This window comes from Lutra lutra, chromosome 11, assembly GCF_902655055.1.
Source record: "Lutra lutra chromosome 11, mLutLut1.2, whole genome shotgun sequence".
NCBI lineage: Eukaryota > Metazoa > Chordata > Mammalia > Carnivora > Mustelidae > Lutra > Lutra lutra.
The window spans coordinates 68,688,923-68,833,101 of record NC_062288.1 but is presented as its reverse complement, the minus strand read 5'-3'; positions in this window follow the sequence as shown (position 1 = coordinate 68,833,101).

Genomic DNA, 144,179 nt, shown 5'->3' with positions numbered 1-144,179 from the left:
CACACTTAGGTCCCTTTCCTACCTTGGGTACTATAAATAACGCTGCAATGAACATGGGGGTGCATCTATATTTTGGTTTCCATTTTTTCCAGATAAATGCCCAGAAGTGTGGTTGCTGGATCATATGGCAATACTGTTTTTCAATTTTTGAGAAATTTCCACACTGTTTCTCATAGTGGATGTACCAATTTACATTCACACAAGTACACAAGGGTTCCCTTTCCCACACATTCTTGCCAACACCTGCTCATTTCTTGTCTCTTCGATATTAGCCATCTAACAAGTATGAGGTGATATCTCATTGTGGTGTTGATTTGCATTTCCCTGATAACTGGAGATGCTCATCACTTTTTCATGGACCTATTAGCCATCTATATGTCTTCTTCAGAATAATGGAATAATGTCTATTTAGATCCTTTCTCCATTTTTTCATCACATTGTTTGGGTTTTTTGGCTATTGAGTTGTATGAGTTCTTTATGCATTTTGGACATTAACTCTTTAGCAGATATATGCAAATGTTTGCTCCCATCTCATAGGCTGCCTTTTCATTTTTTTGATGGTCTCCCTTGGTGTAATTTTCATTTGATATAGTCCCATTTGTTTATTTTCATTATTGTTGCCTTTGCTTTCGGTGTCATAGTATTAGAAGTCCTAGCAAAAGCAATCAGACAACAAAGAGAAATAAAAGGTATCCAAATTGGCAATGAAGAAGTCAAACTCTCTCTCTTCACAGATGACATGATTCTTTATATGGAAAACCCAAAAGACTCCACCCCCAAACTACTAGGACTCATACAGCAATTTAGTAACGTGGCAGGATACAAAGTCAATGTACAGAAATCAGTGGCTTTCTTATACACTAACAATGAAAATACGGAAAGGGAAATTAGAGAATTGATTCCATTTACTATAGCACCAAGAACCATAAGATACCTGGGAATAAACCTAACCAAAGAGTTAAAGGATCTGTACTCGAGGAACTACAGAACACTCATGAAAGAAATTGAAGAAGACACAAAAAGATGGAAGACCATTCCATGCTCTTGGATCGGAAGAATAAACATTGTTAACATGTCTATACTGCCTAGAGCCATCTATACTTTTAATGCCATTCCAATCAAAATTCCACCGGTATTCTTCAAAGAGCTGGAGCAAATAATCCAAAAATTTGTATGGAACCAGAAGAGACTCCAAATCGCTAAGGAAATGTTGAAAAACAAAAACAAAACTGGGGGCATCACGTTACCTGATTTCAAGCTTTACTACAAAGCTGTGATCACCAAGACAGCATGGTACTGGCATAAAAACAGACACATAGACCAGTGGAACAGAGTAGAGAGCCCAGATATGGACCCTCATCTCTATGGTCAGTTAATCTTTGACAAAACAGGAAAAAATATACAGTGGAAAAAAGACAGTCTCTTCAATAAATGGTGCTGGGAAAACTGGGCAGCTATATGTAGAAGAATGAAACTCAACCATTCTCTTACACTGTACACAAAGATAAACTCAAAATGGATAAAAGACCTCAACGTGAGACAGGAATCCATCAGAATCCTAGAGGAGAACATAGGCAGTAATCTCTTCGCTATCAGCCACAGCAACTTCTTTCAAGACATGTCTCCAAAGGCAAAGGAAACAAAAGCCAAAATAAACTTTTGGGACTTCATCAAAATCAAAAGCTTCTGCACAGCAAAGGAAACAGTCAAGGAAACAAAGAGGCAACCCACGGAATGGGAGAAGATATTTGCAAATGACAGTACAGACAAAAGATTGATATCCAGGATCTATAAAGAACGTCTCAAACTCAACACACACAAAACAGACAATCATATCAAAAAATGGGCAGAAGATATGAACAGACACTTCTCCAATGAAGACATACAAACGGCTATCAGACGCATGAAAAAACGTTCATCATCACTAGCCATCAGGGAGATTCAAATTAAAACCACATTGAGATACCACCTTATACCACTTAGAATGGCCCAAATTAGCAAGACAGGAAACAACATGTGTTGGAGGGGATGTGGAGAAAGGGGAACCCTCTTACACTGTTGGTGGGAATGCAAGTTGGTGCAGCCTCTTTGGAGAACAGTGTGGAGATTCCTCAAGAAATTAAAAATAGAACTTCCCTATGACCCTGCAATTGCACTACTGGGTATTTACCCCAAAGATACAGATGTAGTGAAAAGAAGGGCCATCTGTACCCCAATGTTTATAGCAGCAATGGCCACGGTCGCCAAACTGTGGAAAGAACCAAGATGCCCTTCAACGGACGAATGGATAAGGAAGATGTGGTCCATATACACTATGGAGTATTAAGCCTCCATCAGAAAGGATGAATACCCAACTTTTGTAGCAACATGGACAGGACTGGAAGAGATTATGCTGAGTAAAATAAGTCAAGCAGAGAGAGTCAATTATCATATGGTTTCACTTATTTGTGGAGCATAACAAATAGCATGGAGGACATGGGGAGTTAGGAGAAGGGAGTTGGGGGAAATTGGAAGGGGAGGTAAACAATGAGAGACTATGGACTCTGAAAAACAATCTGAAGGGTTTGAAGAGGTGGGGGGGTGGGAGGTTGGGGGAACTAGGTGGTGGGTATTAGAGAGGGCATGGACTGCATGGAGCACTGGGTGTGGTACAAAAACAATGACTACTGTTATGCTGAAAATAAATAAAAAAAATGATTAAAAAAAATTCAAGAAATGATCACCAAGACCAATGTCAAAGAGCTTACCACCTGTTTTCTTCTGAGTGATTTGTGGTTTCAGGTTTTATGTTTAAATATTTAACCCATTTTGAGTTGATTTTTGAGTGGCCCTCTGAGCCACCCAGGCGCCCCTTAACAAGATTTTTTTAAATGGAGCTTAAGTTAATAGGAATGAGGGGTGCCTGGGTGGCTCAGAGGGTTAAAGCCTCTGCCTTCGGCTCGGGTCGTGATCCCAGGGTCCTGGAATCGAGCCCCGCATCGGGCTCTCTCCTTGTTGGGGAGCCTGCTTCCTCCTCTCTCTGCCTGCCTCTCTGCCTACTTGTGATCTCTCTCTGTTGAATAAATAAATAAAATCTTTATAAAAAAAAAAGAAGTTAATAGGAATGATAGATAATAAACATGCAAAGAAAACAAGAAAAAATACCAAACAGCAACAAATGTGAAAGGATAATTTATTTTTTTTAAAGATTTTATTTATTTATTTGACAGAGAGAAATCACAAGTAAGCAGAGAGGCAGGCAGAGAGAGAGGAGGAAGCAGGCTCCCTGCTGAGCAGAAAGCCCGATGTGGGGCTCGAACCCAGGACCTGGGATCATGACTTGAGCCGAAGGCAGCGGCTTAACCCACTGAGCCACCCAGGCGCCCCGTGAAAGGATAATTTATAAGGAATGTAGGGAGTCAGGGAATAGCTTTCTAAATAAGTGGCAAAAATAATCAGATACATGAAAACCAACATAAAACACATTCCTAATAGATGGAACAATTGGTGCAAAAACCCTCAGGTGAGTAAACTGGGCATCTCTGAGAAGCAGAAATCACATTAGTAGCATCAGTAACACTGCTAATGCAGGCAAGAGAAGAAAAGCTATGCACAGCACAGGGAGGTAGGCAAAGGCTACTATCACACATAACTTGATATATGAAAGAAAGTAACTTGCATTGTGTTCTAAGTTACCCACTGGAAACCCACTTGAAATCAATAGTTTACTATGGTTCTTAAGAGAAAGACATAATTTCTTATATAGATTACATATTTATGTCTGTTAAAATGTTAAAATGTGTTGTACTGTTACATCCTTCAGACTTTTTTTGCATCCTATTCTTCTCGGTACTGTAGCATAGCTGGCTATCTACCCATCTGTTGAACATCCATGACTCCTTGGACCACAGGACATTTGACCATACTGCTTCTTTTATCTGAGACTGATGAATTCTTAAATAAGTGAATGAGTAAGATTGAGAGATTGTAAGAAACCAACTAATACTTAGATTTCCCAAATAACAAAATAACGGAAAAGGAATACAATAGGAAACTTCCTCCTAACTCACTTCTCACTTCCACATTGAAGACTTAGTGCCTGTGACACTGAAGTTTCTAGGTCAGCCTTCCCCCTGATGGGAGCCTCTGTGTGGGACTTGGAACCACTTCGACTCTCAGTCTCAGTACTAATATATTATTTGATCACACAATTTTTTGTAAGACAACTCAGTCTTAGAAGGTGATCTGTGGATGCATTTTATTGTGAGTTAACTCATGTAAATTAAAAACAAAATGAACACAGAGAGGTGGACATTCCAGAGAGAAGTTTACAGTGTTTACATGTAAAAGAAGACCTATAGTTTCCTTTAAATTACAACAGGAACCAGGAGTGAAAAATGTAAAATTCTCACCTCAGGGCACCAGAGCTGCATTACAAAAACTGAATATAAAGCAAAACCTATGCAAGAGTTATCTAAATATTTAACCTAAAATTTTAGAAAAAAAGATCTGTGGAAATACAGTACATAGACACATTGACAGTCACCTCTGGTCAGAAAAGATCTCTTCTGCTTTAAGACTGCATAAACTGGGAGTAGAGAGAAATGAAAAATAAATAATAATACTGAGGCCTATATAATGCTTCGTAACATAAAAGCATGGAATGACTTTCTTAAAATAGATAGCAGAAGGAAAGTAAACCTATACAAATATTTACTATAAGAAACAATGGGATACGTAAAACTATGTTAATTTTGATTTTCCAGAAATAGTAAAAAAAAACATAGCCCAAGTGAAATATTGTATTAAAAAGTAAATGAAAAGGTAATAAGGACATATAAGAAACAACTGCTTAAAAATTACAGATGAATTCAGAAAACATACTTGCATGAGTTAAGAAAGAATGGAATCAACCAAACCCAAATTCAAATTCTGCAATCTGGAAATCAGACTAAAATTATACCTAAAATATAATAGCTATGAAAGACATGATGGATATCAAAACCAGAGAATACATAGTAAATATAAGGAGAATATAGTTCTTTCATGAATGGACAACATTTCTTTTTTTTTTTAAGTATTTCTTTTTTTTTAAGATTTTATTTATTTATTTGACAGACAGAGATCACAAGTAGGCAGAGAGGCAGGCAGAGAGAGAGGGGAAACAGGCTCCCCACTGAGCAGAAAGCCCAATATGGGGCTCAATCCCAGAACCCTGAGATCATGACCTGAGCTTAAGGCAGAGGCTTTAATCCACTGAGCCACCCAGGCGCCCCTGGACAACATTTTTAAAAAAACAAACTAGAATACATAAAATACTAAAAGAGCAGAAAAATTATTTTCAGCAGATATTTGTGTGTTTCTATGTGTGTTTAACCTATTGACTATAAAAATTTACTACATTCCAGGTTCAAACAATGCAAAAATAACCTCAGTTTGACATATTCTGGAAAACCTTTAAATCCTAATGATAAAGAAAATACAATAACAAACACACATGCTTATAAAAATAAATGACCATTTTTAAGGTAAATAATGTAATTCTTGTTTATTATTATACTTGTGTAAGCTGACATCAATATGTAAATATGTCCATTATATGCAAAGTCAGAACATGAAGTGAAAGATGCTCTTTATTATACCTATGCCAGAAATGTATTAATTGAAAATATGAACTAAAATGGAGGAGGTTAGATTCACAAGATAGCATAAGTCCTGCTTCTAGCTCATATCATCATCTCTGTGATAGCTATTCTATATATTTAAAATTAAGTTTAGGTCACTTATTAATTCAACATAAATTTTTTGAGCACCAATATGCCAAAACTATGCCAGGCAACAGACTGATGACATAAATAGTGACCAATACGGTAATAAAACTGCAAGAAGAAAAGAACAATATTGATACTTAAAGGATGACATAAAAATTAGTAATAATCCTACAAGTGTATGCATACATGCAGATCATATTGCATTGAGAGAAATTGGGGACTGAGAGAGTATTATGTTAAATTCTTCATTCATATATTAAGAGAGGATCATAAGTAATGAAATTATTCTTGAGTATGACAATTTTGAAAACCATAGATCTAATTGCATGTATTATTTTAAACCTATTGTATAAGCTCTAAATCATTTACAATAAATGTAAAAATAAAGATATCCATATAATTAATACTATAAATAATGAAAATAATTTAAATATCATAAGTAATAACATAAAATAACATACCATGTATTATCATTTTTTTAATTAAATTCCCCATTAGGAGAAAACACCTATTTGGTTTGGATAAAAGCAATAAATTGAAAGAATATGCTATTGATTTGAAATATACCTAAAGCACAAGAGTAAAAAAGTGTAATGATACATGAAGATAGTTTTGAAGACAGAGCATTTTAAATGTTTTTGTATGTGACATGTATGAGAATAGGTACAGGTAAATCATATACACAAATATTTCCACTTGTTAGCATCTAATGAATGTTATATGTGGTACAGCATTATAGATTTTACAATTTTAATTTCTATTTCCAGTTTTCTCTTAAAAGGTAAATATTTTAAGTTGGGAAAAAGGTGAAATTTTTATGAAAAAACAAGTATTTTTGGCTTATTTACTATTTTATTTTTTCAGACTATTTCTCATCTTCCTTGCCTAATTAATGAGCCAGGTCAGTACTTTGTTATTTTGGCAAAGATGAATAAATCTGGGACTTAACGGCTATCAACAGGGAATACTCTTAAATATCATGACCTTGATTTTAATATGTCTCTAAAAATATGAGATATTAAATGAGCTGGAACTTGTTTATTTTTCATCATTTGAAGAAATATTTATTCTTACCTGATGTGCCTGCCCCCAAAGCTCTTAAGATTTATATTTCTACTTTCCTATCAATTGACATCTTTGAAGCGTTTATTTCATTTGAAAAGTTGGGCATACACTGCAACTGCTTAAATAGAGAAAAACATCACTGTGATTCCAACTTGAGGTACAATTTAAATTTTAAAATTGTTAACCATTTTTATAAGGCTACTTTAACAAGTCATCAGCTCCCCACTTGTCCTATGGTTCCTGCATCCAAACAGTGATACTTTCTATTCCTGCACAGTGTTCTCCTGTTCCAAAGCATTTCTGATCGTTCACAGGCTCACATACCCAGAGTTAATTTCTTAAAAATCCCTTACACATTTTCCTCTTGTTTAATTCCACCTTAAAATATCATTATTTTGATTTACTTTTGCTTCTCCTCCCCTCTCCGTATGAAAGTCTTCCCGGCTCTTTTCCCTTCCCTTTAGCTCTGAGATCTTTTAATCCTTCTCTTTAATGCTAGATTAAAATCAGCCCCAGTTTTTCTCCACATACATGCATATCCTAATTTATGCCAAAGCTCGGCAAAGCAAAAGGGCTTCTAATAAGCAGGACTCTCCTCATTTTGGAGTCTTATTCCCCTACCCCCAAATGAGTATTTCTTCCTAATACAAAGCATACTCTCCCCAAGGGGAGTCCAGTGCATTAGGATTTTTTTGTCTCTTTCCACCACTATAACATAGCTTCCACCACTATAAAAATGTGGTTTCTAGGCCAGCCTCAGCAGCCCTGTGATCATGTGAGCAATGCAGATTCCTGGATCCTAATCCATATCCACTGACTCAGAAATTGTACTTTTTCTGGTGATTCTGATGTACAAATAAATTAACAACCAATGAATATAATCTGTAGCAACATAAAGAAAAGGTAACACGCATGCTCTCAAAATATATTTCTTGTGATCAGGTCATATTAAGAATGGCTGAATATGGATGGGAATGGGGGTGAAGCACTGAGGAGTACATTTAAGACAGAGTTCTAGTCATGCTGCTCTGAACGTGTATCATCTCTACCTTCAGTACTCAATAGCAACTTTGAGTCTGTTTGTTCTACCCCCATCTGTGTCCTCCAACACACAGCCTACATTAATTCATTGCTGGATTCCTACACACCTGGCCGTGATCCTAACTGTTCCAAAACTTTCCCTGTGCTTTCCACCAACAGAGCTGACCATCTCTCCCAAGAGACTGACTCTTCAAGGCCTTTTTGTGTCCTTTCCCTAATTTCCTGCTTCCACAGCCCTGAACCACCTGATAATTTCAAAGGCCTGGCATAATTTCACTAACCCTGATAAGGAATCTGATCAATGAAATAATAACTGCACATTTGAAACTAGTCTCCTTTCACCCAATGGTCTAACCAATGAACAATATAGTATGACTCTAAATTATTTTTTTACTCTAAATTCTTAAAATTTCTAGGTTTTTTTCTCCTCCAAGATTCTAATTACCATTACTGAATGGTAGATTTGTGACAGACTGCAAAGAATCTTCAAGATATTTTATCCTATACACAAAGATAACAGTTGAGGATTTCAATGAGATTGGAGGTGTCATGTCCTGAGGGTGGAAAGACAAGGACTACCTATGGAGAAACAAGGAAGAAGGCTTTGGATAGCCTGAGTGAAGAATTATGAAAATAGTTTGGTCTATAATCGGTATAGTTAAGCTTCAGGAAAGCAGAAAAACTCAAGGAAAATATATAGCACTTTGAAATAGAATAAAGGGAGAAGGGTGAGAAAAAAGTGCTAAAAGCAGTTCTTAGATTTCTGTCTTGCATCAGTAGATGGTGAGGGAACCATTCAGTGAGATACGAAGTCATGGAAAAGAGAAGGTGGGGATGGATGTTAACTACTTATCCTTTCTTTTATAATAATTACCTAGCAGATATTTTTGTTCCCTTTCCCACCTATGTATTGGAGAGAGGCAGTCATAATTAACCTTTACCAATTATTTACAATATACAAAGTTTTGATATATATATATATATGTAATTATGTATATATATATATATATATATATATATATCTGAATATACATATTGAGAATATGTGATATTCCTAATCTCATTGAAGAGGAAACTGAAAAACAGAGGTGGATGGCTTAATCAGAATCACACAGTTAATGGTGGCAGAAATCAAATTTCAGAGTTTGAACTCTGAGAAGTGATACATAATCATCCCTGATCAGGTCAACTTTTACTGGACTAACTCAGTCTAACTGTAACACTGGATTCTTTCCTGTGGCATATATCTTTTCTAAGAATTGCTTCTTATTAGCAGAATCCCAAATCAGGTATACCTCTCTACAATGTTTATTCTGTTAGATTCCCTCATATTGTACTCCATCATAAACAGCATAAAATTTTGCCCCACATTTTAACATCTCTAAACCTAGATCTCTTAAAATTCACTAATGAGAAAATCTTGCAAAATTTAATTGGCACACATTTTTTCTTCTTGGTGGCACATACAATTGGTACATCTTACAAATAAAGCCATCTTAGATTCTCTAAAAATTCTCTATTTCCTGATTTCATATCTTTAGAGAAGGTCATACATCTATATTAAATGAATTTATAGCTTATGTGATTGAAATACTATAAATTCAAGTGGCCCTAATACTACCTAGCAAATGATGTTTTCCTAATCCAACCATTTATCTACTCATCTACTCTTCTGGATAGTCATTTCATATCTCCCTGTCTCCTCAAACTTGCAATACTACGTCTTCTATACTTATTCTCAATTTTAGTAAGAAAACAGAATGAGTATTCTGAAATTATAGGACACAATGCCCTGTGCATATCAAGTACATATTTTGCTAACTGTGGCCTATTATCCTCATTAACATTTCTGTTTGTTCCATCAATTATTGAAGAAAACCAGCTAAAATCTCCAGTGGTAGACAGTTGTAGATGTTTCCATTTCTTCTATTTATTCTGTTAATTTTTATGTGAATCATTTAAAGCTATGCTTTTATGTATATGTTTTTATAGTTTTTATATTCTTATGTAGTGGAACATATCAATTTTTTTAGTATTTATGTACATTTAATGTAATTATTAATATGATTACATTTTATCTATCATCCTGATATTTTCTACTTTACTCATTTGTTCCTTGTTCTTTAGTTTATGCTTTTCCATTGTTACTTGAATATTTTCCATTATACCTTTTCACTACTGGCCTTTTATACCAGTAGCCCTAAAGATAACTACATAAGTTAGCATACTCTAATTTTCAAATATAATTTCAAGTAAAATGTAAAAACTTCAAAACTTCAAATCTGTCATCTTTCATGGTTTTGTTTTTAATTTTGACTCTATCTAGAAATTCATAATTTTCTAATTTTCTAATTCTAAATATTTTGGAATATTTTCATAAACCAGATTCCTTAGGAGTGCCTGTGCTAGGAATTCTGTGTATGATGCAGGAAGGAGAGCTCTCTGGAGAAGGGGCCTGAGGGAAGTAGGATAGGAATAGGGAAGAAGAGTAAGTCAGGCAAGGATGTGGTTTCGACCAGAGGCTAGCTTCAGCCTCGCCGCACAAGATGTTCTGGTACGTGAACTAAATCACAGAGATGTTCTCTACCATGAGGCAAAGGGGCCAGGTTTATGATCCTCATTTCAGTCAGTCATTGACTGATGGCTATCTGGCAATGAAGGTTTTGGGATAGGATGTATAACTTCCCAGGCAGGTTTGCTCTTATTGAGCTGAAGGAAATTCTCCAGTGAAAGCATTTAAGCCTTTAGTTGCCAACATTCATCCTGCGGGTAAAAAAAACTGGAGTTGGGAGAAATTTTTTTTAAAAAGGACCCACTACAGTCTTCAAAATCAAATAAATAATATTTGGATATAATGAGTATAAATACAGGCTAAATAAAGGCAGCATTAGGACTTAGTTTTAGCTACTTCTTATAAGAAGAAGGCTTGTCAGTTCTAGGCTTATTCTATAGAGTTGAGTTTGTTGAAAAAGTACAGTGTTTTACCATAGATCTCACAAAATATATTTTTATAGGTCTGCCTATAAATAACATCTCTAGTTAGTCTGAGAACTTCTAAATTATTCAAGTTAAACTGACTATTTTATCTTGGAATATCTAAAATGTCTAATGTTTAATGTCAGTTACCTTTGTTCAATATCAAGAGAAATTTCCTATTTCTACTTAAATTGAATAAAGTTTTGAATTTGAATAATTTCTAATTCAGAGGTGAAAATCCCAGAAAAGAACTGATAACTTTGATACCTCAAAATTAGCAATTCATATTTATACAAGGATAGTAGAATCATCGATTTTCTTTATATATAAACATGTATTCTCTCGGTAAAGAAAAAAATGATCTCAAGAGAATTCTTTAAGTCATTTTGTGCCTTCCTACAAGCGGTATATAACTTCCTTCCTATTAGTTTTGACAAGATGATAATCATCATTGTTGGTAATATTTACAATCATCTGCTTCTCCCATGTATTTAGAACACTTATGAGAGGAAGTCCTTTTTAAAATAATTTGGTAAATATATTTTTAAAAATTTCAAAATTGAATTTGCATACCTGACATCACCACAATTAAAAATACTTCTGCAGAAAAAGCTTGTTCTTGATGTTTACTAGCTATTGAACATTCATCATGTTGCATGCAATGCTCTTTTGTTTTCTTTCCCTCCTCCAAAGAAATGGAAATCATTTTATTCAACTCTAGCCAGCAAAGAAGAATTCTCTCCAAAGATGTATGCATTTATGCACATTTACAATCTCCTGAGGGTGATCTATAATACCTGTTTTCAATTAAAGTGCAAAAAATATCCTGTATAATGCATGTTCTGTCAGAAAAGCAATATGGGAAATGAACACTAACATGTCATGAGGCTGCTACATCACTTCATATAGAAAAGGGAGGTTGATCAATCAGTATTTGAAATAAAATTGCTGGTATGCATTTTATGTGAAATACTGCACTGCACATTTAAAAAGGAAACATATTAAGAAAACCAACTTCTCAAAGTTTTTGCATTATAATTGGTGGCACCTTAGTATGATAGGAGCCAAGAAGAAGAAAACAAATTCTTACCTTGGGTACCTGAGTGGGAAGAAATAGTACTGATGGGATGTGAAATTAATGAAGACTTGGAGTAAAAGAAAGGACACAAAAAGAAGAGGGGAGGCCTTTCCTTATAATCTCCTTAGGATATAAGCAGAGGGTTGCTTCACAGACGAAATAATTCCTAAACGTATCAGTAATGGGAGGGGGAAAAGCCTCAAAATAGGTTTCGCAGAATAAGCAAATCTTTGCACACCTCCAAACTTGGAAATAAAACCTTAACATCTTTCAGAGAAAAATGTTGTAAACGTTCTAAGACGATTCATAGTGTTAGCCCTGTAGCCTCTTGAGACTTATACTGAGAGACTTCTGTGAACCTTAATTCACTTCCCAATGAGTAGCCTTGACAGATTCAAGAATAAAAAAATCAAGGATTGGTCAATTATCATTCTCTTGCCTACCCTGGGAATTCATTTGGCATTGTGTGGACCTACACATAGAGCTTAGCATGAAAGACTCTGTGAAGAACACTTGAAATTGAAATGTTTGAAATTTCAAAGGACTTAAATGAAGTTGGGTTATCCTGGCCTCATTTTCCTGGTCAGTGAAGGCTTTTCAGGGAGTGAAAGCCTACATTTTAGCAGTGTATTCTACATAATTAAAAGAATCTTCACATAAGACATCTGTTTTAATTAAAGCTGGAAAATGGAACGCTTCATTGGAAAAATAAAGCTATCTCTTTTCTCAGGTTTCTAGTCTGTAGGTACTTTCCTGAATTTAAAATCAGAAATGTTTAAGTGGTAACAGCAATACATTGACAGATCTCCCCAGCCCTCTGAAATATTAGAGTCATTTCCACTTGAGTATGCTCACATAATTAGTGTTCAACCCACCATCCACAGAGCTGGTATGTCTATGAATTTTGCCAGAAATAAAACACATCATCATCTGTTAGTTGTACTACGTTTTATGCCACTAACAACTAAAAACTGTCCCCAACTGAGGATTTGAGTAGACCCTGCCAGGGGGCCAATGACAGGTAAAGAGAATGAATTGGAGCTGGCATCCCAGTCAAAGAGCTGGGAGAGAACAACGATGGTACTCAGTCAACTTTCGTATAGAACAGTAGCATTAATTCCAGAAACACAACCAACGGACAAATCCAAAGGTGGGGAGAGGACGAAAAATGCATATACAGCTGGGCCAGGCTCTCTGAAATAGGAGAAGGGTAGTAGGATGAGTATGAAGCAAGGGTAACGCAAAACTGCTACTGCAAGTGTGACTGGTTACTGCTCTTTGCTGAGGCAGCAAGTTTTTCAAAGGGTGAGACTGGAGCAAAGGTGTGAGGTCAGAATAAACAGGTTAACAAGCAAAACTGAAATCTGTAAAATGAGATAATATAGTAAAGGCTTCAGCTATGACACATTATATATTATAGTGAGAAAATTCACATTTATTATAGTGCCTGGTACAGAAAATGTATCAGAGAATTTTGTTGTCATTAAGATCCTTGCTTGCCAAACTCTCATTATATATAAATCTGCCTTTGTTACTCCAGTCACATGTTTAGTTTAACAATAAAGAGTATTCTCTAATATGCCCTACACTTAGGTGACTTAGCCAGAATTTCCACAATATCCATTAGCATTGCAGGCATATCTGCTATGTATGGTATGACTGGCCTCTTGGATATGGTACCCATATTGCCATCTACTGGAAATTACTTCAAATTACAGATAGACACACAAGATGAACAAGGATGCTGCTAAAAGAAAACTCAATTCTATATACAGTGACATAATGGTGAAATTTCTGATGGATAAGAAAGGTACAAATAAGCAATGTGTGATAACTCAGCTTTCACTTTTAAGTGAACATAGTCTGTGTGAATTTCTTCATTCAACGTGTCTTATCTGATTTTGTTGGTGCAGTCTACACCTCATCACCTGATTGTTCTAAATGTTCTGTTTTTGATACATAGTGATGTTTCAAGCTTTAGTAAGAAAGAAAAAGCTGGGGCGCCTGGGTGGCTCAGTTGTTAAGTGTCTGCCTTCAGCTCAGGTCATGGGATCGAGCTCCACATTGGGCTCCCTGCCACAGGGAGCCTGCCTCTCCCTCGCCCTCTCCCCCTCCCCATTTGTGTTCCCTCTCTCACTTTGTCTCTCTCTGTCAAATAAATCTTTAAAAATTTTAAAAATTAAAAAGAAAACAGTTGGAATCTATTCCATAAAGAATATTGTATCTCTTAAATTCATTTGTTATTCTAAACACTGATATTCTGATACTGCATATTCTTAGTATTCTTTTCATGATGCTTACTCAAAGAAAATAGAAAAGAAATGCCATGTGTCATAAAAAAAATATAATTTAAAGCAAATGGCACAGATATTTGAAAACCAAGGAAAATGTAATATAATGTGTCAAAATATAGACTTTAAAATTTCTTTTATTGTACAGCTGATAAATTAAGCCCAGAAAGACTGATGATAAAAATCACAATCATGTACTGATAACATTTAGAATAATACCAAGCCTTTGAGGGAGTATGATTTAATTTAATTGTAACTACACAAAGCCTTTTAAGGGGGCTCAATTTTCATTACATTTTTAAAAATAAGATCTTGAGGATCCGGAAAAGATATTTTAAAATAAAATTAAATATTTTGGGGGTACCAACAATGTATGGTATTTGTCTAAAAGAAAAGTGGGATTTCTTATTATTTCAAAAATGTGCTGATTCCAAATAAAAGTATCAAAAATTATGTCATTATTACATATTATTATAATAGAAACTGTTTCATATAATAAAGTAGAACCATCAGAAAGCTTATTGTATTGGGAATTTTACATTCTTTTCTGGAAATTAACAAATGTTAAGAAATGAAAGAGTTCAGTATCTACCATTGATCAATATCTGTAAATATTGCAGAAGTGATTTGTATTTGCAACAGTGTATGTATACCTCTGCCTTCTGACCTTTAATCACACTTCTTAAAATATACTGCATCAGTCTTGTAGAATTATATGATGGCAAAGATCCTTGAAAGTGTATATGATTCATCCCATTGACTTCACCTGGAAATTCATGAGTCATGCTAGACAGGTGAGTCTTACTACCCAGTAACTAACCAATAGCAGAATCCATGAATCCTCTTCCAAATAAGTCCATTCTTGAATTCAATGGCCTTTGTTATCAAACAGTCCTCGATATATGTGTCTGAATTTATGCTGCCACAGGTTAAATTTATTTCCTCAGTGGAAAGAGCAACATGACATTATACACTTAGGATTTTATCAGCGAGTTCCACAAAATGACAGCTAATCACGAGAAACCTTGGCAAAAATCCCTTTCTTGTCAAAATTAATGTTTAAATATTCAATTTATATTATATGCAAGTCTCAGCTTTCTCTTTTAAGGAATAAATTTGTTCATTTATCCATATAGATCCCTTTCTATATTACAGGGTTATTGTTTTTAAGCTTAAGGGAAAGTTTCAGTATCCTGTTTTAGCTTTGACATTTCTGAAGAACAAATTATAAGTTCTTTACCTGGATTTCAGTATATTGATTTTTTTAGTACTTTGGATTCAATTCTTTCTGTAGCAAGAGAACAACAGACTCATTACCCCCAGGAGATTTACCCTTGGTCATACATTGGTTAGTATGACACAGAAACACTACAGAGAGAATATCCATCCAAAAAGTTTGACTTAAAGAGAAAGAGGCTGTAATCCCTTTCCCAAGTCTCCACTCACCTTCCCTAAAGTCTGGAAGAAAGAGTCTCTTAAATATTTCCCACTGCCACAGAACACTGATCCTGAATAGGTCTGGGTTTAACAATTGTATAACTGTTTAACTCTCCACCTTAGGAGGGAGATTGAGGTTTAATGACATAGTTCAACTGCACTGAACCATCACTGCAGTTTGTGATACCTTCTAGGTACATCCAATCAAATCTATCACCGGTACTTGTGTCTACACTGTCTTTTGCATTCATCTTCTCTTCTGATTTAATGATTTCAGTCTAAGAAAAACAATGTTATCTTCTCTAACTAAATCAAGACTCTGAGCTGGCCTGGCATATAGAAATTCATTCCCAATGATGATGATCTTCAAGAGACCAATAATGTCATATAGTTTGTAACAGATTCTTTTTCATCTTAGTCTTTCTTCTTCTATCCCCTCTGGTTTAACTGCATCTTCTTCAAAATGGAAAGGAAAGGAAGAATAAATTTGGCTAATGTAGCAGATTATCCGATTAGAGTAAGAGAAATCACTCACTAGAGCAATTAATGGATTCATCCAGTCAGCAAGACTTTCTACAGCTATGCTATATGCAGCTCACTTTCCTAGGTGTTATAATTTCATGGGTAAATACATTCCATTAAAGGAAATATGTATTTTGGGAAAGTTTAATCTGAAATATATACTTGCATTTTGTCCTTTCAATTTGGTCCTTTGAACCTTAAAATATAAAAGATTTTATCTCGTGTATAGCATATTTTTGTCAGCATTGTGTTTATACACTACATCCAAATTGTATGTGTAGTTGAGGTTTGCTGATTATCAAAGCAATAGGAGGTTTCATTGGATAATTACATCACAATCGTTTACCCACCCCATTCTTGGTCATTTATGTTATTGCCAGTTTTAATTAATTACAAATAACTCTGCTATGAACATTTTTTTTAAAGATTGTATTTATTTATTTGACAGAGAGATCACAAGAAGGCAGAGAGGCAGGCAGAGAGAGAGGGGAAAGCAGGCTCCCCCCTGAGCAGAGAGTCTGATGTGGGGCTCAATCCCAAGACCCTGAGACCATGACCTGAGCCGAAGGCAGAGGCTTAACCCACTGAGCCACCCAGGCACCCCAGCTATGAACATTTTTTGACAAGTCTTGCTGCATGCATGCACCCACATGGAAAGAGAGTGGGATTTCAAAATCGAAGAAAGTTAATAGATCATGGCAAAGGCTTTTTCCAAAGTGGTGATGTTAAATTTTACTTAACCAGAAATGTATGACATACCCTGTTGCTCTCAACTCCTGTGAAAACGGTACCGTCAATCTTTACAGACATTTGGGAGAATGCTTAGTATTCACTTGTATGGGTTTTGAAATGTATTCCCACAATGATTAATGAAGCTGTACACCTTTCCAAATTTTTATTAGTCATTTTGATATCCTATTTTGTGAAGTGCCTGTTTAAGTCTTCTTCCCATTTTCTTTTGGATTCTGTATTTCTCCTATTGATTTATACTTTTTCTATATTCTAGATGAGTCTGGTCTAATTATATGCATTGCAAATATTTTCATCCATTCTGTCTTTTCTTCTTAATGGTGATTTTTGATACAAAATTTTAACGTAGTTTAATTTTCAATTCATTTTTATTTTTTTTTTAATTTTAAAGATTTTATTTATTTATTTGACAGAGAGAGAGAGGTCACAAGTAGACAGAGCAGCAGACAGAGAGAAAGGGGGAAGCAGGTCTCCTGCTGAGCAGAGAGCCCGATACAGAGCTCGATCCAGAACCCTGAGATCATGACCTGAGCCAAAGGCAGAGGCTTAACCAACTGAGCCACCCAGGTATCCCTAGGTTGTTTTTATTTTTAATGCTTTAGAAGTCCTATTTAAGAATATTTCTCTGTGGGGTGCCTGGGTGGCTCAGTCATTAAGTGACTGCCTTCAGCTCAGGCCCTGATCCCAGGGTCCTGGGATCAAGCCCTTGCGTCAGGCTCCCTGCTCAGCGGGAAGCCTGCTTCTCCCTCTCCCACTCCCCCTGCTTGTGTTCCCTCTCTTGCTATCTCTCTCTTTGTGTCAAATAAATAAATTCTTTAAAAAAAAAAAAAGAATATTTCTCTACACAAGGTTATAAAAACGCTCTTCCATGTTTTCTAAAACCTTTCATGTTTTGCCTTCCAAATTCTGCAGTGTACAAGCAACTGTTACTTTATCACATGAACAAAGGTCAAGTTCTTTTCATTTATTATACAGATATGCAATTGGCACTGTCCTATGTGTTGAAACAACAATCTTTGCCCACAAATTTATAGTGTCATCCTTGCACCATATAAGGTTTCATATTGTCACGATGCTGTCTGTTCTGCTCTACTGACGTATTTGTTTATCTTAGCTAATACCAACTTTCATAATCATTGTTGCTATATGACAGGACAAGTTCTAGCAACTCATATTTTTTTCAAAAGTGTCTTGGCTTGGAAATACCATTTGCATTACCAAATCAATATCACTTTACCAATATTCACATAAAAATCTACTGGTATTTTTAATGGGATAGTACTGAAAATAAAAATTAATTTGGGGAAACTAACATCTTTAAATTGTTAAATCTCTTCATCCTTGGACCAGATAAATGTTTCCATTTATTTACATCTTTTTTGTTTCAGATTTTTAATTTAAATTCTAGTTATTTAACAGATAGTATAATATTGGTTTCAGAGTAGAATTTAGTGATTCTTCACTTAGATATAACACCCAGTACTTAACACAACAAATGGTCTCCTTAATGTATAGGTTTTTTAAAATCTATCTTAATATTTCTAGTGTTTTCTGTGGTAATTTTTCACAGGATTTTTCTAATGTATTTGAAATATTTTGATGCTACTACAAAGGCCATATATACATACATAAAATTTCATTTCTACCTTTTGACATTGTATCCAACAACTCTGTCCAATTTGCATACTAATTATAATAATGTATATGTGGATTCTCTCTTCCTTTTCTATGATTTTTGCCCTTTCTTTTTTTCTTGCCTATTGCACTGGCTATGATTTCAGGCATGATGCTTATTAGAAGTAATAGACATCTTTGTTTTAGTCTTAATCTATGAAAGAAAACCTTCAATAGTTCACTATTAAATATAAAGCCTCTTCCATGTTTTCTGTGCCTATCCATTATCAGATTAAGGAAGTTTCTTCTATTCATAATTTGTTAGAAGTCTGAAGTCATAAATATAGTTTAATTTTACCAAATACCCTCTCCATACTGATTTAGTGGATTATATATTTGTGCTTTATTCTACTAATATGAATAATTTAACTGGGTAATTATTGAAAGTTAAACCAACCTTACATTCCTGGAATAAACCTAATTTGATCATGATATATCAACTCTTCTATATATTACTGAATCTGATATGCTTTTATTTTGTTTATAATTTTTTAATTGGTGCTTAAAGTTGGCCTCCATTTTACCAATGTCACTAGTGGGTGTAATTTCAAAGAGTATCCCTCCCTCATAAAATAATATTAAAAGATCTCTCTTTGTCTATCACAGGAGTGTTATTTCCTTCTTAACCATTTGGTGGAAACTGGTAAAACCAATAAGAACTGTAGTTTTATTTGTTGGAGGAAATTAATCATATATTTAATCACTTTAAAACTCCTAAAATTAGGTAGCTTTACTACACACACACACACACACACACACACTATATATATATATATATATATATATATATTTTTTTTTTTTTTTTCCCTGTGTCAGATTTACAAGCAGTGTTTTCTTGCCTACTCTTTCCCCTCCTTTTGTAGTTTCTATTTGTATATATGATAGACTACTAAACTGCTGTCCCCATGCTTATAACTTTCTCTTCTGGCTATCATTTTGGGCTTTCCTCTAGCTATATTCTTCTGTTCCTTCCAACTCACTAATCCCCTCTTCAATTATAACAAATATGAAGTTAGAATAATCTATTTAGACCTTAATTTTAGTTGTTTTTATTTATCAGTTCTATAGTTTCAATTTAGTTGTTTAATGTATTTTTCTGTATGTATGTTTATAAATCACGCATTTCTTTCTCTTTTTTTTTTTAAAGATTTTATTTATTTATTTGACAGAGAGAGATCACAAGCAGGCAGAGAGGCAAGCAGAGAGAGAGGAGGAAGCAGGCTCCCTGCTGAGCAAAGATCCCGATGTGGGGCTCGATCCCAAGACCCTGGGATCATGACCTGAGCCGAAGGCAAAGGCTTTAACCCACTGAGCCACCCAGGCACCCCAAAACACATGTATTTCTTATGTATCTCTACTAATGCTCTAATTTTGTGCTTTATTTCTTTGAATTAAGAATAGTGGTTAGAGGGATGCCTGGGTGGCTCAGTGGGTTAAGCATCTGCCTTCCCCTCAAGTCATGATCTCAGGGTCCTGAGATCAAGTTTTGCATTGAGCTCCTTGCTCAGCAGGGAGCCTGCTTCTCCTGCCCACTGCTCCTTCTGCCTGCTCAGTCCATTTGTCTCTGAAAAATAAAATGTTTAAAAAAAAAAAAAGAATAGTGGTTAGATAGTTTGTGTCTGAGAAGCCCATCAAATAGACTTTCTGAGGATCCTTTTTTATAGCCTCTTTTTTCCTTCCTTTCCTTCCTTCTTCCTCCTCCTTGGTTTTGCTCTCCTTCTATTTTTTTTTTTTGTTTTGTTTTGTTTTCTATTTCCTAATTTCATCTCCTCATGTGCCTAGGAGGTCCTAGAGATTTCACAAAATAAAGAAATAATTTGAAGCCTTGGAAAATATATTCACACAAAGAAGCTTTTGCTTTATGCTACTAGCAAGTGGGCAGTAATAAAACAATTCGAAACACCTTTATCTAATTTGGGGGTTTAGAAGGTCCAAAGCTGATAAATGCCAATCTCTTCCACATCACCCTTACTCAGGGTGTATGGGGATTCATCAGTATCCTCCCTCCGTGAAGTTCTCTGAAGACCAATTTTTGTCTTTCAGTCTTGTGAGGCTATAAAAACTCTGTTCTTATTTTTGAGATCTGGAGAAATCAGCCATTCCAAATATGGGGCTTACCTTTCTTTATTTTCCCAGATCTTGACTCTATAATTCTTTACTGCCTTGGTAGCTCTTCTGTGCCTTCAAGCTAAGTATTAATAAATTTTTCTTTTAAGTCTGGAAACTGGTCTAATCTTCTAGACTGCCATTAGCCTAAAGTTGCATATAGTTTTTAAATAGATAAAGGGAAGAGAGGCAGGGAAAGAAAAAAAAAAAGCAAACCACCAACAAAAAAAATCCCCATAAAATTATACTCTTAAAGGATAGATGCAAACCAAGAAACAGACTCATCACAATAGAGAACTGATGGTTACTAGAGGAAAGGTGGGTGGGGCTGGGTTAAATAGGTGATGGGAGTTAAGATTTGCTCTTGTAGTGATGAGCATCAGATTTTTGTTGTTTTTTTTTTTAAACGATATTTATTTATTTATTTATTTGAGACACAGTGAAAGCGATAAAGATCACAGAGCTTTGGAAAGGGAGAAGTACACTCGCCACTGAGCAGACAGCCCAATGTGGGGGCTTTATCCCAGGACCCCAGGATCATGACCCAAGCCAGAGGTAGTCATTTAACTGAAGGAGTCACCCAGGTATCCTGGGCATCAGGTGTTTTATGGAAGTGTTGAGTCACTATATTATATATCTGAAACTCATATTACACTGTATTTTACCTATAGGAATTTGAATAAAAACTTAAAAAAATATTGGTTTCTCTATGGCATGACTTATTCTTGACTTAAAGACATAATTTATCAATGTTCTTATACTTCAAAATTAACCTTACAAAAATGCTAATTGGTAAAATTTCCTAGAATTATGTTTCCAAATTGCATTTTTCAATAAACTCTTTGTGGGAGAGAAGTTCATAGACATGTTCTCTTAATATTCTTCTATTTAATGGATTTGCCACTGACTCTTCCCTGGTCTAGAAGATATTCTGACTTATATACACAGTATGCTGATTATTTGTGGATGGCTCTTTGAAATGTGCCTCTGTATTTTTGCTCATTGCCCATCAGGTTGGGTGACTTGTCTACACCATAAACTACTGAAGCTTGAGGGACATAAATGTCATATTTATTCAACATTTACTGCTGGTTCAGCAGTATTCTTAAGAATTTTTTCTTAATGCTTATGCGGATTCACTACGTTTCCTTACAAATACTGAGAATCAAAGCAAGATTGGCAAATGCTTTTTATGTCCCACCCTTAAGAAATAATGTGATGGATTTATTCTTTTTATAATTCGGAGTTAAACCAAAGAGGAAACACCATAACCATGTCAGTACATTCATGTACATATGCACACACACATAAATACACTTTATTTTCTAGTGCTACCTTATTTTTCCTAACTTTTTAAAAAGTGGGTGCCATTTTTTTGTTCCTGAATTTTCAAAGAAATATTTTTAGTACATATGTTTTCTTTTTCTGTGTATTTTTTTTTTATCCTGTGTGCATATACATGAACCTTAAGTAACATTCTTTCAAAACAACTACTATAAGAAGCATTTGGAAAGACAATTTGGGAAATTTTATATGTAAATACATGAACTGATAACAGTTCTCTAAAATTTATGTTTCCAAATATTTTTTCATACTGTCTCACTTAAAACATTGTTAAAAAATATATGTGATTCAAAAAAAAAAAAACATGATTTAAAACAGGTGATTTCCAATTTTCCTGAAAATTCAAAGCTCACATGTAGTTAAAAAGCTTTCTACCTTATCCATTTAATCATTTAAGTTCTACTCTTGAGAAACCCACTATGTAATTTTATGTGGTATAAAGTTAACATTTATGGTAAGATTCAGTGAAGCTCTATTAAAGGTAAGCCAACCTTCAGAATCAGAGGTACTGTATTTCTATCATCCATTATGTGGACGATGGTCTTCTTTCTCCGTATAAAAATGTGTGCTACATTTTCATTCACCATAAAAATACATTAAAAACTCGTAATTATGGCAGTAATGATGCCTTTTAAATAGTGCTAAAAAGTTTAAAAGTACAACACCTCTCAAAAGACTTATATAATATGCAAAATAAATTATTATGCCACTTCATTTAGTGAATATTAAGTAAGCTTCCTTAGCTACTTGTGCCATCGGTTTATTTCACTCAGCTGAATAGTCTAATAATATTTTCATTAAATATTTATATGAACAATCAAACACGGCAAATGAAGAGCATATCCCTTGACATTCAAGATGGTTTCCAGGCTGATATCAGCAGTTTGTTATGTTGGTAGGGCTCATTTGCTATGGCTTAGAATGATGTTTTCCATTAGCTGTGAGAATCTTATGTCTGACCTTAGAATAAAGGCTATTCATCATGTCTTCTAATTTCTAAATTTTATTTCTTCATTGAGAAAGTACTGACGATGGAAAATTAAGTGCATTTAAAAGCTGGGGTCATGTTATACTAATTCAGTCAAGGAAATTAACACAGATTATTTTTTAAAGCAATAGAAAATACACTCTTTGGTTTTATGTGTTTAATACTATCCTGTTCATATAACTTATATATCCATTAAATAAAGGTGAATCTAGTATCTGACTTCCAATTCATATATGATTTTTTGATTAATGAATGCATGATAGCATGATGATTGCTATGGCATTTAATTTGAAATCCTACAAATGTCATTATATGCTAACTCTGTACATTTCTCCTGAAATATTTATCTCACTTTCATGGATACTATTTGAGATTACTAGAAGTTAGTATCAAAATGATGCTGCATATGATTTAGAATATAAATCCAGAAACTAGATTCAAATAAACACAAAACTTTTGGGGTGGTCATTTTGAGTATTTAAAAATTTATAACTAAAACTTAAAGGAATAATAATTATTAACTTTGTTAAAAATTTCTATAAAATGTGATGTTAGAAATCTGTAACCACAAACTTCTAAGTACACACAAATAATTATTTTATTTAAATCAAATTAAATACAACTTACTTTCATCCCTTGGGGTTAATGAACAACTTAACCTGGATCATTACTGGGACTTATGCATAACGTGGCTCAGAGCCATGTGAAGGCCCCAGGTGTCTTTCTTAACTTCAGGCTTTAGTATTATCTGTTTGCTAATATGGAACATTATCCAAACCTGCATAGTCCCTGTGGTCTGACTGTTTTTGCTACTTCCATGATATATTTGGGCATAGGAAATTTTGATGAGGACCAAAACCCTGGTGTCTAACATAAAGCCTTTTAGTCACAGTAAACAGGCAAATCTTCCAAACTCTTCAAGGTATTACAAGGGCCAGAATCATTATCCTTACTTGTTCCAGAAACCACAAACCTTAGACTAAGCTCTACTGTTGAAAAACCTCTTCCCTATCATAATATTTCCAATTTCCCACTCCATAGTCACTAGTTAATCATGTTGTGTGTATTTCTTGAGAACACAGTACAATGTTCTCAGTAAATTATATGCATTTTTGTTTCTTTTTTTTTTTTTTTTTAAGAGTTTATTTACTTGAGAGAGCAGAGCGGATGAGCAGGGGGAGGAACAGAGGTGGAGGGAGAGGGACAAGCAGACTCTGCTCTGAGCATGGAGCCCAATGTGGGCCTAGATTCCCAGACCCTAAGATCATGACTTGAGCTGAAACCAAGAACCAGACACTTAACCAACTGAGTCATCCAGGCACCCCTTTTGGTATTTTTAATGACTGAAACAAAAAAGATCGAAAACTGCAACTTCTAGAAGAACCACGTATGTTTTTATAATAGCTTGAATGACCATATTATTTGTCATTCAAACCAGAACATTTTGAGAAGGGATTAATAATCATGGCAAGGAAACAGATACAGCTAGTTCTCTCAGATTAGGCTCCCAGGAAGAGACCCTGATTTGTAGTAAAGTGCTTTTTTTTTTTTAAAGATTTTATTTATTTATTTATTTATTTATTTATTAGAGAGAAACAGAGAGAGAGAAAGCACACAAGCAGGCAGAGAGGCAGGCAGAGGCGGAGAGAGAAGCAGGATCCCTGCTGAGCAAGGAGCCTGACACGGGACTCGATCCCAGGACTCTGAGATCATGACCCAAGCCGAAGGCAGTGGCTTAACCTACTGAGCCACCCAGGCATCCCAGTGCTTTGTAAGATATATTCCCAAGAAAATCTGGTAGATGAATGGGGAGGTAGAACTACGACAGGAAAGAAACCAAGAAAGAATGCCATATCCAGTGAAGTCCCACAAAAGTTGCGGGGTGGGGGGAAGGTGGGGGGAGTAACAGATCACATACAAGACATCCAGTTATGTTGGGTTTAATGTTGAACAAAAATTAATTTTTTGGTGTAAGTATATGCAGAATATTGCATTCTTCCTGGGCATCCTGTATTTTTATTTGCTATACTTGGTAACCCTACCTAAGAGGTCTCTGGAGAGAGAAAAAGTATCGGTCACACTTAAGAGAACCAGGGACAAGGGAGCTAGAATATTTAAACCCCTGTACCCATCAGTCATTAAATGTAGTTCTAGATGAATATCAATTCCCAGGTACTTCCAGCGTTCTGTGGGCTGCCAAAGTGGGTCACAGGAATCTGAGAGTAGCCCTCCCAAAGAGAAGACACAAGTGCTTGCTACTGGGACAGAAGCCACACTTACATGAAACAATCTGAGGGGGTATATGGGCAGAGCCCTGACAGCATCTGTTGCCCGCATATTAACCCAGGAAAACAGAGATATGTGGTCATCTAGCACAGATAGCAATCTATACTTATAGCTTGAAAGAGCTCCCAAGACACCAAGAAATACTTTTTTGGAATTGAAGGGTAAGGGGTTCTTCCAGAACACTGGAAAAAATAGCATACCCTCCCACATACTCATAGATTTATACATCTCAATAAATTACTTTGCCACAGGAATTAATTGGGACATATACCTTCCATTTTCCAGATATGGAAATCAATTGATTCCCTGAAGACTCTTTTAACCTGACAGAAATTAAAAGGTCATGAAATGAAGCTTCTTGCTTTATTTTCACACAAATTTAGCCATTTGTGATATATTAGTGTCCCATAAACGGAGTTAAAATGCACATTATTTACACTCTACCTGAAGATTTATTGGACTTCATGTGGTACAGAAGGCAAAGCCTTCCTCAATTAAAAGTGAAAAAACTCAGGATATAAGTCATAACTTGAAAAAAGCATCCATTTCCTTTTAGGTTATTCTGGTAATTTCATATCCTAAACTTAATGTATAGGCATCCTAGATAATTAGGATGCTAATTACTATTGGAGTTTTCCTCTTACCCAAAGGACTTCTACAGTTAAATTATTCTAAAAGTTAACTACAGTTTTCTGACTCCTTGGGGTGAGTTGGAAAGTCGCATAATGAAAATGTGCCTTGAGGTTAAAGAAGGCCTTCTCCTGTAATATATACTGCCTAATTATTCAAGATAGAAACATTACTGCTTCACATAGACATTCCACAGTTTCTATTCCACCATTGGATTGGCCCTTAATTACCTCATTGCTTCTGTTACTACATGCACGTAAGTATGAATGTAGTAGGTAATGGTTCACGAAATAGTTAAATGGTAAGGTAATTAGGTTGACATCCTAGAGACAGTGCTTAATAGCACTACAGAGCCCAACATGACATCCTTTAAGAAAATATGAAAAGTAGGGCGCCTGGGTGGCTCAGTAGGTTAAGCCGCTGCCTTCCGCTCAGGTCATGATCTCAGGGTCCTGGGTTCAGGCCCCACATCGGGCTCTCTGCTCAGCGGGGAGCCTGCTTCCCTCTCTCTCTCTCTCTGCCTGCCTCTCCATCTGCTTGTGATCTCTCTCTGTCAAATAAATAAATAAAATCTTAAAAAAAAAAAAGAAAATATGAAAAGTAACTTTAAGTCCAGAGCCCTAATTGGGATGTATATATACTTTCCAGCAAGCCACATTGTATAGATCTTCCTTTCTTCAGAGCCATGGGACCAAAGGTATACAATGTTGGGTATACCCAACATAAGGAACAAGGAACAACTTGTTCCATATTTCTAGAATATGGAACAAGTTGTTCCTTAAGCATTAAAAAACTTGGCCCTTCCTAATTCGATTACATCCATGTTCCTGTAGTTAGCCTCCAAGGTCTGCCTTTATCTGGCCCCGGCCTCCTTCCTAATCTCACCTCCTAGTGGTCCCCTTTTTAGCACATACTATTATAGACATACACAAAATTAACACTGTATCTTCCCTTCTTCTTTGCTAAATCAGCTCCACTTTACTGGAATGTGGTCTCTACATCCCCTCCTCAGCCTCCTAAGCTAATAGATACTTATCCTTTAATATTCGATTCAGGGAACACACTCCACAAAGACTTCTCTTTCTTTCATAGACTTGGTCAAGTATTTGACTAAGTCTCCCACAAAGTACAGTATATATCCTATCTCCACAACTTGATGCATTGGTGTACCTTTACCTACTTATTTATCCCATTCCCTGGAGAGAAAACTTTTCAGAGGAGAAGATGAGACCTAACTTCTTTACATTCTCTAAATTTAGCAGAACATCTAGAACACATAGAAGGATTTCATTAACAGTCTGCTGAATGAGTGAATAATGGATGAATGAACAACAAAGACTCTGGCTGACTATGAAAACTAAAAATCAATAAGCATGAATGCAGGATAAGAAGATGTCAAGACTTCTGTTTAAATATGGGTCTAGTTCATTCTAAGTTGACCCTTAAATAGGGCTATAATGCAGATAATTGTTAGCTGGCAGATTTATAAAATTATCTATTAATTCCATAGTTAAATTGAAACATGAATTTCATTGTAGAGTTTTTTATAGGTCTATCATGAACAAAGACATGGTATAATATACACAACATTTTTTAAATTTTATTTATTTATTTATTTAACAGAGAGCGAGAAATCACATGTAGGCAAAGAGTCAGGCAGAGAGAGAGAAGGGGAAGCAGGCTCCCCACCGAGCAGAGAGCCAAATGTGGGAGTCAATCCCAGGACCCTGAGATCATGACCTGAGCCGAAGGCAGAGGTTAAACTCACTGAGCCACCCAGGTGCCCCAATATACATAACTTTTTACATCCTATTTCAAATAATTGTTTTTCATCTCTGTACATAGGTGTGCATATATTTGATAATATAAATTATATATAAATGATTATAGTAATTTTACTCTGAAGATAAAATAGTAATTATTCATGTGTTTATGTCTACATCATCTTATGCCTTAAGAGTTAAGGAAGATAAGAATTAAATTTTTAAAAAAGACAATTGATTAGTTCTATCAAAATCTATTAATAACCATATTTAAAATGTCAGATCAACTCCAAACCCTCTCATTTTAATCTTTCTTAATTCCCATGAAATGAAAAATTTCATTTAGTCTCATCAGAAAAAAATAGAGGTTGCCTAAAACAAGTTAGAACTGGATTCTAGTAATCAAGGACTCTGCCTATCGTCAAAGCATTAGACCATTACTCTCTCTTACTATTTAATTAGAATCTAGTAATTGTCATTTTGCACATAAATTAAATACTTTGAGGCACATTAGATGATACCCTAACATTTAAAATAGTGCTTTTCATCTTTAATATAATTTATAAACATGAATTAAGTAATCTTCCAAAGTGGCTATTTGAAAATTTTATCTCCCTTGAAAGTAATTATGCCTAAAATTTCTACTTAGTGGCATTGTACTTAATTTTGCAACCATTACACTTCATAACTAAACTAACCCATCACTTTCTCCCCAATTACCATTTACTTTGATACTAAATGAGATAAGCATCAGACACTTAAATAGTAATTTTATCAAGGACTTAGACCAGTGAACAGTTTTATTCTTCACATTCTAGCTCTTGTTCTTCTTGGGCCATTCTCAAAGGTGCATTGCAGTTCAGTTCCTCAGAAATAAAGTGGGCAATGGTCTCTTATATCCCATTCTTTAGGAAGAAAAAATGTTCACCACTAAAAATATCACTTAGGTGCCAAATTACTGGTGAAATGAAAGGGAGAACTGTCCTATGTGTTATCTACCTCTTTGCACTGAATGAACAGAGACACGTTCGGGTAATGCAAGTAATACAAATTTATAAGAGAACATATGGCGGAACAGGAAAGAAGAAATATGTCTGAGAATGTCACATACAAAATTGCCCACAGGAGGGTTATAAATGCCCCTTTGTGCTCTTAGTATATCCTTACATTAAGCCATAGGCTACTAACACTTTACTTAGTCATTTGGTTATAGACCAATTAAGTGCTGGTCAGAATGGCAGGGTCACGGGGCACAAGGTATGGTGATCTTTATATAAAGATTTTCTCCGTGGTAAGCTGAACAACCACCACGTTCTTAACAAATATCCAAAGGGGACAAAATAAGAAGTAGGTACCTGATGCTTATCAGAAGAAATGCAATGCAACTATCAGTGATGGTGAAGCTTCAGAGTTTTTCAGGTATAAAAATAATCATTTCGGGAGTAGTTACTTTGTGTGATGTGCACTGCATATATAAAATTATTTTATTTAGTCATTATAACAGCACATGAAGCTAAATATTGTTAGCCTCATTTTACAGATGAGGCCCAGAAATTTAGGGAACTTGATCAAGTTCACGCAACTAATAAGTACTATAACAAAAATATCAACTCAGGTTTGGCTGAGAGTAAACCTAGTTCTTTCCTCAATTAAACCACACTGCCTTTCACAGCGATTACTACAGAATCAATTAATGGTTGATTCTCATGCTGATTAGTTACGCGCATACATACTAATTTCTCACTCTTGGTAACTTGGAGTATGCTTCTCTCCTATTTGGGAGAGGGAAAACAAAAATGTTCATGGCTATGAAAAAAGCAGTTCTTTTTCTTTGGCTCAGAACTAATGGGAGGCAAAATTCAGATGCATTCAACACAGACTAGATCATTAGGAAGAGTCAGGGAGGACCTTATCCCTTGTCCTCTGTTTTCTAGGCTGGTGCTTCCTGAATGATGCCATGTTGCCTCTTTGTCTGATGGCCTTTCTACTGGATAGCCAGGTCATTCTTTTTATAGCTAGGAGAAAAATACTAATAGTTCAAATCATGGGTAAATCAAATATACTCTGATATGCTGCACATAGCATTTTGTTCTCTACAGAACAAATTCTGTGTTCATAAATAACCCTTAGAAAACCACATATAAAGCACATTGACTCCAAGAAGAATTTAGACCTTTGATCCTTGGACAGAATATGTTGAATACTAAAACAGGTTTCTCACTAGAATTCAGTAAAACAGTAGTATAATAATAAAAAGGAAACTTTGGATTTTGCTTATTTTGAAAAATCCATGTATTTTCCATATTACAATCAAATTTTTACCCCATACAAATCAATGAAGCTGGTGGTGATAAAACAGAAGAAAAAACTAAACAGCAAAATATTTCTGAAGCATATCATGCTTTTCTTTTACTGATACAAATTTTGAGAGGTATCTTTGAACCTATAAATTGAGCTGCTTGGAAAAAACACCCCAAAATACATGATAATAATGTGATTTGTGAGCATTAAGTCTTTCAAACCTAACTCTAACCCTAAAAAAGCCTTGCTTCATTATTTATTACCTGAAAAAGAGGAAGCACTTCTAAAGGAGTTTTTACTTCTATTTTTAAAAAAAATATATATATTTTTTTTTATTTTCTCTGAAACCTGAGAGAATACCCATACAATTCAGAAGACTGTAGGAAGCGCTTGCTCTTACATAAGCAATAAGAATTTTTGTTTTGCCCAGAGGCTACAGCAAATCTGGTTCTTTTTAAGAAAACTTGTTTTCTTGGCCTATGGAAGTCTGTTTAAAATGTGTTTTGCCTTATGAGTAATGTAGTTTCTCAAGTACTTCTATCTATGTAAGACACTTTATTCTTGTGATGCTAAATAACAGTATTAGTCACTTAAGATTTTCAAGCTATCATCTCTCTGGATCCCTCTGGCTAATAACATTCTCCTTTCCTCTCTTCTTCCCCTAGAAAATAGGGTTTCTATTTAAACAAAGTAGTAAAAATCATTTGTTCATTTCCAAGAAGAAAGTTAAATGCAAATATGTTCTCTCTTTGCACAAGGTAAGGGGTCAAATGAGTAAGATATTCTAGCAACACCTCAACTATGAGAAGGTCTTGAGAGTAGGGTCTACTAACTCAGCAGCATTACATGGCTAGAAGGCTAACACAGACACTGGCTTTTGCTTCCACACAAAGCAGGAAAAGGGAAACCTTGGGATTTTGCTGTATTCTTGGCTTCATCACACAGCAGTGGCATGAAGCCTCTTCTGATCTAGCTGCCAGAGGGGTTCTGCCATCTCTCTCCTGGGAACTCTAAGACACAATAGCTTTTCATCTTTAGACTTTCCTTTCATTCTCCTCTCTCTTTCATCCCAGACAGGGCAGAAATATTAACCTTAGGAATAGAAAAAAACTGACGTTGACTGTTCAAAAAAATCTAATCCTTCTGCCATATGGAATAGTTGGAAATATCAAAAAAAGAAGCCTCCATCTGTTTACATCTCAAAACATTATCCTCACATACTTATTCAAATTGATGTCTTTTCGGCAGATATCTTTGCCTGCTAAAGACAAAAATGTCACAGAAATTGGGAACATTTGACATCTCCTTATACTGTAGATGCTTTTTAAAATCATGGCTTGAATCCTTTAAAGCACTATAGAAAGAACCCAAGGCAGTTTCCAAGACATAGTAAATATTCAATTAATGATACATATTTATTATTATTATTATTATTATAACACTAAGTTTATAATTGTTTTGAGTAGGACCTGCCATGACAAATGTGACCCAACCTCAAACTCTGTTTAGGTTGACCTACTTCCTAAGGTATCCCAGACCCAAAGTTACCATTCTTTGTTTCTAGTCTTTTAAACTTAACTTTAATTTTCTCACTCATTTGTTCATCATCTTTATTCAGGAAATATTCAGTGAGGCGGCAAGCACAATAATAAATAAAGAGAAAATAATAACATATTACTGTATTCATAGTAACAACACCCTGCCTTCATAACTACAATCTAATGACAGATTGGTATTAACCAAGTAATTACCCAAACTGCTATTATAGTATGTGTTAGGTAGGAAAATTGCAAAAGATCATATTTGTCAGGGAGGTCAGAGAAGGCTGCACTGCTTGATCTGAGACCTAAGAAATGTCTCAGACTCCTTATTCTGTTAGGAACTGGATCAGAAGGGAAGGAACTACGCTCCAGGCAATGAAGATAACATATACAAAGATCCTTGAGTAGAAAAGAACATGACAGGAACTATGGATTGTACGAAGGTAGAACAGAAAGGACAAGAGAATGTGCAAGATGAGGCTGGGCAGTGAGATATGGGTGAGGTCATTCAAGCTCCTAGCCTTTAATGTGGACTTTAGCTTGACATTCAGAGCACAAATGAGGGCTGAAAACATGAGAGTGACATGAGAGTGACATTGGGGAGGGAACAAGTACGAGAAGATTGACATGAGAAGTGGCACTTTTCAATTTTACTGCAAAGATGCAGAGAAGAGAGATGTCAGCTTGCAAGAGGAGCAGAATGGCAGCAGGGAGAAATGATGGCATCTGCAATATTTATGAAGTGAAGTCAACATTGCTGCTAATTGACGGCGTGAGAGGGAGGTGTTAAGGATGACTAACAGATTTCTAGTTCTGAATTGTAGGGAATAGGTTGGGAAGAATTGTTTTAAAACAAGACAATGATGTAGGCAGTGCCTTTCCCTTCATGGCCTGTTTTACTCATGTGTGTAGAACAGCTACTACTCTGATGGCAGGTTGCCTATGATTTTCTATATATTTATAATTATCCCTCTACCAGGAAAAGTACAAAGTTTAGTTTGACTGGATTTTCTGTTCCCACCCCATATGATTATTATAGAGGAGTAAGCCAATACACTCAATAAAATCATATAATGTTAGCAATTTAAAGGATTTTAGGAAACTTGTGCCATTTTGAGAAAGGAAAAAATTGACATAAGACTACAAGTAGTAGTAAATTTTTAATATGTGCCAGATATTCTCTTTGTAACATGAAAAATAAAGACATAGGACCTATCAGTACTTTGGAAGATATAAATACACTAGAATGTGTGACAGTAGTAGAAATTCATAATTTATTTCTGAAAATCCAATGTGTACAGATTAATGAGCACACGATCATCCCCAAGCCTCTAACAGCATTTGTATGGACTGGATTTCTATTAGTATTGTACTCTAACTCAATTCTAAGACCCTGTAAAGGAGTACACCTAATTTTATGTCATTGCTTACATTCAGTGTCATGGCATATGCTGTATAAAGCCTGACTATGGCCCTCTATCCAATGTCATAATCCCATATAAATATATATAACTTATTTCAAAGTTATAGAGATGCCTTTTACTAGGAAATGGTGAGCATAAGTGATTTCTTCCAAAATATGTTAATAATTAAATAAAAATAATGCTGTTTTAAAAATCAAAAAATACATACTCCATATATATTCATAACTTTACAACAGTGTGATCCAAGTTAAACCCCATCTCCAAGTTCCACCAAGCATACATTCTTCTTTTATGAGAATATATATGACAGTTAAATTATGTGTTTATCATTTTCACTGAGAATATTTGACATTTATAAGTTGTGGTAAAAACAAATTGGGTAATTTTGCTGCCTTAAAAAAGACAAACCCATTACAAAAACTGGATCATCTCTCCTCTCAAAGGAGGACAGATTCTGTTTCAAATGGGGTTTTTACATTTTTTCTCTTATGTACATAAAATAAAAAGGATTGCAGACATTGACAAGCTATGTCAACCAAATTTTCTTAAGTGGGATACATTAGTTCTTGGCTAATAGAAATTTAAAGTCATTTATTGACTTAAATGAAATAAAATCATGAAAACAGAATGCTCCTCTTGTTGGAACAATCTGTGTTGTTATTCCTAGGTTGTTCTGTTAAAGCACATTTATTTTGTATTGTATCTTATGACCAAGGTTAGAGGGGTTCTCTGAAAGTACGAATATAACTAAGCCCTATCACCCAACCAGAATTCTTCTGCACCTTTTCAAGGGCATTACAGTAGAATTTTGTGTGAAGGTGATTGCTTCCCACAAAGGAAGATCTAGAAGGTCTAGTTCTCTCTTTATATTCTAGGCCAAAGAGAACAGCTTGACTTTCAGGTCTCCACCTTCTCTTTGGGAAAGGGAGGTATGCATTAGATTCACAGAACCTTCCAGTCACAGCACTTAAGCTACAATACTATAGAATGCTTGCTAGAGATTCAGGTTCTGAACTGCAAGACAGAATATCTTTAAGTTCTTTTGTGCATTCTCAAGGAAATAACCCAAGCTTAAAAGAGAGAGGGGATTCTTCAGTTACAAACGAAATTATGTTTATAATTTTGAATATATTATTCATCCTATAAATCAGAGAGGCCCTAATGATACCTTCTCTTCAACAGATCATTAAGACAACATATTATGACAGTATTATTTAGTGTCCAATTTTCAGATTCCATGTCATCATGATGTAAGACCTTTAAATAGGGAAATAAAAAAACCAAAATGGCAACTAACAAACATCACAGTTTTATGGCAAGATGGCAATGTCTGTGACTTAGGGCAAGAAAATCTGAAAAAGCATTGAGGCATCTAATGCAGCAGGGTCCCCTGTTAAACTTGTCTCCATAAATTCCACCATTTGCACTGCCATTTCTTACTCCTTTCAAGCTATACATCCCACCAAAAGGGTGGATGACTCTACTTCTGCTGGTACCTCAGGCCCTGCCCTTGTGGATCATTTATTCACATCCTTTCATTTTCATTAAATACATTAACTCTTTTTTATAGGTACCTGAAAAAAAGACTTCCATACTGGACATACTGAAAAGGTAGGCTTAATTTTAGCTTTCAGTCTTATTTTTCCATGATGTATCCCTGCTTCTTAAATACCATAGAATCTTTGCATTGTTCAAAATGTGGACCAAAAAGTACACTTCTCAGGTTTATTATAAGAATGAAATGAGGGGTGCCTGGGTGGCTCAGTGGGTTAAAGCCTCTGCCTTCGGCTCAGGTCATGATCCCAGGGTCCTGGGATCGAGCCCCACATTGGGCTCTCTGCTCAGCAGAGAGCCTGCTTCCTCCTCTCTCTCTCTGCCTGCCTCTTTGCCTATTTCTGATCTGTCTGTCAAATAAACGAATTTAAAAAAAAAAAGAATGAAATGAGACAGCGGAATATATTAGTGGAATGTCAAAAACATTATAAATCTCAGGGCACCTGGGTGGCTCAGTCGGTTAAGCATCTGCTTCCAGCTCAAGTCATGATCCCAGGGTCCTGGGATCCAACCCCACCAAGGCCCAGGCTCCCTGAGTCTCCCTCTCCCTCTGTACCCCACATCCCCTTTCTTGTGCTCTCTCTCACTCTTTCTCTCTCTGTCTGAAATAAATAAAATCTTAAAAAAAAAATTACTAAAGCTCAAAAAAGGAGAACAGAGGGGAATTCCCCTAATGTCAAAACTTCAAAATATGAAAACTCTTGCAAGTAGTTTTGGTTTAAAACACTACAGACTGCCTAGAAATGGGCCATATGAAAATATTACTTTAATAGCCTATTTAAAACATCTTAAGCAATGCTTAGAAAAATAACGAATAGTCTAATGATTTACATTACTAAGCAGAAAAAAATATAATGAATATCCAACCTAAAAAGCAATAAGGAAAAGAGAACATATATATAGAAAAAGTAATACATAGCATATATTAAATAAATAGCATATATTAAATTAAAAAGTAGAATATAGTTAAATTTCTGAGAAATGGGTCTAAAAGTAAAATAAAGAATAAAACAGATAAATCTTTAACTTTTAGAAAAGGAAAATGAAAATACACCAAACAAAAATAAAAGATGCAAATTTTCATAGAAGATGGCATTAAAGTTTTATAAATTATGAAAATTAATTTGCAAATGTAGATAAAATAATCAATGATAACTCACTCAAAGTAGCTACCAATTAAAACATACAGATACCAAAGAAGAAAGAGAGAAATTTGTGAAAGAATAACCTCTCACACCTCTGCATACAAACCAATCCAAAATAAAGCACTAATCACAGATACTTCAGGAAATTCATGGAATTTCTTAACTCCTTAAAATTACTTAAGCAATTTAAAATTTACACTATTTACATTAAGAGCATTTTTAACAAATCTAAACAAAATGAAAGACAAACAAAGAAAATAATAATATGTTTTCACTTATTGGACATAAATCCTAAATTAAATATTATGAGACAGAATATAGGAGCATAACACAATAATAATATGTTATTAATTAAAATCTTACTGGATTCAGATATAATTCAACAGAAGGAATCTACTTCTATATAGATTCAAATATAAAATATATATAATCACTTCTTAAATGTTAAAAAAGTATTTGATAAAAATTTAACAACCACCTTTGATTTAAATAGCACATAAAAGTTTACATCATGGATATTTATTTGACATTAGGAAATACAGATTTAAGTTGAAACATAGATCTAAATCTAGAACATATAGTATTAATGTGGGTATAGATTTTCGTGTGCAAATCAGTGCTCTTGTTAAATTTAGAAACAGTGAAAGGATATTCACTATCACTAATATTGTTTAACATTTATTTGGACATAACAGCTTATGTGATTGACAAAAGAGAGAAATAAGAAACAAGCGAAACCATCGTTATTTACCCAAAACAACACTGTGTGCCTGGAAAACTAAAGTAAATAAACTGAAAAACTCTTTTTTTTTTTTTTCAATAATAAGGGCAATCTCTTGGAGGTTGGAATTTAAATTGCCTTCCTCCATCAAAAACAAAACCAGTTTGACAAGCATTCACTTAAAATAGCAACAAGAAAGGATTAAGATTACAGAAATATATTTAAAAAGTAATGTTCAAGATTCATGTGAAATAAATTTTAAAACTCTCTAGTGGGGAACATAAAAATAAAATTTGAATCAATTAAAAGGCAATATGCTGTCCCTGGCTAGAAACACTCAGTAAAATAAAATGTTAAATTTTCTAAATTAATATTTAAAGTATAATCTGTTACCAAAAAACCACCATGCAATTTTTTTAAAACAAGTGAATTCTAAAGTTTCTACATATAGACATTAAAAATAACAAGAAGAAAAAGAATAACAACAACAGCAACATTAAAGTTCTGGAAATTCTATTATTCTGGTACTGATGCAATATTAGACAGAGAAGCCAAAAGGAAGGAGAAAATAAGTAGTCTTAAATTAGACCTTTATTACCACACACACACACACACACACACACACTCTCTCTCTCTCTCTTCTCTCTCTCTCTCACACAGGATTTTTGCATAAAACATCAGTGAGTTTTTATCATAAATGAAAATAATGGATTATTCAACGAACATTGTTGGGACAAATTCATGTCTTGAGAATATATAAAACTACTATCTCATAGTTTACACTAGAATTAATTCTTGATGGGTTCAAGATTTAAATGTGAAAAATAAACTGCAATTGTACAAGAAGAAAAGTATATCTTCAGTGTGAAAAAAATCTTTCTAAATTTCACATGAAACATGAGAAGCCATAAAAACAGTATGTAAATTACAATAAAGTAGTCTCCTTGGCAATATATACTATTGCAGAGTCAAAAGCAAACATCAAAGAGAAAGAAAGCAAAAACAACCAAAAACAACATCACCAAAAAACGTCTAGTAACAAAAAGATGGTTTCCTTCAGAGTTCATTCAAATCCATTAAAACACACACACACACATACACATACAGAAATTAACTGATAATTTATAAAGGGCACAGTGATAGTTCACCGAGAAAGAAAATATGTGTGAAAATATATTGGAATAATAAAAATAAGTTAAACTTGTCTTTTATTCTAGTATCATAGTGTTCTACTGCCCTCTGAAAACTCATAGATACTGAATAAATTACAATAAGTATATTTTAAGATGCATTTCTAAGCCTGTAAAAAAATTGGGGGAAATCCCAAAGAACCATTTAGATTAACAGAGGTGGTAAATTGAAGAAAACAGCAAATACTAAGGAAGGGACAAATATCCAAATCAGAAAACCAGAGCACTGAAAATTAAGATGCTTAACTCTCAAAGCTCTAGTTAAAGGGCCAATTGGGAAAAAATAAACTATTCTTGGACAATGAAAGGTGAGAGTCCCCAGGCCCTCCAGCAAGTGCCAACCAATTGGACTTTCCATGTGGAAGTGTTCCGTAGCTGTGCTACCAACATGATAGTCACTAGCCGTATGAGGCTATTGAGCACTTAAAATATGCCTAGTGCAGCTGATGATTTAAATGTTTAATTTTATTTATTTACTTTATTTATTTGTTTTTTTAAAAGTAGGCTCTATTCCCAACGTGGGGCTGGAACTCATGTCTGAAGATCAATGGTCCATGATCTACCTAGTTTAAATTTTAAAAGACATACAGGGTTGGGACCTAGGGTATTAGCACAGCTAAGGGGCCTTTACACCAATAAAAGACTGGGCTACACAAGCTCTCTTTCTATGCAAAATGGTGCTAACAATCAAAGTTGAAACTTGATATCTTTAGACCAACACTATATAGAAAAAGAAGAAAATAAGTATTGTGTTAGAAATATATTATTTATTGGTTATGGGAATACTAAGTCAATATGTTAAATTAGACATGTTTTTTAATTAAAAATAAATTTAAAAGAACTAAATAGCTGGACGTTAAGTCCATGTAAACTGGGCGGGTATGTGTGTGTGTGTGTGTGTGTGTGTGTGTGTGTGTGTGTGTATGTGTGTGTGAAATCAAAATGAAAACATCCTAAGCTCAGTGAATTAATCAGAAGGAAGTTAGGCACTGATTAACTCTAGAAATTGTAATAAAATTCATAGTTGTATTGCAAGTGTAACTAATTAAGAATATAAATGGAAAGAAAAATTTCAAATCTAGTACAAGGGAGAAAAACTGAATGGGAAAAAATGATGGTTAATAAAGGAAGTAAGAAAGGAAAAAAAAGATATAAAAAGGGATGATAAGAATGTTGAAATACATCCAAATATATTCAAAATTATCTCAATAAATGCTAGTAAATTGAATCAACTGAAAGACAGAGATTGTTGGGTTGGATTAAAGATCCACTCCAACTTTTTTTGATCACAATAAGATGTTTGTTCCAAACATAAGAACACAGAAATACTGCAAGGAATGGTCTGGAAACACATACAGGAAAGTGGCAACTGAAAGAATGCTAAAGTAGTGTGATTAGGATAAAACAGAGATTTTAAGGTGAGAAGATTTACTAGAGGTAAAAATGGTGACTATATAAACATAATAGCTTTAATTGACTTAGAAGATATGAAAATTCTAAATTTAAATGCATTTAATTAAACATCTTATCTTATATAGGGAATAATATAAATTGATGAACCCATGATCACAATGGGTATTACAACTCGCCACTTACAAATTACTAAGAATAATACATAATTTAATGAACATACGCAGAATTATACTATCAATAATTACAGAATAAACACACACAGAAACTTATTAAAAATTAACCTGACAGGGGCGCCTGTGTGGCTCAGTGGGTTAAGCCGCTGTCTTTGGCCCAGGTCATAATCTCAGGGTCCTGGGATCAGCCCCGTGTCGGGCTCTCTGCTCAGCGGGGAGCCTGCTTCTCTCTCTCCCTCTCTCTGCCTGTCTCTCTACCTGCTTGTGATCTTTATCTGTCAAATAAATAAAAACCTTTTAGGAAAAAAAAAATTAACCTAACAAAATTTCAAAAATGGATATTTTATAGATTATGAAATCTTTGACCAATGCAGTGAATTTAGAAATCAATTACTAAAAGATAACTAATGCTTTTTGTATGCAAAAATTTACTCTACATGTATTAAAATAAAAAATGTGAAGAACTCTTAAAAGTTTTAGAAATAAGTACCAGCCACACCTTATTTATCTAGAAATAGTGAAATATTTCCTAAATCCCCCAAATGTATACATAATTTAAAAGCTGAAAATTCTAATTACATTAAAATTGAGAATTTCTGCTTAATAAAAGACCTTCACATATGAGAAAATATGTATAACAAAAATAAAAAATAATTTCTATCCAAGTTACATAAGTGGTTTTTATTAATAATTATGAAAAATATATGCAACTCAATAGAAAAAAATATATATATAGGCGTTTCCCAGAAAACTAAAGAACCAGTCAGTAAAAAAGTTTAACAATGCCAATTTTTGGTAAAGATATGGAGTAAAGATCACTCTCACAAACTGTTGATAATATATATAAACACACACACAAAGTTGAAAAACACCATAGCAGTATCTAATAACATGCAAGAAGACTGCAATGTACTACCTATAGATAAAAATAGTTGTAAACACATTGGACATATCCTGATTAAGCCTTTTTTCTCATATCTATGATAAGTTCTATAAGACTAGAAGTAGATTAAACATAAATCAAGTGCAAAAGTCAACGTCACTAATAAAAATGATATTAACAAGGGGTGCCTGGGTGGCTCAGTGGGTTAAGCCGCTGCCTTCGACTCAGGTCATGGTCTCAGAGTCCTGGGATCGAGCCCCGCATCGGGCTCTCTGCTCAGCAGGGAGCCTGCTTCCTCCTCTCTCTGCCTGCCTCTCTGCCTGCTTGTGATCTCTCTGTCAAATAAATAAATAAAATCTTAAAAAAAAATGATTTAACAAAAAATAAACAAAATTGGATGGATGGCTTGATTACAAGGTCAAATATAATCATTCAAGTTTTACCATCCATAAGAATTATACTATTAATTATTTGAATCGTATTTCAAATTAATAACAGATTTGGCCTCATTTGTTCAAAGACTGAACTATTAAGATAATTAAATATGAAACTGAATTTTTACTAGTATCTTTTCTTTAGTGAAAAAAGTTTTAATGTCTACTTAATTTTATTTTAAAGATTTTTAAAAATTTATTTATTTATGAGAGCCAGGGAGAGAGAAGCAGAGGCAGAAAGAGAAGCAGGCTCCCTGCTGAGCAGGGAGGCCAATGAAGGACTTGATCACAGGACCCCAGGATCAGGACCTGAGCCAAGGGCAGATGCTTAATAACCATCTGAGCCACCCAGGCGCCCCTTAATGTCTATATTAGAAATTGAGCACACTGAAGTTCAATTCTTACGAAGAAAATACTTTTTCATCAGTAATTCAATCTGATAAAAAATATGCCAATTTATACAGAGAGATAGCAGGTATTAACAAAAGATTATGAAAGTTCTTAAACTTATTTCCGAACCTGTTTTTGTTCTGTTTTGATTTTAGCATTAAACAAACAAAAAAACACATGAAGATAACTTAATGAACAATCTATGCTCCTGAAACGCTGAGACCATAATTCTTCCTGAATTATCAAGAACCTGTCCAATTTCCTTATTGTTTCAACATCCTTTTTCAAATTCCTATTGCTCTCAGAAACATTAGGTTTATATAAATTCTCTAACACTTTAAAATGTGAGTTAATTAAGTACTCCAGTATAAAAATATGACTATGAAAATACATTCTCTTTCACACACACACACACACAAGTTCTCAAAAAGCTTGCCATATAATACATTTTTAGAAATATACAATTTTAGAAATATTTAAGATGACTTTTTGTTTCTTCTCCTAAATCTGTCTTTGTAGAATTTTAAAAACATTTCTCAAATATGTCATTTCCAGCAGCAGTTAATTTTCTTTTTAAAGTATATAGTGCACATGTACCAAATGGGTGTTCAATTTCCTGACATTCATCCCATCTATACTTGATGAATGTCTTTATTTGCAAATGGTCACTAGGTTTCTTTATTTAGCACTGTATTTCATGGAAGATTAAATCTTCCCACTGCCCTGAAGTTACTGCTCTGAAGTTTGATTATTGATGTTGTAGATGAAGATATTTCAGACAACCTATTTTCCTTTTCATATTACAGTAGTAATCTGAGGTGCTTAGAAAAAGCTCTTTTAGTTGGAAACTCAAATTTAACCTGTTTAGATCCAGCCAACCACTGCACATAAAGTTTTACTGCCTAGAGCAGATGGATGAAACAATCAAAACTCATTATTAGGTATTTCCGTATATTTTTGTCTTATTTGACATCGTAGAAGAATTCTATAATTTAGGAAACAAATATTCTAGAAACCCCTTCCTTTTTTGGCTCACATATAATTCTCCTCTCTCCTAATATTGTGCTTCTGGCCCATTACTCCTTGCTTTTCTCTTTGTCCTTCTCTTTCTCTACCTAACCTCTGGATTCTACAGTTGTTTTTTTTCTTTCTCTTTTCTATCTGAAATGTCCCCTAATTACTAAATTAATTAACAAATGTTGACTAAAGACTTTCTTTAAGCTAAATATGATCTCATTGAGTCTTGCTACTTATAGACTAATTATGCTTAATTTCATATTTTAACTATTTCTCTCAGAATTTCCTTTTTGTAGCCTGCCTGCCTAAATAATATCTCTACTTTGATATTTAATAGACCTCTCATTCTCAGTATATCAAACTGAACATTCAAACCAAACAAAATATAAAACTAAAAATAAGAGAAAATTTATAAATGGGAGGTGACAACTATTAATGATTGACAATGTTAGACCTGAAATTTTTATTTCTACACAACCTGTTTGTGCATTCTATTTGCATTACCATCCATTCACTGGTATTGACCAAATGTTGACTGAAAAACTATAATAGAAGATTACATGTCACTTCAAAAACACAAAGAACGTGTATAAACAATAACCATGCAGTAGGATCCAATAATTAACCAAAATACTTAAAAAAAAAAAAAAAAAGCGCTATACAGATCTTATTCCTTAACCAAAATCACCAAAGCTGGAAATATCTAACTAAAGAACAAAAGAAAAATGTTAGAAAAACTTTTGAAAAATATTATAAATAATTACACATCCCAGGAAAATGTATATGGAATTTAGACGTATTTATTATAGAACAATAATAAAAGCATTACATATAAAAGTTGACTGATGCATATTAAATATTTCTTACAGGAAAATGATCATCAGTAAATAATCATACTAGGAAATAAGAAAAGGGAATTAGCCCGTACCTAACTTGCAAAGATAAATATAATTAAAATGAGAGTAAACCCATAGGAAGTAGAAGACATAAAAAGGTAAGAACAAAAAAATTAATGTAAGGAAAAGCAAGAAACTTTACAGAGAACATACACTGAAAAATAATCCTTTGAAGATACTACTTTGGTAGATAAACATGATGGATGAAAGAAAGGAAGAAAAAAATAAGGAATAATAGCAATGAAAAAGGTCCTATAGTTACAGATATAGTATTGGCTTAAAATTAAAATAGTATTTTAATAAAGTTACTAATTTCATACTTAAAATCAAAAAGGAAAATTTTTACAGAAATAGAAATTATGAAAATTGATTTAATAAGAATGAAAGAACCAAAATAGATAAATGATATTAGTAGTCAAACCTCTAGTTGATAACTACTAGATTTATATTTTTATATAAATAAGTTTTTGTCAAAATTTCAAGGAATAGAAACTCTTAGACTAAAGGAAAAGATGGGAATACTTTAATTCAACTTTACCTAGTATAGTTGGAGATACACTAACCTAGGACCCAGAAATTTGATGCTTAGGTATATGCCCTTTTTAATAAGAGGCCAAGGTGTAAATATTTTAGGATACGATGGCCATATTGTTTTTGTTGTAATTACTTAATTATGCCACTGTAGTATGAAAGCAGCCAAAATATAAGTAGTCAAAAGATATATAAACATGTGTGGCTATGTTCTCATGAAACTTTATAAAACCAGGAGGTAGAACTGGCTTGGGTCAATGGGCAATAATTTGTCAACCTCTGTACTAGAGGATGAGTTTCATTCAACCAAATGATGACTAGGAAATTTCAGGAAAAGAAATAAGCATGTTAAAATATGTAAATGTACATATAAAACAAATGTGTAGGGTAAAGACTGACGACTAATACACAAATGTTGTATATTGTATTAAGACTATCAGCCAATACAATTAGACAATAAAAATCAATTAGAGCCAAAGAATAACTGAAAAGGAAGTAAAACAATCTGTTGTAGATGATATGATAGCATAACTGAAAAAATCCCAGAGAATCAATGAAAAATTTATTCAAGAGGTAATTAAATTCAAAGAAATACCAGTATAAATAATAAACACAAAGGACAAAAACATTCTTTTTGTACACAAACAAGAAACATGACATAATGGTAAAGAAACCCCTTTTAATAACAATACAAAAATCAATACTTAGAAATAAATTTCAGGAGAACCATACAAACCTTATGAGTAAATTTTAAAACATTCTTGAAAGACATCTAATTAAATTTGGACAAATGGGTGGGGGAATCCCTGATACTTGGACAGATAAAATTACGCAGAAATAAATGTGGCAACTTGGTTATGACAAAGAAGGCACCTCAAATCACTACTTGGGGATGAATTTTTAAATAAATGGGATAGTAATTTAGAAAATTTTTAGTAATTTAGAAAATTTAGAAAATTTTTAAATAAACAGGATAGTAATTTAGAAAAAGGTAAAATTAGAATTGTATCTTAATAATAAACTCTAAAGGGGCATCTTGGTGGCTCAGTCATTAAAGTGTCTGCCTTTGGCTCAGGTCATGACCCCAAGGTCCTGGGATCCAGCCCTACATCGGGCTCCCTGCTCAGCAGGAAACCTGCTTCTCCCTCTCCCGCCCAACCTTGCTTGTGTTCCCTCTCTCACTGTCAAATAAATAAATATTTTTTAAAAATAATAATAAACTCTAAAAAGATTAAGGATCTAAATGTAAAAAAAAATGAAATAAAATAGAACTACATGAGTACCAGGAGAAAACATGAATGTTTTCCTCTTTAACTTCGGTATAGGGAATGGCTACTCACTTATGACATAACATCAAGATGTAAGAAATGAAAAGACTGATAAATTTGGCTATGTAAATAATTAGAAATACATTAAATGATATAAGCAAAATATAAAAACTGGAAAAACTGGGGGGAAATTTTACAACATAAAACATAAACAAAGAGTTAGTATTCTCCTGTATAAAAAACTCTTTAAGTCAAGGATAAAAGGTCAAAAAAACTAATAAAAATTAGGAAAAAGTACAAATAGAAAAGTAACCCAAAAAAGACATAAAAATGGCCCTTAAACATATGAAAATATGTTCAAACTCTCTTGAAAGTAGAGAATGCAAATTAAAACAATATTGAAATATAATTTCTCAACTATCAGACTGACAATAATTTTAAAACATGACAGTACTTTCTGTTCATGTGGTTGAGGGGAAACAGGCGCATTCGTCGCTAATGCCACTGGAAAGCAATACAACCTTTCCAAGGAAATATTTTGGCAACACACAATAAATTTTCTCATACATTTACTTTTTCATTCATCAATGGCACTCCTAGAAATCTTATTGTTAAATTCACCTCTAGTATTATGAAAATAAGCGCAAGGTTATTCATTGCAGCACTGTTCACTGCAATCTAATGCTCATGCATGCGAGAATGTTTGAAGAACTATGGTAAAGCCACACAAGGCTGCAGCACTTGGAGGCGCACTGAACCAGAGCTCAGCAGATTCCCTAATTTCAGAAGATGGAAGTGACAGACTGGGAAACCAAAGTAGGCAGAGTTCACAGGACAGAGTACTGGCAAAAAGAGAGGTGCTCGGAGAGAGAAACCTGGAAGTCTGCAGTAGGTGCCGGCAGCACTGATCAACCCATGTGTGAGACGAAACTAGCCAAATTTAGGGAAAGAATCACCCAGAAGCCTAGAGCCAATGGCACTTAGAACTCACACAAGGCAGGAAATAGTGCCCATTTCCACTGACCAAACTGGAAAACTTCAACATGATTCATGTGGCACTGGGTAAAGTATTCAGAAGAGTCTTGCTTTGTTGTGAAGAAATAATTAGTCCAAAATTGAGCACTGCTCTGTTCCCACCTAGCAAATCTTAAAAGGAAGAACTGAGAGGATTAATCTATTTCCAAGAAATTTATTTGCATCCCATAACAAAGCTCAAGTATATTTAGAGCAGTTATAGGGGAAGAAAAATATCTTTCTCTATCATAGGTTCTCCAGCTGTGGACCTATAAATTAGATGGACCTAAGACAGATTAACAAAGGAAAAACAAACAGATATTTATTAATATGTATTCGGCATGTAACACATGGAAGTACACAAGATAAGTAACTCAGAGGTTTGGTTAGAACTTGGACTTAGATAGCATCTTAGCAAAGGAAAAATATACTTTTAGAGAAGTGGTGGGACAAACAAAAGGACTCTTGGTCGGTCTCCAGGTTTGGCAAAATTGTGGAAAGCAAGTATATGGGAAATTAATGGCAGCTAAGGCTAGTTAGTAATGTTTGTTTTATAAATTCCTCTGGTGCTTTCTCTAAGTTGACAAAGGTCTTAAGTTGCCTCTAGTGATTAACTTTTTTCTACCTTCCTGGTAGAAAAGAGGGCACCTTTGTAATTTTGTGTTCTGTTTTAAGACAAATAGGAAGTGCAGATAGCTTGTCTTGTACCTGTTTCTTCTCACTTTCTTTTAGCTCAAAATAAGCTTTAAGCCAAAATAGTGTATTTTGGGGTGGCATATTTTTGCCACCCTACAAAACACAAAAATATTGAGCACTGTGACCCTTGGTGGCTCAATCTGTTAATTATCTTCGGCTCAAGTTATGATCTCAGGGTCCTGGGATCAAGCCTCACCTCAGGCTCCCTGCTCAATGGGGAATCTGCTTCTTCCTCGTCCTCTACTGCTGTTTCTCTCTCTCTCTCTCTGTCAAATAAGTAAATAAAATAAAAAATACTGAGCACACAACAAGGTGGGATGTTTCATATTAGAGAACAGCAGCTCTACCAAAACTTGGGGTAGACCTGAAAAAGAGAAAAGTGTAGTTTTAAGTCTTCTGCCTAAGCCATTTGCTCTGTGTTATGGATTTAATTGTGTCTCTCAATAAAATATATTGAAGTCAAAATTTCTAAATCTGTGAAGATGACCTTCTTGTGAAATAGAGACTTTACAGATATAATCAAGTTAAGGTGGGGTCATACTGGATTAGGGCCAGCTGGAATCCAATGACTGATGTCCTTAGAAGAAAGGGGAAATTTAAACACAGACACAGGTGGAAGAAGGTATTGTGGAAAGTAAGGCCACGACTGGAGTGACACGTCCCTAGCCAAGGAACACCAAAGATTGCTAGAAACCATCAGAAGCCAGGAGAGGGGCAAACAACAGATTCTGTCTCAGAAAATCAGTGAAGAATCAATGCTGCCACTATCTTAGTTCTTAATTCAAGCCTCCAGAACTATGAAAGAGTAAGTAACTGTTGTTTTAAGCCTCATGATTTTTCGTTTTTGGTACCCTTGTTAAGGCAGCCCTAGAAAACAACACAATTATCAAGTATGGAATTCTGGAAAGTGCTCCTTGGCCCTTCAAGAAATCACTCTAACAAATTTTGTCAATGCAAAGGAGACATGCAGTTAATCTGGAGGGTACTGAATTGTTCTCCACCGTAGAGAGAGAGGCGATTTTTGATTTAGGGAGACACCACCAGAATGAATGGGAATAAGAAGCCTACAAAGCTGAGAGGCTCATCGAGGAGAAGTGAACTTGAAATCCAGTGATTAGATACAGCTGCTGAGTGATTTCAACTTCTACACTGTGCTGTGCTGTAATTGCTACCCACATACAACCCTTGGAACCTTGGTCACTATTTGATACTGTTATGCACTTATTCTCATTTGGGTGGGTCTGTGGGAAAGTGAAGGAACTTAATAATAGCCTGGTAGGGATAAAAAAGCGTGATAGTTCAGCAGGAGACAAAATGGAGACTGATATAAGAACTGAGTTATAGACAAATATTTGAAATAGCCCTCCCCCCCACCCCAAATCCCTGGAGATTTGAAAGAGAAAACAGGGTTCCAGTGATCTATTAAATGAAAGTAAAATGAATTTTAATTAAAATACTAATTGAATTTAAAGGTCATAGTAAACCATCAAGCTGGAGTTAAATAAGAGTTTGAAGAGTTGAAAACTGAATTTCCTAAGTTTCTTGCTACTAACAAACTTGATGAATTAGCTGGCTTTTAACCACTGTTCTATTTTTGAACTGTTTTATCATATTATTTCAGTTTAATTCCTATCATGTCTAATGGGAATCATTCTATATTTTTGAAGATTGTGCTTAGTTATGCTATGCTATGTTGATTTTTTGATTTAGCTCTGAGTAAATTTGTCTAATTTTTTTTTTAAGATTTCATTTATTTATTTGAGAGAGAGAACACAAGCCAGGGAGTGAGAGGCAGAGGAAGAAGGAGAAACAGCCTCCCTGCTGAGCAGGGAGCTGGACCACATGGGGCTTGATCCCGGAACCCCGGGATGATGACCTGACCCCAAAGGCAGATGTTTACTGACTGAGCCACCCAGATGCCCTAATTTGCCGAATTTCTAAGTAATTACGCCCTCTTTATCTTTTTTTTTTTTTTTTTTTTTTTTTTTTTTGCCACCCATACTCCTCACCTCTGGTAACCAGTGATCTGTTCTGTTTCTATAAATTTGGGTTTTTTTTTTTTTTTCAGGATCTACATCTAAATGAGATCATAAATTATTTGTTCTACTCTGACCTTTTTCAATTAGTGTAATGCCATCAAAGTCCAACCATACTGTTGCAAATGGCAGGATTTTCTTCTATTTATGACTAAAGAATATTTGTGTGTGTGTGTGTGTGTGTGTGTACTCCAAATTTTCTTTATCCATCCATCAATAGACACTTAGGTTGTTTCCACATTTTTGGCTATTGTAAATAATGCTCCAAAGAAAATGGGGGTGCAGATATTTCTTTAAGATAATGATTTCATTTCCTTCAGATGTATGCCCAAGAGTGGAATCACTGGCTTATATGTTAGTTCTATTTCTAATATTTTGAGGACCTTCCATACTGTTTTTCCATAGTGACTGCACCAATTTACATTACCAAGAACTGTGTTATCTCTGATTCTACATATTAACAGAGATGTGTATGGCATTTTACAGTTCATTAATATGTGCATCTACATAATTTTACTTGTTTCTTAGAAAAATACATTTAAATGAGATTATTATCTTTCTCTTCCAAATTTTTTTTAAAAAGAGAGATTCAGAAAACGATTTGCTGTTCTCAAAATGCTGGAATGTGGCAAAATTGGAATTCAAACTCATGTTTATTGACACCAATTTCTTTGGTCTTTCAATATATATATAAAATTACCTCTTGCAAAATTTACCCATGATTTTTACTTGTGAGCATACAGTTAGTTAATGTGGTTAAACTGGCTAGCCAAAGATGTTTTGAATCCTAAAATTCATTTGCTTTCAGGATGGAAGGAAAAACAAGGAAAAAAAAATGTTTTTTTTCTGATCTAAAATAAGGCAATGACTACTCCTTAAATAATCAGTGATGATAGTATTAATCAAAATAATTTCCCACACAGACCATTTTAAATTCCATTCAATAAAAGAAAGTAAAAACCTGAATTTCAAGGATAAGTTATCCTTGAATCTATAATTGTTACATTTCTCTGTTGTTATACATTTTGACAGGCATTTCATCAATGATGAGAATATACATCAATTGTATAAATATAACTTTAAATAATAAATAGAAAGTGATGTCTTTGTGTCAGAAAGTTATATTTGCTTGTAAGAGAAAATAAGAAAGTAAATGCAATGTTCCTCTAATCTTTAATTCATTTCTTATTAAAACAGTAGCTTACATATCTGAATGTCTGATTTCACAGACAGTACAATTATTTTGAATTATAAAAGACTACATAGTGTCTTGATTAAATCAAGGTGTTTTTCAGCATAGGACAATGTGTCACTGATTTTTGTCCTTCTAATGTCCTTCTAAACTGTCATAAAATTTAAGATGACATTTTATGCTATAACTCATTAGCCTTTTTGTGGCAATTTCTTATTTTTTTAGCTTGTAAGAGTTAATATTCTGTGTAAATTTCTATGAGAATGAGTCATTTAAAAAATGTATTTTCAAGGCTTAAGGAAAGTAGCTATATACATTGAACTATATACTAAAATGTTATTTGAACAACTGGGTTTTTTAAAAAATATTAGCTATTTGAAGTATCTGAAAACTTTAAAAATACTTTATAATAAAGGAAACATTTCAGATCTTTTATAGCCATCATATAAATGAACATATGGTGCTGAATTATTTTTTCACATACAAAATATACTTTCATTAGTTTAGACAAATAGTGCATACAATTTATTACAGAAAACCAGATGGATTAGTAAAAGTGAGCTGGTTTTCTGGATATTTTGATTGTTCTGAGGCAAATGGAATTGGTTTGGGGAAATGCCATGTACATTAACTACCACTCTGTTCCATAAACAGTTCAACAACAGAGCACCTGACTTAAAAAATAATAATGGAAATATTAGAAATATTGGAAAATAACAATCAGTATTTGAATAAGAAATTCAGCATTATACCTTAACAATGTAAACAATGTGGTCAAAGTTGGCCTTATGGACAATTATAATGATAAGCACACTTGATTAATTCTTCAATAAATAAGGAAATACAAATTCTATAAAGCTATCCACTTAAAATTCCCTCAAAGATGAGTCATTTAGAAAATAATAAACACAAGAGGAGTGCCTGGGTGGCTCAGTCTGTTAAGCATCTTCCTTCAGCTCAGGTTATGATCTCAGGGCCCTGAGATTGAGCCCTACATCAGGCTCCCTGCTCAGCAGGAAGCCTGCTTCTCCCTCTCCACTCCCCCCTACTTGTGTTCCCTCTCCCTGTGTCTCTCTCTGTCAATAAATAAAATCTTAAAAAAAAGAAAAAAGAAAATAATAAACACAAGAGAGGAGGAGGAGTCAGGTATGCAAGCAGTGAAGCATTTTCTTTCCACACTGGAATTGTATTCAAGATTTAGAAGAGAAAGTGAAAACATATTACAGACTCAAATATGTGGTCTATTGCTATGCATCATTTCTCCCACCTGAGTCTGTTGCCTCCTTTTATACTTCACTTGTGCTCTGAACCTGACAGAGAAAAGAGCCCCCCCCCCAAAAAAAAGGACAGAAGGAAAGAATAGGAAAGAGAAAAAAAGAGGGAAAAATCTATATTTTTTTAAAACTAGAAGAACACAAATTTCCATGACATCTAGGACCTTTTGTGTACACTTAAGAGCTTAGAGAAGGAACATTATAAAGCAGTCTAATAGGTATTCATTTTACATAAGTCTAATAATTCTTAGTGTTAAGAAAGAAATTTGTTCTCAACTAGAGGAGTACATAAATGGCTTTTCTCTGCTGCATTGTTCACCCCCCTTTAGGGGTTTTAGAAAAGTATGATGCTTCCAGCACATACGGAGAGTCTGGATAAGCAATGGGCTTTTGGATCCAGGTCTTCTGATGGGCCTATCCCTGCGTGCAAATGGGAAAGAAACCTGAGATTTCACAAAGTTGTTCTAGCACAGGCACCAGCAATTGCCCAGTAAGTTGCTGCCTTACCCATTTCAACACAAAATTAATTCCTATAACGTCCCTGACTCTTCATTTTCATTTTTTTTAATACAGACAGAATTATATAGCACTCTATGGCCTGTAATACTTTCCTCAATTGGATTTCGATCCTTTGTTGCATATATGCTTCTAAAACATTTTTTTACACAAGCTTCTGACTCTTGACAAGATTTTACTATCTCATCTGCACTTTTCCAGTTTTTATGGGCTCTCTGGTTTCATCACTCTTCCTGATTGGCAAAATTCTTTAAGAACAGAACACATCGTAACATCACAGCCTAAGTTCAAGCAAGGGAATGGGACAGGTTAAGTGAAAAGTGAGCATTCTGGTGTGTCACTTCTTTCTATTGTTTCCTCTTCCTCCCCATGGTCTTTCATTTGTTCCCTGGCTTCAGAAGAAAGAATTTCTTAGACATCTTCTTTAACCCTCTTATTTATGAAAGTTTGTTCTCAGTTGGCTAGTTGTCTTTTTGGAAGGTAACTGACAATTGATTTAATCCTCAAAGTCTGACTTTGCTTAATTAAAATCCTCCCTGCCATCACGAACAATGCACACACTAGCTGCATTACAGCACTTGATAATCCTGGTAGCTAAAGATTTAATTTCTTTAACAGTTATAACATATCCATGAACTGAGAGTGGTGACCATTTAGAAGACCAGAGCCTTCTCACAAGCACAGCAGGGAAGCACCTCCTGTGCTTCCTCTGAAGGCTGGATTTTCTAATTTGGCTTTAACAAACTTTTACCATCTTTCCAGATTTTCACCCATGTGGAATAAAGTACACAGATGTTCGGACGTGCCAGACTCTAAATACATATTGGAAATTGGCTGGAAGTCAGTTATGTTTAGATGCAAGCTCCTAAGGTTTGGTCTTATTTTGCATCTCTTAACATCAGGGGAAGATGGTCATATTTTCTTCTTCAACTCTGAATTCCACATTCCTTTGAAAAAGAATATGATTACTATCTTTGAGCATGGTAAACAAAATACAGAGTAAGTCTATAAGCCACCTTAGGTTAGAAGCAATAATAGCATAGTTCAGGACTCCAGCCCCTAACATAGCTCATATATATGCACATGGTAGATGCAAAATACGTATTTGTTAATTGTCAGATGTAATATCAAATGATGATGACAATGTGGTTGAAGGTAAATTGTTAACTTAGACTAACTAGGCCTAAAAAAAGATTCCAGAAATATACAGGATACTCCCTGAGAGGAAGCACCAGTAAGGGGCTGACAAAAACTTACCTCATTAAATAATTAAATGGTTATTAAATTTAGATGGTATGATACTAGCACAAGATCAGGCAAATTCAACAATGAAACCAAAAGAAATCTCACCAATAATCCACACATTTGGAAACTGGATATATGTAGAGCTGGCATAATATAACAAATTCCCTTGGAATTTCCTGGGTGATAAGAGTATCTTTTGTTCTTATGAGGCAGGGTTGGTGGGTCCGAGTGGGGGCTGGTCACCAGAAGGACTAAACTATGATTAGAAGCTTGGGAATTTTAGCCCCATCTTTTAAGTTTTTAACGTGTAACTGATGGGCTAGAATGTACTCTGGTACATCCTTGGTAAATGTCCCATGTGAGCATGAACAAAATGTGTATTCTGCCGTTATGTGATGTATATTCTCAATAGATGTCAATTATATCCAATTAATCGATGGCACTGTTGAGTTCAACTATGTCAATACTAATTTTCTCTCTCCTGGATCTGCCCATTTCTGATGGAGGAGTACTGAAGTCTTCAACTATAATGGTAGATTCATCTCCTTCTCTGTGTAGTCCTATCAGTTTTTGCTTCACATATTTTGATACACTACTGTTAAATACATATTTATTAAGGACTGTTATGTCTTCTTGGAGTATTGACCTCTTTATCATTAATGTAATTCCTTCCTTTATCCCTGTTAACTTTTCTTGCTCTGAAATCTGCTCTTGCTGAAATTAATATAGATGCTCACTCTTTTGATGAGTGTCAGCGTGGTATAAATTTTAGTATCTGTTTACTATTAATCTAATATGTCTTTTTATTCAAATTGAGTTTCTTGTAGAGAATATATATTGGGATCTTATTCTTTGATTAGCTTTGACTACCCATCTTTTTAATTGTTGCACCCAGACCATGAACATTTAAAGTGATTATTGATATAGTTGGATTAATATCTACCATTATTTGTTAATTTTTTCTTCTTGGCCTTTTTCCTACTTTTGTCTTCCACATTTTTTCTGCCTTTGTACTTTTAACTGAGTATTTTATGTAACTTCATTTTCTCTCCTTTTTTAAGAATATCAATTATACTTCTTAAAAACACTTTTTAAAAGCATTTGAAGTGTTTCTTTTTTATGCTGATGATTACCCCTGTGTCTTTTTTCCTTCCATTTTGTGATCTCGATTATGAGCATTTCTTTTCTTGATCTTACTCTGTGGGAATTCTAAGGGCCTAAAAGTGAGATACTTTAAACTATAAAGGGTTTCTGTTTGCTTCTGCTATGACCCAAGAAGTTCTGGTAACTACTTGGGGCTCTTGAACCTCCTGGTTAGGCTCCTGCACACTGTTATACACTCTCTAACAGCACTTAATCTCAGGGTTAACATGGGTTTTTACAATTTGGACCAACTCAGCTCTCAGGTTAACTTATTCATCACTGCTTCCTGCTAAGGTTTGTTTGTTTGTTTGTTTGTTTGTTTGTTTGTTTTAAAGATTTTATTTATTTATTCGACAGAGAGAGACAGAGCGAGAGAGAGAACACAAGCAGGGGGAATGGGAGAGGGAGAAGCAGGCTTCCTGCTGAGCAGGAAGCCTAATGCAGGGCTCTATCCCAGGGCCCAGGGATCATGAACTGAGCCTAAAGCAGATGCCTAACAACTAAGCCACCCAGACAACCCCCTGCTGCAGTTTTAACACAAAGCTTTGCTGTTTGCTTGTTTGGCCCCTCGAAGATTTCACTTATTTCTTGAAACTCAACAATGCATTTTCAATATAAGTTTTAGTTGTTTTGTAGGAGGAGAGCTCTTCTGAGTGTCTAAACCACTACTCTGCTGGTAATAGATATGTCTGAAACATTTTTTAGTTCTATAAAATTTTAAATGTTAATTTTTTCAGTCAAAAGGATTACATGCATCTCCCTCAAATATTCTTTAGACTTGGTGAGAATACACTACCATCAGCATTTTAAATTTGCAAATCCTAAATTAGTACAAATCCCTGTGACTGAGAATGTATTATTTAAAATGTATCATACTGATGATTTAAGCCATTTTCTAATCACAAAAATTAAAATAAGAAAAAGAGTAAGATAAGCACAAGCTATTTTAAAATGACTTTCAACATGTAGCCAATCTACAAGGGGAAAAAAAGTTATCTCAATCATACATCTATGTCTTTCCAATTAGACAGCATTCCATTGATTATCTTAATTTTCTATGTTGGGCATTTGGTACCATAAATATACAGTCTATTTTGCTACAATAATAATATCGTCTTCAAAAAACAAGACTTACAAACTTACATGATTTAATATTAGCTTTAGCTATTTCTATTCCATTCTATTACACACTTCCTGGATATTAACAGAATTTGCAAACACCAGAGTCTGAGTATCACTATCAATTTACATTAACATAAACTCTGTCTTCATACTGTCTGTAATTATTTCATGCCTCATAAATCCAACTTGGTCCCTGTGTATTAATTTACCCATAACTCTTCCAAGTCTTGTCGCCAAAATCTTGGCATATATCTTTATAGCACATTTAGTTATTTAAATGTGCCTATAATTTTCCAGACTGTTATCCCTCCCTTCTCTAAATTAGTAATAGGTACTTTGCTCATAGCTGGGGAAAACTCACCTTGTCCTGTTTGCTCCACAAAAACTTATCATACAAAGTAGTCAACTTCATCCTGAAATTATAAAATGACTCACTGGATAGCCATATTCTCCTGTTCTTTGCCCTTAGCAAGTTTTCAAATGTCATTTAGAGAAAATTAATTTGTCTCCACAGGACGTTCTAATCAGTGACATTGAGAATATATTTTCAAGCATTTCTTAGCTTTTAAAGTTAGCAGGAAATAAATCCACCGGAGTTATGACACCATTTTTCCCCGTTATATAAAACCAATGGAAATGAGAAACTATTCTCTGCCATCACAGCACTCTGAGCCTGTTTTCCCCTGGGGCAAAACATACTTAGATAGAGAACAGAAACTAGGGTGAAACACTATGTTTGAGTGTTAAGGAAATTGTTCCTTAGAGGCCTGAAAAGTTAATGTGTCTCATTAAATTACGACCACGGAACAGTACAGGTTGCATAGAAAGTCAAAGCTCGTAGAGACTGAAGAAATCACCTAACACTACCAAAATCAATTTCTAGGTAGAAACTGAGGACCAGGAAAGTTATGTGATTTGGTGGAACTAATTAGAAAAGAAGATAAAGATTAGAACTTATGTTTCTAATTCTCACATAGAGGTATTAGTCTGTATAACTTTGAGAAGATATAATCCTATTTTACTTTGATTAACCTTAATAATCTACCTTTAATTAAGTAATTAACACCTCTTGAGCATATTTTCAGATGGGAGACACATTCCTAGGAGTTAGAGCTCAGGAGGTATTTCATAGACCTCATCATCAATGGACTCATAATTCAAAAGAAGAAATAAATATGTAAATAATTACAGAGTGCTATGTAGTGGGGTAATGAGAATAGATGGACAGGAGCCAATTCTGGAAATTTTCTTATTCCACGTTGAGTAATTCTGTCTTTATCTTAAGGGCCAAGAAAAGACACTGAAGGATTCCAAGCAGACAAGAGCTAAAATAATTTCACTGTTTCACAGAGTTATAGTTATGCCAACATTTTAGAAGGTAACCGAGGGTGAAGAACAAGAGACTACTCAATAGGCTATTGTATTATTAACACATGAATACAAAGAATATAAGGCTAGCCCATAGTCATTATAATGAATAGGGAAGGAAAAGAACAATTTGAGAATTTTTTTTAAGTAGATAAAATTGATAGAAGGTTAAGACTTAGGCAGCTAGTACCACATGCAGGGATAAGGGATACTCTGGGAAAAACGTATTTGTGTTGGAAAGCTAAAGCGGTATGGTTTGGTTTGGTTTGGTTTACGTTGGTTGAATCTGAGATAGCTGTTGGATACTCAGATGAATGTCTGCTGTATATGTGGTAAAATAGAATTGAAAAAAAATTTGGCCTTATGATAGAGATTTATGAACATAAGAATAAGTGGAAATTGAACTTATGGATATGGATGAAATTTTATAGCTTTCAGTAGAGTTAAAGAAAAGTTGAACAAGGGTTTATGGAATACCAATATTGAAGAAGAGGGTAGAGAAAAAAAGACAGAATGGCTAGGGAAGTTAAAAATAAATAAATAAATAAAATGAAGGTATCATGAAAGACCATGATGGAGAGAACTTCAAAATACAGAAAAGTGCCCCAAAAGGTCATGTTCTGCAAAGAGGTTAAGTGAGATAAGAATTCATATGCTCATCGTGGGTTAGTAACACAAAGGTCTCTGGTGACCTAAAAAATAATAATTAATCTGTTAAATGGTAAGAGAAAAGCCATATCAGAGAGTTGAGATATTAGTAAGTCAGAGTTTAGAATGTGGAAAAATGCATGAAATCTATTCTTTCAAAAGCTTCTCTCTGAAGGAAAAGAAAAAAAAAATTAGAAAACAGAGATGGAAAACATAATAATGAGAAAATGGGTGGCGTGAGGGTGGCTCAGTGGGTTAGCCTCCAGACTCTTGACTACCCCACATTGGCCTACTTAAACAACAACAACAAAACAGAGAACGAAGTTGAGAAATTCTATTACAATATGAAAATAAAACATTCATCAAACATTTTAAGTGAAGATATTTTAGAGACTCTTGCCTATCTCCTCACACATATAATTAAGTCCAAGAGGACAAGTATTTAGATAAGTAACCACTGCCAATCAGTAACTGATCTGGGACCAAAACTGATGTCTCCACAACAAAACATGGTATTGCTGTGTTTTCGACTCAGTTCAACAGTTGGTAAAGTTATTGTTGTTTGTTTGTTTTATAAGAAACGTCTATTATGAGGCAACACCAATATTACTGACCAATATGGAAGGGGAATTTGAATAGAAGGCTCATTACCAATGGTAAAACACAGATTGGGGAAATGATCATTCCTGCCAATTTAGTGTGCATTAGGAACCATGTAGATAGAATATTATATGAAGGGATTCTGTGGAAGAGAAGTTGCAGATGCTCTAAAATCTCTTTCAAACTGATTTTAAGGAAACTTAATTATAATACTGTCACTGTTTTTTGTTTTCTAGTTTCTGTCTCTACATTTCTATCACTGTCCAGTTACATTTTTTTCTTTAACTACTTGCTATGATAAGCATTTTGTTTTTTCAAAGATTCCCACAAATTAATGACTTTATTCATCTATTACTTGTTTTCTCTTTAAAGATATTCCTACACTTTACTAGTTCTTCTATGAAGATAAGCTCTAAAAGGAATTAGTTGAAAACATCAGGCATTTGAAAGCATTGATTTTCCTTTAAATTCTGTTATTTTTAATGTCAGTTTTACTACAAAGTTCTACCTAAATAGGACAGCTTAGTTACAGTTTATGTGTGTTACATTCTAAAACATTTGAAATGCCATAAAATGTTAATACAACTATTAAACAAGAAAGCCTGAGATGAATGCTCAGAAAACTAACCTGATGGGGTCTGTTTCCTTCAGTGTTGAACCCCAGCAACCTAGCTCCCATTCTAGAACTGAATAAGTGCAACTAAATGAAATACTGACAAAAGATCCCCCCAAAAAAGGAAAAATATATTCATTAGAATATGGGAACTTTAAGCTAGTACATTTTGCAATAAATTTACAGGATCTGTGTTTGTGATGAATTATGTATCATTAGCATGAATATTTGTCTCTCTCTGCCCAGTTATTTTGTATAGTTATCCCTGTGTCTGGCCTGGTTAATACCTCCTTTCATTTTCAGAAATATCCATGTTTCTTTTTTCTTTTTTTAAGATTTTATTTATTTATTTGACAGAGACAGACACAGGAAGAGAGGGAACACAAGCAGGGGGAGTGGGAGAGGGAGAAGCAGGCTTCTCACTGAGCAGGGAGCCAGATGTGGGGCTCAATGCCAGGACCCTGGGATCAAGACCTAAGCCAAAGGCAGAGTCTTAATGACTGAGCCACCCAGGCACCCCACTATCCATGTTTTGACACTTATTTATGTAGTCATCATATTCATTAGCTGTACTCTCCAGTTTACTCATTACCTACACTCTTTCTTCCTATACTTTCTTAAATCTTGGATAATGTTGTGAAAATTGAAAATACAGTTGACCCTAGAACAAACATGGGATTCGGGGCAATGACCGCATACAGCAAAAATCCATGTACAACTCTGACTCCCCCAGTACATAATACTAATTAGCCTACTGGTGACTAGAAGCTTTATACATAACAAACAGCCAATTAACACATATTTTTTGTATGCTATATGAATTATATATTGTATTCTTACAGTGAAGTAAACTAGAGAAAAATCTTATTAAGAAAATCATAAAGAAAATACATTTACAGTATGGTATTGTAAAAAAATTTGCATATAAGTGGACACATGCAGTTCAAACCCTTGTTGTCCAAGGGTCAACTGTAACCAGCAGGGAGTAGAATCAAACAAATTCAGTCAAAAACGTCTATGAAAAGGGTAGGTATACACAAAATGAAGTGAAAATTAGAATAATTATTTGCATTAGTCTGAAAATATATATTTTTGCTTTATCTAAATAGCTCAGGAAAATGTTTTGATTGAGTTTTAAGTGTTGTAGAAATGAATTCTCTCTAAATCATATACTTGTTAGAAAGAAATAAACTAAGAAATATAGACAAGAGCAAGTATGGAGAATTTAGAATTTGGAATGTCCTTCTAAAGACATTTTAAGAGAAGGGGATATCTATTTTGGGTAAGGAGAGCTAATTGTTTCCCTGTGAACATATTTCTAAAATGATTATGTAAGCTGATCAATAAGCTGAGGCAACTTATTTTATAAATGTATTAACTTTACAATTATGGATCTCTTTCATTAATTAAGAGTAAAATTCTTTTTAAAAATAACCTGCATTGCTAATCTACAACAGCTTTTTAACTCTATAGTAATAGGAACATTTAATAACAGTTCTTCTGTACTCTGAATTTGTTTATCCCATTTCTACTAAAAATATATATTTTTGGACTCAGAGAAATACAGCTCATGCTTTCAACCTCATAACCTTCTGAAATTACGGCAAGTATAAATTGATAGGAAAGTTTAGTTTCTATTTACCTAATAACCTGGGAATGAAATAAAAAGCCACAACAACTATTTTAGCAAACCAACCATATAAAGCCCCATGCTTTTGATCAGGAAACACTATTTTAACTTAAGAAGCTGCCCTTCCCTTTCAAATATCATCTCTTGGGGAAAGATAAGTAATTTAAGTAAATAGCAGTCAACCCTATAAGGCCACTATGAAGAATATTTAAAAATTATTACTTAGTTAGCTGCAAAAATGAAATTAAGCTACAGTTTAGATATATATTTTTACTGTATTTCCCCAAATGACAAAATACTATAATACGTAAGAGAAAAATTACTGGAAGGATATAAGCTGCTGCCTTCATGTGGCTTACATTCCACTGAGGATATGTGATATGATATGGGGAGGAAGTCAGGGGAAATAATAAACAAATAATGTAGAATAGACTATATGTGGAATGATGATAACATGAAATTAATGACTGTTCTCTGTGACTGAATGTGCCAATAATTACAACAGATCTATCAAGAAATCACAGAAAACTACTTTCTTCAGTAAGCCCAGAAGTAAAAAAAAACAGTAGTTGGCAAAGAATAAGAAAAACAAATAATTATTTAAGACAAGAAAATTAGCCAAACCAAATACTTTTTTTAATGGGCAACTTTTACTTTGTACCACTTCACTGATATAAAATACTTTAAAACTCATCCAACTAAAAAGGCTTTTGAATAAATGAGGACCGCTAGGCAAAAAGAAAGTATAAGCAATAAAAATTATAATGGAATAACAGGTGTTTACTAAGGTATGTGGTTTGCAAATTGTTCAGGCTATTATTGGTTCATGCTCCTTTGAGTAAAACAAATTACAGTATTCCTATGAAGACAGATTTTCTAATGTTTCTTTTACTCTTTTCATGTGTCTACTCTACCACAATGATCTATTCTCTCTCCTCAATAACCACCCCACCCCACCCCTCCAAATCCAATAACCAATAAGGGAAAACTCTCTGCAATGGCAATGGAGCCACCTTGAAGCTTTGCTCACTAACAAGTCCTGACCAAATCACAGCTGTGCTGTCTCCAAATGTCTAAAACAGGCTCAGCAACCAGCATTATTAAACCCAGTATTAAGCTCCTCAAATGATATCAATCATGTTTTCAACCACTGCTCTTTAAAATATGAAGAAACTCATTGTCATGACAATTAAATAACAAGATTTGACAGGACATATCATTGACTCATTGACTACTGTATCAAAGAAATAGAAAAAAATGAATATTTTTAAGCCCTGTAGCTGAACTTCCTTTTATTCTCATTCTTTCCTGGCCAATCTTCCAAAATTCTTTGGTTTTTAACCATGTAGAAAATACATTTTCCTTAAGGAGGAAGACTAAAATCATCAAGTCCAGAAAGGAAGTCTGCTTTAATCCCCAGTTGGATTTTAATGACATGACAGAATCAGAATGGGGCACGTGGGTGGCTCAGTTGGCTAAGCATCTCACTGTGGATTTCAGCTCGGGTCCTGATCTCAGGGACTCACTTCAGCAGGGATTCTGCTTATCTTTCTCTCTCTGCCCCTCCCACTGCTCACACACACTCTCCTTCTCTGAAAAAAAGAAATAAATCTTAGGAAGGAAAGAGGGAAGGGAAGAAGGAAGAATGAATTAGGATTTTTCTGGCCTTGATTTATATAGACGCCCTCTTGATGCTCTGCTATTACTTCAAGTCCTGCACACATTTATTTCTTGTGGTCATCTTACTTTCTGTGCAGAGCCTCTAGGCGCATACTAGTTACCCCTTCTTTCACAGAAGAATCCTACCTCTTGTTCAGGAGAGATCTTTAGCCAAAATCAATTTCTTAGACTCCCACTGGGTATGTCCACATTACTAAGTTCTTACATACTTATGGCATATGAGTGGGGATCCTGAGAACGCTCCTTAAAGGGAACTGACTCCCCTGAGGTATCTGACCTCTTCTCTTTCCATCTTCATCCTGTATGTTACTCAGAACCCAACCATGTTGGCTAGAGCATCAGAAACTATGTTGGGTCATAGGAAAACCTCAGAAATGGAAGCCATAGACGAAACATGAAGAAAATTAAACTCAGAAGCAGGACAGGACCCTAATAACACTGTTGAATCAACATCCTAGACATGGACTATCTGCATCCAAATTTCTTCCATCTGAGAGAGAATACTTTCTTTTATCCACTGTCATCAAATTCTTATCACTGACATCTCTACAATTTTTCACGGATTATCTTGCTCTCTGTAACCTGGGTGAATTCTGATCAGTGACTCAGATTTACAGTAAGAAATTATTGCTCCAACCCTATCACTCCATCTTTCTGGGCTATAATAGCAAAAGTACATTTTAATCTTCATAGTAGGTTCTCTATCTTCTAGAGAAGGAGAGTTAGGGGACTAGAATTTATTTTTTCTCTATCTCAGTTATTCTCTGTGGGTAAATACATCCTATCACACAGTAGTTGGTCAATTAGGAAGCTACAGCTACATGTCAGGGAGGAGGAATTTCTCCTTTCCTGCCTGTTCCAGTGAACACTTCAGGCTTTTTCTTGAAACAATGATTTAAGCTCAAGCTATTCTCTGGGAAGGGATTTCTGTCCCATTCTCAAGCCTGACAGAACTGGACTTGGTATCTGGCCTGGTCTTTCTGGTCATCCGTCCTTGCACTATTACACTAACAATGCCCCTCACTCTCCATGCCTGCCAGGAAACTTGGTAGTGCAAGCGGAGTGCTTTACACAGATGCTCCCTAGGCTTTCGATGTATGATTCATGTGAATCTCCCTCATTTCTCAATCCATTTGAGATTGGAACCCATTAAGTTTTACTCCTTAGACATGCATATTTCATACCTTCATAAGCCAGATTTCAATGACTTTCTTCCCAGCTCAAGTCTTGCTGTGCTTACATCAGAGAGGAAGAAGAGGACTATATATCAGGGACTTTTGAAATCCCCTAAAAATACAGAGAGTCCAGTCTGGAGAATCAGAAAGGATGAGAAAGACTGAACTTCTACTTTTCTCTCCAAGTTTAGAAAAAATATGACCCCCATGAAGAATAAACAGATATAATCTAAAGACTCACTTTTTATTCCAGAAATTTTCTCCTCACATCTGGAAAAATTGCTTGTGGCTGTGTATTTAGATAATCTATAGAAATTACAGAAAAATGATGACTTTCTCCTTGACCTTGTAATCTTTATATTATGTCAAATTATCATCAAATCTCTAGCTTAATTCAAAATCTCTATTTAATCTTTAGGCCTTTTTCTTTCAAAGAAAGTTTCTCTTATAATTGAGTAAACAAAGTTACAACTTAACCACAGATTCCCAATATCATATGGCTAACAATTTACCAACTAGATTAGGTATCCATAGATATTAAATTTTAAGCTTTTATTCTCCTCTTGCAAGAAATAGCAGTGCATTATAATCAAACCATAACATAATAATTCATTTTAAAGATTTATTTATTTATTTATTGACAGAGAGAAATCAAAGTAAGCAGAGAGGCAGGCAGAGAGAGAGGAGGAAGCAGGCTCCCGCTGAGCAGAAAGCCGACGTGGGGCTCGAACCCAGACCTGGGATCAGACCTGAGCCAAGGCAGCGGCTTAACCGCACTGAGCCACCCAGGCGCCCCTAATAATTCATTTTAAAAAGTGAGTAAATTTCTTTTCTTCACCTTTCTTCTCTGGATCCTACTATATATTAATAAATAATTTATGCCTCTGTAGCGACAGACTACTTAATTTAAGTTTAAAAAGTATATAAAAATAAGTGCTATAATCATACCACATTCATTAATGATTCACAGCAAACTCTATATTAAATTAGATTCAGAGAGAATCTTTTAAGAGGTTCATTCTATCATATGTTGCTCAATATAAAGGAGCAAAATGCATCCAGTGAGACTTTTGGTTAATATAATAACAAAGAGGCAATTTAACATGTATTAATGATAGTTATGATGTCTTCTATAAATATTACTAATTTTAGAGCTCCATCATCATTAAAAATGATAATAGTTCTTATGGTTGGCTTAATTACAATTAGATTAGCCAATGAATAAATTTTTAGCCAATCAAACACTCCTCTGGGAGGTTAAGGAAACAGGGGGTTCTTTTGCCTTCCTTCCAGCTCTCTTCTCTGCTACTTTCACAGGGGACTATCCAGGTATGGTCCACAGTTATCCACCATTCCCAAACTGCTACTCTTCCACAACACAAAGAAAACAAAAATTATTGAAGTAACTACCTTATTCTCCTGTGAATTATTATGAAGAGCAAAGAGAGAGGAATGTCTTAACTTTCCTAGTTGTTAACTCAGCCTACCCAGATGTTCAAACCCCAAGCTGATAAATGTGGATCACAATAGTAGTATGCCAAACCAGTTCACTAAGTGGGATTGATTTCCCCCCACAACTTAAATGCTTATGCATGCAGTCACAAAGAACAAATGCTTACTGAAAGAATGAATGAATAAAACAATATAAAACCCACAATGATGTGTAAGGAACCGCACTATACTTTAAGTCTTCTTGATTCAAGACAGGAATGTAGAGAGGTTGCCTCAAAGAATCAGATCCAATCAAATTTATTTATTGAACTGAGTTAATAAATAAAATGTTTTAAGAATGTTAGATTCCATTTTTAGGTCTCACAAAGAAACTTCTTTTTCACCTTTCTTAAAACATCTTCTCCTTCAATCTGACAAATCTTTGACCATTCTGACCCTGTTTTCTCTTTACTGTCATTCATGTTTGCCCTGTAGATTTCGTTATTCATAACCAAGGGCAACTCTGATGGATATTGCTTAAAAGTCAGGAGGTAATGTGATAAAAGTTGTGATTTTTAGATGTTCCTTTAGGATTGATCCAAAGAAGTCACAGTATTATATATCTTTCAAGATTTAGATGAAGGTTTACAACATATATTGTAAGAAACTAAAGCTTTTAGATAGGAAGCAACCATTTCTAACATGAGTAGCAGAAAGTTACACATCAAAATCATGAAAGGGCAATAAAAGATTTAGAATGTTGGTATTTTTCCTATATAACATGGAGAGTTCTGCTGATGGAACATAGCCACTGGATTATATTTGCCCTTTCATCTTATTCAAAAATCCACTTGACATCAGACACATAATGAACAAAAGTTTGTAAGCATTGTATCTATTGGTGATGATGCTAGAATATACCAAACATGAGAAGATTATGAACTGAGAAAGAAATGTGGGTATAAATTCTTTGGTATCTCTGTAGTAGCACAAATCTTGACAAATGTCCCATACACAAGCAGGATTGAGAAGAATTATAGTTCCTGCCATAAACTAGATTTCAGATTATAGGAAAGTAATACACTGACAATTACTAAACTGACAGCTGCAACACATTCAGACTTAGTTCTTCATAATATCAAATGCACATCTCTGCTCCCTCACAAAATATCACTGATGACTTCATAATGTCAGCAATTTTTTCTTAAATGAGAATAGCTGTTTATGATGACAGTGAGCAATAACTTCCAAACTATTGATGTTGGTTTCACTTTTATTTTTAGAGAGGCAAGTTTATCTGCTTTAACCTATTTGTAGGCATGTCTTTATTTCTTCCTTCCTCCCCATCCCTCCCTCCCTCCTTCCTCCCCAGTGTCTTATAACAACTACTACTGAAGCATCTTCTGCAGGCCAGATGATTTCTAAGTTCTAAGAGATTAACTTGTCCCTGTAAGCAGAGCATATAATTCTACTAGAGAAAGACTGATAGTAAACAAATGAATTTAACATCTTTTAAATGATGATGAATGCTATAATGAAATCTAAAGTAGGGTAAAGGGGACAGACCGTGTTTCTTGGCTGAAGAAGGACAGACACTATTTTATATATACTGGTAAGGAAAGGGCCTCTGGCAAAATGATCTTTGGCCAATGACCTGTTCAAAGAAAAGTGATGAGACTAATGGCTCTTCCTGGAAGAACATCCAAAGTGGAGGGAACAATAGATCCAAGGCCTTGAAGCAGAAGAAGGCACCAGTTTATCCACCTTCAGTAGAACAAATGTTTACAAGGATTAAATTGGGAGGATAGAGCTCAAAGAGATGGTAGACAGAAAATTCCTTCGCTATTTCCCTGTGACAGCTGGGGATGGAGTTTTTGGTGGGTTACATTTCACAGTACATGCCTTTGTGGTTCTTGGCCTTCTCATGGCAACCTCAACTCCTGCTTCGTATACTTCTCGAATCAGTGCTCAGGATTATTAACAATAAACAGGAGATATAGAGGTCTTTAATTAAGCCAGTATAAAGGTTCGAACTTCCCTATGGGCATCTTGGCTTAGTGTCTAATTCAGTCTTCTTCCTTCGCTTTTCTGCTTTCATTTCAAATGCTGTGGATGCTTCCATTCCTGATTTCAAGCTTAGCTAGCATTTGATTATTCAGCTATATATTCTATATGTTGAGGCAAAAAGTGGATACCCTGTGATATTACAGGGTAAAATGACTGTTTATTCATGTCAGCTGACCAAGGAGCCCAACTGTTTGACCAAATTGACCATATTCATAAAAATACATTTTTAGTGGAATAAATTCTCTTATCTAAGCCTTATTCAGAAGCTTAAAAAAAATAAGCTATCTGGTAAATTCACAGTTTAAGCTAATAGAAGTCACCCTTTGTGTCTTTTTCCTTGGTTCTTTTACCTTGTTGATATTCCACATAATGTTGAAATTTATATAATAGGACCAATAAATACAAGCAAGATGAAATATCTGGCAGCCAGATGTCTCAACTTTTTAGGCCTAAACTTAGAATATATTTGATCATGTCAATAATACATGAAACGGGGTACAATGTATAAGTAATTTAAATATGAAATATAAGGAACATTTAAAAAGAAACTAGCTCAAATATATGCCACTATTCCATAACAAAAATTCAGTTTCCTATTTTATTGGAATATAATAGTTATAACTACATTTTCAAAGTCCACACTAAAGGAAAAATGGCAAATAAATCAGTGAAGCTCAGACTATGTCCTTACAAGTCACTGAATTAAATGCTTAATTTCCTCCACCAGACTGCACAGAAAATGAAATCAAATTTCATCAGATTTACAGATTCATCTAGCTAATTCCTTTTATAGTGAAGGCTGGATTATACTTTAATAATTGGTACTGGAGAACAATAAATTTGGGTATCACTGAAGAAAAGAAAACATTCACAAGTAATATGTACTGACTTGCTGTCAGCTAGCAATCACACAAATAGCTGGTAACAATATACTAAGTGGTTGTAAAAACACTGTGCTATCCATGGCCCTTTCATGAGGGGATGAGAAAATAATAACAAGTTAAATCATGCTTTTATCTGGCAAAACAAAGGCTCATTTTTCCATGATCCAGCCACCCAAATTTCTAATTACTCAAGGTGTAGTCCTTCTCAATGACTAACTCCTGATCTGCCAGTTATTCACTACTGATCCAGGGCAAATTACTAACTGTCTGTTGGTATCCTCTTGGTATTTTCAACTACAAATTGCAGATGATTACAGTACCCCTTCATAGGTTATTATGGGGAACAAATAAGTTAAAACATGTAAGGTTCTAAGACCAGTTCCTAAAACAGAGTAAGAGTTAAAAAAGTGCTACCTATTATTATTGCTTTACATGACATGAACTGGGTGGTTTGGAGGCAGCATAACCACTTGTATAGACATTGTATAAGAAAGATTATATGGGCTTTCTCAAGCCAGGTATCATTACCTGGAAAACTGTATATAAGGAAAACATGTGAAGGTCACAGACCAGAGACATGAACTCATTAAAAGACTGAGATTGAATGAGATGATTAAGGACTTCTTCTCCACCATAACTATTCACCATACAATAGGCTATACTAAAGTCATACAAGATTATAGCTGAAAAAGATGCAAAAGAAGAGACAAAACCAAGGACACTAGAAGAATTTGGAATATCTGGGACCTACAACAACAACAAATTTTAAATACCATCAAACACCAACCCATATTAACATAAATCTTCACACTAGAGGCTTATTTATCTCAGCTCCTACTACCCAAAACAACATGTCTAAATTTCAACAAAAAACTAAAAGACACACCAAAAGACGAGAAAAAAGATGGACTGTAGGAAAAAAAGCAAACATCATAACCAGATTCAGGTATGACACAGATGTGAGAATTATCACATAAAGAATATAAAATAAGTATGATAAACATGTTAAGGACTATAATGAAAAAAAAAAAGACAAACATAAAATAACAGATGGATATTGTAAGCATAAGTATGGGAATCTGAATTTATAATCAAAAGAAAATATGGAACCAAGAAGAAATTTTAAAAACATGATATGCAAGCGAAGAAATCTTTAATGGGTTCATCAATAAACTTGAAATGGCTAAGGAAACAATCAGTGAGCTTCCACATCACTCAGCATCAGAGAAATACAAATCAAAACCACAATGAGATACCACCTCACACCAGTCAGAATGGCTAAAATTAACAAGTCAGGAAATGACAGATGCTGGCGAGGATCTATAGAAAGGGGAACCCTCCTACACTGTTTGCGGGAATGCAAGCTGGTGCAACCACTCTGGAAAACAGCATGGAGATTCCTCAAAAAGTTGAAAATAGAGCTACCCTATGACCCAGCAATTGCACTACTGGGTATTTACCCTAAAGATACAAACTTAGTGATCCGAAGGGGCACATGCACCTAAATGTTTATAGCAGCAATGTCTACAATAGCCAAACTATGGAAAGAACCTAGATGTCCATCAACAGACGAATGGATAAAGAAGAGGTGGTATATATACACAATGGAATACTATGCAGCCATCAAAAGAAATGAAATCTTGCCATTTGTGACGACGTGGATGGAACTACAGGGTATCATGCTTAGTGAAATAAGTCAGTCGGAGAAGACAACTATCATATGATCTCCCTGATATGAGGAGTGGAGATGCGACGTGGGGGGTTTAGGGGGTAGGAAAAGAATAAATGAAACAAGATGGGATTGGGAGGGAGAGAAACCATGAAAGACTCTTAATCTCACAAAACAAACTGAGGGGTTGCTGGGGGAGAGGGGTCAGGAGAGGGTTGGTGGGGTTATGGACATTGGGGAGGGTATGTGCTATGGTGAGTGCTGTGGAGTGTGTAAACCTGGCGATTCACAGACCTGTACCCTGGGGCAAATAATACATTATATGTTATAAAAATATTTTAAATTTTTTTAAAAATAGGAAAAAGAAAAGAATCATGAGCTTCAAATACAACAATAGAAATATCCAAAGCTGAAATGGAAATAGAGGGCGAAAAAAACAAACAAAAAAATCCAAGAACTTGAGGACAACTTCAAAAATGTACCATATAATATCTGGAAACCGTAAGAGAAGAAAAAACATAAAAAGCAGAAGAAATATTTGAAATAGCAGTGGCTAAGGGCTTTCTAAAATTAATGATGCACATCAAACCACAGATACAGGAAAAAACAAACACCCAACAGACAGAAAGTAAACAAACAAACAAAAACAAACAACCTAGATATATCATACTCAAACAATATAACACAAAGACAAAGGGACCACTTTAAAAGAAGTAGGGGTGGAGGGATTACCTACAGAAAAGTAAGTTTAAGAACTACAGCAGACTTGTCTGAAAACATGCAAGCATGGGGACAGTGGAGTGGAAATATTACAAGTGTTAAAAAAATCAATCTATAATTCTGTACGGAGCAAATTATCCCCAAAGGAAGGGAAAATAAAGACTCTCAGACAAAAAAAGGCAGAGAATTTATCATTAGCAGACTTGCCTTGTAAGAGCTATTCAAAGAAGTTATTCGGAGAGGGTGCCTGGGTGGCTCAGTGGGTTAAGCCTCTGCCTTCGGCTCGGGTCATGATCTCAGGATCCTGGGATCGAGCCCCGCGTCGGGCTCTCTGCTCAGCGGAGAGCCTGCTTCCTCCCCTCTCTCTCTCTCTGCCTGCCTCTCTGCCTACTCATGATCTCTCTCTGTCAAATAAATAAATAAAATCTTTAAAAAAAAAAAAAGAAGTTATTCAGAGAAAAGGAAAATTAAGTCAGAAACTCAGATGCAGATAAAGAAAAAAAGAACAGTGGGAAAGGAATAAATGACAGTAAAATAAAATATTTTATTTTCTTATTCTTTTTTTCTAGCTTTGCTGAGATATAACTGACCTAGAATATTGGAATAGCTTAAGGTGTATAATGGGATAATTTGATATTAGAATAGTGTGAAAGGATTACCATAAGGTTATTAATACATCCATCAGCTCAGTTATCTTGTGTGTCTGTTTGCATGTGATGAGAACTTTTAAAATCTACACTCTTGGGGCACCTGGATGGCTCAGTGGGTTAAAGCCTCTGCCTTCGGCTCAGGTCATGATCTCAGGGTCCTGGGATCAAGCCCCACATCGGGCTCTCTGCTCAGCAGGGAGTCTGCTTCCCCCTTTCTCTCTGCCTGCCTCTCTGCCTATTTGTGATCTCTGTCAAATAAATAAATAAAATCTTTTAAAATTTTTTTTAAAAATCTACACTCTTAGCAACTTTTCTTTTGTTTTTTTTTCCAGTGTTCCAAGATTCATTGTTTATGCACCATACCCAGTGGTTCATGCAATATATGCCCTCCTTAATACCCACCACCAGGCTAACCCATTCCCCCAGCCCCCTCACTTCCAAAACCCTCAGTTTGTTTCTCAGAGTCCATAGTCTCTCATGATTCATCTTCCCCTCTGATTTACCCCAATTCACTTTCCTTTTCTTCTGCTAATGTCCTCCATGTTATTCCTTATGCTCCAAAAGTAACTGAGACCATATGATAATTGACTTTCTCTGCTTGACTTATTTCACTCAGCATAATCTCCTACAGTCCTGTCCATGTTGATACAAAAGTTGCTTTCTGATAGAGGCATAATATTCCATTGTATATATGGATATCTTCCTTATCCATTAGTCTGTTGGAAGGCATCTTGGCTTTTTCCAGTTTGGCGATTGTGGCTATTGCTACTATGAACATTGGGGTACATATAGCCCTTTTTTTCACTATATCTTTATCTTGGAGTAAATACCCAGTAGTGTATTTGCAGGGTCATAGGGTAGCTCTATTTTTAATTTTTTAAGGAATTTCCACATTGTTTTCCAAAGTGGCTGCACCAACTTGCATTCCCGTCAACTGTGTAAGAGGGTTCGCCTTTCTCCACATCCTCTCCAACACATGTTGTTTACTATCTTGTTAATTTTGGCCAGTCTAATTGGTGTAAGGTGGTATCTCAGTGTGGTTTTGATTTGAATTCCCCAGATGGCTAATGATGATGAACATTTTTTCATGTGTCTGATACCCATTTGTATGTCTTCTTTAGAGAAGTGTCTCTTCATGTCTTCTGCCCATTTTTTGATGTGATTATCTGTTTTTTGTGTGTTGAGTTTGAGGAGTTCATTATATATCTTGGATATCAGCCCTTTGTCTCTAGTGTCATTTGCGAATATCTTCTCCCATTCCATGGGTTGCCTCTTTGTTTTGTTGACTGTTTCCTTTGCTGTGCGGAAGCTTTTGATCTTCATGAAGACCCAAAAGTTCATTTTGTTTTTGTTTGCTTTTGTTTCCTTTGCCTTTGGAAACAAACCTTGAAAGAAGTTGCTGCGGCCGATGTCGAAGAGGTTACTGCCTATGTTCTCCTCTAGGATTTTGATAGATTCCTGCCTCACATTGAGGTCTTTTATCCATTTTGAGTTTGCTTTGTGTATGGAGTAGTCACAGACTGAGTGAGCCCAGAGGACGGCTGGAGACCAGGGAGACGGGAGTGACTGACCCCTTTTCTATGAGGGCACACTGGGGAGTGGGGCCCCGAGCTCTCGGCTCCTCCAGGCTAGAGATTGGGAGGCCGCCATTTTTATTCCCATTCTCAGAGCTCTATGGAAAACGTTCAGAGAACAAAAACTCCTGAGATCAAACTTGAGCAGATTTCTTGGCCTGGCCCCTAGCAAGGGTGGTACAATTCCAAATCAGGCAAAGACACTGGAGAATCACTACAACAGGCCCCTCCCCCAGAAGATCACCAAGAACATCCAGCCAAGACCAAGCTCACCAATCAAGAAAAACAGCAGAACTCCAGAGATAGGGGAAAGAAATGCATGGAATTCATGGCCTTCTCCCCATGATCTTTTAGTCTTGCAAAGTTAAATAAATTTTTTTAATTTTTTTTATTCTAATGTTTTATTTCCTCTTTCCTCTTTTAACATTTTTAAACTAGTTTATCTTACAATACTTTTCTTTAAAAAAATCTTTTTAAACCTTCATTATTATAGTCATATTTTATCCTTCATTGTATTTAACCTAATTTTTTGTATACATCTAGGGTTTGTTTGTTTGTTTGTTTGTTTTTCTAAAAAATTTTGGGATACAATTTCTGCTAATAGATCAAAATATACCCTAAATCTACCACAGGGCTTTGTTCTAGTTTCCAGCCTGAGAACATTCTCTCCCCTCCTTTTTTTTCTTCTTTCTTTTTCCAACCAACTTATCAATTCCTTTTTTAGAATTTTTTTTAAAATTTTCATCTTTACAGTCATATTCCATCCCTTCATCATGTTTACCCTTATTTTTATACGTATATAAGTTTTTCTTTCTTTAAAATTTTGGTAGGTAGTTTCTTCTAAGAGATGAACATAAACCCAAAATCAAGTGAATGACTCTATTCTATTCACCAGTCTAAAATATATTTTTTTTTCCTTTTTTTAATTTCTTTTTACCCCCTTTTCTTATCCCCCCAGTTTTGGGTCTCTTCTGATTTGGTTAGCATACATTTTTCTGGGTTTTTTTCCACCTTTTAGTATTTTAGTCTCTCATTAATATATTCTTATCTGGATAAAAAGACAAGGTGGAAAAACTCACCACAAAAAAAAGAACAAGAGGCAGTACCAATGGTTAGTGACCTAATCAATATAGACATTGGTAATATGTCAGATCTAGAGTTCAGAATGATGATTCTCAAGGTGCTAGCTGTGCTCAAAAAAAGGCATGGAGGATATTAGAGAAAGCCTGTCTGGAGAATATAATCCCTTACTGGAGAAATAAAAGAACTAAAATCTAACCATGCTGAAATCAAAAAAGAAATTAATGAGATGCAACAAGAATGGAGGCTCCTACTGCCAGGATAAATGAGGCAGGAGAGAGAATTAGTGATATAGAAGACAAAATGATGGGGAATAAAGATGCTGAGCAAAAGAGAGATAAACAACTACTGGACCATGAGGGGTGAATTCAAGAGATAAGTGATACCATAAGATGAAACAATATTAGAATAATTGGAATTCCAGAAGAAGAAGAAAGCTAGAGAGGGGTATAAGGTATATAGGAGCAAATTATAATAGAGAATTTCCCTAATATGGCAAAGGGAACAAGCATCAAAAGTCCAGGAGGGGGGTGCCTGGGTGGCTCAGTGGGTTAAGCCGCTGCCTTCGGCTCAGGTCATGATCTCAGAGTCCTGGGATCAAGCCCCGCATCGGGCTCTCTGCTCAGCGGGGAGCCTGCTTCCTCCTCTCTCTCTGCCTGCCTCTCTGCCTGCTTGTGATCTCTCTGTCAAATAAATAAAAATAAAATCTTAAAAAAAAAAAAAAAAAGTCCAGGAGGCACAGAGAACCCTTCTCAAAATCAATAAAAATAGGTCCACATCCCGTCATCTAATAGTAAAACTTACTAGGCTTAGTAACAAAGAAAAAGTCCTGAAAGCAGCTCAGGAAAAGAAATCCATAACATACAATGGTAGGAATATTAGATTGGCAGCAGACTTATCCAAGAGACCTGGCAGGCCAGAAAGAACTGGCATGATATATTCAGAGCCCTCAATGAGAAAAATATGCAGCCTAGAATACTATATCTAGCTAAGCTATCATTGAAAATAGAAGGAGAGATTAAAAGCTTCCATGACAAAAATTAAAAGAATTTGTAAACACCAAACCAGCCCTACAGGAAATATTGAAAGGGGTTCTCTAAGCAAACAGAGGTTCTAAAAGTAGTACACCAGAAAGGAACAAAGACAATATACACTAACAGTCACATTACAGGCAATACAACAGCACTAAATTCCCATCTTTCAATAGTTACCCTGAATGTAAATGGGCTAAATGCCCCACTCAAAAGACACAGGCTATCAGAACAGATTTAAACACAAAACAAAACAAAACAAAAACCTCATCAATATGTTGTCTGCAAGAAACTCATTTTAGACCCAAACACACTTCTAGATGTAGGGTAAGGGAGTGGAAAACAATTTACCATGCTAATGGACACCAAAAGAAAGCTAGGGTGGCAATCATTATATCAGATAAATTAGATTTTAAGCCAAAGACTATAATAAGAGATGAGGAAGGACACTGCGTCATACTCAAATTGTCTGTCCAACAAAAAGATCTAACAATTTTAAATATCTATGTCCCCAACATGGGAGCAGCCAACTATATAAACCAATTAATAACAAAATCAAAGAAATACATCAACAATAAATAAATGAAAGAAGTTTCAAAAATAAATCTTTGAAAGAAATAAAGAATATTTACAAACATGGTTAGTATTAATCCAAACATATCAATAATTACTTTCAATTAAAATGTTCTATATACACCAATGAAACAGTAAACATTTTCATATTGAGTGAAAAAAAAACTTTTTTGTCTAAAATAAAAGCATTCAAATATAAAGATTCTGATAGGATAAATGCAAAGGAAGAGATAAGAATAATCATTCTAAGACTCATCAAAAGAAAAATGGAAGAACAGTATTAGTTTCAGATAAAATAAACTCAGAACAAAGAGAATTACAGCAATAAACAGGATCATTACACAATGACAAATGGGTTAATTATCTAAGAAGGCATAACAATCCTAAAGGGGTATGAACCTAATGATAGAGCATCCAAATATGTGAGGCAAAACTAATAGAACGGAAAAGAGAATTAGGCAAATCCACTATTGTAGATGGTAATTCAAACATCGTCCTTGTCAATAACTGATAGGTCAAATAGGTAGAAAATCAAGGAGGAGAGAATGGACCTGAACAGCAATACCAGCCATCTTGGTCTAACTAATAATTTTAGAATACTCTCTTCATTAACAGCAGCATATTCCTTCTTTTCAAGTTCATATGGAATAGTCATCAAAATAGACCACATTCTGGGCCATAAAACAAACTTAACAAATTCAAAGGACAATACAAAGTATATCCTCCAACCACAATGGTATTAAACTAGAAATCAGTAATAGCAACTTACTTGGAAAATCACCAAATATTTGGAAATTAAATGGCAAATTTCTAAATAACGCATGGATGCAATAAGATGTCTCAAGAGGGAATTAAAACATATTCTCGACTAAATGAAAATGAAAATACAACTTACTAAAATTACTTTCATGCTGTGAAAACAGTGCAGTGCCTAGAGGAACATGTATAACATTTACTGCATATGATATAAAAGAAAGATTTAAAATCAATAACTTAAGCTTCCACCTTAAAAGACTAGAAAAAGATTATCAGTTTAAAGCAAGCAGAGGGAAAAAGGGAAGTTAGAACACTAAGCATAAAACTGAAAACAAGAAAACAACAGAGAAAAACAAATAAAACCTAAAGGTAGTTCTTTGAAAAGAGCCATAAGATCTATAAACTTATAGTCAGGCTAACCAATTAAAAAAAAAAAAAGAAAGAAGACACAAATTATTAATATGAGAATTGCAAGGGATTGTCACTGCTGATTCCATAAAAGAATAATATGAATAGTTCTATGGACAAAAATGTGAAAATTTAAAAATGGACCAAATCCTAGAAAGACACAGACTACCAAAATTCACACAAAAAGAAACAAATTACCTGAAAAGTCTATATCTAATGAGGAAGTTGATCATAACCAATACATTTACAAACCAATAAATCACCAGATCCAGATTATTTCACTGGTAAAGTCTAAAGAACATTTAAGGAAAAAATGGCACCAATTCTCTCAAATCTCTTTCAAAAAAAAGATGTAGAAGGGACACTTCCTAACACTTTCTCTGAGCATAGCACTGCCCCAATACCAACACAAATAAAAACTTTACAAGAAAAGAAAACTACAGATCAGTATCTCTCATGAACACAGACACAAAAATTCTCAAGAAAAAAATCATCAAATTGAATGCGTTGATGTATAAAAAAGTGTCATACACCATAACCTAGTGAAACTTATTCCAAGGGTGTAAGGCTAGCTCAATATTTGAGAATTAATATTAATGTTAATAATAATATTAATAACATTAATAACATTAATGTTAATAATAACATCAATATAAACAGAAAAATCATACAATCACATCAATCCATTCAGAAAAGCATTTAACAAAATCTAATATCCATTCATTATAAAAACCCACATAAAAACCAGGAATCAAGAGAAATTCTTCAATTTGATAAAGAACATCTACATAAAACCTACAGCTAACATCATAGTAAATTATGTATATACCTTCTTCCTAAGATCAGGAACAAGAGAAGAATGTTTTTTCTCTCTATTCCCATTAAACACTGTACTGGAAGTCAAAAAACAAAAACACAAGGAAAAAATAATACAAGAAGACAAAAAAGAAAGAAGAGATACACAGATTGAAATCAAAGAAATAAAACTGTCTCTAGTTATAGATGATATAATTGTCTATATAGAATATTCCACAGAATTCATTCCTTCTAACAACAAAACTCATCCCAGAACTTTTTTTTTTAATTTTTTTTTAATTTTTTCAGCATAACAGTATTCATTATTTTTGCACCACACCCAGTGCTCCATGCAATCCGTGCCCTCTACAATACCCACCACCTGGTGCCCCCAACCTCCCACCCCCCACCCCTTCAAAATTCTCAGATCGTTTTTCAGAGTCCATAGTCTCTCATGGTTCACCTCCCCTTCCAATTTCCCTCAACTCCCTTCTCCTCTCCATCTCCCCTTGTCCTCCATGCTATTTGTTATGCTCCACAAATAAGTGAAACCATATGATAATTGACTCTCTCTGCTTGACTTATTTCACTCAGCATAATCTCTTCCAGTCCCGTATCCCAGAACTTTTTTAAAAAAGCAAGCATATCAAAGCTGCAACTTATGGTTATATATTATATTGTATATTATTGTATTATATAATATAGTATGTAATATATTGTATATTATTGTATATAATAAAGCACATCAAAAAAATAAAACACTTAGGTATAAATCTAACAAAATACATGCAGAATCTATATGCAGAAAACCTCAAAACGCTGAAAAAAAAAACCCAGAAAACATAAATAAATGAAGAGATATTTTGTGGTCACAGATTGAAGACTCAATATTTTTGGAACATGTCAATTCTTCTGAAATTGATCTATATATTCAGCATAATCCCATTAAACTTTAAGGAAGCTATTCTATAGATATCAAAAATGAATTCTAAATCTTACATAGAAGGACAAAGTTCTGGGGTGCCTGGGTGGCTCAGTGGGTTAAAGCCTCTGCCTTCAGCTCAGGTCATGATCCCAGGGTCTTGGGATCGAGCCCCACATTGGGCTCTCTGCTCAGCAGGGAGCCTGCTTCCTCCTCTCTCTGCCTGCCTCTCTGCTTACTTGTGATCTCTGTCTGTCAAATAAATAAATAAAATCTTAAGGAAAGAAAGAAAGAAGAAAGAAAGAATGAAAGAAAGAAAGAAAGTTCCTAGAATAGCCAATATAATACAGTAAAAGATGTACAAAGTTGGAGGACTCACAATGTCCAGTTGTTGGGTTTTTTTACTTCTTTTTAGAAATAGAGAGCACAGATGGGGATGGTGGTGTGCAGGGGAAGGGGAGAGGGAGAGAGAGAATCCTAAACACGCTCCACACCCAGCACAGGGCTGAAATGGGGCTTGATCTCTCCACCCTTAGATCATGAACAGAGCCGAAATCAAGATAAGATGTTTAATGGATATCTTGTGGCATTGCAATGCACAATTTTAAGAGTTACTATAAGGTTACAATAATGGTATTGCAAAAGAATAGGAATAGATAAATGGATTGTGGGACTCAAGTGATAGAAGACATGTGACTTAATCCCACTGAATTTCAGAAGGCTAAGTCACAGGAACAAAAGCAAATGCTGTGACTGTACCTTTCATTGTAAGCTGATCAAAATCCATTTTGAAGTAAAAAGAGTGGATAACAAATAGTAAATAATGAATAAATTGAAAGAAGGGTGGTATGAGCTTACAAATATTGTGTTTATGCTGTTAGTACCTGCCAAAAATATGCTTCCTCTTCAATCTTATCTATAGATTTACCAATTTTGGGCGGGGGCGGGGGGGTTAGTTTTTTATTGTTGCATTTTCCTATTACTGAGAAAGGTATATCCCTTTAGGACTACTGTACCTGATTCAGGCACCAGACTTTTCTGCAGGTGTTACTCTAGTTTCCCTTTTTCTCTCCCCTCACTCCTTCACTTATAGGCAGGACAGGAGTTTGTGGAGTGTGGATTACCATGTAGTCCTATAATCAAAGGGAAAAAGGTTTTTAAGTCCATTGTATCTCCAGCTGTATGTCAAATGTCAGGCAGTTGTCTAACCTGTGTGAATCAACCAGTATTAATGTTTCTTTCTTCTCTTTAGCCTATAAACATATTAAAAGACATTCTAATACAATCTTCCTTGTACCTGTCTGCCCCTTCTAAACCTACCACTGAGAATAATTTGCAAGGAGATGCCTGCATATGTTTCCTCTTACTTTCCCATCCTCAACTTCCTGTGGATAGCCGACCACTCCTGCTAGTCCCTCACATTATTCAAAAAGGAGGAAACTAAAGAAAGAAGGAAGGAAGGAGGGAGAGAGGGAAGGAGGGAGGAAGGAATGAAAAAGTTATTAGTGACTTTCCATTTTTCAATTCCAGAGACCACTTTTCAGTTTCCTTGTATTTATTCTGAGATATTTTTGCTATTTATTTAATAAACAAATAACTTTATTCCCTAAATCTCTGAGTGAAAGAATGTCATTGGTTCTTATTGAATGAAATATATATTAAACTGATTCAATCCATCTGACCCCAATTGATAATCCAATGTAATTTAGAATTACCAAGACGTGAGCTATGATTCTTTGAGAAAAACACAAACATCTTGATTTAAAAGAATTTCTGCATTATACATTCAATTAGTTATTCTAGTAAAACACTAATTTAATGAAAGTAAATTCTTCAGTTCAGTAAAAAGACTTCCAAAGGCTTAAGATTCCTTCTCTTCTTAACTGATTCAGGATGTTGTTGTTTTTTAGACATAAACACACTCAATGCAAAGTTTACTGAAACTGCTCTGCTTAGGGATAAACACCAAAATCAGTTGACTGTTACATTTGAAGCAAAGGTAAATACTAATACAAATGTTTTGAAATAATCTTAATGGTAATGTCACATTTATGAGAATCCATCTTTTACAATTAACTGCAAAAGGAAGCAAGGGTAGATGAAGGTCAGTAGAAATAGAGGTAATTTTTAATTTTAGAACATGAGAATATTGAATAGCATTCAAAGTGAGATTTTAGCATTGATCATGTTCAAGGGATTCTTTTTCAATGTAAGTAACTGTAATGAAACAAGAGAAAACACCTCATTAAAATACCCAGTCCAGGGGTGCCTGAGTGGCTCCAGGGGGGGAGGGTTAAAATACCCAGTCCACTTTATTTTATTAAATATAAAAAATAAATATTTTATCAAATATAAAATATTTGAATTTGAATATTTTATAAAAATATGTTTATAAAACAAAAATATTTTATTAAATATAAAATTAAACTTTATTTTATTAAAATAAAATACATGCAGTAAGCAATGTGCCAAAAATTATTTTAAAATCTATTCTCTCCATGTTTTTTTTTCTTGGTATATGAATATTAAATGTTTTTAAACTATTTACAGCATGAACATTATACAATTCAAGATCAAATGTAAAAGTTGAATAATCTCTTTGGACAAATTTTGAACTTGCTTTATATGCCCAAACAAATGTGTGTTAAAATCAATCCTCATAATAATTATCACTGTGCCAGTTACAAATGTCACAAGCAGAAAGCCCTATTCAAAGGGAACCAGCTCTTGTTGCAAGCTAACTATGTGCCATTTACAACAGAACCTTTTCCTATATTTTCCATGTAATCCGCTCAACATCCCTGTGTGATAGCTATTAATAACTCCACTGAGAGAGGAGAAAATTGCCTGACTAATATCCAGTATTAGTAGCTTTGAATTCAAATGAGGCTAGTGCAACTTCAGAGTCAATAGGTACACAATATATTCATTTGCTGGAGAAATGAGAAATCTGGGGATTAGCTTGTGTGACAAGAAAATAAAGAATTCACATTTCTCTTCTTTGTCTACTAAAGAGAATTCTGTATCCCTGCACAATTTCTGTTTCTTCACTGTTTTGAGTAAGAGTGATGATTGACTTGAAAATTTTAGAGACGCACAATCAACTTCACTTCGTGGGTTTTTTGGGGTTTTGTTTTGTTTTGTTTTTTTGTTTGCAAAGTATGGAAAGCCACTAGTGGGGTTGGTGCCCAAAAGGGGGCTGGGTGAAGGAGAGAAGAGACAATTTGACTCAGCCTGAGTAGATGAAGAATTTTCTGGAATTTTAGCAAAAGAAAAGAGGGTTTAAAGAACTATCTGTCAGACGCTAAGAGAAAGAGGTAACTAAGGACATAGAATTTTCAGGAACTTTTTCTTTGCATCAGGAACTTTGGCATTGTGTTGATGTTTTCTCAATTTAATATCTACATGTGTTTAAGATTACTTTTAGATATAGAAATTTACTAGTCAAAGATACATACTGGGTGAAAACTGGGTCAGTGTGGAAACTGACTTTATTTTGATTACAGCAGACTAACTAGCATTGAGATGGAGCTTCACACTTTAAAAAGCCCCTCCCTTCCTTTATATTATGACCAAAGCCCCTGGCAATTAGTCTAAGTCATTGGGCCTAAAAATGATTTTATCCTCAATGGCTATCTCCCTTGGGCCTTCTCCTGAAAGTGGAAGATCTTTTTCTTTGGCAAAGGAAGTTTCCAACCATTAGATTGGTCCTCCAAGCCTTAGAGATTTCATCTAAGAGGTAAGCTGTCTGGTAACAGGTGAGAGCAGTTTAAAGGAAAACTTGAAAGTTTCCTTTCAGCCAAGCTGGAGATAGAGAAGCAGCCCTTTTTTGAGGAATTTGGCAGTTCCATTTCTTACGTATCAGACAGGGAAAATATTCAAGAAGATGTCTTAATCGCCTGGATTCTAAAGTATAACCGGACATCACATTTGGGAATTATTTCTTAAGGGGAAATTTGCGGTGATCGAGTTAGAAACTAACTTAGATTGATTGACAGGAGTCCCTGAGATGTTAGTAAGACCCAGGGTAAGAATGTTCATCCAGTCTGCAGAGGCACAACACTACCTCCATGTGTTAATGCAGCCTGATCAAAGCAATGCACAGAATCCTCAAGGATATAGGATATGTGATATATGAGAACTTGCTCCACCTGTACTAAGCAGGCTGAGGGACCAAAATACCTTCTTCTGAGCCCTGCACCTTCTGACATCAACTGACCTCTTACCACAACAGGCTAACTGAGAGACATTTTCCTCTCTGCACTACAGAATCATGTTCAAGGGCCCATTTCAATGATACCCTAACAAGAAAAAGACAGATATCTGGGACACCTGGGTGGCTCAGTTGGTTAAGCAGCTGCCTTCGGCTCAGGTCATGATCCCAGCGTCCTGGGATCAAGTCCCACATCGGGCTCCTTGCTCATCAGGGAGCCTGCTTCTCCCTCTGCCTCTGCCTGCCTGTGCTTGTTCTCTCTCCCTCCCTCTCTCTGACAAATAAATAAATAAAATCTTTGAAAAAAAAAAAAAAAGAAAAAGACAGATATCATTCAAAAACAGATGCACTACATTCTCTGTGTCGGTCCCCTCTTCATACAAGCAATGCCCATATATCCATAAACAATGCTGTCTCTATGGGATGCCATGTCACTCATGTCTAACTTCTGTCTCTGAATTATCTTCAGGTTTTGGAGAATCTCTTTGTAATCCTCTAATGGTGATTCTGCTTATCTAATGGTCATGAAGTGAGCACTAGGTTTGGAAGAATACTTCCATTGCTTTATCCCATCTCTTTGAGAGCCAAATATCTTGAACAAGTTGTCTGTTCTCTATCACTGCATTTTCATCTCCTACTTGTTGTTCAATGTCCTTCAATTCATTTTTCCATTACAAATGCTTTCCTGAGCTACCTCTTCCTAATTTCACGAGTTCCATGTTGCTAGATTAAATACTATTTTTCTATTTTCAGTTCCTCTTTCTTGACTTTTGAAGACATTTTTCCATCCATTTATTCAGTTTATTCTAGTAATATTTTTAAATACCTACCTTTCACAAACACTATTCCAAGCAATGAGAATAAAGCAAAGATCCATAAAGAAATGAAGCATGTATTTTAGTGTGGAAGATGGTATCAGGCAAATAACAACAAACTTACGTTTAATTAAAAGCTAAGTAAATCCTCTAAAGGAAAGAAACTCAGTTCTGTAACAATTGAGTCTGGCTACATTGGAAGTTGAGGCCAAGAATTCCTAAAGAACTGAGTCTTGAACTAAGATCTGAAAGATGAATGAAACTATCCAAGGAGGTGAGGGGACAAGCATGCTGAGTAAAAGACTTTGTGTCAGGGTCACATTTTCATGTACATTTATCCTCAGGAACACAATGGGAGATAATAAAATGCTTTAAAGGGAAAACTGTGATGCATAATTATAATTTAAGCTGTTTTAGGGTTCTTTTTTTTAATACCCAGAGACCTTTGAGACATCATTTTTTTCTTTTTTTTTTAAATTCAAGAATAATTAACATACAGGGTTATATTAGTTTAAGATGTACAATACAGTGATTCAACAATCTGTACATTACTAAGTGCTCATCAAGATAAATACTCCTAATCCCTTTCACCTATTTTGCCCATCCCTCACTCACCTCCCCTCTGATAACCGTCAGTTTGTTCTCTGTAGTTGAGTCAGTATTTGTTTCTCTCTTATTTGTTTTGTTTCTTAAATTACACACAGGAGTGAAATAATATGGTATTTGTCTTTCTCTGACTTATTTCACTTAGCATTATACCCTCTAGATGCATCCATGTTTTTGCAAATGACTTTATGGCTGACTAATATTCCTATACATATATACTTGTGTATGTATATACACACACACAAACATATACTTTCTTTTTTCACTCATCTATGAATGGACACTTGAATTGCTTCCATATCTTGGCTACTGTAAATAATGCTGCAATAAACACAATAGTGCAAATATCTTTTTAAATTAGTGTTTTCATATTCTTTGGATAAATATTTAGTAGTGGAATTACAGGATTATGAGGTAATTCCATTTTAAATTTTTGCAAAACCACCATACTGTTTTCCACAGTGGCTGCACCAGTTTGTATTCCTACCAAGAGTACACAAGGGTTCCTTTTTTCACACCTCCTCACTAATACCTGTGATTTATTATGTTGTTGATTTTAGTCATTCTGATAGGTGTGAAGTGGTATCTCATTGTGGTTTTGATTTGCATTCCCCTGATGATTAGTGATGCTGATCATCTTTTCATGTCTTTTGGCTATCTGTATGTATTCTTGAAAATGTCTATTCATGCCTTCTCATTTTTTTTTAAGATTTTATTTATTTGACAGAGAGATATCATAAGCAGGCAGAGAGGCAAGCAGAGAGAGAGAGAGAGGGATGAGGAAGCAGGCTCCCTGCTAGCAGAGAGCCCAATGCGGGACTCGATCCCAGGACCCTGAGATCACGACCTGAGCCAAAGGCAGAGGCTTTAACCCACTGAGCCACCCAGGCAGCCCATGCCTTCTCATTTTTAATTGGATTTTTTGTGTGTGTTGAGTTGTATAAGTTCTTTATATATTTAGGATATTAACTCCTTATTGGATATCATTTGCAGGTAACTTCTCAGTAGGTTCTTTTGTTTTGCTGATAGTTTCCTTTGGTGTGCAAAAGCTTTTTATTTCAATGTAGTCTCAATAGTTTAATTTTGCTTTTGTTTCCCTTGTAGGAAACAGAACTAAAAAATATGTTTCCATGACTGATGTCAAAGAGATAACTGCCTATGTTTTCTTGTAGGAATTTTATGGCTTTAGGTCTTTAATCCATTTTGAATTTATTTTTGGTCTTTATGACATTCGATTTCAAATGCTCCTGAGATAAGCAAGTAAGTATTCTTATCCTCTACTTTATGGATGAGGAAATTGAGGGATAGAGGGTCCATAATAGCAGAGTCCTGATCAGAAGCCTGATTCCCGAAACCCAGTGAGATACTTAAAGGCAGAATCCCAAGATAGTCTCTTTCTTCTCCTTGTATAACTCTGGTCAGATCTCAGCCTCCTTTGCAGACTCTTTTTCATTTAATCTTTAAAGGATTCTTCTATGTTTGACCCTCTGTGGTAGTCTCTGTTCACTGTACTCTTTTTCCCAGGCAAGCTCATCCATTTCCATAACTTCAATTACCCTCTAACATGTAATGACTCACATACTGATGCCTTTGACTTTGACCTCATCTTGAAGTTATGGAGTCTTAGACCCATTTCCCTATTTGACATCTCTATTTGTAGAGGCATTGCTATCCCTCTCTATATAAAACTTAGATCATTATTTCTACCCAAAAAATCAATAATTTTATATCCTTTATTTAAGTGACTGGAACTATTATTATCCAGTTATGCAAGAGAGAAACTTGATTTCTCCCTCTTGCTTACTCCTTATATCCATCCAAACACCATATCCTTCCACCACCTTATTCTATATCTCCCCCGCTACTTTCCTGAATACTGAAGTAGTTTCCTTACTACTTTTTTTAAATTCATTCTTGTCGTCACCCCAACACATTCTTCACAGTACTCTTTAAAGATAAATCTATTTGTGACATTTCACTGATCAAAGACTTTCAATGGATACTCATTCTAGTACAATAAAACATGAAAACTTTAATATGGTTAAATAGGACTCACAGGAATTGACCCCTGTCTACAACTCTCTGCCTTCTAGTCCCCAAAACTCACATTCATAACTCAGTTACTCACGTTTATCATGCTCATCATTCTGCCACAGATATCCAAAAAGACTGCTCTTTCTAACTATAGTATTTATCTATCCTTCTCTCACACATTTTCTAAAAACTGTACATACCATTTGTATAGTTTCCTCAAAGATACATTTCCAAATGCCCTAAACTAAATTCGATATCCACTTTGGTGTACTCTTTTTACACTCTGAAACTTCTCTTTATAGTAATCTTTTTTTTTTAAAGATCTTATTTATTTATTTGACAGAGATCACAAGTAGGCAGAGAGGCAGGCAGAGAGAGAGGAGGAAGCAGGCTCCCCGCTGAGCAGAGAGCCCGATGCGGGGATCGATCCCAGGACCCTGGGATCATGACCTGAGCGAAGGCAGAGGCTTTAACCCACTGAGCCACCCAGGCGCCCCTCTTTATAGTAATCTTAACCATTATATTCATATAATAAACTGTGTAATTGTGTAATGAGGTTATTAAAATTTGTCTCTTCAGTTAATATGTGAGATTCATGAAAGAAAGAATCATATTTGTTACTTGCAGGCTGTATCTCCAATGCTATTAAGAGAATGGGTAAGAGGCACATATTGGTCAAATTAATGATAAACTGTTTTTATATCTAACTAAAAACATGACTGCTCCTCCTATCCATCTATAATGATTTGTCACTGTCCCTCATCAAAAATATCCTTTTTCATAAAAACAGTGGATTCCTTTCCTGTTCCTGACATTCTTTTGGAACAAAAAACCACAATCTTTGTAAGTTCCCTGAGGATCTCTAGAAAAACCTCTGCTTCACAAAATTCTACCAATGAATATGCCACCTGTCTTCCTGTGCTCTCTGCTTACGCAGCAAATGGACACTAACTGCCCACACAGCACCTCAAGTTCCAAACTGATGAACCAGGATTGGACGGAATGAGCTTGTAAGTTGTCCAACCTGTGAGCCCCATGATGACATGGACCATTTCTATTTTGGCTTGTCCTCAACGTCTAGTACATGCCTTGGCATTTGATAAACACTCATTTTTAATCATTTTTAAAATTTTAAACAAAGTGATAAAGTGAGTGATGAGGCTCTCGTTAATGCCTTGGCAACTGCACTCCTTGTTAGTTGGAAAGTCCATTCCTATAGGGCACTGGTCAGAACTCACTTCTCCAAAGTGGAATATATAACAGCATATTTAAACCACTCACTAAGAAAACCTGAAAAAAATCCATCCCCTCCTTACTTGTGTTTAAGGGTCCATGAAAGAGGGGTTGCATTTCAAGTACATTTACTGTCCTTAAAAATGTACTTTTGCAAAAGGTAGAAGGCATAGAACCCTGTAAAGAGGATATCTGATACAATTCTTTTGGCACAGAGAATTCCTCCACATTATCTTTTCCTTGGACAAGAGCTCTCATCAGAATTTTACATTTATTTCCTTGATAGTATCTGGATTTTTCCTCAGTTATTTGTTCTGTTTGGCATCCAATTCTGGTTTCTCTATAAGATGATATCCTTCTTATTCTCCCTTTATTAACGTGTACCACAGCCCATGGGAAAACCCTCTCTGCATCATTCCTCCAGCTCAGGCTCCTGGAACGCCACATCTCTGGAAGCACAAGTCAGACAACGTTAATTTATATGCCACCTCTTTCCACAAATTTATTGAAACTAGATTTACCAATTTTATGACTATTTTCATAGTGGTTAGATAAAATCATAGAAATAGCATAGGCTGAGTATAAGAATATGAAGAAAGAAGTGGGGAAAAATGCTAAAACCCTGAAAGGTTTGTCTGATGGCCAGAGTTGGAATTAAGTACTTGTCCAGCTAGCAATGATCTAAGTGCTCTAGAATTTCTCCCTCATATAAGAGAACACGCACTGAAAATTCATGAGCCAGACTAGGATGAGATGAAGGAGGAATCAGAGGACAACTGTCACTTGCTGAAATAGTTTGTCTGAAGAATCCACAGCACAGCAAAGGGCTGCTTCGATGAGAGTTGTCTTGGGAATGGAGCACTAATTTGGAATGTGGCATGTTCCCTCAGAAATGATGGGATTGGTACTGAAAGAGTTATAATAAGCAGCTCCTTGGGGAACATACAATTTATGAAAATGTTACATTCTGCAAGTGTCTCCTAGCCCCATTCCTCATTAATCACCCTAACCTTCCTGTCACTGTGTGGTTAACAGCCACTGACTCTACATCACACACATTCATAAGAGAATGTCATGCCTTGTCTTATCAGTGTGATCCAAAAAAGTCTGAAAATTATGAAGATTCTATCAGGTTTAAAAAATTTTTTTTTTCCAGAGTGTAGAAACATAATAGTTCTTTTGGTAACTGCTATCTGATAATTTAGATTTTCTTTGTTACAATTTTAAAAACTTATTATTATTATTATATAATATTAAACACCTCTATAGTAATATCCAGGCCATAGAAAAAAGATTCGGTATTAGGAAAGAATAATGTTGTTTTTTGCCCTAATGAATAAAGTGTACTAGGTATTATTAATTCAGTTTTTATTCTATTATTTTTTTAAGTATACAATTATAAATACTGTTTCAGATTATATGTACTTTAAAGGCAAGAGGAATGTCAATACAAATACAATAAAAATGTTTAGAATAAATTTTAAAGGGGCCTTTTTTGGTATTCTGAGACTCAATTTCCAAAGTGGAAAGCAAGGGTGGGGGGGCGATCCCCTCACATCAACAAATAATTCGGCATGGCTGAGTTGGAGAACTCAACTCATTTCTTACACAAGCTACCCTGGGATAGCATCAGATTCCACAGGTAAAGGATTGGCCCCCCACCCCCTACACACACACACACACACACACACACACACACTTCAGATGCCAGTTTCAAGGCCTGCTTATCAACTGTACTTCCGATGCACTGGCTGTAAATCCTGGCCCAGGATCTCCTTGGGTTCAATTAACTTGCTAGAGTGGCTCATACAACTCAGAAAAACATTTTACTTACTAGACTACTAGTTCATTAGGAAAGGGTATAACCCAGGAAGAGCCAGATGGAAGAGCTACACAGCACAAGGTGTGGACAAAGGGTACAAAAGGGCACAAAAGCTCCATGCCCTCTCCAGGGCACCTCGCTCACAGGTGCACCAACCTGGAAGCTCTCCAAATCTGTTATTTTGGGTTTTATAGAAGCTTCATTACATAAGCACCATAGATTAAATCACTGGCCATTGGCAAATGAACTCAATCTCCAGCTCCTTTCCTCTCCCCAGGGGTCAAGGGGTGGGAATGAAAATTCCAACCTTCCTTTTGTTTTTATTTTTTAAGATTTTATTTACTTATTTGAGAGAAAGGGAGACAGAGATAGCAACAGAGCTAACCAGAGAGATAACAGGAGTGGGGGGGGAAGGAGGCTCCCCACTGAGCAGGAAGCCCAACACAGGGCTCAATCCCAGGACCCCGAGATCATGACCTGAGTCAAAGGCAGACACTTTGCCACTGAGCCATCCAAGTACCCCTTAAATTCCAACCTTCTAATCACATGGTTGGCTCTCTTGGCAACCAGCCTAGGTCTTTAGGGGCTTTCCAAAGCTTACCCTATTAACATAACAAAGGACACTTTTTATCACTTTCCAAATTAAAAACTTATATGGTTCTGGGAGCTGTGAGATAGGAACTGTGAACAACGACCAAATATGTATGAGAAATATATTTTGGCCATCTGAATGACTAAAGACACAACATCACAGGGCCAGAGTCAATAACTTATTTATCAAAAGAGATCCCAAACTGGTTTGTTAAATCCAAATATAAGAAATATGGGGCACCTGGGTGGCTCAGTAGGTTGATCGTCCAAACTCTTGGTTTCAGCTCAGGTCTTGATCTCAGGGGTATGAGACTACGCCCCATGTCGGGCTCTGCAAAGAGTCTGCAAGAGATTCTCCCCTTCCTTTTGCCCTTCCCCATGCTCATATGTGTGCTCTCTCTCCTTCTCTCAAATAAATAAATCTGTAAAAAAATAATAAAAGAAGTAAACTATACCATTTGGCAGGTTTATTGCTTTTACTGACCACTCCCCACCATCCTTCCATTACCTCCTTGCCACATAATTAGATTGACTAGTTTTAAAAACAGATTAGCAGTTATCACAAGCTCACCTATCTACTATTCACGACTTGAGGTCACCTATAATATCAAGCAGTATTTGGACCTATTATCATTTTGAGTCTGGTTCTTCAAAGAATTAAATATGGGGGACTGATAGTAAAATATAGGTTGACTACTCTGGCTCCCAGTTAGGTATGTGGGTCTTTCTGTGTGTCTTTGTGTGTATGCATATGTGTGTACAGGTGGGTAGGAAAAGAAAGTTAAAGTTTAAAATATTCTGTAACTGAACTGTGCAAATTAATTACCAAATATAAGACAGAGTTTTATTTTTTAGAAGATTTTGACAGCCTGACACATTAGAACACGGTTATATTCAGGCACACCTTGGAGATCATGTTACAGGAAGTTCCATAGCTTGTTGGCTGAATCATCCAACTTAGAGAGCTCCTCGATCCCAGGAGTTGAGAATTTCTTTAAATGGTATCCCATCATTTATGCTGGTCCAGAAAAAACGCTTTTAACCTAAACCATACATTGCTTTGAAAGTGTGGGAATGGTAACTATTTTTTGAGCACAAGCATTTCATGTTTTAGATACCAAACTTCATCATCTCATTATCACATCCCTTTAGATGATTTGTATTTACCTGAGTAACAAAATGATTAAAATAGGATTCCTGTGTTAACTTACAGGAGTAATAAAAAATCAATTAATAAACGTGTTTATTTCTGAAGAATGTCTAAAGCAAGGGGAGAAAAGTATTAATTTGCTTCATTTCATTCACTTTGATTTTTTTCCTACCATCATGAATGAATCTGAAACATTGCTTAGTTAGTAATCCACAATAGCAACTGAAACCTCTGATCATTCTTAGGTTAATAATCACACTTATCATTCCAAATTAAGAACCAACAGAACTTAGCACAGAAGGCGGCTCTGAAACAGACTGAATTTTTTTCTTAAAGGTTTAAGCAGTATATTAACATCTTCAGAAGCAGCTCTTTAAAACTTCCTTGGTTTTTTAAACTTTAAACTGCCATCATTCTTAAATGACTTATTTTAGCTGTTGTCTCAAATGACTTTGTGACGAGGGCTGGTGGCATGTACATTTGCCATTGTTTCACATTACCTGCATTTAAACAAAAGTCCTACATGTAAGGACTCCTTCAACTTAGAAGGCAAAACCTTTTCCCAGAAGTCAAATAACATCTCACCTTGCTGGAAGCTGGGATTGAAGCACTTACTTCTGAGCTTTAATTGGAAGCCAGTGGCATGAAGAAGAGAGAGTCACACAGAATCCATTCTGGGAGAGATCGTGACAGTGGCAGGTGCATCCTCTTTGCTCAGTGTTAAGAGTACAGCAGTTGATGACATAGCATCCAGAATCCAGAGGCAAATGTCATTGGAGGTATCAGAGGCACTGTTGGGATAGGTGGTGGGTATCTGAATCCAGCTGCAAGATCAGTCCTCGGGCCTCATCAAATTAGAAATTGTTTCTTGCTGATTAGCCTTAAATTCCAGCTCTCCAGTTCCCCAGGGGTTCCTGTTACCACCCACAGAATTCTTTTTATAACTTCTCTTTAAACTGCTTTTCTGTTCATATTAGGGACAGCTGATTGTTATCAATATTAAGAGCCCTGCCCAATATATCTGTGGTTGAATAAGAGAGCAGGAATGAGAATAAAAGTACTTTATTAAAGATTTTACTAAGCTGTCTCCTGCTCATTCTTTTGGCATGACCCCATAAAATGTTAAAATTTGTATTGCAGACTAGGACTTGAGGCAAAGCCGCTCACATCTGTCAGTGACAGGTCCGGGGAGTCCATACACTTTACATAAGGGTTGAAGAGAAAAATAACTCAGTGCCTCTGTAACCTTTAACTGAGAACACATTCTTTCAATTCTATCCCTTATTCTATCTCTTACTTCTGCTTGTTGAATAATGAAAAATAAATTCTACAAAATTATAAAATTTAAATAGATTTTACTATGAAAATATTAGAACTATAAGGAGCATCTAGTTTGGAAAGACACACACACACACACACCCACACACCCACACACACACACACAAGCTCCAAGGAGGCCCTTTTATTGATATTTATGTAAATAAAGAGATTAGAATTAAGCACACCCTTGTGACCTTTAATACTCAAGGCTACTCCCATCAGAATCCCTAAAGTATTACAATATAAAGAAATCACAGGACTCTAGATCCAGTTAAAATAATATAAACTAGTATAGTTTAATCAAGGGATTATTAAAAATCTATGAAATCTGGGAAATGTTCCACAGTCCAACTAAAACGTCTGTCTGAAACATTGACTGGAAGTATAATATGCTCAACTAGCATGCAAATGGGTCCCACACAGATTTGGCTAAAGCATTTGGTGAGCATATTCTCAGAATACAACCCCTGAAAACCTTTGTTCTTGGGCTCTGTCATAAGCAAAAGACATTTTTGGGGATAACAATAAGACAAATGTCTTCAGGAGTGAGGCAGGTAACTTAACTGGCGGTACCAGTATACTTACTTTGAGTGTTTAAATCAAAGAATGTCCCAGCATTGGTCTAGAAACTTAGTTTCAGTGTCCTCAAATTTTAAGTGAGAATTCTAACAGTGCCCACCTATCAGAGTTACCTCTTGTGGAGTAACAAATTACTCCAAAACTTAGTGGCTTAAGGCAACATTTATTATCTCTCAGTTCCTGTGGAAGGGGAATGTGGCTGTGGCTTAGCTGGATCCTCTATTCTCTGGCTCACAGTCTCTTTTTCTCTCAAGGCCTCTATCAAGGTAATGGCTGAGATGTTTGACTGCAGAAGCATCTGCTTCTGAGGTCACTTGGTTGTTGGTAGAACTCCATTTCTCTGGGTTACTGGACTGAGAGCCTCAGTTTCTCCCTGCTGGTCAGAGGCTGCCCTCTTATCAGCCACACAGGAAGACCCCTGCTCAGGACAGCTCACAACATGTAGCTGGCTTCTCTCAAACAGGTGAGTCAGAGCAAGGGAACAAGAAAGATATCCCAGTTTCATGCTGCCTAATCTTAGGACAAATATTCCATCAATTGCGCTTTGTTCTCATTGTTGTAACTGAGTTCCTAGATCTAACCAACACTCAAGGGTTGGGCATTACACAAGAATGTATCAAGAGGTGGAAATGATTGGGGGTTATCTTAGATATTACTTATCATACTGCCTTATAGAACTTGTTGGAAATTCAATGAGCCAATACAGTGTATGTAAAGTGCTTAGAACAGTACTTGGATATAGTAGCATTATGCAATAGGGCAAATTAGATCCTCTTGGAACTCAAGAATTCATGTACCACTCAAAGATACTGATGTTCATATACTATTTTAAAAACACGCTTTTCAATGAAATATATTCATATGATTTTTCGATACTGGAGGTGTGAGTTTATGATGGCTGCCCAAGGCAATAAAACTTTTTAGTGACACAAATATCATACTTCTTAAATTCTATGATAATATCTTTAGGGTTTTGAACTTTTTATTTTGAAAGGATTTAAAATTTTCAGATATGTTGCAGAAATAGTAAAAGAAATCCAACTCATAATAATAATGAATCCATGTCATTATACATTTGTCCAAACCTATAGAATCAACAAGAGTGAACCACAATGTAAACTATGGATTTTGGCAATTATGGTGTATCAATGAAGGTTCATCAATTGTAACAAAAGTCCTGTTTTGGTGAGGGATGTTGATAATGAGTGGTAGGTGGAGGCTATGCACGTGTGGACACAGGGAATATGAAAAATTTCTGTATCTTCCTTCCTTCTAAGCTGTAAACTTAAAACTACTCTAAAAAAATAGTTAAAAGAGAAGAATCTCAGTATACATTTCACCTGCATTCACCTTCCGCTTTATAATGTACTCTCCTTGTATTTTTTATATATAAAAATATACCTGTCTATATAAATATATGGCTCATATATATTATTTAATACATTTTTATCTACCACTTAATGAATTTAAAACATAATGATCCCATCTTTTCCTTGTACTTCAGTTTGCAAAAACTAAAAATAACTTTTCCTACATAACCAAATTATAACCATCAGAATCACAAAACTAACACTGAAGCATTAAATCATCATCCAATTCATAGAGCCCACTCAATTTTGCTAATGATCCCAAGTAAGGTTTTTTACATACCCAGGATCACATGTTGAATTTAGCTGTCATGTTTCTTTAGTCTACTTAAAATTGGAACAGCTTTTCATTGTTTCCTTGTCTTTCATGACTTTGACATTTTTATTAAATACAGGTCAGTAATTTTATAGAAAGGCTCTCATTTGGGGTCCTTCTGATTTTCCTCATGAATAGATTGTTCCTTTTTTTTTTAATTCAATGATACATTGTTTTCTTCTCAGTCTATCATACCACAGGTACACGATGTTGCTAACCCTCATTACTGATGATGTTAAATTTTATCACTTGCTTAAGCTCATACCTGCCAATTTTCTTCACTGAAAAGCTAATAAATGATACTTTATATTCAGTAATCAGTGAGTAATCCTTTTATGTGGAGATGCTATAAGGTAGAGCTTCTTTTCTACTGAATTTATTATATAAATACGGGTTCAGGGGCGCCTGGGTGGCTCAGTGGGTTAAGCCGCTGCCTTCGGCTCAGGTCATGAACTCATGATCCCAGGTCCTGGGTTCAAGCCCCACATCGGGCTTTCTGCTCAGCGGGGAGCCTGCTTCCTCCTCTCTCTCTGCCTGCCTCTCTGCCTACTTGTGATTTCTCTCTGTCAAATAAATAAATAAAATCTTAAAATAAATAAATAAATAAATAAATACGGGTTCAGGGTTTCCTAATGTGCTTAAAGTGTTTAAAATTGAGAACTGTTTTATTTTGATTTTCAATTTGCTCCAGTTACCATGTGCATACGTCCCCGTTATTCTTTGAGCACTTCTTACTTTCTGGTACAAAATATGTTCTAAGGTTACATTGTATTTTCCCTACACCAGCAATGGAGTCAGACATTTCTCCAGTGAACTGGGTAACTTTCCAGCAGAATGGGATTTAGAAACAAAAGGGTGAGGTCTCCAAATGCAGGTGCACATACTTCAGAGGTACTCAAAGCAACCATCAGAATGTGGGGGAATACTATTAGACCTTATATCTCTTTAGGCCTTTTATTTATTTTAGCTATTCTTTAAGAACTTCTACTTTTGGTGTATTTTTTCTAATATATTTAATATATTAGTAGTACAATGATGCATGCATACAAGGAACAAGCAAAACATATATTAGGGTATATGCTAAAAAATTAACTGATTTAAATTCTTAACCAAAGAATTTTATAGAATGGTGCCTTCGAGATCAGCAGAGAGGCTTTCACCTTGAAAAAAAAAAAAAATTAAGCATGATGTAATCCAACAGAGTAACAGGATAATTTCATTCTGAGTTAAGAGCTAACAAGCATTGTCTCCTAATGTGCCTATCGGAAAAATCTGAAACTTCTAGATCTGCACTGTTCAGTAAGTAGCCATTAACTACACATGCATATGGGCTACGATACTGTCAATACAGAAGAAGGAAACATTAAAAAATTTGCCTCTATTGGAATTCGCATCATCACTGACTCCTTCTTTAAAACCAAGACCAGAGGGGGGCGCCTGGGTGGCTCAGAGGGTTAAGCCTCTGCCTTCAGCTCAGGTCATGGTGCCAGGGTCCTGGGATGGAGTCCCACACCGGGGTCTCTGCTCCACGGGAGCCCGCTTTTTTCTCTCCCTCTGCCTGTCATTTTCTCTGTTTGTGCTCTCTCTCTGGCAAATAAATAAATAAAATCTTAAAAAAAATAAAATAAAAATAAAAATAAGAGCAGAGGAATAGCTACTATCTCACAGTCTCAACCAACTATTAATTATGATCCTATCCTACATAAATTCTGATAACCTTTCCTAACATAATCCCTAACTGCATATTTTATAGAAGGTAAAGAAGGTAAGTGAGGACCTCTATTTTGAGGTCCTTACATAAAAACACAATTTCAACTATTCTCTAGAAAGATTCACAGGGTTCGAATTCAGTTGCATTCACAGCTATAGTTTATTGCAGCTGTCTGCAAGGGAAAAAGACACATTAGGTGGAATCTAGAGGAAATCGTTCACAGGTTTCCTACATTCACCTTACTCCAGCAACAAAATATAATAGTACTCGTTCAGTGTTCCTGCTCAGTAAGGCCACTTAAAACTCCAAGGTTTTTACTTTGGACTGGTAACACAGATACACTCTGCTTTTGTGATCAGCCACAATCATTAAAATCCCAGACTCTCAGAAGGAAAGTAAGAGCTCACCATTGATCAGACGGTTTGTATACAGTCTAGACAAGCTAGACCACAGAATTCACTGTCCCAGGCACACAGAACAACTTATTATATGAAGACCATTTCACAAGCCAGCCAAGGATCACCCAGAAAGGCGCTCTTCTAATAATCAGCCCTTCCAAGTTAACTTTTTACTGCACACATGCTAAAGTACTAATTGTTACAAAAAACACCCAGCCCCTTACCATTATGCTCTCACAAATCTGTAGTATACTATATATGAAAACACAACAAAATCATCAGGTTATTAATAGTTACATGATATTGACCTCCAATTTTCCTAAGGAAAAGCCTTCAAAATTAATGTTCTGTAGAGAACAATAAAACAGATACATCCTTCAGGAAAACTTATCATGGCCAAATATAAGAATATAAAATAACCATGATCATACAACTCAATAGCAGTACAACAACAACAACCCATAATCCCATTAAAAAGTGGACACAGGATATGAATAGGTATTTTTCCAAAAAAGACATGTTTTTCCAAAAAAGGCTAACAGGTACATGAAAAAGTGCTTAAAATCAGTAATCATCAGGGAAATGCAAATCAAACCCAAATGAGATTATCACCTCATACCTGTTATGATGGTTATTATCAAAAAGATAAGAAATGACAAGTGTTGAGAATACAAAGTAAAGGAAACCCTTGTTTACTGTTGGTGGGAATGCAAACTGGGGCAGTCACAGTGGAAAACAGCTTGCGCAGTCACTGTGGAAAACAGCATGGAACCACCCTATGACTTAGCAATTTTACATCTGGGTATTCATCCATAGGAAACAAAAACACGAACTCAAAAAGGTATCTGTACCCCATGTTCCCTGTAGCATTATTGAAAATAGCCAAGAAAGGAAAAAATCTAAGTCTCCATGAGAGGAATATGAACTATTCTATATGACCAGTCCTGAGAGCGAGAAATATATATTTGTCATCAGTTATATTTTTTCCAAAGAATAATATGCATTCATAATTTCATAACAATGCTTATACCTATATGAAACATAAAAAATAACTCAAGAATATGAAAAACAATCAGGGAATTATAAAGTTAACCTTGAACTGCCCTCTTCAGAAGTTAATGATTTCTTCTGATGAGTATTTCTAACATAAGTAATCATATTATATGTAATATGTTTTAAATTCATTTGGTAAATGTAATGATTGAGTCATAGTTTTAGTTTGTGTGCCACATTTTTCTAAAATACACTGACCTCCTTTTAAATTCTTCTTCATTTCTAATTCCCAACATAATTCTGTAAACTGAGGTATGACATGTTGTTTGGGTTCAAAAAATTAAAATGCAAAAAAAAAAAGTTAGTCTTCAGTTGCTAAGCAGAGAATTAAAGTACTCTTCAGGAGGAGACAATAAGAAACTTAAAAGATCAGCTATGTCTGCAGGGGGTAAATTGTCCTTGAGAGAAATAAAGGAAGCATAAAGAGGAATTTATAATATATCTCTGGGGTTCAACAATATTAATTTGTCTTAACCATCTTTGAAGTCCTGACCACAGTGATACTTTCCTAGGTGCATTTTAATTAGCACGATACTGTCTCAATAAGCTACCCAGAATTCAGCAGAGAACAAACCATTATCTCAAAAGCATTTGTCATGGAATATATTAAAATCTCAAATTAATAAATTAGTGCCCATAAGAGAACAGAAAGTCTAGTATTTGAAAAAAATGAGAAAATTATTTCAATGGTAGTTCACTATAACCTCATGATTTTCAATATACATATTTGTAAAAAAAAAAAAAAGCACTGAGAAGAAGTGGAGGAAGTATTTTCCCATCAAAGTCTTAACTGTTGAGATTTTTATATCAATATAAGGTGTTCAACAAGCCGGGTGTTGTGTCTTTCACCCCCCAGAGTCCCACCTTTCTCATCATTTTAAGTACTGAATCATCCACACTTGTGGATAAGCCATCTGCTAGGAGCAATAATTTTAGGAACAATGTCCCAAAACAGCTTCCCATACATAGCTGCTGGCAGCTTTGGCATTTGGGCGCATAATCCTTATAAATTGAAATCTACCCTCATAGGTACAGGTTTCCAGATCCTCAAAGCATCATGAGTTTCTTTATACTTGTGATGGAGGTCAAGTTAAAGAAAAGGACATTTAAGCTGATTTTCTTTCTCAATTGTGTCATTAAGTTTCAAAGTCCAAATAATCAAGAATATGCTGAAATTCTTAATAAAAACCCAACATTAATCCTTTGGAAACTATTAACATCCATGATTCATAAGAAGCTGAATGAGCCTGCATTTCCTAAATCATAGATGAGTAATCCATCTTCTCTATGCTTACATTTTGTGTTCCAGCTTGATTTTCAAACCTCCTCTCTTGCAATGGACATTTAAAACACTTGATAAGCCCTTAACACTGGGTGCCTTCTCAAAAGAGCATTGTACAGGGTGGGAAAAATACCCTAGAGTAAAACATTTTGAATACTTATTCTCTCACAGATATCAGAAAAGTCACGGAAGTTTTATAAAATAAAAGGAGTGTCCTAAATGATTTATCAGATACATTTAATATTAAAGATATTGTGATTTAATTCCTTATCTGTACTCTTTAATTATCATATTTATCTTGTCAAATGAGATAATTCAAAGATCTAAAGCCAAATGATTGATAATCTTCACAAAGTTAACATCTGACCATTAGATTTAGATATCTAAAATTCACTATATTTTGTGAGATAAACCAAGCAGAGCAATATAGTCTATCTAAATGCTTTGGGCAGAAATTTGCAAAAAGAATAGGAATACTCTGACCCAGGACTAAAACTAAACTCATTTGTCATAGACTTTTAAATAAAACTTCTTCATTTAAAGGGGTAAGAGATGCATGTCATGAAACTGATTATCTATAAGCAAGGTGTGCCTATGGTCAACATAGCCATTTATTCAGAATATTTCAATTGTTTGCTTAAAAATTATTGAAAATATCCATTTACAAGGAAAGAATACTCAAGGATAGTGAGATTTCCTTTGATCCTCTTAGTTTTTGTCTATTAGCTGAATTTTTTTCCTTTAATCATAACACAAGTAATCTAAAATAGTTTTACATGGCTATAAAATAATTTTAATGATCATGACCGGAGAATTCTTCTGCATATATTCATTTTATGTTTTGACATCCTTACAGTAAGAGCAAGTTACACTGATAAGTAATGTGACAACTTGTATAGGAAAAAGGTTTAGAAGGCCTAAAGCTACCATTCTGAATGCAATCGTAAGAGAGCTTTATCTAATTTTTTTCAAATTATGAATTAACTCTATAGTCAAGGATATTTTATCAATTCTTTATACTACAGAGATAGGAAGATAATCTGCATCTAATAAAACAGAAATTTTTTATAATTGGGAATTTCTTAAATGTTTACTTTTCTTAGAATAACATTAAACAGTCCAATTTATGTATTACACATAATTTTTCTTTTCAAGGATAACCTTTAGCCTAATAATTTGTATATGTAAACACATTTTCTATTTTCATGGTTTTTGCCTTCTCTTTGCATTTTTATTGGCTACTAATAAATTATATACAACTAAATATCTAGAAAATCTAAACAGATAATGAAATCTTTTACATAATTTTGATAGAAGAAATCCTTTTCTTCTAATATTCCTATTCTATTATATCAGGAAATTTTGGAAGGACTGGAAAGAATAGCTTTCAACCTCTCTCCTCTTCCTCATTCACTTATGATACTGGAAAGACTTAGCTATTTATTTTAGGGAAAAAAACTGAGCATGTATGGCTTAACCTTTACTCTTTCTTTTAGAGAATCTGTACTCAGGACATAGAATATGCGCACTCCATGCTCCCCTATTTGGTCTGTGAGAGACCCTTCATCTGCAAGGTGAAGGGAATGCAGGATGGAGTGGTTAATTTCATTACACATGAATAATAAAAAAGAAACTGTGGCCTCATAAAGCAGATATGTTACTTTCTATTTACATTACTTGCCTAATTTCTCTGTTAGTTTGGACCTCAGAAAAGAAAGATTTGCAAATCACCAAGATTCATCCAAAAAAAGTAAAGTAAAAATCGCTAAGAAGATATGAATAAGATAGACCTTGATACTATTAAGAATGGAATTACATTTTCAGAAAGAAATATAATTGACTAAATTTAGGCACAATAAATCAGTTACCTCAAAAAAGGTCAATTCCCTTTGAAAAAATAATCATTGCACTATTATCATTACCATTTAGAGCACATTTTTTTGAGAACTTAAAAATGCCCTCCATATGCTGTTAATTAAGTTATTAATCCTTACAACATATTTATGAGGTAATAGTGAATGCTGGAGAAAAATTGGGAAAGAGTTTAAAACATTTAAAAATGGGAAAAAAAACTTAAACTAAAAATTATTGGTTCTTACTATGTGCCTAACCATGTACATATTTTCATATATGTATTTCATTTTTCTACTTTTTTATTTAAAAAGATACAACCATAAATATTACCTGAGAGAAACTTAGGAAAACTGGTAACATCATTCTAAGGATACTCTGAAACCAATAACTCTTACAACTTTTAAAGCTGTAGTTGGAAATAAAAAGGCAAAGCTGATATGACCTTCTAAACAAAGAAAATTCCAAAAATATTCATATGAAAAATTTCACACAATTTCTGCTCTTTATTCTGGAAACCTAAAAACAATCCAATAAAATTACATCCACAATTTATACATGTAGCTCTGCAGAATTTGCAATCACTCAATAAAGCTTATTTGTAATAAACATTAAGATACTAATAACCTTCATATGGTGTCTAGCCTTCCAATATGGTCTTCCGATTGACCACATCTCCTAGTGATCATGCCTTGGAGTAGTATTCCTTCCTAAAATCAAGACTTAGCCTTGGCCAACAGATCACAGTGAAGCTAGATCATTAGAAGACACACAATTTCTAACTGGGTCACTTGGAACACTTGCTGTGATGCAGCCTTTAGGATCCCAACCGTTAATTCTGTGCAAAGGTCAGGTGACAGATCACAGTCTACAGTCCAACAGAATCATTTCAGTCTATAGTACATGCTGAGATCAGAGCCAAGAACCCATACTAGCTATGTGTGTGATGCATCTTGGGACAGTCAGCTTAACTAAGCCTACCGTGTCCCCAACTGTTATTTAATGGCAACTGCATAAGAGAACCCAAGTGCTTACTTAGCTGAACCTAGTCAAGCAACACAGTCATGACAGATAATTACTTCCTCAAAACTGTTTTTAGTAGTTAAGGTTTCAGATGATTTGTTATGAAGCAGAAATAAGGGGAAGAGAAATTGGTACCTAGAATGGGGTTGTGGAGGCTTAAAGGGTATCAAGAAGATTATTAATGAAAGAGGCAAGGACAGTAAGAAAATTTTTCTTGGAATCTGGAGGAAAGATGACTTCTATTATAAAACATTTAAAAGTTTAGTAAAACTGTTGCCTATGATAACAAGGAAAACAAAATGTACTAAATAAACTGGTACGTTTTGCCAAGATTTCTACTTGGTTTCAAGTACCACCGGGTTTTCTGTAACTGTATATGATAAGGTATGGATAGAGAGGAATAAACAAAACATAAATTGTTCCAATTTCAAGCAAAATTTAGAAGAAATAAAAATAAGTCTGGAGTTTCTGAATTTTTTTTCTTCTTTTTTTAAATTTTTATAGGTAAGCTACCCTGTTTAAGAAACTGAACACAGTAGAAACTGTTAATTATCAGCCCATTCTCCTATGGATGGATGAAGTAATTTGAGCTCTATCCTTTTCTGAGGTCTTTTTTTTTTTTTTAAGATTTTATTTATTTATTTATTTAACAGACAGAGATCACAAGTAGGCAGAGAGGCAGGCAGAGAGAGAGGGGGAAGCAGGCTCCCTGCCCAGCAGAGAGCCTGATGCGGGGCTCGATCCCAGAACCCTGGGATCATGACCCGAGCCAAAGGCAGAGGCTTAACCCACTGAGCCACCCAGGCGCCCCTGAATTTTTTTTTTTAAAGGTTTATTTATTTATTTTGGAGTTTCTGAATTTTTTAAAAAGGCATCATATTCTCCCGGGCTCTCTAAATGGAAAAAGAAGGTTCTCAGAGTAAGAAATGTCATGGGGCTATGGACCATTTTAACAGCATGGCTGCAGAAGGATTTATCAAGACTTTAAAAAGATTTGGGAGACTGGGTGGTTCAGTTGATTAAGCAACTCCTTCGGCTCAGGTCATAATCCCAGAATTCCAGGATCGATTCCCACATCAGGCTCCCAGCTCCATGAGGAGTCTGCTTCTCCCTCTGACCTTCTCTCCTCTCACACTCTCACATTCTCTCTCTCCATCAAATAAATAAATAAATAAATAAAATCTTAAAAAAAAAAAAAAACTTTAAAAAGATTTAATGGCCATCCCACAGACCCTCTCAGGTAGTCATAAATGCTTCTAATACACACGTACACCCAGAGTTTGGAAAATTACGGAGCCATAAAAAAGTTAATCTTGCCATTTGCAATAATATGGAGGATATTATAATAAGAAAAATAAGCAAGACACAGAAAGAGACATACTGTATGATCTCACCCATATGTGTAATTTACAGTAGCCAAATTCATAAGAAGTGGCATGTAAGATGATGGTTGTCATGGTTAGAGGGTGGGGGAAATGGAGTGAAGTTGGTCAAAGACACTTCTGGAAATCTGAAGTACAGCATGGTAACAAAGTTAACAATATTGCATTGTATACTTGTAATTTACTAGCAGGATAGATCTTAAATCTTCTCAACACACACACAATGGTAACTGGAGAGGTAATGGATATGTCAATTAGCCTGACTCTTGTGATCATTTCACAGTGTATGCATATATCAAAATACCAAGTTGTATATCTTAAATATATATGACTTTTATGTCAGTTATATCTTTAAAAAGCTTTAAAAAAAAAAAGGAGTGGGCTGAATGTGTTTCCTCTGTAACAGCCTAACAGCCTTCATTATCCCCAGTCTCCCTGTAAAGCTGGGCCAGCTAATCAGTGGCACAACTCATAAGCAAGTTATCTCTGCACCTGTATTGAATTAACTTTTTTAGGAAAACAGGAAAAAATATTTCTAAGAATTTTTAAAGAATTGCTCCAACACTCTGACAAGGAAAGGCTCTGTCTTAAAGAGATTGTTAGCCATGGCTTTTGTCTGAGTAAATCTATGATATTCACAAGAAAATCACAAAGGTTTTAAGTATTTGAGGAAATATTGTTAACTTCCATCAAAATGGAAAGATATAATTAAAAACGAAATAAATCCTTTAGTCCCTGAACCATTTATAGAAAGGAATCAGGCTGAGAAAGCTACAAAGCCACCAATGTCTTGTAAAAAAGAAAGGTTGATTGAGAAAGTGTAGTCAAGAGTCCAGACAGCAAAATTAAGAGCCTACATATATATGATAACCACCTAAGAGCCATAAAGAATAACTTCCAGGAAACAGTACTGAGATATAACCAAGGAAATGGTATCATGTCTGGCTAAATTTGAGAATTGCTATGCACAGGTTATTTGCTCTGTGCTCTCATCTCTACCACTCTTAAGTAACAATATCCTTTATATCACCATTGTTTGTTAGGGTATGTCTTTTCATTGAGATGAATTCAGATAGAGAGAAATACTATTCTAGAAATAACATGCCAGAAACCATCTGCATTTGTCATCTCTCAAGGATGACTATGCCCTAATCCCCAGAACCTGTGAGTACATTACCTTACATGGCAAAAGCAATTTCACAAATAAGCATAAGAATTTTGACACAGAGAAATGATCTTTATATCAGATTGGGCCCAAAGTAATCACAAGGGCTCTGAAAGTCAGAGAAAAGAGAAGACATATACTGCTGACTTAAAAGATGGAGCAAGGAACCCATAAGCCAAGGAATGTAGGTGGTCTCTAGAAGCTGGAAAAGACAAGGAAACAAATTCTCCCTTAAAGCCTTGAGGATGCATACAGCCCTTCCAACACCTTGTTTATTGATTTCTGACCATCATTACCATAAGAAAATTACTTATATTGTTTTAAACCACTAAATGTGTAGTAATTTCTTACAGCAGCAATAGGAAACAATTTCTGGTATTTGTGCCTTTGTGTAGTCCATTCTTCTTGGGTCTGTCCTGGTTATGACTCATTTTGACCAAGAGAATGCAGTGGAGGGAACCTGTGTGATTTTTATAAGAAGTTTTACAGCTTCTTCTTGGGTCTCTTGGGATGCTCACTCTTGGGATGATTTCTCTCAGAACCCAACCCATGCTGTGAGGAACCTAAGTCAAGTAGAGAGGCCGTGTAGGTACTCTGGTTAACATGCATATTTGATGTTATCCATCAAATGTAAGCCATATAAGTGAGCCATCATGCATGGCCAGATTAATCATGCCTCTAATCTATCCACAAGCACCTGAAAGAGACTAAATGAGAACTTACCAATTAAGTTCAGGTTGCACATATAACTTTGAGATATAATAATGAATTATTTTAAATTACCAAATTTAGGATTGGTTAATTACATAACCACATATAACCAGAACATTTCATTGTATTATAAGACTTTAATAAATCAATCACAATTTACAGAAAATCAATATTAAGCTTTTTGTTCCTTTATAGAGAAGCAAGGTATCGAATACTAAGTGGTTAAAGTTTTACCTAAGATATTACAAAAATTAGAGGTAACAGGAGAGAAAGCCATTCTTTCCTTATTTCATTAGTTAACACCTAAACTTAAAAACTTATATAGAGGTATACATAAAGGTATATGAGGAAATAAAGGAGGCATACCTACTCAAGATGAACTTTCAGAAGAAATAATTCTTAAAATAAAACAGAAAATTTGAATTAAACCTAGATTATGGAGAGAGTAATGGTTGTATAGATCTACTATGAAAGATGAAAGAAATAGTACATACTTGAACAGAGACTGAATGAGAAAGAAAATAAATATTAAACAATTACATAGAATGCAGAACTGGTGGAAAATAAGAGAGTTAAAAGATTAAGATGTTCTAACATGCATATAATTAGATAATGAAACAGAATCATTATTTGTATATACAGTGAATCGGAAACTCCAGAATTAATAAAATACCTAAATATCCTTACTTTTGAAATGCAAGCAATCAAGCAAGTTTGAATAAATAACATATACGGAGAAACAACACAATATCACTATGAAACAACAAAAATAAAGAGGAAATCTTAAAAGGATCCAGAGAGAAAAACGGACTTCTTAATGGATTGAGAAATACACTGAGAACAGATTTCTCAACAGTCAAGATGTAAACTTCAGATAGCTGCAAAATAAAAGTGCAGAGAGAAAATAACTGCAACCCTAGAATTTTATGTCCAGTCAAGTCTTAAAAAGCAAAATCAAAGCCATTTCAGACAAATAAAACCGGAAGGAGTCTATCGCCAGTTAAATCCCACTAAAGAACTTCTAAAAGATGTATTCTGAGAAGAACACTGAAACCAGAAGGAAAGACTAAGATACAGTAAGAAATTATGAGCAAAGATATTGGTATGCATGTAGCTAAATATGAACCAATAAGTACATGAAAGTAATAATAATTATAATAATAAATGCGGCAGAATAAAAATAAATCATGGTTGAATTAACATGCTGAACAAAATGCTATGTAAAAAGAAAAGGGAAGGATAAGAATAAGAAAAAAGTGGAATTTTAAAAAAATAGTTTATTCAATCCAAAGGAAGATAGAAAATAAGAAAGAGAAAACATAAAGGACAGAAATAAAGATCTATTATCACTGAAATAAATTCTAATGTACTAACCTTCCTAGCTAACAGAGATTAGTTTAACAGAAAATAAATAAATAAAATTACAGTAGTCCCTTCTTATCTATGAGGGATACATTTCAAGACCACCACTGGATACCTGAAAGTGTGACGAGTACTGAACCATAGACATACTATGTTTTTTACTACACATACATACCAATGATAAAGTTTAACTTAAAAATTAGGCACAGTAAGAGATTAACAATAACCACTAACAATAACTACAATTATAACAATATACTTTTATAAAGATTATGAGAATATGCTTTCTCTCTCAAAATATCTTATTGTACTGTAGTCACCCTTTTTTTTCTGTGATAATGTCTCCATGACGAAATGAAGTGAAGTGAATGGTGTAGGCATTATGCCGCAGCCTTAGGCTACCACTGATCTTCTAATGAATTGTCAGGAGAATCACCTGCTTCCACCAAAACACAGAAAGCAAAGCCATGGATGGGTGGCAGGGAATGGGAATTACTATAGATGAAAACACACTTTCCATGAGATGCCAGAGTTGACAGCTGACAGAACCTGGATCTATCTTGTCAATGGCAGGCCCTGCTGGGGAAATAGTGTGTTACTGATACAAGGAATGGAGACACTGACTGGGTGAATTTGTGAATTCTAAATCTCTTAATTTCCCTGGCCTGTTGGGCCAGAATTCCATGTCTTCCAGCACTGTTTTATGTCCAGTTCAACTTTCACTCTCAAAGCATTCATTCTTTGTAAACACGTGAGAGTTTTAGCCTAAGCATATTAGACAGCTCATCCCGAGCCAAGGTCTTTCAGAAGTCCCTTACAGAAACTACTGGCCATATGCACAGCTTCTTCCTCTACCTTGCCCCATTCCACAGATTCCAGCTTGCCTCTAGTGCCCTGGATTGCCATGTCTGTGTCCTCAGCTCAGTGGAGTGGCTGTGATCTGCTTGGGCTCCAGCTTGCTGATCCATGGTCAAGATACTGTCCTCAGGGAAAAAGCTATGGTCACTATGGGGCTCACTACAATGAGTTCCCCTTCTCTCACAGATTGCATTCACAGGGTGTCGTTCAAAACCTGGAACCTGGGTACTCATATACTGTATCAGTTTTATGGTTCTTCCATTTTCCATTTTGATATATATAAAATGAATGTACAATTAGCCCTTCCTAAACTCTTATTTCTAATAGTTCCCTTGTTGAATTCCATAAGTTTCCTGGGCAAGCAATTATATAATATGCAAACAATAATAATCTCTTTTCTTCCAATTCTTAGGTCTTATTTCTTTGTCCTGGATATTGAAATAATTAAAATTTCAGAACACTGCTTAATAGATATGAGGGGGGGAGGAGTCAAGATGGCAGAGAAGTAGCAGGCTGAGACTACTTCAGGAAGCGGGAGATCAGCTAAATAGCTTATCTAAAGATTGCAAACACCTATAAATCCAATGGGAGATTGAAGAGAAGAAGAACAGCAATTCAAGAAACAGAAAATCAACAACTTTCTGCAAGGTAGGACTGGCGGAGAAGTGAATCCAAAGCGACGGGAAGATAGACCGCGGGGGGAGGGGCCGGCGAGCGGCGGAGCAACGGAGCACAAAATCAGGACTTATAAAAGTCTGTTCCGCTGAGGGACATCGCTCCAGAGGCTTAACTGGGGTGAAGCCCAGGCGGGGTCAGCGCGCCTCAGGTCCTGCAGGGTCACAGAAGGATCGGGGGAGTCTGAGTGTCGCAGAGCTTACAGGTATTAGAACAGGGAAGCCGGCTACAGAGACAGAGCAGAGGAGTGAGCTCTAAACTCGGGGTTACCTTGAACCGGTCGCAGGCTCGGTCAGCTCCGAGCGCGGCCGGAGGCCAGGGTGACGGGAGTCATTGGGCGCTGTTCTCTGAGGGTGCACTGAGGAGTGGGGCCCCGGGCTCTCGGCTCCTCCGGGCCGGAGACCGGGAGGCCGCCATCTTCACTCCCGTCCTCCAGAACTCTACGGAAAGTGCTCAGGAAACAAAAGCTCCCGAAAGCAAACCCAGGAAACCGGAGCAGATTACTCAGCCCGGCCCCAGGTAAGGGCGGTGCAACTCCGCCTGGGGCAAAGACGCTTGAGAATCACTACAACAGGCCCCTCCCCAGAAGATCAAAGAGAAACCCAGCCAGGACCAAGATCACCTACCAAGGAGTGCAGTTTCAATACCAAGGAGAGCGGCGGAATTCCGGAGGAGAAGAAAGCAAAGCATGGAACGCATGGCTTTCTCCCCATGATTCTTTACCCTTGCAGTTAATTTAATTTTTTTTTTCTCTTTTTCAATTTTTTTTTCTCTTCTTCTGCTAAATTTTTTAAACTTTTACCGTTTTCTTTTTTTAACGTTTTTTAAATAGTTTATCTAATATATATATATTTTTTTTCCTTTTTATATTTTTTATTGGCTTTCTTTAATAGTTTCTTTTTTTTTTTCTTCTTCTGAACCCCTTTTTATCCCCTTTCTCCCCCTCACGATTTGGGATCTCTTCTGATCCCTCAGTAAAGCATACTTTCCTGGGGTTGTTGCCACCCTTTTAGTATTTTACTTGCTCCTTCATATACTCTTATCTGGACAAAATGACAAGGAGGAAAAATTCACAACAAAAAAAAGAACAAGAAGCAGTACCAAAGGCTAGGGACCTAATCAATACAGACATTGGTAATATGTCAGATATAGAGTTCAGAATGACAATTCTCAAGGTTCTAGCCGGGCTTGAAAAAGGCAAGGAAGATATTAAAGCAACCCTCTCGGGAGATATAAAAGCCCTTTCTGGAGAAATAAAAGAACTAAAATCTAACCAAGTGGAAATCAAAAAAGCTATTAATGAGGTGCAATCAAAAATGGAGGCTCTCACTGCTAGGATAAATGAGGCAGAAGAAAGAATTAGCGATATAGAAGACCAAATGACAGAGAATAAAGAAGCTGAGCAAAAGAGGAGCAAACAGCTACTGGACCACGAGGGGAGAATTCGAGAGATAAGTGACACCATAAGACGAAACAACATTAGAATAATTGGGATTCCAGAAGAAGAGGAAACGGAGAGGGGAGCAGAAGGTATATTGGAGAGAATTATTGGAGAGAATTTCCCCAATATGGCAAAGGGAACAAGCATCAAAATCCAGGAGGTTCAGAGAAGAATCAATAAGAATAGGTCCACACCCCATCACCTAATAGTAAAATTTACAAGTCTTAGTGACAAAGAAAAGATCCTGAAAGCAGCCTGGGAAAAGAAGTCTGTAACATACAATGGTAAAAATATTAGATTGGCAGCAGACTTATCCACAGAGACCTGGCAGGCCAGAAAGAGCTGGCATGATATATTCAGAGTACTAAACGAGAAAAACATGCAGCCAAGAATACTATATCCAGCTAGGCTATCATTGAAAATAGACGGAGAGATTAAAAGCTTCCAGGACAAACAAAAACTGAAAGAATTTGCAAACACCAAACCAGCTCTACAGGAAATATTGAAAGGGGTCCTCTAAGCAAAGAGAGATCCTAAAAGTAGTAGGTCAGAAAGAAACAGACAATATACAATAACAGTCACCTTACAGGCAATACAATGGCACTAAATTCATATTTCTCAATATTTACCCTGAATGTTAATGGGCTAAATGCCCCAATCAAAAGACACAGGGTCAGAATGGATCAAAAAACAAAACCCATCTATATGTTGCCTACAAGAAACTCATCTTAAACCCGAAGACATCTCCAGGTTTAAAGTGAGGGGGTGGAAAAGAATTTACCATGCTAATGGACATCAGAAGAAAGCAGGAGTGGCAATCCTTATAGCAGATCAATTAGATTTTAAGCCAAAGACTATAATAAGAGATGAGGAAGGACACTATATCATACTCAAAGGAACTGTCCAACAAGAAGATCTAACAATTTTAAATATCTATGCCCCTAACGTGGGAGCAGCCAACTATATAAACCAATTAATAACAAAATCAAAGAAACACATCGACAATAATACAATAATAGTAGGGGATTTTAACACTCCCCTCACTGAAATGGACAGATCATCCAAGCAAAAGATCAACAAGGAAATCAAGGCCTTAAATGACACACTGGACCAGATGGACATCACAGATATATTCAGAACATTTCATCCCAAAGCAACAGAATACACATTCTTCTCTAGTGCACATGGAACATTCTCCAGAATAGATCACATTCTAGGTCCTAAGTCAAGTCTCAACTGGTATCAAAAGATTGGGATAATTCCCTGCATATTTTCAGAACACAATGCTCTAAAGCTAGAACTCAATAACAAGAGGAAATTTGGAAAGAACCCAAATACATGGAGGCTAAACAGCATCCTTCTAAAGAATGAATGGGTCAACCAGGAAATTAAAGAAGAATTGAAAAAAATTTATGGAAACAAATGATAATGAAAACACAACGGTTCAGAATCTGTGGGTCACAACAAAGGCAGTCCTGAGAGGAAAATATATAGCGGTACAAGCCTTTCTCAAGAAACAAGAAAGGTCTCAGGTACACAACCTAACCCTACACCTAAAGGAGATGGAGAAAGAACAAGAAAGAAACCTAAACCCAGCAGGAGAAGAGAAATCATAAAGATCAGAGCAGACATCAATGAAATAGAAACCAAAAAAACAATGGAACAAATCAACGAAACTAGGAGCTGGTTCTTTGAAAGAATTAATAAGATCGATAAACCCCTGGCCAGACTTCTCAAAAAGAAAAGAGAAAGGACCCAAATAAATAAAATCATGAATGAAAGAGGAGAGATCACAACGAACACCAAAGAAATACAGACAATTATAAGAACATACTATGAGCAACTCTACGCCAACAAATTTGACAATCTGGAAGAAATGGATGCATTCCTAGAGACATATAAACTACCACAACTGAACCAGGAAGAAATAGAAAGCCTCAGCAGACCCATAACCAGTAAGGAGATTGAAACAGTCATCAAAAATCTCCAAACAAACAAAAGCCCAGGGCCAGACGGCTTCCCGGGGGAATTCTACCAAACATTTAAAGAAGAACTAATTCCTATTCTCCTGAAACTGTTCCAAAAAATAGAAATAGAAGGAAAACTTCCAAACTCATTTTATGAGGCCAGCATCACCTTGATCCCAAAACCAGACAAGGATCCTATCAAAAAAGAGAACTACAGACCAATATCCTTGATGAACACAGATGCAAAAATTCTCGCCAAAATACTAGCCAATAGGATTCAACAGGACATTAAAAGGATTATTCACCACCACCAAGTGGGATTTATTCCAGGGCTGCAAGGTTGGTTCAACATCCGCAAATCAATCAATGTGATACAACACATTAATAAAAGAAAGAACAAGAACCATATGATACTCTCCATAGATGCTGAAAAAGCATTTGACAAAGTACAGCATCCCTTCCTGTTCAAAACTCTTCAAAGTGTAGGGATAGAGGGCACATACCTCAATATTATCAAAGCCGGCGCGCCTGGGTGGCTCAGTGGGTTAAGCCGCTGCCTTCGGCTCAGGTCATGATCTCAGGGTCCTGGGATCGAGTCCCACATTGGGCTCTCTGCTCAGCAAGAAGCCTGCTTCCCTCTCTCTCTCTCTGCCTTCCTCTCCGTCTACTTGTGATCTCTCTCTGTCAAATAAATAAATAAAATCTTTAAAAAAAAATATTATCAAAGCCATCTATGAAAAACCCACCGCAAATATCATTCTCAATGGAGAAAAACTGAAAGCTTTTCCGCTAAGGTCAGGAACACGGCAGGGATGTCCGTTATCACCACTGCTATTCAACATAGTACTAGAAGTCCTAGCCTCAGCAATCAGACAACAAAAGGAAATTAAAGGCATCCAAATCGGCAAAGAAGAAGTCAAACTATCACTCTTCGCAGATGATATGATACTATATGTGGAAAACCCAAAAGACTCCACTCCAAAACTGCTAGAACTTGTACAGGAATTCAGTAAAGTGTCAGGATATAAAATCAATGCACAGAAATCAGTTGCATTTCTCTACCCCAACAACAAGACAGAAGAAAGAGAAATTAAGGAGTCCATCCCATTTACAATTGCACCCCAAACTATAAGATACCTAGGAATAAACCTAACCAAAGAGGCTAAGAATCTATACTCAGAAAAGTATAAAGTACTCGTGAAAGAAATTGAGGAAGACACGAAGAAATGGAAAAATGTTCCATGCTCCTGGATTGGAAGAATAAATATTGTGAAAATGTCTATGCTACCTAAAGCAATCTACACATTTAATGCAATTCCTATCAAAGTACCATCCACTTTTTTCAAAGAAATGAACCAAATAATCCTAAAATTTATATGGAACCAGAAAAGACCTCGAATAGCCAAAGGATATTGAAAAAGAAAGCCAAAGTTGGTGGCATCACAATTCTGGACTTCAAGCTCTATTACAAAGCTGTCATCATCAAGACAGCATGGTACTGGCACAAAAACAGACACATAGATCAATGGAACAGAATAGAGAGCCCAGAAATAGACCCTCAACTCTATGGTCAACTCATCTTCGACAAAGCAGGAAAGAATGTCCAATGGAAAAAAGACAGCCTCTTCAATAAATGGTGTTGGGAAAATTGGACAGCCACATGCAGAAAAATGAAATTGGATCATTTCCTTACACCACACACGAAAATAGACTCCAAATGGATGAAGGATCTCAATGTGAGAAAGGAATCCATCAAAATCCTTGAGGAGAACACAGGCAGCAACCTCTTTGACCTCAGCCGCAGCAACATCTTCCTAGGAACATCGCCAAAGGCAAGGGAAGCAAGGGCAAAAATGAACTATTGGGATTTTATCAAGATCAAAAGCTTTTGCACAGCAACGGAAACAGTTAACAAAACCAAAAGACAACTGACAGAATGGGAGAAGATATTTGCAAATGATATATCAGATAAAGGGCTAGTCTCCAAAATCTATAAAGAACTTAGCAAACTCAACACCCAAAGAACAAATAATCCAATCAAGAAATGGGCAGAGGACATGAACAGACATTTCTGCAAAGAAGACATCCAGATGGCCAACAGACACATGGAAAAAGTGCTCCATATCACTCGGCATTAGGGAAATACAAATCAAAACCACAATGAGATATCACCTCACACCAGTCAGAATGGCTAAAATTAACAAGTCAGGAAATGACAGATGCTGGCGAGGATGCGGAGAAAGGGGAACCCTCCTACACTGTTGGTGGGAATGAAAACTGGTGCAACCACTCTGGAAAACAGCATGGAGGTTCCTCAAAATGTTGAAAATATAACTACCCTATGACCCAGCAATTGCACTACTGGGTATTTACCCTAAAGATACAAACGTAGTGATCCGAAGGGGCACGTGCACCCGAATGTTTATAGCAGCAATATCTACAGTAGCCAAACTATGGAAAGAACCTAGATGTCCATCAACAGACGAATGGATAAAGAAGAGGTGGTATATATACACAATGGAATACTATGCAGCCATCAAAAGAAATGAAATCTTGCCATTTGCGACGACGTGGATGGAACTAGAGGGTATCATGCTTAGCGAAATAAGTCAATCGGAGAAAGACAACTATCATATGATCTCCCTGATATGAGGGAGAGGAGATGCAACATGGGGGTTAAGGGGGTAGGAGAAGAATAAATGTAACAAGATGGGATTGGGAGGGAGACAAACCATAAGTGACTCTTAATCTCACAAAACAAACTGAGGGTTGATGGGGGGAGGGGGCTTGGGGGGGGTGGGGTTATGGATATTGGGGAGGGTATGTGCTATGGTGAGTGCTGTGAAGTGTGTAAACCTGGCGATTCGCAGACCTGTACCCCTGGGGATAAAAAATATATGTTTATAAAAAATAAAATTAAAAAAAAAAATAGATATGACCAGTAAAAGCATATTTGTTTTTCTCCTGATTTTAATTAAGATGACTCTAATTTTTCACTGTTGAGTATGATGCTCATTCTTATTTTGATATAAATATTATAATCACGTTTTTATGCCTACTTTGTAGAGTATGTGTTTAACTTTTATTCCTACATACCAAAAGGGATGTTGAATTTCACCTTATCCCATATTTTGAACAGTAAGATAATCAAATAGATTTGATTTATAGAAAGTTAATAAAGTTTTTCAATATGCTTATTGAATCTTCCTTACTTGCTGTTTGTACTGGCATCACCATCCAGCGAACACTCAAAACATGTTAATAATAATGATAATCACTTGGAAGTAGTTAATCTTTTCCATAGCCCAAACATTCTTCCAAGTATTTTCACACTCATGTTGTCTGATTTCTACAACATTCCCAAGCATTTGGGACTATTATACTTCCTACTTTAGATCAGAGCAAACCAAAGCTCAAGTCGCTAAGAATCTTGCCCAACCTCACTCACCTGGCAAAGAGTACAGGTGAAATTTCAGTTAATCACATTATTCTATAACTTGAGTTCTTTAAAATCACATTCTATTTTTAACTTTCATTGCCCAAGTATCAGAAAGCTAAGCTATCACTCTTGGGGTGGCCAGGTGCATCTTTCTGCAAATGTTTCCCACTATGTCTTAGAAGGTATCTCACATGTATCCTCCAACACCCCTGGCATCACCACACTTAATATGCAATATCTACGCTATTCTTTTTTTCTTTTTTCTCATTTCTATCTCTTGTTAACAAAACCATTAGAAAAAAACAGATGTTAGTTAAACCTAGCAGAATGAACATATGTGTGTATCTGTACTCTCCCTGCATGGGAGATGTCAACACATTTTTGGAAGCTGATGGAAAGGTAGTAACTGATGGAGCAAACTAGAAAAAAAAGTAGAAATTTAAGTAACTGTGGTAAGTGGAAGTCAGGTGTGTGTGTTTGCTTGTGTGTGTGGGGGTGGGGTGAAGAAAGAAGTTGAATAGAAGCCAAAAGCCAGAATTACAGCAGAAAACCCCAGAAAGACTTAGAGGCTTAAGAACTGTAAAACTTTCTAGAGTTTATGACCTTAGAAAAGTCCAAGAATTGAAATAACTGTTTTTCCTTTAGACTTCCTTCTGTTGTTTGCAAACTGAAATAATTGTTTTTGCTCACAAACCATTTTCCTGTACTTGCTTCCTCTTGTTGCCTGGTACATTCTTTCATTGGCCTTTTCCCACTGTTGTAATGACAACATAAGTACCTTATACATCATATCTGCGTTAGGAGTTAAGGTCAAAAAGTGGCTTCATGGTCTATTTTCTCTCTGCAATATTGTTCTTCTTCTACCTAGGCAAAATAGAATAAAAATTCAAATAAGTATGTTTAGTGTACCTAGCTTATTAAGAAATTATTTTCATGAAAATAAATCTCACCGTAAAAATCTTGGAGATTATTCCTTTGACTGTTTTTGTTTTCTAGACATCTAATTTCCTCTGATACTTTTGAAAAATGACTGTAGGAAGGACAAATACTAGTTTGAAATATTCTAATACTGTCATCTGCTTTCCCTTCTTCTTCTATCCCCAGCAACATAGACTTGTAGGTCACAGTCACATACGATTTTCTCTTTTTATTTTTTCCCTGAATCTGTGGTTTTGTCCCTTTTCTCATAACTAATTTTCTGTGGGGGTGTTTATATTTTTGCTGTGCTAGGCTACCTAGAAATTTCTATTTTATTCTCTCGTGTTTGAAGAATAGCAGAAGGCATTTTTAATAATTTCCATTCAACTGCTGAGATGTTTCATAATATATAAATTACTGCTTTAATTTTTATTAATGCATTAATTTTTTACTATTTCCTAATGTTGTTAGTTATGATTAGTTCATTTATTTGCCTGCTGCCTTTTTAGTAATGAATGCATTTGTTGCTAAGATTTACCTCTGATTATGTCTCTTCTTACTCTGTAATCACTACTGAACACATCATTATTATTATAAAGTCATGGAAAACATGTTACACCATCAATTTCTTTTCAGTCACATTGGAAATACAGTACTAATACCTATTGTATTACATTAGTGTTTGAAAAATTATCTCATTCAGCATGACTAAATATTTAGACACAGTATTGTAATCAGTCCCTTCTATTTCTTAGCATTAGCAATACAGATACAATGGGCATCACAAATAAATTGTCCTACAGGCTCCAAATATTTCCAAAAATGTCATTTATGCTATGGCATTTCTTTGGTACTCTAATTTTTGGCTCTGTGTAACTAATTTTCAGAAGGCTACATAATCCATTGTACAAAACAAAGGTATATACTTTATGTAAGATCCAGATAACAATACAATTTTTAATTTAATATATATTATTCAAAAATAAAATCTTTAATCAGAAAAATAAAAAAGAACAGCATACTAAATCCGTTAGAAACATGGGAGTCACAGTGACGTAGGCATATTTTGGAGTTTTTCTCACTAATACTTAATTCACCTCTATCAAATCCAACCTCAGCTCTACTGTCTACCTACCTGAATACCAAGGATTCTCAATTTTAGCTGCACCTCAGAATCTTTTAATTTTTATTAATAAGGAACTTTTAAATGATGTAATTTCCAGGCCCAAGCTTGGACGAACTGAATGAGAACTAATATTTAATTCTTCAGATAATTCTAATGAACATGAAGTTTAAGTATCGTTTTACTTTTTAAGGTAGTGGGCTTTGAGCTCTTAACTATAATCTCTAATACAAAATATGTTAACCAATATTCAAGCAGAAAACTTCACATATACCTACATATGTGTATGTCTGTGTACCTGATGTGATATTATATGATAATAGAAGTTGAAAAAGTATTGTGCTATCAATATTAAAGTAATAAATGAAGTAATATTGGTGACGTAAGAAGCCCTTAATAGAGCGGAAAATCTCAATGAACCTAGAATATTTCAATTAGAATATGTGATATTATGGAGTACATGGAAGCAGTACATGATAAAGTCATGTCTTCAAGAAGCTTGTAACTTAGATTAAGATATAAACATAACATGGAGAAAACCATCACAAAGTCAAATTTTAAATGAAAGATATTTTATAAGGCTGAAAAATAATTCCAGATAAGTAGAAATTCAGGGTTAACTTTACACATTGCTGAGGGACTTACAGAAGAAGCAGCAGCATTAATGAGCTTGAAGGATCATTAGGTTTTAAACAGATACAGAGAAGGAGGAAGCACACTCAAAATAAGGGTAAGATCTCTGTGTATATCAAGGAACTGAAGTTTCTGTGTAAGATCTGTGTATATATCTCTCTGTGTATACCAAGGAACGGGAGTCATACCTCCTGTTATAGATTGTGTATATTAGGGGGTCCTGAGAGAACCAGGAACAGTAAGATCTCTGTGTATATCAAGGAACTGCAGTCATTTCTGCTGTTATAGATTGTGTATGTTAGGGAGTCCTGAGACAAACAGGGAATGGTGATATAAACATAGAGGCAAAATGAAACTGGAAATCTAATTATGTCTAATATTTGTAATGCTGATTTTTTTACCAGTTTATTTAACCATTCTGAGCCCTGAGTTACTCAAAAGATTTTAAATAGGGGCCATAATGTCTATTGTATAAGACTGTGATTTGTCCATGTACATAAAATGAAGCAGTGTTTAATAATACTAATGTATTTAATAGTTTTATATATAATATTTCACTTACATATTATAAATATAATATAGTATCAAAATAATTACAAAAATTATAACAAAACAGTAAAAGACATGGCTAGAATGAGGAATATTATGAAGTTAATTATGGCTGATAAGAAATGTCTTGGAGAGGGGAACTCTACCTGACTATTTCACAGGAAATTAAGGTATATGTTCAAGCTATAGGACAATGATAGCAGGCATTTGGAAAAGCAATACAGTGGCATCATAAAGAATAAATAGAGGAAAAGAATGCAGAAAGTCAGAAAGCTATTAAAAACTCTGGTAAAAGAAAAGAATTTAGATTAGGATGACTTGGATAAGTTCTAGATATGAAACTCTGTATCACTTACAAGGATTCTTGGACTTTCCCTTCAAGCAATTTAAAAAAGAACAAAATTGAAGGACTAATACTACTTGATATTAAGGCTTAGAATAAAATCTCAATTGTCAAGACACCATCGTATTGGTGAATGGATATACATGTAGATCAATGGAAGAGAGAGGCCATAAATAGACTTTCATATATTTTTTTGTCAAAAGTACAAAGACAATTCCATGGACTAATGATAGTCTTTTCAAGAAAATATCTACAACATTTGGACAGCTATATGCAAAAAAGTAGATCATAAATCTAAATATAAAGCCTAAAATTACAAAACTTCTACAAGAAAAAAATAGAAGAGAAAAATGTTTAATCTCAGGTTGAGCAAAGAGTTCTTGTGTATAACACTGGAGACACAATCCATAAAAGCAAAGAAGCTCTAAATTAGAATTTATCAAAGAAACCTTATGCTACGTATATAACATTTTTAATAAAATGAAAGAAGAGCCACAGATTGAGAGAAAATACTTGCTAATCATATATCAGAAAATGTATAAAGAACTCTTAATTTCAGTAAGAAAATTACAACCTAATTTTAAAAAATGGGCAATATTTGGCCTAGTATTTAACCAAAGATTTATAGATGGCACAAAAGAACATGAAAAGATTCTCAATATTACTGGCCATTAACTACATGCAAATTAAAAGTACAACAGATACCACTTCACACTTACTGGAATGGCTAAATAAACAAACAAAACACCTGATGATACCAAGGACTGCTGAGGATATGGAGAAACTGGAACTATCCTTCATTGCTGGTGGGAATACAAAATATCAGAGACACTTCGACGGCTCCTAATAGAATTAAATATACACTCACCATATGATCCAGCAATCGTACTCCTTGGTATTACCCAAAAGAAATGAAAACTTATGTTTTTAGTCACTTCATTCATAATCACCAAATCTGACAATCTAGTATAACCAGACAATGAAACTCTAGTCAGCAAGAAACAGGAACTATAAATAAATGCAGTAACGTGTGAATAAAAATCATAAAGCTACTAAATAAGTTCATTTATATGACAATTCAGAAAAAGGCACAATGTTAAGACAAATACACACACACACACACACACACACACACACACACACACATATATATATATATATATAATCAGCTGCTACCAGGGTTTGGTGGTATGAAAGTGGCAGCATCAAGAAAGTTTTTGGGTGACAGTACTATTCTATCTTTGATTGTCATAGTATTTATACAACTTATATTCAATTGCCTGATCTTATGGAACTATATATGAAAAGGAGTATACTTTACGAAATGAAATAAAAACGTAGGGGCACCCTGGTGGCTCAGTTGGTTAAGTCTCTGCCTTTGGCTCAGGTCATGATCCTGGGGTCCAGGGATGGAGTCCCGCATCAGGCTCCCTGCTTATCAGGAACCTACCTCTCCCTCTCCCTCTGCCTGCACTCCCTTGCTTGTGCTCTTTTTCTCTCTGAAAAATAAATAAAATCTTAAAAAAAAACAGAAAAGAAAAATGTGACCAAATATCCTAAAAGTTTCACTGAGTAAAAATGCGAAAGGAGAAGGAAATGTCTTGTTTTTCTAAACTAGATCATGTCTCAACACAGTATTGAGATAAGGAAAACAGAAGATCAAGTTCCCTGGCATTCATCTGATTGGTAATACTTCACTGGCATATATATCACTGAGATAAAATTGTACTAATGATAATCAAGCGAACACTCTTTCTTTAAGACAGGCTTTCAGGAAACTGTCAAACTTTCTGAACATAGATCTTAAGAACTTCAATCCTGCTACAGAAATAATTCTCAAATATCAGAGTAACAAACAAGTGACTGTATCTTTTCCATCTAAACAAATAGCACCATTCATGCCCCCCCAACCTACCCTATTGTTCATGCCAAAGACAGGAAATCACACACAATTCTTTCCTTTTCACTTGTCACCCCCAATAAATGTACTAGTTACTCAGGTAGGTTTTATCTTCAAAATATACATTGAATTTTTACCTTTTTTTCTGTCTTTGCTAGTGTCGGGCCAAGACACTACTATGTCTCCTGAAAAACTGCACGTAGCTCTTTAGCTGGTCTTCTTGAATCCACTGCCACCTTCCCAAAATCCAGGGACCAAAAAACGTGAATCAAATCACATCATTTCTCTGGTCCAAAAACTTCACTGGTTTCCCACTACATCTACAAAAAATTAAATAATTCTTGACCTATAACGTCCTTCAAGAGCTCGCCTCCTCTCCTCTCCAACTTTACAGCACAATACACCCTGATCCTGGTCTAATTAGACTGCCACCAAAATGCCTTCCTTTCTGTATGTAACTCTACAACTTAAACATTTCTTATTCCTAGAACTTTCTCTATTGTTGTTCCTGTTTTTTGTTGTTTTTTTTTTTTTTTTCTCCCCGTTATGACTTTTCCCCCAGTTATCATCATGGCTAAATCCTTCTTAAATTTCATTTCAAGTACACGGTCTCCTCTACAAAGAGGCCTCCACTGATTTTAATAGCAACAAATGTAGCACAACCAAAAGTCACTACCTCAGTCCCTACTGGCTTCTTTGCAGTGGTCAGAACTATGGTTGTGTATTTGTTTCCACTACTGTGTTTGTCCAATCTCTAAACTAGAATGTAAATACTAGGAAAACAGGAACCAGATCTGCCTTGTATAGCACTGAGTGCGCTGAGCCCAGCACAATTCTTCACTTAAAGAGATAACCTATAAATCTTAAGTGGGTAAATAAAATCTGCAATTATTTATCCATCTTGACTTTTCAGAGTGTACCATCACCGTTTTATTTCAAGACCCCCTATTTTTTTGCCCTGAATTAATGGCTTAAGAACCGATACCAGACATGATCCAAGTAAATTATCCATATCCACATTATTCCATGACAGGAAAGGAATACATAATCCTTCTTCTCATGACCTACTGCCCTGTTAAGCTGCTTCCCTATGTGTATGTGAAGTTTCAGAGTCCAAGGCCAGACTGTCAGGATAACTCCTCTTGTAAAGAACTAATTTAAAGTTGGATATTACTGACTTAAAACCTTTAAACTATAATTGAAATGTAAAAATCACAATTACTATTTTAACAGTGAATTCCCTCTGATTTCAATAAAAATATTCCCATTTGAGATAAAAGAGGGATGACTGTGGCAAAGGAGAGTGATACATACAAGTGTCTGCATATAAAGGAATAGAGATTTTTAACATGATTTCCTGCTTTACAACAATGTGGTTTTATTGTTTTAGATTTTATTTTAAATGGTCCTTGAAGTCTGTAAGTGCCACATTAAGAACTTTATGCCTTGAGTGGTTGTTACAGCAGAAGTAGAAATAAATTTCTTAAGATATTCCAGAACCCCCTCCAGCTTTTCCTCTATTATTGTTACTAATATACTACTTAGAATAGTTTTACTACTCAGCTGGGAGTATAAGGAAATTGAAAACAATATGCATGCCTTATTTGTTAAATGAACTGCAATAAACCATGCTACAAATCCTGACCACCCTAGTAAATCAGATGTTAATGGGTTTTCCTATTTATTAACATTATAAAATTCCTTTAAATGGTCCTCTCAATTTGAGGAACTGAAGGTAACTTTTGCTCTCCTTTACGATCTTTGAAAAAGATAATTGAAAAAATATATATTTTTCCCAAATACAAAAATTGAACATTTCCAGAATAAGTAAATGGGCTTTTTAAAGATCATATTGCCCCAAATCCTTCATCATATGTAATTATATTTTGAAATTATGTATGTATACCTCAGAGCTAGTTTGTAAGAATGTATTGGACAGTTGTTCACACTGATAATGAAGTTCAAGATATTAGTTTGTTTTGCTCTGTTTTTTTGCTCTTGTTGCTGCTTTTTGAAAGCCTATATAGGCTCAAGCAGGAAGAAGCAAAGATCAATAGCATCAATTTTATCCACTGCTCCAGCCAGCTATCTAATAGAAAAAGTCTGTTGATTAGAAGGGAATATACTGAATAAAGATTTTTCAAATAATCAGTTATGAAAGAATAACTCAAAACCAATGTTCCTATACCTACTGGCCCATACAATAGAGATGGCTCTAATTAGAATGTCTGATTATTGACAGTTTAAAATCTAAACATTTAAGTTATAAAATGTCTATGACTATACATGCATATGCATGTTTTTATTAAATTGAAAAAATATTATTTTAAAAAATATAGCTATGATTGTGTTCCTAAGGAGATAATGTTTAAAAAAAAAATAAAACTTCGAGCCATATGGGTGGCTCAGTCGATTAAAAGTAATTTCCAGGGGCGCCTGGGTGGCTCAGTGGGTTAAGCCTCTGCCTTCGGCTCAGGTCATGATCTCAGGGTCCTGGGATTAAGCCCCACATCAGGCTCTCTACTCAGCGGGGAGCCTCCTTCCCCCTATCCCTCTGCTTGCCTCTCTGCCTACTTGTGAACTCTGTCAAATAAATAAATAAAATCCTTAAAAAAAAAAAAAGTAATTTCCAGTCAGGACATTATCTCAGAGTCCTGGGATAGAGCCCCATGTCAGACTTCACACTCTGCAGGTAGTCTGCTTCTCTCCTCCTTCTCTCTCTGCCCTTCTCCCTGCACACCCTGTACACATTCTTTAATAATAAATAAATTTTATTGATGTCAACGCTGGTGGGAAATTCTAAGGAAACATTTTTGTGAGTTTTAGCCATTTATTTTTACACCTTATCTCCTTTGCATAATCATAGTTAACAATCTACAAAAATCTAAAATTCTGAATTACACAAAATAACTACAGCTTTCCATCATTTTGATTCTTTATATCCCTTAATCCACTCCAGTTCTTTCTTGAATCCTTCAATTCTTCCCATGCCTTTGTCTCTGACTTTTCCCTCCCAATCCAATAGTATTCTCCAAGACTTATTTTTCCCCTAACACTCTTTATACTGCTACTACTCTCTTCCTTCTATTTCAACAGTTCTTTTCCCTCTGTTTAAAATTATCCTATTCTCTTCCTTTCTGGTTACTTAGAGCCTGACTCACTCCCACAATCATCTTACCTCTCTTGGTGACAGAGCCCTGCTGGAGAAAAGGACATGACCCTCAGAATTAGTGAAGCTAAAGATCCACAGTCTCAAACAACAGCTAGACAGTCAAAATTGCAACCAAAGCTATGTTCATTCATTCATTAACTTATTGTTATTATTCATTAACATATCATTAACTTATTGTCACTCTTTGGCCAATAAATCTTTATTTAGCCATAACCATTGGCCAGGCACTGTTGACACTATGGTGAACAAATTTAAGTCCTTACTAATAGATAGCTAGATAGACATAGAGATATCAGACAAATATATAATAATTACAGGAATTGGCAAGTTCCAAGAAGAAAAATTAAGTGGTGCAAAGAGACATCTGGGTTGAATATTAGGAAAAGGATCTCTGTTAAGGTGAGACTGTACAGAGATCTTAAGAAGTATGTGTGAGAGAGAGAGGCATATTTACATATTGGGGAAGAGTTTCCTAGGAGAGGGAAAAGTAAATGGCTTCCAAAAAATCACCAATAGTCGTAATTGTTAGGAGCATAGCCTCTTGAGTTCTACTTTCTGAGTGTGAATCCAACTGCATCACTTACAAGTTGTATGCCCTTAAAGAAGATAATTAACTTCAACCTTTATTTGTGAAATTTCAGTAGTATTTGTCCTTATCTCTGGGTGAGGAAAGTAAATGGGTTAATATATGTAAAGCAATTTGACACGTCCCTGAAACATAGTAGGTACTCAAGTTATTTAGTTCTTAACCCCACTGGAGATCATTTCACTCTTGCCAAATTTGACTTTTCTGTACAATTTATCTCCTTCATTCACTTCTATAGTAATACTGTTTCTTGGATTTCTACTTATCTCTTTATAGAACTACAAAGATTTTTTTCCCTTCTATTTTCCAACAAATAATCCATAGGACAAATACTCTTTTAGAGGGTATTACTTTGGTTTACATGTATACCCAAGAAATCTCCTGTCCTCAGCACTTTTCTCTATCTGCCCTCAAGGATAGGTAATTTCATGCATTCTTGATCCCACAGTTACATGCATACTTTTCAAATGCCTCAGACCCTCAAATTTGCATCTGTAGCTTAGATTATTTACCTTGAACACCACAGACTCCTAAATCCAACTGCTAACTTGACATCACCATTTGGACCCACTCTAAAAGATGTTACAACATTAAGATGGCTAAAACTAGTACTGATTCCCCACACCTTCCTTAAATCTGTTCTAGACTTGTAGTCTTCCTTAAGCCAGTAGATAATTATCACCATTTATTTTAGAGCTTAATTCTCGGAATCACCCTTGATTCTTCTCTTTCTTCCCACTTCACAATCAAAACATCAACAGAGTTCTGTAGCTTTACTTCCAAAAATAGGCAAGATTTAACTCAAATCTTCATTGCTGTAATCATAGACTAAGACTACTGCAATAGCCTTTATTGGCTACATTGCTTCCACTGTCAACTTCCTAACATAACACAACTTCTTCATACAACAAGAAAAATAATTTCTTAATCAAAAATGAGATCCTTATATTTCTCTGCTTAAGAGAGCCTTCAAGTTGCTCTCTATTGCCACTAAAATAAAATCCAAACCTATGGCCTACAGTGTCTATAAGATTCAACCTTTACCTAAACGTCCAAGTGTATGGTCTCACCCCATCCACTATATCCAGCCAAACTGGTTTTTGTGTCCCTTAGACACATCAAATCTCTTTTGGTCTCAAGGTCTTTTGACTCAATGCTTCATCTATTTGTAATGTTCCTTCCCTGGAGCTTATATGGCTGCATCCTTCTCATGATATAAGTATGAAAGCAAGTGAAGACAGTCATCACCAAGCCAAGCATACACTTAGCAGAATTTTATATAGGGATGTATTGAAGGGCTTGGGCTTTGACAACATTTCCTGGACTCAAATATTAATTCTATTATTTACTTATGTAAAGGCAAACAGAAATTAAAAATAAAGAAGTTTAACTCTTCCTGTTGAACAAAAGGGAAAGTAACCTTTCCCTTTTTTCTTAGCACATTTACTTTAGAAAATTTAAAATTGTAAGTTCTTTCTCTGTTTCTTACAACCTATGTACATTTTTTTAAAAAGCTAAATAAGTCTTGTGCCAGTTTTACAACCTAGGTATGTCCATCTCAAGAATCTGGGGACCATCTCTTTGATAGCCAATCATTAAGGAAGATAATATTCTTATCTCCTAATTTCTTTGGAAAGTTAGGAGCCTAATTTTGACAGGTGCCACATTCCAAGATGTAAAACTAACTCCTGTCATAAAGATATGTTTATTTTTCCTTTGGATAAAGCCAATAAGCTAAAACAAATGGTCACCCCAATTACCAAGTGAATCTATAGTGATGTATGCAAGACAAATGGTGCCATCAAGTCTGTTTCTCAAGAACTACTTATTGTTTGTCTTGAAAATGTGTATATAATGGGTTATATTCTTAGCAATATTTAAGGTGAGATTTCTTTTTGTCTTTGAAATCTCTTAATAGATCGCCTGTGGTGCATTTTAGTTTAATGCTTATTCAATAACAAAACTGTTTTCTTTCTCTTCTACTTTTGTGAAGAGGTTATCTAGAATAGGAAATTTTGTTTTAAATTATTTTCTCAAAACTTACTATGAACTAGCAAGTTACTTAACATTTCTGTCTCACTTTCCTCCTGTGAAATATAAGGAAAGGAGGAGTAATAAGGAGAAATAACACCTCCTAAGTTACTTTAAGAAGACAAATAAATTAAACCAAAAGAAGAGCACCTGGTTGATACTGGTTGCAAGTATGGTTGATAATTACTAAGTGTTGTTAATATTCTAACAGCATAAAACAATCCTGAGTAATACCAGAAGTCTTCTTTATTCATTTTAATATTCACCAGTTTATTATATGCCTCCTTCCTCAACAAAATCGACTATTTCTCCTTCTCTTTCCAGTGCCTTCTCATAAACACCAATTAATATTTATTTACTGATTGACTAAGTAAATTTGAAGAAACAAACTAGAAGATGACAACCATTATTAAAAGGGAGCTGTTTTCTGGGGCGCCTGGGTGGCTCAGTGGGTTAAGCCGCTGCCTTTGTCTCAGGTCATGATCCCAGGTCCTGGGTTCAAGCCCCACATCGGGCTTTCTGCTCAGTGGGGAGCCTGCTTCCTCCTCTCTCTCTGCCTGCCTCTCTATTTGTGATTTCTCTCTGTCAAATAAATAAATAAAAATCTTAAAAAAAATAAAATAAATAAAATAAAAGGGAGCTGTTTCCTTGCTTCCTTTTTCATAGCCTGTAAGAAGCCATAAAGATGTTTTTAATATTTTATAAATATTTATAAAAATATTTTACATTATATATAAATATATAAAAATACATATGAAACTTAAAAAGCATGCCTTTGTAGCCATCTATTTTTAAGGAAAAAACCTTCAAGTTTTAATAGCTTATGAAACATATCTTTGGATCATCAATAATAGAATAACATTTAGTATACTTGGCTTTAAAAGGAGAAAAGTAGTAACATATTTCAAACAATAGTAATATTTTTAAAGTTTCAGCGCTTAAGAGAATGTTTCATTTATCTGGAAGATTCACTTCTATTCTGTTCTCCCTTCACTTCGTTTTCCTTCCACAACAAGGCAGGCCAGCCACTGGAATCTTGCTGCCGGTCCCCCTGCTCCCCCCGCCCTAAAAATAGGGGACCTTTTCTTACACACCCCCAGAGAGAAGGACTGTCATACTGGTGCTGAGGGACCCAGGGGCTGCTAAGGCATCCTTGCTCCTTTCCAGAACCATCCATCCCTACAAGAGCACAGAGCCGGTGGCTGGGTCGAGTCCCTGGCCTTTTCGTACAGTTTCCAAAGGTCTTTGGCCAACCTAATCCCAGGAAAGAAGATGCATCAAAGCTAGAATGTGAATATAACTGTAGTGGACCAATAAGAAGATGCAAGAAGTCCATTGTTGAGAAAAGTGAATTCTGTCATACTGCTTCCTATTTTCTTCCTCATGTCCCTCCAGGGAAAACGACTTTATTGCTTCATTTCTGCCTTTATCCTCTCACATATGCACTTTTGGGCCTTTTTTTTTTTTTTTAAATAGCTGGAAAAAAAAAAAATACCACCCCACAAGCCTGTATTTAAAAAGAAACAAATGACCATGTGAAATTTGCCTCTGTCCAAACATTTCATCTGTGTGTGTGTGTGTGTGTGTGTGTGTGTGTGTGTGTGTGTATGTGTGTGTATGTGTGTGAAGCCGTCCGTTCATCTTTTTATATGGGGTAGTTGTCTTTTCTTGGTCTGTTCTGGTCCCCTCCCTCGTGGGCTTGCGCTTGGGATCAACTATTTCTGGCCTGTTAACGACTCTCAATATTTGACTTGGACCACAAGTGAATCTTTCTCCTGGTAACTCAAATAATAAAAGTATAATTTTTACCTGTGAATGGGTAATACCTTCTATGGGAAAATAACTTATTTCAAATAAAAATAAATAAACTGGGTATTAGATGTTTTATTTGCATGCTTTTTCTCTCAATTACAGATATGCACATGTCTGTATGTATACATGTATAGATGTCTATTAGTAAATGCTTTGAGTTTTAAACACAAGAACTTTGGGTTTGTATGTCCAAAACAGAATCAAATTAAAATTCTGCTCACATTGCTGTGATACAGTCTTTACAGTTTAATGAAAATGCAAATGAGTTAACAGCTTAGATGAATAATACATGTTCCTGGATGCTGTATGTACTTAAAAAAAAAAAATCCCTCAGATAAATGAGTTACAAATTCCAGCTCATTTTCACCATTTGGTGGTACAGTATACCCTTTATGAGATATAAAGATTGGTTATTGTCTCACACCAGTTAAAATGCTCCATATATAAACAAAATATTAACATAAAATAATTACTGTTAGTAGCTGTTTCAGAATGCCTCACATATTCATTGTATTATTCACATAAGAGAATTTTGAAATAATCATCATTTCTAAGGTATAAACACAAGTACAACAAATCCCCATTGCTCTTGTAATATGTCTTTTCTCCTCTGTCAAATTAATAGATAATTTTTAATTTTTAACTTCTGCATTTACTAAGTAAATAAGGACAGGAGGTAGTTAAGTGGACATAATTTTTAAAAATGTAGCTTTGAAAAAAAATCTTGACTTAAACACAACAATTAGGCTTTGCTTTCACATAAGCTTTTGAGGTTTTATGCCATTATAGTCAGCAGAGAGATAGAGGAATTTTCATTTCTTACTTCAATTTCCTTTATAGTACCTGCTTTAATTAAGAAAAGTCAATGTCCACCTTCTTTTGGAGATACACACTAAATCTCCTCAAACATTCCTTACTCAATATAACTTACCTTCTCTTAATTTCCCCTGAAAAAAGCTCTGTAAATGCTTCAAACAGTACTACTTAGGTATGCAGCAGTTGCTGTGGCCCATAATCTTATACCCAGTCCATCGTGTGAGTTAACATGTGTCTTGTTACCTGTATGGCCATACCTGCTTCAAGACAAAGTGTGAAACCCACATACCTTACTGAAGAGTACAGCCTTGATGGTCATACTTTTTATTACATATACCTAAGTGCAATCCCTACCACAGCTAATTGGGCTAAAGTCTAATCCCTTCCAAAAAGCTTGCTTTGAAAAAACATACTACACTTAGGAGATTCTCTCTCACTAATTTGAACAGAAAACAAATTAGCTGATTAGCAATGGGTGTTAGAGATGAAAGACGGACTTGAAAGGAGATCGAGGGTTATGGTAAATCAAAGTCAAATACACAGAGAAGGCATGAGAGGACAGAAACTGTAAGTAAAGAGAGGAAGAAAATAAATCAGGAAAAGAGAGCTCATGTGGTATAAGAGACATGTTCTGGGTCATGTCCATGGTAGGGGACCCAAGTGGAGACTGCTATGGCTGAGTCCTTAGCATACTCAGAGTTCGGCATTAATATCCAGGCTAAGCTTCATGAGAGTCGGCTTCGTGACGTCTCTTCTTGTGAATTTCTATTGTGTTCTACTTATATCTTCACGATAAATAACACGTGGCTAAACCTAGCTTCTTTCACCCTTTCTTCCCAGAAACAAAAGTATCTAGGACAGAAACATGGTCAATGTGGCATTTCAGCTCAAATCAAATGCATCTTTTCAAGCAAATGTGGGACTTTCAAAAGGTCTTCATTTGATATATAACCTCAGGTAGTGTTTCATTACGTCCTTGAACCACAGAATTTTAGGTCTACTAGTGACACCAGACACCATCTATTTTTATGTCATCATTTTAAAGAACAGAAATTTAGAATCCCAACTACCTTTTTTCATTTGCTCAAGGTTATACTGTTCTAAATCAATTTAGCAGAGACTAGAACTCAAATATTCTAACACCTGCCAGAAAGGCAAGAGAGGTGGAGGGAAAGAAGGAAAAAAAGAGAGGAGAGACAAAAAGGGAGAAAGAGAGAGTGACAAAGACCATAAATAAGTGATATTTAAAAAAAATAACCATTTGAGGGGCGCCTGGGTGGCTCAGTGGGTTAAGCCGCTGCCTTCGGCTCTGGTCATGATCTCAGGGTCCTGGGATCAAGCCCCGGATCGGGCTCTCTGCTCCGCAGGGAGCCTGCTTCCTCCTTTCTCTCTGCCTGCCTCTCTGCCTGCTTGTGATCTCTCTCTGTCAAATAAATAAATAAAATCTTTAAAAAAATAAAAAAATAACCATTTGAGGGACGACTGGGTGGCTCAGTTGGTTAAGCCGCTGCCTTCGATTCAGGTCATGATCCCAGCCTCCTGGGATCGAGTCCCACATTGGGCTCCTTGTTCTGTGGGTAGCCTGCTTCTCCCTCTGCCTCTGCCTGTGCTCGCTCTCTCTCTCTCTCTCTCTGACAAATAAATAAATAAAATCTTTAAAAAAAAATAACCATTTGGGGGCACCTGGGTGGCTCAGTGGGTTAAGCCCTCTGCCTTCGACTCAGGTCATGATCTCAGGATCCTGGGATCGAGTCCCACATCGGGCTCTCTGCTCGGCAGGGGGCCTGCTTTCCCCCCCCCACCCCTGCCTGCCTCTCGGCCTACTTGTGATCTCTTTCTGTCAAATAAATAAATAAAATCTTTAAAAAAAAATAACCATTTGGAAAATTTATCTGAGTGTCTACCTATTTAATTTGGGTATTTCTTTGTTACCAATAGTACCTATTTGGAGATAATACCCTTTTATTCGAATAGATAAAACAAATAGGACTTTTGACATAGGGTGTCATGGTAGCAGAAAATGCAGTTTTTTACCATACACAAAGATAAACTCAAAATGGATAAAAGACCTCAACGTGAGACAGGAATCCATCAGAATCAAGAGGAGAACATAGGCAGTAATCTCTTCGATATCAGCCACAGCATCTTTCAAGATATGTCTCCAAAGGCAAAGGAAACAAAAGCAAAAATGAACTTTTGGGACTTCATCAAAATCAAAAGCTTCTGCACAGCAAAGGAAACAGTCAAGAAAACAAAGAGGCAACCCACGGAATGGGAAAAGATATTTGCAAATGACAGTACAGACAAAAGATTGATATCCAGGATCTATAAAGAACTCCTCGAACTCAACACACACAAAACAGATAATCATATCAAAAAATAGGCAGAAGATACAAACAGACACTTCTCCAATGAAGACATACAAATGGCTATCAGACACGTGAAAAAATGTTCATCATCACTAGCAATCAGGGAGATTCAAATTAAAACCACATTGAGAGATCACCTTACACCAGTTAGAATGGCCAAAATTAGCAAGACAGGAAACAACATATGTTGGAGGGGATGTGGAGAAAGGGGAACCCTCTTACACTGTTGGTGGGAATGCAAGTTGGTGCAGCCTCTTTGGAGAACAGTGTGGAGATTCCTCAAGAAATTAAAAATAGAGCTTCCCTATGACCCTGCAATTGCACTACTGGGTATTTATCCCAAAGATACAGATGTAGTGAAAAGAAGGGCCATCTGTACCCCAATGTTTATAGCAGCAATGGCCACGGTTGCCAAACTGTGGAAAGAACCAAGATGCCCTTCAACGGACGAATGGATAAGGAAGATGTGGTCCATATACACTATGGAGTATTATGCCTCCATCAGAAAGGATGAATACCCAACTTTTGTAGCAACATGGACGGGACTGGAAGAGATTATGCTGAGTGAAATAAGTCAAGCAGAGAGAGTCAATTATCATATGGTTTCACTTATTTGTGGAGCATAACAAATAGCATGGAGGACATGGGGAGTTAGGAGAAGGGAGTTGGGGGAAATTGGAAGGGGAGGTGAACAATGAGAGACTATGGACTCTGAAAAACAATCTGAAGGGTTTGAAGAGGTGCGGGGGTGGGAGGTTGGGGGAACCAGGTGGTGGGTATTAGAGAGGGCACAGATTGCATGGAGCACTGGGTGTGGTACAAAAACAATGAATACTGTTAAGTTGAAAATAAATTAAAAAATGATAAAAAAATAAAATACCATACAAAGAATATAGATTGTCTTAGATAATGCTGAAAGAGAGGGATTGCTAAAAACTAAACATTGCAAGATTGTAAGTCTTTGTGGACCTTATAAGTAACACATGTGCCTATCAACTATTTTTACACTGTATTATCCATATTATTGTGTATATATAATTAAAGTAGATACCTGTGAAGATTATATCAATTTAAAGGACTTAGCATTGTCCCTCCCTCATAGTAAGAGCTCAATCCACATTAAGTGATCTTTTTTAAAGAATACATTTTTTTTTTTTTTTTTTTTTTGACAGAGAGATCACAAGCAGGCAGAGAGGCAGGCAGAGAGAGAGGAGGAAGCAGGCTCCCAGAGAGAGCATAGAGCCCAACGCGGGGCTCGATCCCAGGACTCCGAGATCACGACCTGAGCCAAAGGCAGCGGCTTAACCCACTGAGCCACCCAGGCGCCCCTAAAGAATACATATTTAAAGAGAGAGACAGAGAAAGGGAGAGAAGGAGACGGTAATTATATCTACACCCTTTATCATGGTACAATGTTGCAATGTGTCTCATTTCTCTAAATGTTTGTTTTTTCTTTCTACTTGGTCTATTCACCTTCCAAATTGAATAATTTTTTCACTAAAGAGCTTAAGTTTTAAACCAATGGATATATTTTATTCCTGATCATACTGGTTTCTTGTTTTGCATGAATTGATTGTCAGTTTATAATTTTACTCAAGGTAGTTTAAAAAGGTAAAAAAACTAAATATATTATGATGATAAAGAGCATCACATAGAATCAAAGGTAGTAAGTACAGCTGGATACTATCAAAAGTAATAAAAATTCAGTATCAGAAACCCAGAGTATTATTTTTTTTAAAGATTTTATTTATTTATTTGTCAGACAGAGATCACAAGTAGGCAGAGAGGCAGGCAGAGAGAGAGAGAGGAGGAAGCAGGCTCCTGCTGAGGAGAGAGCCTGATGCAGGGCTCGATCCCAGGACCCTGGGATCATGACCTGAGCTGAAGGCAGAGGCTTTAACCCGCTGAGCCACCCAGGCACCCCAGAAACCCAGATTATTAATGATAATATTAATATATGTAATAATTATTCTGTGATTTTCACTAAATATGAACATTTATTAATTTTCAGAGGAGCCAATATGACATATAATTGGAAATTTTCATTTAAAAAGTTAGTCTCTACATTATATATCTATTAAAAAACATTCCCTATTGGCCATATCAATTTCAAAAACATAGTGTTAAATCTTATCAGCATGTGTATGAAACTAAATGCACAGTTCTTTATTTTTTCTCATTAGCCCTAAGGAAGGTTTTCCTAGAATGTGCTCTAAGAGGGAAGAAGGGGATTATACACCAGATAAGATTTTTAGCAGAAGAAATTTAATAAATGGTGTCTTTCTATATATTGCATTATTGTCAGAGAAGGATTTATATTTAAGGGGAAAGCCAAGGTACTTTAATATAGAAGACTGGGGAACAATAGGAAAGGATGGGAGAGTTCAAATTGAAGACAGCATTTATAAATTAATGGTTGGGCCACGTAAAGTTTTGATGATCCAAATGTAAATCTAGTTGTGAAGTCAATTTATCTAGCTTCATGGTCCATTCCTATTTGTTATTTATGCTTTTAATTTTGGCTTAGACAGCAGCCATAAGTTTACTAAAAGAAATAAATATAAGAGTCTTTCTGGGTTTGCCTTAGGGAATCAAACTGATTTCATACATCTTTTCCTTGAACTGGATTAGACCTTTTGAAGATAAATAAAACTGTGGAATACAAAGGAGTTTGTTGAAGACCTAATGTGATTAGTCTTCTCTTCAAAACAGTTATCATTCCTTCTGAGGCAAAAATGACTTACTTTTTAAGTTCACTGCAAAAAAGAAAGCATCTTCTGTAAGTAGTACTCAAAGTTTAGTTGCAGCAGTTAAGGATTATATGGAAATCCTGGAGAAGAACAATAGCTCCTTGGGTTTGGGCTTTAAAAATAAACTGTAGAGTTTATTTTCCCCATTCTTGAAGATATACACATTTCCGAAGACCACCATCAGGGAAGTTTACTGACCAATCAGATTACAAAAACAAGTTTTGTTATTTTCAGGATCTAACTAGATTTCCAGTTAGAAATAATGAAATAATGAAAAAATTGAAATAATGGAAAATGGAAAAGTGATGGGAAAGAGTATCAAGAGACTAGTGAAGTGAAACCCAGGTAGAACGAGTGCTTCATGCATTGAGTTAACCGCTGCTAATGAGTCAGATAAACTATAATTTCATAGCACAAAGTCAGCATCACAATTACATAAGGTTTGAGATTCAAAGGTGACTTCAAAGACTACATATCCAGTTCTTAAATACTCTCGAGGACTCACTTGCCTAGTAATAAAATGCATGTATTCAACTGGGGGTTTCGGTCCTAGATACACATTACAATGGCTGGGATTTTTTTTTGAGGGGGGGTGCAAAACGGTGTTTTATTAAAGCACGGGGACAGGACCCTTGGGCAGAAGAGAGCTGCTGCCAGCTGGGATCTTTTTTTAAATAAAACAAAACAAAAGAAACTACTAGCTCTCAGCCACAGAAGTTCTGATCAATTTTTCCTGGGATGGGATTGAGATTTGCTTTAACATACAAAAATCAGCCCAGTGCCTGGAGTTAGGTGATTGCCATAGGTATGTATGGTCTAAGATTCCCACTGTGAACACAGAGGCAATCTGTTTGCTTGCTTGCTTTTTGTTTATGGAGATTACAACACACAGGTGATATTTTTAACCTACTACCAACTATAACCTCTGGACAATTTTCACACCTTATAATGCCATCTCCCCTCTTGCTCTTTTTACTCTGGAAAATGCTGTGATGCTGTTACCTGTCATATATACTATCATATATACTTTCTATATATGACTCCAGATAAATTAAGATGCTCTGGTTACATGGTTTATTGAAAGAATTTCAAATATACAGCAAACAACGTAGGTTAACACAGTTATGACAGTGGACCAGTGGGACAGATCATACTACTCAATCCCTCCCTGTGCCTCCTTCCTTTTCTACCATTAGCTCTCTTGCATCAGCCTTCCCCACTATAATGTGGCTATAAGGCCCGGAGTCGAATGTAGTCAAAGTGGCTTAGCTGAAGACAACTAAGGTGTCTGGAAATAACACACATGTTTATTTTATGAAAACGATACAGGGGCCAGACTCCAGGCCAGGAGCTATAGCTCATATACCTTGCTATGCAGCTATGGCTTGTTTCTACAGGTCTCTGAAAAAGGCTGCATGAGGCCCCTGGATGACACAATGGGTACTTCACTTAAAGGTGATATAACTCATAAAATTTGATGCTTCTTGAGTATGTAATACTTGTTCATTCTATCTCCTTCTATCTATGTCAGCACACAAATGATCTATTTACTTTATCTGTATCTAACATGTTTCAGAAGCTTCTTGCTTAACATCTGTATTTTATTTTACTATCTTCTATTGTTCATTTATCTTGTTCTCCATAATACAATAGACTACTCTTAAATGAAATCACAAACACAAACACATCACAGCTCATAAAAATTATTAGACTATCATCTCTTTGTAAACCCTAATTACAATGAAAGAAAGCCAATACTCATCAATTGCTCTAAATCATAGAGATAGAGAAATTATTTACTTCTAGATATAAGTATGAAACACTATCTATGAAGTGGTTTTGCTAAAACTTTACACCTGGTTTTTATCAAACTTCTAAGTCTACCTCCCAATTCATAGGAAAGAGTAGATAACAGACAGAAACATGTTAATAGACATGTGGGAATGTAATCAGCAACATCCAGTCTAAAACCTCCTAAGGATATGCCATTGGTTTCTTCAGTAAAAAATAAATTGCAGGGGTGCCTGGGTGGCTCAGTCGGTTAAGCATCTGCCTTCGGCTCAGGTCGTGATCTGAGTCCTAGAATGGAGTTCCACGTTGGGCTTCCTGCTCAGCGGGGAGCCTGCTTCTCCCTCTCCCATACCCCCAGCTTGTGCACTCGCACTCTCTCTGTCAAATAAATAAATAAAATCTTTTTTAAAATCCTTAAAAAAATAAAAAATAAATGCAAAAGAAAAACAGGTACAGTAGAAGAACACCTTTTAAAGAAACTTAAGAAACATATCAACCACTCTCAAATTACAAATGAAATTGTATAGCATGCAAAATTTGCCTCAAAGTGATTTTGGGGAAGTAGTAGCTGAGAGTATCAACAAAATAAGATTGACCATGAATAGATAATATTTGAAGCTGAGGACATGAAGATATTATACTAATTTCTCTCCTTATGTGTATCATTGGCCTTTTCCATAATAGTAGAGAAAAAAAAAAGATTAGAACCATTTTGCATTTTTTTCTCTCCCCTGAGCAACTTCCAATTAGGAGAGAAACAAAAATAGACAATTTTACAATTTAGAAAAATAATTTAAAAGAATAGGACTTAAGTCAGGATGAAGTCATAAATTTATACCTTAGTATGGTTTTCTTATATAACAGAGAGAAAAGACATGAGTTTACTCATTCATTTTCAGAAGTAAAATGAGAAGAAAAAATAGTATTCAAAGGAGAACAGAAAAAAAATAGTATTCAAAGGAGAACAGAAAAAAATTACCTAGTGAAGGTAAAGGCAAAAATACCTGAATTAGGCTACACAAAGATAAAATAATCAATACCTACATTCAAGGAAAAAAACTAACAACAAATAATTAGACCCTTGAGAGAAGTCTAATAAAAGTAAAAAAAAATAAAAATAATGATAATTAGAATGAGAAGAAAACATAGTGAAAATAAATACAGCAAGTAAAAGTTATAAGAAAAAAGCATTTTTAATTGCATATTAATACATTTGAAACAAGGGAATCTTATTAATATTTCTGAAATTATAATAATCACATCTAATGTATACCAAGAATGAAAGTCTAGACCTATTTTAGGAAGTTTATTAATATCTTACATTAACATATCAGTAAAAGCCATAAAGGAATAAGGAAGGAGCTTCTTGTAAGACACTCTTTTAAAAAGTAGGAAAGGAGAACTAAGCCCTGAAGATAATTCTTTCTATTTCAAATTAACAACTAGATTTTGTTTCCTTTACAGTTGTTGGTTTTCTATCTTATTCTTTGTCTTCATTGTTATAGTGCTACTTATATTTATTTCTTCTCTGAAAAAATTCTTACATTAGGGGCACCTGGGTGGCTCAGTGGGTTAAAGCCTCTGCCTTTGGCTCAGGTCATGATCCCAGGGTCCTGGAATCGAGCCCCACATTGGGCTCTCTGCTCAGCAGGAGGCCTGCTTCCCCCTCCCTCTCTGCCTCTCTGCCTACTTGTGATCTCTGTCAAATAAATAAATAAAATCTTAAAAAAATTTTACATTAAAAAGTATTACTTTTCAGCTTCATTCTCTCTACATTTATTACTGACATTATTCAACAAAGAGAAGATATTGAAGTTTCTTTCTATTTCCATCAGAATCAAATCTATACCTTTTAGAATGAATAAATTCACTCTAAATTTATGCATCAAATATTTCAGTATCTATTATGTGCCTGGCCCTTCATTGATCTCTCTGGTTCTACTTCTCAATTCTGTATTTGTGACAGCAAAAACAAAGCAAAGCATACACAAACAAACAAAACTTAAAAAAAATAGAAACCTTGAGGCCATAAATAGGTGGATTTTGTTCTCTCCCCTTCCAACACTCATCCTATATTATTGTTTTCTTTACATCCCTTATAATCACCTGATGTATGCTGTATCAGTATTAGTTTACCGGTTATTTTGCTTTATAGATAATAAGCTCTACAAAGTGAGGGCCTACAAAGTTTATGGCCTTTAATGATGAATTCCTGAGACCCCAAAAATACCTGGCACATATAAGTGCTCAATTAATACTTGAAGAATTGCAATAGATAAACAATAGATAAGTAAACCATGATATATCAAAAAATCCATGGGATATTATGTTAATTAAAATGATAATTATAGACTACTTCAGGTAGCGGGAGATCAGCTAGATAGCTTATCTAAAGATTGCAAACACCTATAAATCCAACAGGAGATTGAAGAGAAGAAGAACAGCAACTCTAGAAACAGAAAATCAACCACTTTCTGAAAGGTAGAACTGGTGGAGAAGTGAATCCAAAGCGACAGGAAGATAGACCGCGGGGGAAGGGGCCGGCTCCTGGCAAGCGGCAGAGAAACGGAGCACAAAATCAGGACTTTTAAAAGTCTGTTCCGCTGAGGGACATCTCTCCAGAGGCTTAACCAGGGTGAAGCCCACGCAGGGTCAGCGTGGCCTCAGGTCCTGCAGGGTCACAGAAGGATTGGGAGTGTCTGAGTGTCGCGGAGCTTACAGGTATTAGAACGGGGAAGCCGGCTACAGAGACAGAGCCGAGGAGTGAGCGCTAAGCTCGGGGTTACCTTGAACCGGTCGCAGGCTCAGTCAGCTCGGAGCACGGGCAGAGGCCAGGGTGACGGTAGTAATTGGGCACGGTTCTCTGAGGGCGCACTGAGGAGTGGGGCCCCGGGCTCTCGGCTCCTCTGGGCCAGAGACCTGGAGGCCGCCATCTTCATTCCCGCCCTCTGGAACTCTACAGAAAGCACTCAGGGAACAAAAGCTCCCAAAAGCAAACCCGAGCGGATTACTCAGCCCGGCCCCGGGTAAGGGTGCTGCAACTCCGCCTGGGGCAAAGACGCTTGAGAATCACTACAACAGGCCCCTCCCCCAGAAGATCAACAAGAAACCCAGCCAGGACCAAGTTCACCTACCAAGGAGTGCACTTTCAATACCAAGGAGAGCAGCAGAATTCCAGAGGAGGAGAAAGCAAAGAACGGAGCTCATGGCTTTCTCCCCATGATTCTTTAGCCTTGCAGTTAATTTAATTTTTTTTCTTTTTCCATTTTTTTTTCTTCTTCTACTAATTTTTTTTCACTTTTACCCTTTTCTTTTTTAACGTTTTTTAACTAGTTTATCTAATATATATATATATTTTTTTCCTTTTTATATTTTTTCTTTATTGGTTTTCTTTTTTTAATTGTTTCTTTATTTTTTTTTTCTTTCTGAATCTCTTTTTATTCCCTTTCTCCCCCCCTCACGATTTGGAATCTCTTCTGATTTGACTAAAGCATACTTTCCTGGGGTTGTTGCCACCCTTTTAGTATTTTACTTGCTCCTTCATATACTCTTATCTGGACAAAATGACAAGGCAGAAAAATTCACCACAAAAAAAAGAACAAGAGGCAGTACCAAAGGCTAGGGACCTAATCAATACAGACATTGGTAATATGTCAGATCTAGAGTTCAGAATGACAATTCTCAAGGTTCTAGCCGGGCTCGAAAAAGGCATGGAAGATATTAGAGAAACCCTCTTGGGAGATATAAAAGCCCTTTCTGGAGAAATAAAAGAACTAAAATCTAACCAAGTGGAAATCAAAAAAGCTATTAATGAGGTGCAATAAAAAATGGAGGCTCTCACTGCTAGGATAAATGAGGCAGAAGGAAGAATTAGCGATATAGAAGACGAAATGACAGAGAATAAAGAAGCTGAGCAAAAGAGGGACAAACAGCTACTGGACCATGAGGGGAGAATTTGAGAGAAAAGTGACACCATAAGACGAAACAACATTAGAATAATAGACATTCCAGAAGAAGAGGAAAGAGAGAGGGGAGCTGAAGGTATATTGGAGAGAATTATTGGAGAGAATTTCCCCAATATGGCAAAGGGAACAAGCATCAAAATCCAGGAGGTTCAGAGAACCCCCCTCAAGATCAATAAGAATAGGTCCACACCCCGTCACCTAATAGTAAAATTGACAAGTCTTAGTGACAAAGAGAAGATCCTGAAAGCAGCCCGGGAAAAGAAGTCTGTAACGTACAATGGTAAAAATATTAGATTGGCAGCAGACTTATCCACAGAGACCTGGCAGGCCAGAAAGAGCTGGCATGATATATTCAGAGTACTAAATGAGAAAAACATGCAGCCAAGAATACTATATCCAGCTGGGTATCATTGAAAATAGAAGGAGAGATTAAAATCTTCCAGGACAAACAAAAGCTGAAAGAATTTGCAAATACCAAACCAGCTCTACAGGAAATATTGAAAGGGGTCCTCTAAGCAAAGAGAGACCCTCAAAGTAGTAGATCAGAAAGAAACAGAGACAATATACAATAACAGTCACCTTACAGGCAATACAATGGCACTAAATTCATATCTCTCAATACTTACCCTGAATGTTAATGGGCTAAATGCCCCAATCAAAAGACACAGGGTATCAGAATGGATAAAAAAAACAAAACCCATCTATATGTTGCCTACAAGAAACTCATCTTAAACCCGAAGACACCTCCAGGTTTAAAGTGAGGGGGTGGAAAAGAATTTACCATTCTAATGGATATCAGAAGAAAGCAGGAGTGGCAATCCTTATATCAGATCAATTAGATTTTAAGCCAAAGACTATAATAAGAGATGAGGAAGGACACTATATCATACTCAAAGGAACTGTCCAAAAAGAAGATCTAACAATTTTTTTTAAATATTTTATTTATTTGACAGAGAGATCACAAGTAGGCAGAGAGGCAGGAGGAGAGAGAGAGAGGGAAGCAGGCTCCCTGCCAAGCAGAGAGCCCAATGTGGGGCTCGATCCCAGGATCCCGGGATCACGACCTGAGCCGAAGGCAGAGGCTTTAACCCACTGAGCCACCCAGGTGCCCCAAGATCTAACAATTTTAAATATCTATGCCCCTAACATGGGAGCAGCCAACTATATAAACCAATTAATAACAAAATCAAAGAAACACATTGACAATAATATAATAATAGTGGGGGACTTTAACACTCCCCTCACTGAAATGGACAGATCATCCAAGCAAAAGATCAACAAGGAAATAAAGGCCTTAAATGACACACTGGACCTGATGTACATCACAGATATATTCAGAACATTTCATCCCAAAGCAACAGAATACACATTCTTCTCTAGTGCACATGGAACATTCTGCAGAATAGATCACATTCTCGGTCTTAATCAGGTCTCAACCGGTATCAAAAGATTGGGATCATTCCCTGCATATTTTCAGACCACAATGCTCTGAACTAGAACTCAATCACAAGAGGAAATTGGGAAAGAACCCAAATACATGGAGACTAAACAGCATCCTTCTAAAAAATGAATGGGTCAACCAGGAAATTAAAGAAATAAATGATAATAAAACATGGATAATAAAACATGGAAATAAATGATAATGAAAACACAACGGTTCAGAATCTGTGGGACACAACAAAGGCAGTCCTGAGAGGAAAATATATAGCAGTACAAGCCTTTTTCAAGAAACAAGAAAGGTCTCAGGTACACAACCTAACCCTACACCTAAAGGAGATGGAGAAAGAACAAGAAAGAAACCCTAAACCCAGCAGGAGAAGAGAAATCATAAAGATCAGAGCAGAAATCAATGAAATAGAAACCAAAAAAACAATAGAACAAATCAACGAAACTAGGAGCTGGTTCTTTGAAAGAATTAATAAGATTGATAAACCCCTGGCCAGACTTATCAAAAAGAAAAGAGAAAGGACCCAAATAAATAAAATCATGAATGAAAGAGGAGAGATCACAACAAACACCAAAGAAATACAGACAATTATAAGAACATACTATGAGCAACTCTACGCCAACAAATTTGACAATCTGGAAGAAATGGATGCATTCCTAGAGACATATAAACTACCCCAACTGAACCAGGAAGAAATAGAAAGCCTCAGCAGACCCATAACCAGTAAGGAGACTGAAACAGTCATCAAAAATCTCCAAACAAACAAAAGCCCAGGGCCAGATGGCTTCCCGGGGGAATTCTACCAAACATTTAAAGAAGAACTAATTCCTATTCTCCTGAAACTGTTCCAAAAATAAAAATGGAAGGAAAACTTCTAAACTCGTTTTATGAGGACAGCATCACCTTGATCCCAAAACCAGATAAGGATCCCATCAAAAAAGAGAACTACAGACCAATAACCTTGATGAACACAGATGCAAAAATTCTCACCAAAATACTAGCCAATAGGATTCAACAGTACATTAAAAGGATTATTCACCACGACCAAGTGGGATTTATTCCAGGGCTGCAAGGTTGGTTCAACATCCGCAAATCAATCAATGTGATACAACACATTAATAAAAGAAAGAACAAGAACCATATGATACTCTCCATAGATGTTGAAGAAGCATTTGACAAAGTACAGCATTCCTTCCTGATCAAAACTCTTCAAAGTGTAGGGATAGAGGGCACATACCTCTATATTATCATAGCCATCTATGAAAAACCCACCGCAAATATCATTCTCAATGGAGAAAAACTGAAAACTTTTCCGCTAAGGTCAGGAACACGGCAGGGATGTCCGTTATCACCACTGCTATTCAACATAGTACTAGAAGTCCTAGCCTCAGCAATCAGACAACAAAAGGAAATTAAAGGCATCCAAATCGGCAAAGAAGAAGTCAAACTATCACTCTTCGCAGATGATATGATACTATATGTGGAAAACCCAAAAGACTCCACTCCAAAACTGCTAGAACTTGTACAGGAATTCAGTAAAGTGTCAGGATATAAAACCAATGCACAGAAATCAGTTGCATTTCTCTACCCCAACAACAAGACAGAAGAAAGAGAAATTAAGGAGTCCATCCCATTTACAATTGCACCCCAAACTATAAGATACCTAGGAATAAACCTAACCAAAGAGACTAAGAATCTATACACAGAAAACTATAAAGTACTCATGAAAGAAATTGAGGAAGACACAAAGAAATGGAAAAATTTATGTTCCATGCTCCTGGATTGGAAGAATAAATATTGTGAAAATGTCTATGCTACCTAAAGCAATCTACACATTTAATGCAATTCCTATCAAAGTACCATCCACTTTTTTCAAAGAAATGGAACAAATAATCCTAAAATGTATATGGAACCAGAAAAGACCTCGAATAGCCAAAGGAATATTGAAAAAGAAAGCCAAAGTTGGTGGCATCACAATTCCAGACTTCAAGCTCTATTACAAAGCTGTCATCATCAAGACAGCATGGTACCGGCACAAAAACAGACACATAGATCAATGGAACAGAATAGAGAGCCCAGAAATAGACCCTCAACTCTATGGTCAACTCATCTTCGACAAAGCAGGAAAGAATGTCCAATGGAAAAAAGACAGCCTCTTCAATAAATGGTGTTGGGAAAATTGGACAGCCACATGCAGAAAAATGAAATCGGATCATTTCCTTACACCACACACGAAAATAGACTCATAATGGATGAAGGATCTCAATGTGAGAAAGGAATCCATCAAAATCCTTGAGGAGAACACAGGCAGCAACCTCTTCGACCTCAGCCGCAGCAACATCTTCCTAGGAACATCGCCAAAGGCAAGGGAAGCAAGGGCAAAAATGAACTATTGGGATTTCCTCAAGATCAAAAGCTTTTGCACAGCAAAGGAAACAGTTAACAAAACCAAAAGACAACTGACAGGATGGGAGAAGATATTTGCAAACAACATATCAGATAAAGGGCTAGTGTCCAAAATCTATAAAGAACTTAGCAAACTCAATACAAAAGGAACAAATAATCCAATCAAGAAATGGGCAGAGGACATGAACAGACATTTCTGCAAAGAAGACATCCAGATGGCCAACAGACACATGAAAAAGTGCTCCATATCACTCGGCATCAGGGAAATACAAATCAAAACCACAATGAGATATCACTTCACACCAGTCAGAATGGCTAAAATTAACAAGTCAGGAAATGACAGATGCTGGCGAGGATGCGGAGAAAGGGGAACCCTCCTACACTGTTGGTGGGAATGCAAGCTGGTGCAACCACTCTGGAAAACAGCATGGAGGTTCCTCAAAATGTTGAAAATAGAACTACCCTATGACCCAGCAATTTCACTGCTGGGTATTTACCCTATGACCCAGCAATTGCACTGCTGGGTATTTACCCTAAAGATACAAACGTAGTGATCCGAAGGGGCACGTGCACCCGAATGTTGATAGCAGCAATGTCTATAGTAGCCAAACTATGGAAAGAACCTAGATGTCCATCAACAGACGAATGGATAAAGAAGAGGTGGTATATATACACAATGGAATACTATGCAGCCATCAAAAGAAATGAAATCTTGCCATTTGCGACGACGTGGATGGAACTAGAGGGTATCATGCTTAGCGAAATAAGTCAATCGGAGAAAGACAACTATCACATGATCTCCCTGATATGAGGGAGAGGAGATGCAACATGGGGGGTTAAGGGGGTAGGAGAAGAGTAAATGAAACAAGATGGGATTGGAAGGGAAACAAACCATAAGTGACTCTTAATCTCACAAAACAAACTGAGGGTTGATGGGGGGAGGGGTGGTGGGATTATGGACATTAGGGAGGGTATGTGCTATGGTGAGTGTTGTGAAGTGTGTAAACCTGGCGATTCACAGACCTGTATCCCTGGGGATAAAAATATATTATATGTTTATAAAAAATAAAATTTAAAAAAATGATAATTATAAAATATCCAGAAATAATTTTAATTAAACATTCTTCCAGAATATTTATAGGAAATATTTAAGTATTACTATACAAAAAATTTAAAAATGAAAAACTGAATAGATAAGACAGCTGAAAGGAAAAATATCACAACATTCTTATTACCAATGTTAACATACTAATAATATTCTTATATCAGTGATTTAAAAAATGTGACATTCCTTCTGTTTTCTATTTTTTAAATTTCCCATGAGATTTAGGAACTTTTTATAATATGAAAAATTAAAGGATATATGATATATTTGAAATCATTATACTTCAGCTTTTGTTTTCAATTAATATACCGATTTTCCTTAAGTGGAATACTTTCTGGTTCTTTTGTTATCACGTAAGGTCTAGAGATAAGGCAGGTTTTATAGAACATGTGCACAATAAAAGAAACCAAAGGGCATGAATGTAATAAATTTTACAATGAAGCCTAAACAACTTCATGTCTCAGGGTAAATCAACATTAAATAGTATCCAAAAACTAGGGTTATAGTGTTTTGATTTCTTGTGCCATCCAGAAGTTTGCTCTATTAAGGCTGATGAAGAGCACTGCTTTAATTTCAAATTGATTTCATAATCATAATCTAAGATAATCAGAAATCATTACTTAATAATCAGAATAATCAGAAAACATTATTGAAAATAAAATGCTACCCATTCTAAATATAGTCCTTTTTTTTTTAAGATTTTATTTATTTATTTGACAGAGAGAAAGATCACAGGTAGGCAGAGAGGCAGGCAGAGAGAGAGGGGGAAGCAGGCTCCCTGCTGAGCAGAGAGCCTGATGCGGGGCTCGATCCCAGGACCCTGAGATCATGACCTGAGCCAAGAGCAGAGGCTTAACCCACTGAGCCACCCAGACGCCCCTAAATATAGTCCTTTTAAGGGAAATCAGGAAGTTACAATTTTGACAAAAATATATGTAACTATATATACTCCTCACAACAGGTAATTTGGTTCTTTTTGTTCTGACTTGTTATACTTTTATTGAC